Genomic DNA, 144179 nt, shown 5'->3' on the forward strand with positions numbered 1-144179 from the left:
TGTATTTAAGTGAAAAATAAAATAGTGGAATTTCAAAGAAAGTCAAGTTCCATCATTTTTCTGATAAGGAAACTGAGGCTGTGAAATTTTAAAAATGTGCCTTTTGTAAGGAACTTGAGGCCGAGGCAGAGCTGCCAGTGGAACTCAGGCCTCTGACCTGCAGTGACAGGGACCTTGCTTAGTTCAATATGTGGCATGATCATTTGTTCTAGTGGGCTGTTCTCTCTCCAGCATTTACCTTGAGTCATTTTTTTAGTTCCCATTTTCTGGTGCATGTATTTATTTCTCCAAATAATTTTCTTCTTATAAAAATTCTGTAAACATAGCCATCTTTTCTGTGTATGTAATTTGAGGACTGACTGGAGTCATTCCTAAGAGAACTATTTTTTTTAACTCTAGAGATGTCTGCTCCAGGAAAGAAACATGTATCTTTTTGTCTAGAGTTATTTGAAATGAAAAACTTCATGATCACTCTGGATTATTTCACTCTATCTTAGACTCTAAGGGTCCCTTTAAAGACCCAAGGAATTCTTAATGATCCCAGAGGGCACTGGATACCCTATTTATTAACTTGCAGTTCAAATTTCATGACATGAAACACAGTAAAAACAAAACAATCTTCTGCTTCAGGATTGTAGAGATTACCAAGAAACACAACAGGATCATGTGGACCTGTGTGCTCTTCCTATACATAGGAAGGGAATGCTCTGCTCACTGACATCCATAAAGGGGCTGATTAACTCAGCTCTGTAGGAACTGTTTAATATTAAATCAGCCCAAATTTAAGGACACGTTTCTTAGAAACCCTTTATCTAGCATCAGGTGTATATGTAGACAGTACAGCATCTGGTAATTTTGAGGTTATAAGAGAAAAAAAGACCAAAAAAAAAGGAGAATGTGCATTTTCTCAACACAGTTTAAATAGTCCAACTTGTTGATGGAGTAAAAAAAAAAATCATCAATTCTTTTCATCTTTTTAAAAAAATAATAACTATTCTCAAACAGAGGGCTCAACTGTTATAGGCACCTTCTGGATTGCTATGTCATTTGACATTTTCTTGGTAAGTCAAAACAATTCTAAAATGCTTTTCATAAAAATTGAAGAATGAATATGATGACTTAAAACCAGGGGATGTAGCTCAGTTGGGAGAGTACTTGCCTCACATGCACAAGGCCCTGGGATCAATTCCCAGCACCACAAAACAAATAAACAAGACTACCACAGACCTCCTGAGCCCAGCAACATAATTTAAAGATGTATTTTAAGAATAAGTTTTATTTTCTTTACTCTTCCTCTCCTTCCAAAAGATACAGAGCTTCTCTGTGAAGCTGCACTTGGGATCCACACTCCAGTATCACCTTATTCAGGAAACTAGGTCATAACAATGACTACTGTATGATCCTAAGGATGAAAACCCACCACCTCAACTATGCAGGTTTGCTTAAGATTGTGTCTTTGATTGAGAACTTCAGAGTTCCTGATACTCAGCCTCCCTGAAATCCCAATCCCAGGGATGTGAAGGAAGTTTGTTCTGGAAGCACTGGAAAATCCGGAGGAGAGTTGCTCTCCTGCAGCCCTTGCAAACTCCCAGGTAGGAGGAGTATGCACACTAGGTGAAGAGGATCTGCTCATAGCAGATACAGCAGGAGCAGTTACAAGGCAGCAAAAATGTCCAGGCAGCCATTCTGCTGTGCGCTCCGTGGCCATTTCTCCTGCACTTGGGCCCTAACTTTGCTGACACCGCTGGGGCAGCTTCTGCATTGCTCACAAGGCAAGAGGCTGCCTCAGTTGGCAATGTGCCTCACCTGCTCCTCAATATCACCACGGCTTGTCAAAGGCCATTAATCAAACATTTACTTTTTAATCTAAACAGTTCTAGAAATACAAATTTCGGGCACAGTGGGCCCTAGCCTGCCTAGGGTTGTGAAAACCCACCAAATTTGCTGCTGATATTCCTCGGGTTACAAGCCACCTAGCCCTGCCGGCAGTGTGAGTTATCTGCTGCCCTCTTTCAATCTTAGGGCACACTGCACCCAAAGAAGGGCCAATGGCCTGAAGAAGGTCTCTTCCCCCTGTCAGGTGGCAGCTTCAACCTGGCTGATCCATGCTGGCATAGGGCTCTAACTCTCCCTGGGAGCACTACTTTCTCTGAAGGTGCACCTCTGCAGTGAAAGCAAACCAGAGTATAAAGCAGTAAAGGAATTAAAAGACATGAGGTTATGTTTTATTTTTTATTTTTAAATTTATTGATATATAATTGACTGATAAAATTGTATACATTTTAGGTATGGAATCTGGTGTTTTGCTATGTATTTGAAAAACAAATAAAATGAATTGATATTGAAAATTAAAAGTAACTAGATTCTTATACTTATGTACTATTTGGTAGTCCATATGTAAATTCAATTCAACATTTAAAAAATGAATTGTAAAGTTTTTCAAAATCAATACAAAACTATTCACAGGATAACTTTTGTAAATTTCAAGTGTATTTTGTATTCAGTAGAAACTTTCGCCTAGCTAATACAGCAGTTATATCTAAAGTTTTATTTCAGAAACTGATACCACTATTGCTTCTGTTTTTGTAGCCCAGAGGAACTTGTTCAAACAACTTAATCAAAAAGTAAAAAGAAGAAGGAAGGAAAGAGGAAGAGAAGGAAGAAATAAATTAAAAGTAGCCTCATTTCTATCATTTTTGGTACCTGGGAGAGGGGATTTCACCATTACTAAGTAGATTTTTACAGATAAATAAGTCAGGATTTCCTAGTTATAATGATTTCTAATACTGAATCTTGGAGATTTTTACAATACACAAAATTGATCAGTAAAGAGCCCATAGTACCATGAAAGGTTTACTCCTTTGTAAAATTATTACAACAAAGATATTCAAATAGGAAAGCAACAGGCATAAAGACAAACTGCCCTGAGCATCAGCCTCCCAAGGGGCAGGATGGGTTCTAGATGTCACAACACCTGGCAGCAATCAGTTCTTGACACTTATGTATTAACTGGGGGACTGAGTGAATGAATAGCTTGTACACATAGCCAGGTGAGAAGCACTTGTGGTGAGCAAAGGGTGGCAGCTCCAGAACTGCAGAATGTGAAGAACAGCTGTCAGAAATCTGCAGAGTTCCACTGGCTGGAGGGGAAGAACTTGGAGAACAAACTGGCTAAGTGAAGGTCATCATATACTTCTGGAAGGACCATGAGTAGGTGCTGTGGTTTGGAAATGAGGTATCCCCCAAAGAGCTCAGGTGTTAGACAACAAACCAATGTTCAGAATGAAGCGATTAGGTTGAGAGAGCTGAAAACCAATCAGTGGATTCATGCATTTGATGGATTGATAATCTGAATGGATTCTGGGTGGAAACTATTGGCAGGTGGGTATACTAGTAGGTCGCTGGGGGCATAACTGTGGATTATGCTCTGCTCCTGGCTCCACCTGCACACTCTGCTTCCTGGCTGCCATAGGTGACTGACTTCCCATAGAGTGTCCTCCTGCCTTGATGATCTGCTCATCTCAGACCTACAGCAATAGAGTTGACCAACTATGGACTAAACCTCTGAAATTGTGGGCCAAAATAAACCTTTCCTCCTTGAAGTTGTTCTTGTCAGGGCTTTTGGTCACAGCAACAAAAAGCTGACTCATACAGAGGGATTATTCCGATCTATAGAGCCAGAGAGACTGCATAGTCATATGACCACAGAGGCAAACTCAGGTGAACACAGATGGGCTTTCAAACAGGAATTTTAGGAGTTGCAAAGGCCACATATGATCCTGTTGGCTTGCCCTATGGACTCTGCAAAACCCAAATGTGTGGAATACACAATGGGAGGATTCCATGAATTCGTTTCTTGGAGGGCACACATCCCACACACAGATGGTGACCAGGGTAGACCTCAAACTTGTGATCCTCATCTGGAGTTGGTTACCCTAAAATGTGATACTTTCCTGGCCTCCTGCAGGGGCTCCAAGGGCACAGTTCTTGGGTTCAAGTCCTCAGAATAACTGAAAGAGCATCAGAAGGGAGATAGCAGTGTCTTCTGACCCAGAACCCCCCATTCAGCTGTCACATCTCCTCATCAAGGAGAGAGGAGCAGGTTCTGATAATGAACACTTATCCACTGCCCAGAAGCTGCAGCTCAGCTTCAGCAGAACTGCTGAGCTGGTTTCTGCTGTGCCTCAGGTGTCACTGGCAATACTGTCAGTTAAGCAGGGATTGCTGAATCTTTATCCCTGGAAATGAGGCAACAAATAGAATGCTCACAGCTGGATTTCCTGATCACAGTTTGAGCTTGCAAGGCTTAGGGGTGGGGAGCTGAGGAGTCATCTTTTACTGTGCTAATGGAACAGTCAATTTGGAAGACAAAATCTATAAAATCAAAGAGGGAATCCCATATTTAATCTGCTTATGGTTCTTGGATAGAGCTGTTCCTGAAAAAAAAAATAGTGATTTTCTTTCAGATAATTAAGTGAAACAAGCAAGAACCCCCTGCCCCCTGCCAAAAGTGGAAATCATTGGATTTAAACAATTTAAAAACAAATCCTGTCTTTTCTTCATAGCTAGCCTATATATATCTTGAGAGAAAGTCCCTTGCTGTATACCTCTTTTATCATCTGTGGTGCAATTTATGGTGTCATACACATGGCAGAAATAAATACGTATTTGGGGCATAAGGGAAAAAAATACAGACTGAGCACAGCTTCATTCTCCACCAACCAGAAAAGCACAGGTCTGAAAAGTAGGTGTAAAAGAGACATAAAGAATAAAAAATATGCAACTAGTATATCAGGCAGGAAATGCTCCTCGTAGGTACAGCGGGGACTTCAGCCTCATACCTAGGTTCACATCCTAGCTCCACCACCTTCTCTGTGTGACTACCAGAAAGTTTTTCATATCCTCGAGGATGAATCACTGCCTGTGCAGGACTTTTGTGCCCTATGAAAACACAAGTCAGATGGGTCAGTGCTCTGCTCCAGGCCCTCCCCCTGTGGTTCCTCGTCACCTACCAAATCAAAGCCAGTGTCTTTCTGGGAACATAGAAGCCCTCCACCACTACCCCTTTACCTCTCTGAGTTCATGTGACAAGACTCACCCTCTTACAAACTGTCCTCCTCATTGGTCACCACTGCCTCCCTTTTTATCCTTGTTCAGTGCGTCACTCCTGCCCCATCACCTTCTTAACAAAGTGGTCTGGCTTTCTGATAAGCCACCAGAAAGCATGATCTGGGAGTGTGAGGAAGTTAACTTCTGTGGGGAGAAGTTTGCCAGTAGATAGAGAAGATGGCTTTGGGCCAGGCTGAGGAATGCCTCTTGTGAATATTCCCAGACAATCTTCCTTGGGAGCCCCTTCCCCAGGACTCCGGTGCATGAGAACCTGCCACTTGCAACACCCCTTTCAAGCTCACCTTCCCCAACCTCTGTGTCCTCATTCTATGTTCTCCAAGCCCCGGCCTCACACCTCCCAAACCTCCACTTTCTAGAAAAGGCAGAGCTGCAGAAGATTCTCTTCAGTCTGTGGATTCATTTCATAATTTTCTGTCCTCCTCCTGGAAGGTAAGTTCAGTGAGGGCCGAGGTTTTCTTTTATACACAGCTGGGTGAGTGGTACCTGGAGTGGACTAGTTACTAGCCCCATGTCTGGTAGTGTACCTGGTGCTGAGGAGCTGCCCATGGGATGGAGATCTTCACAATCATTCTTATTACTTATGATGTTCACGAAGAGCTGTGCTATGTGCTAGGTCCTTTGCCAAAACAAAACAAAACAAAAACACTCGTTCCCCGCCTCCCAGAAATTAAATAAAAAGACATGTCTGGAAATATTTGCACATATTTTTAAGACCTGTCCTGCAGTGAATGTTTTTTGTTTAGTCCTGATTATACTCCAATGTTCTTTCCAATGGAAACATAAACAAAAATCATGGCAAAAATAAGAGAAGCAGAAACAGGAGACATAAGCAGAAGAGTAGAGAGGAGCTGAAATGACCCCTAAACAGTGGAAAGGTAGAGAATCCATGAGGAAAACAGACCCTTCATGCTGCAGTGACTCTCCTAAGAAAACAGAGTAAAGGAGACAGGAAGAAAGGGCTGTCAGAGGGACCAAGAAAACAGTGGCATCGTTTTGTAATGCTTCTCTAGCCTTATGAGCTGGAGATTGCAAGATGAACACTTAAAAAAGCTGTCATTGTCTGTTATACCACAACAAATCCCACTCTTGTAAATATTATAATGCACTATGACAAAAATAGAAGGGAGATCAATAGAGTAGAGCAGGCGCATTGGCAGGTGAGAGGAAAGAGGCTGGGGAATGTGACTAATGGAATCACGTCAGGTGCATGTACAAATACAGCCATGAATGCTGCTATTATGTGATGGTAATACACCAATAAAACAACAAATCTTAAAAAGCTCTATTTGCTTTCCATGCCAATATTTTTTTCTCATATGCTTCCCACAAGTTTTGGCAATTGCATCGACTGCATTCACATGGTTCCTAAGAGGCATTTCTTTATTTTTTATTTTTTAATATTTATTCTTTAGGTGTAGATGGATGCAACACAATGCTTTTATTTTATGTGGTGCTGAGGATCGAACCTGGGTCCTGCCCATGCTAGGCGGGCACTCAACCACTGAGCCACAATCCCAGCCCCAAGAGGCACATTGTTTCAGAGATTCAGATTTCAAATATTTCTTCGAGTTGATAATAAAAAACACTTTTTTCACATTTTGATTACATCTGTGGAAAATTCAAAAGAATCAAAGGGAAAGACACTATGGCACTAGGAGAATTTAGTGAGGAAGCAAATTTAAAATCATCAGAGAAAAATAAGTGCACATCATAAAAACCTGGCCGGCATTCTCCCTTGAACATGCATTCTTTGCTTTACCCCATAGTGTCTCTCTTGAGAGCCCCCTATGACCCTTTGAATATGTACCTACTTTCATAAACAAACCCCTGTATACACCTTTGGGAGGAAAGGAAAGGAAGAAAAACTTAGGTGTGGATCTTACAAAAGAGGGTCCAAACTCTATGTGAAAAAAAACATAAAACACTTCATTTATTAATTATTAATCCTCCATAAAACCACAAAACACTCATGGAAAGTACAAAAGCAGACTAGAACCCAGGTGCCAAGCCAACCTGTGTTCTTTGAAGGGACTCTGCATTAAAAAAGTTATTGGAAACACAAGTTATTGTATTTGTCAAGTAAATAAATAAATTTAATGCAATCTAAATTTTCTTAAATTCCAAAGTTTTTGTTTGGGGGCAGATAGACTGAAGAAAGAGTTCATTTGGAATAACAAACAAGCAAGTATAACTAACATCCTAAGAAAGAAGCGTTGTGGGGGAGAAGGAGGCGCCAGACCTCTGGGATGTCAGAACACACTGTGATGTGTCTATCCTTTAAGAAGCTTCATGTGGGTTCTCAGATAGACAGGATGCAGAAGAGAAAATCCAGAGACAAACTCACATGACTATGAAAATTTAGTATACAAGAAAGACCACATCTTAAGTCAGTAGAGAAAAGCTGTACAGCTTTGCATAGCTGTACAGCCCCTTGGGAAACAAAGTGGAATCTAATAATGCTGTATGCTAGGATAAGTTTCTATTGTTGCATGTTTAAATGGAAAACCAAAAGAAAATCATTGGGTCTTAGAAAAAACTGGGCAAATTCATCCTTAACCTGAGAATGGAGAAAACCTTAGTAAATATGGTTTAGTGTCTAGAAGCAATAATATTGATTAATTTTATCACTAAAATATTATGGAAAAAAAGCAAAAGTAAAAAGGCAGGATGATATACTAAGGGAAAAGTACATATATCCATCAATAGACTTAACTCATAAAAATGTTTTTATAAAAGACAAAAAAAACCTTAACTGAAAAAACATCTAGAAATATGAACACTTACTTTGTGGAAAATACAAATAATCAATGCAACTGACTCTTCGACACATGGGAAGATACTCAACTTCTTTTACCTGTCTCATAAAAGAAATGCAAATTAAAACTATAAGATACCAATGTATTGAAATACACCAAATATGGCTAAACTTATATGCTTATGATTCATACAGACAAAAACCTTCATTGTCACCTCTGGAGTGTGCCTGAGAATCTTCATTGTTGTGAACCAGCAGATATTTGGGCTTAGAGGTAGTAAAAGGAATTCTCTCTTCATAGAACTATTCTAATCAATGAATAAAGAGTGTTGAAATTTAAGTATCACCATTTTGCAACCCTAAATGAATTAATACATTGGAAAAAAATCCAGATTTGACAATATAAGGCTTTCCAGCCTAGCTAGCCCAATTCTGGGACCTAACTCACTAATATACTGGCAAAAATTTGAAAATGTAAATTTCAAAATGTAAATTCAATTCATTGCAGTTTCAATTGTGAGATGCACAAGACTTAGGACAACCAGATTGTCCATCTGTGGAGTGCCCAGTGAATTAACTGGGTGCTACAGTACTAGGGTTATGCAGCTGTCAAAAAGAATGAGAAACTTTTCCATAAATCTCTGATATTTATGGTCAAGTGAAAAAAGCAAAATGAAAAACAGCAACTATAATAGATTAAAAAAGAAGTGGGGGGATGTGGATGTAGAGAGAATTTCCTTAAAAATTTTAAAAAGACCTGGGAAGATAAATGTCTGTGAGTGGTTGTCTACAGAAGGATGAGGGAATACAATAAAGAGAAGCTAAGCTTCTTTGGACAAATCTTATTTTGTAGTTTTAACTTTAATACATAGTAAAAACAGCTTAAAAATCCTTAAAAATAAAAAGTAAAGTGAACCAAATGAAATTAGATAGTGTCTGGTTGAGAGCATAATCACCCAGAGGAGCTGTTCCACATGCTATTAAAATGCATTGCAAACCAATATCCCAGCAGCACTTATGTGAGGAAATAGCAACCGCTAGCAAATCATAAACTGTTTTCAGTCAAAATATTGCTCCTACAAGTGTTGGCATTGTGAATTGAAACTTGTATTTGTGTGTGTGTGTGTGTGTGTGTGTGTGTGTTATGAGATAATACAAAAATGAGTGGTTATGTTGGTTCACTGTGAACCTGGAATCTTGGAGTGCAAAAATAAAATAAAAACCATGGGTTTGATCTCTAGCACCACAATAAAAAAAAGGTAAGGTTGATGAGGCTAAGTAAGAACACCATGGCCCTACATTTGAACTAGAAGTTCCAGGATGAACTCCACATAGTTTATTATAAATGGCAAAAAACAATCAAGTAAACAAAGCAAAAGATGTTTTTAGCTGTATCTGCTGCAAGTCCTGTCATCAGTGGTTATCCCAGCAGCTAAGGGCTTCCCAGCACCCAGACTTTGATCCTAACAGTCCATTTCCCACTCAAGGGAAGAGGTTCACCTTGGAGAATAGGCTCTTCCAGACCTGGAGCGGACATGTGCCAGGAGATTCTGGAACGTTTTATCACATCAGAAAGTAAGAATGCCATCAAGCTGGCCAGGCATCCAAATCAAGAGACACTGAGGCAAGATGTGTTCATGACCCAGGGGGTCAGTAAATGAAAGTGATGGTCCATAGAACACCCACAGAATGAATGTCACTCCACAATTTTAAAAAAATGAAACACTGATTCATGCTGCAATGCAGATTACTTTCAAAATGTTTTTCTAAGTGAAAGTGGCCAGCTATAAAAGATGCCCTCTTATGTTATTCCATTTATGTAAATTTCTGGGCTAAAGGTAGATTAGTGGTTTTCTAGCTGCAGAGTGCCTAGGGCTCTAGGGAAGAGAAGGTAGTTAGAGAGAGACAGAGAATGAGTGCTAATGGGCACAGAGTTTCTTTGGGGGAGGACAAAAGTATTCTAAAATTGATTGTGGTGATGGTTGCACAATTCTTAATATATTAAAAACCATTGAATTGTATCCTTTAAATTAATGAACTGTACTGCATATGAACTACATATCTCAATAAAAATGTTTTAAAAACTATTCAGGGATCAGCCTGGTTGAAGATACCAACCATATTACATACGTTTAAATCCCTAAGTGCATAACAACAATACTTTGGATTACCTTGGAGAATGTTTGATAACCAACTTATTGCTATTAAAATCAGCAAATGCTATGGTTTGAATATATTTATCTTCCTCAAATTCTTATGGTAGAACCTGCGATCCAAGTTGGCCATAGAAGGGTGAGGTCTTTAAGTAGGGGTGAGGTGATGAGGTAAGAGTAGGGTTAGCACCCTTACCAGAGAGCTGGAGGACCTAGCTCATCCTTGCTCTTCAATTAGAAGAACAACCTTTGTGACCCTGCAGAAAGGAAGTTCACCCAGCACATATCATGCAACCGTGTCATATACCCCAAATAAGAATCTGATCAGCCCTTTCCGTCCATCCACCTGCCCCTTCACAGAAAGCACAGTGGATGCCTGGGCAGCTTAAAAGCCCAACAGGGTGAAACCTGCAAAACCCGGCTCTGGAGGATAAACATGCAGCTGCTCCAGCAAAAAAAAAAAAAAAAAAAAAAAAAAACATGAAGACCAAGAGGTGGAGAGAACCTGAAGTTAGGGAGGGAGGAGAGGGATGCCACCCAGCAACCCCCAGGGGCTTGTTTTCTTTGTGCGTGAATGAGCACATAAGGAAGAAACACAGGTGAGGTGATGGGGAAAGAGCACCAGCATTGCTGTCTGGTGTGTGCATGATATGATATAGACACCTCATTTTATCTATCTATCGTCTCTCTATATATATTTATGTATCTATGTTTTGTTCTATTGGATTGAACTCAGGACCTCACACCTGCTAGGCAAGTGATCTGTCTCTGAGATACATTCTCAGTCCAGCACACCCCTTATTTTAAATGCCTAGTGAATAACTGAAATTGCTCTAAGCGGGTTTTGAAGGCACAAAACCTCTGTGCTGCATTATTTCATTCCCATCTCTCGCTTTCCTTTCCAGCACCTGAGCCCATGTTTCCTGTCCGATGCAGCCTCCTCTCACAACAAAGATGTGTCCAAAATACGTGTCTACCCAGTAGTAGCCCACATCCAGTCCCATAATGGAAGGGTCATCCATCAGAAAAAAATGGTCCTACTCTTTGTTCTTAAGGGAAAGGCAAGGAGCTTCCCCTCACCCCTGACCCTTGTACAGCAACAGGTAGAAAAGAGGAGGTGCTTTAACTACAGCCACCCGTCCCATGAAAATGAGCAAACCCAAGCTTTATGACCCTGACTGCCAGGACCTGTACCCTCACCACTCCCTTTTCTAAGGCAGATCCTACATCTTCCACTGGTTTGTTTCTACAAAGACAGTTGCTTCTTGGTGCCCTGCAGCTTTTTGTTCCCCTCCTACCAGAATCTGCCACTTTGCCTGCCTTGGGCCTCCTTTCTGCCCAGCTGGCCGGAGGCAAACTCGGCAAGTCAGAAAAGCTTCCTCCTTTGCTCTCACTTTACTTTCACTCAGACTTTCCACTCTGCTTCTTGGTCATGCTACATCTTTGTAAAGAAAAACTGATTTTCTGAAACTGTGCTAAGAGGTGAGTGCTGATGGCCACTAGGGCTTTTTAGAACTGTCCACCTCACCCCAGAGGTGATCATATGTGACAAGATGTTGCCCAAGGAAACCAGTGCAAACCGTGAAGTGCACCCAGCACTGGCTCTTGCTCTGAGGGTCTGCATGGAGCAGGACTGTCTGGTCCTCTGAATCACCTGGGGGGCACCCCCATCCCCCAGCGGCTGGTGTCACTGTCCCCCTGCCTACAACCTTCATTTGTTGGAGTTCTAACCCTGGTGTTTCAGGATGGGACCTTATTGGGAAGTGGGGCCTTTACAGTGACAAATGATTTAAAGTGAGGTCACTAGAGTCCACCCCAACCCAATGTACTTGGTGTTCCAATAAAAGGGGAAATTTGGACACACACGTTATAGAGGGAGGATGTAGTGAGAATCTTCAGCATGAAGGTCATCTGCAAGCTGAAGAGGGCAGCCCCAGAAGAAGCCATCCCCATCAGGACTGGACCTCAGACTCCCAGCCTCCAGATGAGAGGACACAGTCAGTCGTTGAAGCATCCAATGTGGGTACAGGTTGACTGTCCCTAGTCCAACGCAACTGGGAAATTCAGCACCTGACCTCATGTATGGGTTTCAGTTAAAATGCCAACACCTAGGGTTTTTTTGTATTAAATTGCCTTCAGGCCATGCAAAAAAGGCATATATAAAAATATAAATGCATTTTATGTTTCGTCTAGAATCTCATCCCAAGATTTCTTATGACATACATACCAGTCTTACAAAATTTGCAAAAATATCCAAAACCCTCAACATGGCTGGTCCCAAGCATCCTGAAGGAGCTTTGTGCTGACAGCCCTCGAGTAGATGAATGCAGCTACTCCTTCACTCTGGGGGACTGTTTCTCTTGTCCTGTTGGGAAGACCCACCTGGGTACCTCCATGGCTGGTGACAAATGACCAAACATGGAGATACAAGAGGGGACCATGGGTGTGGTACGGTCCACCTTGTGGTGATCCTCTGGGACCCAATGGGGCAGACCCAGAGAGTCCTCCTCCACTTAGCACCACCCCCAACAGTACCCTTTCCTCAGCCCCCTCCCTTCTCAGAACAATTGCTTCATAAATCCCTTGCACAGGCGGCCTGTCCCATGCTTCATCTGGGGAACCCAACTGAAGTCATTGGGCATCCATAAAAGACCTTTTGGGACCCAGGGCCCTTTCAAGCCAGGAGGCCCATTACCCCTGCAGATCCTGACTCCACCCTGTCCTGGCATCTCTGGCTCTCCAGAAAACTCACAGCTTTGACAGCAGACACCAGGGAAGCCCCTGAAAGGAGCCAGAGAACTGGACACACTGTCAGGCAGACCCTGGGGACACGACACCAAATGCTCCTCTCCACTGAGCTGCAGAATGCAGCATCCTGTGGATGCCAGCCCTCCTCGTCCCCCAGTGAATGTCGATGCTGCTGCGTGGCCTCTTTTCCTTTCTGCACAACTTCTCCTGCATTCTAATATGTGGTTGTGTTTGGGAGATCAGGGAGCCTGAGAGAACCTGCTCAGTCCCGGACAGCAAGCCTCTCTCAGGGACAGATGAGGGAAGACAGAAAGAGAAAGAAAAGCAAGGGGAGAAATTCTTGCTGCCTTAAGGCTCACTTGGGGAAAAAATTTGCCCTGCTGGATTCCATGTGGCTCAGAGTTTCCGATCTCATTTTTCTTTTGCAGAAATGTGAACGAAGTGTTTTTTTCTCTTTTTCCCTGATTTTGCAAGAGTTTGGGAGAGAAGTAGCATTTTTGTGCTTCTTGTTTTTCTTATATTTTATCTTTAATTAGGTTCCTCACCCAAATGACAGCCCAAGGAGCAAATGGGGAAGGACATATTATATGATCCACTTTGCTTTGATCACCTTGTAGCACATCTGAGCAAAACCACACTTAGAATTTATTAATGATTTCTGCATAGCAGATGGTTTTTAGAAGTATGGGTTCACATTCGAAAGCCTGCTCTACAAAGACACTTCAAAAGCAAGTAAATTACAGAGCAAAAAGATTTCAGAAACCCCTCCATCCAGCTGTGTGTGGTGGTGCACACCTGTAATCCCATCTACTCAGGAGGCTGAGGCAGGAGGATTGCAAGGTTCGAGGCCACCCCCAACAACTTAGTGAGATGCACCTTGGGTTCTGTCTCTAAGAGCAAAAAAAAAGAAAGAAAGAAAGAAAGCCTACCCCCCCACACCCACACACATCCACCAACTTCTGTTGACCAGGCAGCTTTCCAAGGTGAACCTTCTGTTGAGTTATCTCCAGGGATCAGAAAACATTCCAGAATATTTAGCCAAAATTCTATCCTAGACAGGTATCCTCTTTATGTCGCTACAGTGCTGGGGAGGCAGCTAAGGCTGTCTTCTCCTGGCCTTTCCATCTTTCTCCAGGTCACATCAGAGGACACCATATGAATCCCTGTTTCTAGTTCTTATTTTCTATGGATATTACTCTCCTTTGGAGCCCTATTTTGAATTCTGTGTTCCAATCCAGCCTGCCATTTCAGTTCCACACACACTTATGCTTGTGAAAATACACTGCATCTAGCCCTTCCTAGACATAGGCTAAAAGACAGACAGGAAGAAGAACTTAGTTAGAGAATCACAGATAACAGGAAGGCTGCCAAAGTGGTATACTAGGCAGGTCCGAGGCTGTGGTGGAATTCTACAAAGTGCTTCAGAGGAGGTGAAAGAGCAATTCTGCTTGATTGTGGCTTTGGTAGAGCATATGGAGTTATAAAGGAATTGGCACCAAGGTCAGAAGGATCCATGTGATTTCAGAACATAGGAATGGGAGACCATGATTGGAAATGCAGAACTGTTTTGTGTGGAGGGAAGATCCTGTGCAAAGGCACTGAGGCAGGGAAGTACAACTGAGTCTGGTGAATTAAGTCTGTCTGGGGGGCCCTAGAGCAGGGAACATGGACAAGAGACAGAGAAGATAGAAAGACAGGCTAGTGTCAAAGCAGCAGGACATTGAGAGACCTTATGAGAAGTTGCCCTCCCTGTTAAGAAACAAGGGTCCTTCCAATGAGTGACTTTGTTATAGGTAGACAGTATGAGTTTGATAGGGCTACTATAACAAAGTGACACCAATTGGAAAATTTGGACATTAGATATTTGTTTTCCCCCATTTCTGGAGACTAGAAACATTTAACATCAGAGTTTCAGTAGGGTTGGTTTCTTTTGCAGGCTTACCTTGGCTTGCTGATGGCTATCTTATCTCTGTGTATTTACAAGGTCTTTCCTCTGCAAATGTCTGTCCTAATCTCTTTTTGATACAGCCATATTGGATTAGAGTCTGCCCTAAACACCTCATTTAAACTTCATGAGCTCCATGTCCAAATACAGTCCCATTATATGATACTGGTAGAACTTCAACACGAAGATGTGGTGGGTTGACACAGTTCGGCCCGCAACATAATCTGTGCAAGAAACATTCTTACAGAAGATGGAAGAAAGACCAAAAAGGAGTCAATGAAGTCAGGGAGACCAATAGAGGCTGGCACAATGGATCCAAGGATGATCAACTGTGGACAGGGAATGAAGAGATCAAAGATTTTGTGAAGACAGCTGGTTGGCACTCAGCCGCTGCTGGTGTTGTGGGTGTGAGATGGAAGGAACCAGAGCCAACTGCATGGTACTCCAAGAGCCAGCCTGAAACTAGCCTGCACCTTGGCATACTAATAGCTCATCAATAAACAGGAAGGGATTAATGGGTGAGTTGATCTGGGCAGGGTCCAGAGTGGAAAGCAAATTTGTGTTTCACAGAATTTCAGTATTGCTTGCAACTTTGTTGCAGAACTATGTGTTCCAATTCAAAAAATCAAAAAAAAAAAATAAAAATAAAAAATAATCATGAGCTTCAAAGGGTTTTCCCTCTGGGCTGGTTTTCACATCACTTGACTCCCGAAGTTCTGAGCACCTATGCTAAAGACACAATCTAAGAAACCAACCCAGGTAGAAATCATGGTGGTGATAGGTGAGATTAACAACTAGAAGAAAAAAAAACAGGAATTCAACAGAAGCATAGCAAAACAGTTATTTATACAGAGAAGTTTGGTATAAGGAAGATTCACCTTGGACTCTACCATGGACATTCAGTTACTAAACTTTCCTCTCTCCTCCCGGAACAAGAAAAGTCAATGATTTGGAGCTCCAGGCAGCTGAGAAGATTGAATGAGATGACAGCTCCACAGTGTCATCTTCCTGGACGTTACCTCCACACCAAGAGTAGACATAACTGCCCAACAAGTGTCAGCTATGGCAATGGCACTAATAGCATCTGTTATATATTGCATTTGGGTGCCTCGTCTAAGAGTCATAAGGGCCAGAGGGATGTAGCTACCCTTATTATAATAAGCAGTTCTTCCCTTTTTTATCTGACAGCAGAATCCCAGCTGTGTTCAGGGATTGGAAGGCCTGTGTTTCCAGAGGCTGGCATCCCTTTCAAGTCCCAGCATGGATCTTGATTAGTCTGACAGTCACTTGTGACTGATTTAGTCTTGTGTGATGGTTAATTTTATGCATCAACTTAAATAGGTCAAGGGGTGTCCAGATGTTTGGTTAATCATCATTTCTGGGTATGTCTTCAAGGGTGTTTCTGGGTAAGGTTAGCATCTGAATCTGTAGATTGAATGAAGCAGATAGCCCTTCCCAATGCACATGGGCCTCTTGCAATCTGCTGATGCCTAGCTAGAACAACAGGTTGAACAAGAGAGAGTATGTTTTTAAGCTGGGATAGTGGTCTTCCCTGCATAGAAATCACTTGCACTAGAAATCACACTATTATCTCTCCTAGATCATAGGCCTTAGAACTGCAGATCTTGGGACATCTCAGCCTCCATAATTGTGTGAGCCAATTCTTTGTAATATATATCCTGACTAATCCAGCTTAGGAAGAGATGCAATTGTGCATAAATACAAGGGGAGAAAATCCACTGTGGAACATCAGGGAAATCATCCCTTGATCTTAAAAGGGGATTGATGATGTTGTCATCTGCCTGGTATGCCTGGAATTGTAGCAGCCACCTATGTAGGCTGTAGCCAGCCTAAAAGGATAAATCAAATCACCCACCCAGCACCACAGAAAGGGGAGACAGAATGGATTTGGACCTAGATGATTTTGTTAAACTGATGAATTAGCAATCCTAGTACTGCCTCAGGACTTCTCATAAGGTAATAATGAATGACCTCATCCTGAACAGTTCCTTGTTTGCTTGTCTGATACTTGCAGCCCAAAGCATCTTAACTGCTAGAAATACTGGCTCACATGAAAATCCTGGGCTTCTCTTTTTCTGGTGTATTTCTTACTGTTTTCTTCACCCAGACTTGGGGTAGAGTTTGGGGGTCCTGTGCAGGGCCCTGTGAACTTTACACACCAGAGCATGTCACATAGTCCTGAAGCATCTTCCTTTTGGACACATGCTTTAGGGACAATCTTCTGTGCATGTGGCATGGAAAGCTACTGCCTTTTTAAATGATTATCATTGCTGTTCTAATTTGTGCTGTGTTGTGTTTCCACTAAAGCCTTCCAGAGAAAATTCCAAGGAACCAGCCAAAATCGCCTTGTCACTCTGACTCACTCTCTTCAGGTGACCAAGAGTAAAGTTTGCTCTTTATAATACAAAACTCTCCACACAGCGTTGCTTCCACCCACCATTTATTTTTGAACATGTGATGAGTGACCTCCACTGAGCATGCTTATGACTGTGCCTGTCCTACAGGTGATGACGGGTTGTCCCACATAAATATGTATGACCTCCCCAGTGAAGAGTCTCTTGCTTCCTCTGATGGGCAGTAAGCCTACCTTCACTCTGGTCTCCTGGTTGTGCTTTCAGCCTTATGCTCATCAGGAGGGAACCTCATGCATTTGGTTATAGAAGAACTTTGGCAAATAAGAGCAACATCCTGGGAGCCAGACACATATTTCGTGCTGACTCCTTTGTGAGTGGGACCTTATGCTCTGGAGGGACTGCTGCTCCTCCCTGGACTCTATCCAATGTTGTCAGCCTCCTGGTACTCATGTTTCTAAACCCCAGTCCAAAATTCCAACTGTGGGCTCATCAGCTTTCTCCAATTTTTTTTTTTTTTTTTTAATGTTTGCCAGGCTTCTTTTTCTGGTATGAGTCAGAGTGTGTTTACCACTGATAAGCAAACAAGTCAGCCTCCTGCCCCACAACCCTGAGCCATCTGCCATTTTTCCCAGGTTCAGTCTCCCACTGTGGGCTTGAAATCGTAGCAATCCTCACAGTGCTTTACGTTGCCTCACAAGGTTCTTCAGAGTGTACAAGCATTTTCACACGTGCCATCTATTTTAATCCTTGCAATGATGTATGAGGTAAGAAGAGCACATGATTATTCCTATTTCACAGAAGAAGAAACACATTCAGAAGGGAGGACTGAGGGGGGCAAGGTCCAACAGCAGGGAGCTTGCATGCATAGGAAGCAAGTCCAGAATTAGCAGAAGCATCTCCTCTTTTAATCCGGCTTCATTCCACACACATTTAGCCTGTGCTCCCCTGTGCTCGGCACTTCAGGGCTTTCCTGGGACAATTGTGAGGATGAGGACTCACATTCATGACACACAGGGTTCCTGGGTGGAGTCATCTCTCACACTGTGTCTGCTGTGTGGGGTTGGTGTGGCTCTGGGAAATTGCTATGTTCCATTCTTTCTTCCACTAGGAAGACTCTCCTAGGATTTTTTTTTTCTATGTTGGTAATGAAGAGTAAAAAGCAGATGATGTTTGGTGCTTATGAAGCCATCAATGTCCTTGCTAAGCAGAGAGCAGGGCCCAGCAGGGACTAGGGAGGACAGTCACACAGGAAGGGACAGGGATGCACACTGGAGAAGCCCAGCCTTCCTTGGGGAGCTGAATAGAAAATTCAACAGAGTATTAGCTACATTTACCAAATGTGTATTGTATCAATTAGTTGTTGATAACAAAATGCCCCAAATCTAGCACCTTAACAACACACCATTTGCGAGTTGTTAGGCGTGTGGCACTCTGATGGGCCAGGCCCGGTGTTCTCCCTTTGGCTGGTTCAGGAGCCTGCAGCCCGCTGGCAGGGTGGCTGGGGAAGGGCAGTCTTGGCTGGCCTGGGCTGGGACAGTTCGGCTCCAGTGCACATGGTCTCTCACCTGCAACAATCTCTCCTGGTCCTGGCCCCATGGTGAAGTGGGGGAGCATGAGTGACAGACATCTGCTGGTCTCTGCAGGCCCAGGCCCAGGCCTGCTGCACCACACACCTGCTGCGCTCTTAGAGCCTGTGCAAGTCACAAGCCAGGCCACACTCAGGATCAAGGAAACCAGATACCACTTTCTGATAAGCAGAGCTGCTGATTCTTGAAGGGAAAGAAGGAAGGGTAGAGAATGGCTATCCATTGCCTGTGTAGAATTTTGAGCCCTGAGAGAAAACTGTGTGTAAGATTGCCCTGGTCTGATTGTGAGAAATAACTATAGGTCCTCCTACAGCCTGTTAGTATGCACTGAGTAGGACCTCTAGAAAAGCACCATTGAGACTTCTTTGATGATTAAGAGATCAAGAGAATAATTTTGCTTAAGAGAATATAGCAGCCCTTACACCTAAAAATAATAGACCAGGAAGAAGGACTTCCCATCAAGGTCAAGGCTATTAGCACCTCCTGGGCAATGGTTTGGAACAAAACCAAAAGGTTATATATATTTACATAATATATATGTTATATGTATGTTTATGTATGTTTATATACATATGTGTGATATAATCATATGTGTGTGTGTGTTTATAAAAAAGGGATTCATTAGAGTGACTTTCAAAACCACAAGACAGATACTCCACAATAGGCTGGAGAGATGGAGGGACCAGTTGCTGCCCAGTCCTAGAAGCTGCAGCTCCAGAAGGAAGGAGATTGATGACAGAGCCCCAGTTTGAAGTCCAGAAACTCCGTGAAGACTCGTTGGTCAGTCTGCTTTGGAAGATTCAAGGAGCTGGGGTCCCATGTCCTCTGGTCAATTGTAGAAGCAACCCAAGTGCCCGCTCTTAATGTTCTGTCTCCATAGTCCCTAAAAGTAAGAAATATGCTGAGATTTGTTGTTGAGTTCTATTCAACATATTTTGTGGGAGGGGAGCATAAGAGACTGAACTCAGGGGCACTCAAGCCATGTCCTCAAGCCTCTTTTGTATTTTATTTAGAGACAGGGTCTCACTGAGTTGCTTAGCACCTCACCAGTTCTGAGGGTGGCTTTGAACTTGCAGTCCTCCTGCCTCAGCCTCCCAAGCTGCTGAGATTATAGGCATGTGCCACCACACCCAGCTCAATATATTTTTGAGTTTTCTGACAAAAAAGAAAAAAAAAGGAGATTTAAGGTGCATCTCACATGTGTTTTGTAAGAACACCTCTTCTATAGATTTTTTTTAAATCCCCTAAAATTTGTGGTGCAGAAAAAGAACATCATCATTTCCAGCCAGGCGCTGAGCTATAGGATATTTTAAGGTTTGACATGTTCCTATTCAAAACTGAAAGCAACTGTCAGCAAAACACATACAATTTGAAATAGATTATTCAAATTTATTTATAAATATATAATTAAAAATATTTAATGGTCTTTGATGGAATGCTAAAGATCAGACTTGATCGAATACCTTAGCAACAGTAAATAAGTGGGAAAGAAATGGACATCCCTCAATCAATCTAATCATGTGAGTGCCTTTGTTGACTGTGAAGAGCAGTTTTCTCTATTATTAAATTAGAACTTCTCCTTTCACTGGCAGGAAGGTATGGAGTTAGCCCTAGATACCTGTTAAAAATCAAACTCTATATAATTCATAAACTTGTAGAATTCAAGCACATTCCCTTTCACTGCCATGCACTGAGATGACAGCCTCACTAGAACCAGCAAGCGGCTCAGTAGAGTCCCAGGCTTGTCTGATCAAGATGCACACTCTGGACAAAGAAGCCAACCAAGACAGCCCAAAAAGCAAGGCCTCAGCACTGCTGATGTCATCTCTTTGCTGATTTACTCAGCCATTAGCATACACTTTGAGCACCTGCTTTGCACACAGCATCACCTCAGAGGTTAAGAAATAATCTTCCTCCAGCTCCATGATATTCTGTGAGGTCAGGGTCTCAGTGGTGCAAAGAGCCCGGGCCCAGTGGTTACCTGCCTCCACTCTCCTCATCCCTTCACACCTACATGGTATCTGCAGCCCTAATGTGCCCCCAGGATATTTTTAGATCTTTTCTGACATGCTCCTTGATTCTTGCTGTAATGTTTCCTGGTGGTCATGGCCATTACCTCCTGTACCCTGTGGAGGGCCCCCCATGCACCCACCTCCACCCAGCAGCAGAGCACAGACTGCACCCTCAAGTGGCAGGAGGAGAACAGGACAGGCCTGAGATGGCCTGGCTGAGCTGAAGTCCAGAACTCTACCCTGAGCATATCTCTCACCCTCGTGGCTTTACCTTCCCTAGAGCGGAGCAAGGGCCCGGGTCAGCAGAAGGACATGGTCCTCCACCACTAACCTGTTGAGTCTGCACCAGGGATCTGCTCCTGCGTGCTGCAAGTTCAGGTAGGAGCTGGGGCTGGTGTCAAAGGCCCCAGAGCAGAGCAGGCCCCACAGTAATGCATTCCATGCCAACCCTGGCCTTTTCCTGGGAAGGTAGGATTTCTGCCTGCCTAATTGGATTCATTGATGGTTGAAGAGATATCCACCCTGAAGAGGACAAAAACTCCAAAATAAACTGGAAAGTCCCTTCTGTCCTTGAATAGAATTTAGCTGTGAGCCTGGAACTTAGGCCTCCCACTCTGTCTCTGCCACTTGGTGGCCATTAGATTTGGGGCAAGTTACTTTTCTTCTTGGGACCTCAGTCAGCTTGGTAGGTCCCTGTGAGGTTTAAAGTGGCCATTCTGTATAAAGACTGTGCAGCAGTAAACAGGGCAGGCAAACCGTGAGCATGTGTCACGTTCAACCCAGGCCAGCCTCAGGGCACAAAAAGGAAGCTAGGGCTCCAGCCCACATTCTAACTTTGGGTGATGACTCAGGCCTCCACCCCTAAGTCTGAGCAATGGCTGCAGAGGCTAGACAAAAACTACAAGCTGGAAAAACTTGTAGGTCCTTGAGGTCAGACTACATTTTCACTGGTCAGAAGGCAGAGGCCTCGTGAAAGAAGGCCAGAGGATCTGACACCATAGCCAGTCCTCAGACTTTCCAGCATTTCCAGGCAACCAGCCACATTCATCTATGATGACAGATTTACAGTGTGCACTCAGGAATCCTTCCTCATTCCTACCAGCCACCCAACTGGACATGTTTTCCTTATTGAAGGTTCCTACATATTAATTTGAGTGGTAAAGAAGGAGTAATAGACAAGGGAAGAGATCTGGGGAGTTACCCCAGATCTTCATATCCTAGAGAACATGATTCCTCATCTCTCACTGCATGTTGGGCTCTGGGCACACATACATGCACACACATGGGCACACACAGCACACACACACACACACACACATCTATGTCCACAGGCAGGGCATACCTGCATGCATGCACAGATACACCCATGCATACATAGGCATACACACATGCACATAGACATAGCCATGCATATATATGCCTGCACATAGATACACACAGGCAAATGTGCATATCCATAGGTATGCAGGAGCACAAATATGTGCAAAGAAACATATGTAAATGCACAGAGAACTTCAGACTAATGCACAGAGACATGCATGTATAGACATGTGTATAGACATATATATATGCTTAGAGACACATATACATGTAAAGGTGCACAGGTCGTTGCATGACTGCACACTCAAGCATGGGCATACACAAGCTCCTACATACAAAAACACACAGGCACACTCACACATGGGAGCAGCTATGATCTCAGCTGAGTGGTGGCATGGACTGTGGCAGTAGCCACGGCCAGCTTTGGGCAATCATCTGCATCTGTTTGTGAAGCCCCAGATCAGCTTTCTGGACAGTGATTGTGTCCAACAGTTGTCACCTGTTGTCTAGAATTTGAGGCACTTAGAACTGACAGGCACCAGCACTAGGGAGCTGCAAACACTCTGCACTCAGCGCTGGGCATGGGAAGAGGAAACTTGAGTGGCAGGATTTGCCGATTTATATATGCAAATGCTCCTTCACGGCCAATTTCAAGCGACCAGTGCAAGGCCACTGCAAGTGAGGCTAGGAAGAGACACTGACAGGCAGCTCTCATAACCTGCACCAGCCAGCTCCGGGACTAGGCCACCCAAGCCATGTGAATCATAAAGACCCTGGATGCTCAACGCCAACAGGAACAGAAATGACACATGTCTCATCACCCAGCCCAGACCCATTTATTCAATTGAAAATATTCATCCAATGAACTAGAACAATGGAAAGTCATAGGAAGGAAAAATTCCCCCTGACTTCTCGCACATGTTTTAGTTAACTAATGTTGAATTTTTTTCTGTCCATATGTTGGCAAAATGACAGATTTATAGTGTGCACTAGGGGAGACATCCACTCTTTTGCTTGCTTTGTTTGGGTTCTGTTTATTGTAACTTTAAACAGTTTCATATAACACTAAGTTCAGACAAAGGGGGATCTTATAGAAATGCACCCTAACGTCCGTGAGGCCAATGTGGAAGTTCTGACTCACACATAGGACACTTTTGCATGAGGGATTAATGGTCATTGAACCCTCAGGAATGGCTGGTCCGGGGAGCAGAAGCAAACTCCCCGCCCTAAGCAATCATAAGGCCTTCTGCCAATGGCAGCCTCATACACTGCACTGCAAAACCCCCACCAAACAACTTCTTTTCATTCCGTCCACCCAATTGTTTGTGGCTCACATTTTTATTAGGTGTTCTTGATGTGAACCTGAGAGTACTACCAATGCAAACAGAGAAACTCCAGTTACAGTCCATTTGAAAAACTGCCCAACATAGGGAAAACAGTCTGTGTTTATGCAAAAGCAACAGAGCCTCCAACAATATGTTAAGATTATAATATTCTTGAGGGAGGCAAAATCCTCCATTCTAATATAAAATGCACAATTGGTAATCTCTGTAACCATTAAGAAAGTACTCAGCTGAAGGAACTAAGTACCCTCTGGATAGCCAAGTTTCTTTACAGAAAGGCAATCCACAAAGGCAGGCAGAGGCTGGAACTAGAGCCCCCACCCTGAAAGAATGCCAGTGCCCATGAGAAGCCATAGTTCAAGGATTGGGGCCATCCTGAAGCTGTGGGACCATCAGAGCCTGGGTTCAGGAAGCATCATCTTCCTTCCAACCTCAGATCAATGTTGAACTCCAGCTTCTTAGAGAAAAGGAATGCAGGCTCTGGGTAAGGCCACTCTAGGTGGGTGCCACACCCCCAGGCTCAGTCGTAGACACATGCAGACACTGAAAAGGGACAGCAAAGAACTGGTTACTCCACCCCAGCACAACCCCAAGGGGCTCCCAAGTGAGGAGACCAAGACTAGGGAAGGTGAGGGGCTGGGGATGTGGCTCAAGCGGTAGCGCCCTCGCCTGGCATGCGTGCAGCCCGGGTTCGATCCTCAGCACCACATACAAGCAGAGATGTTGTGTCCACCAAAAACTAAAAAATAAATATTAAAATTCTCTCTGTCTCTCACTCTCTCTCTTTAAAAAAAAAAAAAAGACTAGGGAAGGTGAGTTTGCACTCCCTCCCAGAGCTGGAGGGCAGAGGGGTCAGGACCAAGTGCAGGTTGTCCCAGCTCCAAGTTAAATTCTCTCTTCACATCAGGAGCATGAACCAATGCCATGCTGTCCAAAGCACTCCTTCCATAACAGACAAAGAATGCCCCCCTTTTGAATTTGAAAAATACCAGCATTCCACATTGTGCATCTTCTAGAAACTCATGCATTTAAAGAAATGAGATGAATCTGCTGGTTCAGGTAGCAGTGGGGATAGTACAAAGGGGAAGAGAGCAGGTACCGGAACCTGCAGCCTGTGCCCCAGAATGCACAGGGAGACAGGATCCCGGGGCCCTCCTGCTGCTTCCTTCCTCTCCCAATGGAGGGCAAATTACTTAACCTCTCTGTATCCCAGCGGCCGTCATGTGTAGGCTAGAGTTGATGATAGGAATCCCCATACTTAACAGGCATCACTGTGGCCAGTGTTTGATGAGATAACCAGGAATCTGGTGAAACCCAGTATCTGGTGAAGGTCAGCGATTTGCAGCCATTTCTGTATTTCATTAATCCTAAAATACTTATCTTTTTACCTGCTGTATTGTTTGTACATCTGGCCATCTTCGATATCCTAGTATTGTGTCAAATTTTGATGATACATCTTACAATTAATGAAACCTTGATTCTGGTGACATACGGCATTGTAATTATCATTAAATTACCACTAAAGAGATATGACTATAAAATAATAGAGATTGCTCCCAAGAGCTGTGGACAGCAAGTAGCTTTCTTATCTAATAATAGCTTGCCACAGATTTTCCCAACTAGGAGACTCCCCCAGGAGCCTCTGCACCATGGCTGAGAGGGATGAACGTCACCCTGTGGTCCTGACAAACTTTCTGTAGATCTGTGTTATTTTAGGCAAACCCAGGGTGCAAATATCTAGGTTCCTGTTTGAAAATTAATGACTAGGTGACACTTCAAAAGAGAAGAGCATTACAAAAGTATCCAAAGCAGTATTTCTCAATATGTTTTATTGTCCCGCAGACTGGCAACAAGCCTTTCTAGGCAATTTGGTCCTGATCAATGAAATTTTAATGTTAAAGATATATCGGATATCAATTTATGCATTATTTCTATATCTCTGCTTCATACATAAAAAGATGCATGAAAAGAGTTCTATGCTAGACCTAGGTGGCACACACCTGTACTCCCAGTGACTCGGGAAGCTGGAACAATAGGATTACAAGTACAAGGCCAGCCTCAACAACTCAGCAAGGCCCTAAGCAACTTGGTGAGACACTGTCTCAAAATAAAAATAAAAGGATGTAGCTTGGTGGTAAAGTGCCCCTGGATTTAATCCCCAGTGCCAAAACTGCAACAACAACAACAACAAAAGAATACTATAGCTATTCTGAGTCTCTTATTTTTCCAGATGAATTTCATGATTGTTTTTTCTATTTCTATGAGGAATTTCATTGGAATTTTGATTGAAATTGCATTCAATCTGTATAGTGCTTTTGGAAATAGGGTCATTTTGATAATATTAATTCTGACTATCCAAGAACAAGGAGAACTTTCCATCTTCTAAGGTCTTCTTTGATTTATTTCTTTAGGGTTCTGTAATTTTCATTATGTAGATCTTTAACCTCTTTCATTAAGTTGATTCCCAAGTATTTAATTTTATTCGGGCTATTGTAAATGGGGTAGTTTTCCTTGTTTCCCTTTCTGAGGATTTGTCACTGATATACAGACATGCCTTTGATTTATGGGTGTTGATTTTATATCTTGCTACTCTCTGAATTCATTTACTAGTTTTAGAACTTTTCTGATGGAATTTTTAGGATCTTCTAGGTATAGAATCATATCATCAGCAAATAGTGAAAATTGGAGTTCTTCTTTTCCTATGTGTATACCCAGAATAGCTAAAGCAATCCTCAGCAGAAAGAGTAAAGAAGGTGGCATCACTATACCAGATCTTAAACTATACTACAGAGCATAGTGACAATCTGTATTTCAGATCATTTCATCCATCCAAAAAGAAGCTCCAAATCCTTCAGCTGTCACTCCCCTATTCCTCCTGTCCTGGTGCCTTTCAGCCACCAATCTCTCTTGTCTACCTAATTTGCCTATTTTACACATTTCACATAAATGGAGTCATATAATATATACCTTTTGCGACTGGTTTCTTTCACTCAGCATATTTTGCAACTTCATCCATGTCTTAGCAAATAATAGTTCTTTCCTTGTTATGGTGGAATGATACTATTCCATTGTATATTACATTTTATCTGTTCATCAATTTGTGATTATTTGGGTTGTTTTTACTTTTTGCTCTTGTAGTAATAGGGCTATAAAGATTCATATACCAGTGTTTTGGTTTGTTTTGTACTGGGAGTGGAACCCATGGTGTTTTTACCACTGAGCTACATCCCTAGTGCTAGTTTTTTTTTTTTTTTCAATCTTGAGACAGAGTCTGGCTGACTTGCTTGAGGTCTAAGTTGCTGAGGCTGGCCTTGAACTTGTGATCCTGTCTCAGCCTCCCAAGTCACTGGGATGACAGGCACACACCACCACACCCAACTAATGTACCAGTTATATGTACATGTTTTCATTTCTCTTGGATGTTGCTAGCTTCTTTGGTAACTCTGACACTTTGAAGAGCTGCCAGATTCTTTTGCAAGGCAAATGCACTGTTTTATATTGTCATCAGCGGTGAATAATGATTCTACTTTCTCTACATCCTTTCCCTCTCTCTCTCTCTCTCTCTCTCTCTCTCTCTCTCTCTCTCTCTCTCTCTCTCTTTATATATATATTTAAGTAGCCATTCCATTGAGTTTGAAGTGGTATCTCATTATTTTGATTTGCATTTCATGATGGCTAACAATATTTAGCATCTTTTCATGTGCTTATTGGTCATTTGTAGATCTTTGGAAAAGTATCAATTCTACTGTTTTATCCATTCTTAATTAGGTTGTTTATTTGTCAGTTGTAAAAATTCTTTGTGTTCTAGGCACAAGTTCTTTCTCAGTTTTAGCTCTATATTTAGGCCTTTGATGTATTTTATGTCAATTTTTAAAATATGGCATCAAGTTAAGGTCCAACTTTAACAATTTAGTGTGTACTTTAATAATTTTTACAATTTGTTGGAAAGACCATTCCTCTCTTAAATGATTTTACTGTCCTCATAGATAATTGGCTCACAGTAAATGTGAGGGTTTATTTCTGAACTTTCAGTTCTGTTCCTTCCATTAATTTCCCTGTCTGCCCACATGTTAGTCCTGCACTCTCTTGACTATTGTTGCTCTATAATAAGCTGTGAAATTGGGGAGTGTGAGTCTTCCAACTTTACTCTTCTTTTTAAAGATTATTTGGCTCTTTGGGGTTCCTTGAATTTCCATATGAAATTTAGAATTAGTTTCTACAAAGAAAGTACCTGGGATTTGGAAAGGAATTCTGCTGAATACCTAGATCATCTTGGGGAGAATGGACATCTTAACAATATTAAGTCTTCTGATCCATGAACATGGGGTGCATGGCTCCTCTTGAGGTCAGAAACTTACCATGCTTTCTCTGTGTCTGTGTCTGTGTCTTTTCTTTCAGAAACACAAGCACCAAAAGCGCCAGTAAGTTGACAAGTCTGGTGGAGGGGAGGGGAAGAGCAGGCAGAAACACCAAAGGTGCAAAATCCAGTGGCTTCAGGGCCAGGCAGGTTATGCAGCCAGCTAGTGGGATCCACAGAGAGTGGTGGGGACTGCCAGATGGAGAGACCTTTTTTTTTGAGGCTCTCCAATTCTGACTGGCATAGAGCGTCTCCAGCCACTGTGAGGGGAGGGAGAGCAGCATGCATCTGCTCATGCTTCTCAGTGGCCATCTAACATTTAGACATCTTTCTTGACCAGCCTCCTCCCTCTGAGAGCTTCAGGACAGGCCCTTGTCCTGCACACTCCTGTGCCTTGATGGCTTTGGGTTCTCTGGGATGAATAATTAAGAATTATGTCCCCGTCTGAGCCATCCAAAGATAAAAGAGTGGGCTTTGGGAATTAGGGGAAGTAGTGAGTTTCTTGTCACCAGAGGTGCTCAAGCAAAGGATTGTGACCTCTTGGTTTTGTTGGAGTAGAGCACTGTTAAGGTCCCTTCCAATTTGTTACACATGTCACAAGCAGATGTGTAAGTGTGATTTCTGTCCATAAGGATGGCATCCGTGTTGGAGAACCTCCTATTTCTATTTTTCCCAGCTGGGGCGGCATGAGCCCTCCTACTGAATCCTGAAGGGTGTGGCAGCTCAGTCAGTTCCTGTACCAATCAGGTTTGTCTTGGGGAAGGTGGCCAGGAAACTTAGGCCTAAGGCAAGGGAGCAAGTCCTGTTGCCCATTTCCAGTGAACCCAGATCAGCCCAGGTGCTTTGCCCAAACTGTACCCACCATGCCCAGTCCTCCTTTTACAGGTTTTTCTTCATGGTGGAGCTGGAGACCATCTAGACCAGCATGCTCATCAACCCCTGCTGGTACCTGGATTCCCTGCAGTACCGTGTGCGGAAGAAGATGATAAGTTCCATCAAATCTGGTAAGGGGTTCTGGGAAGTGTTCGTGCCCAGGGAAGGTACTTTATGCTAGCACAGAGCTGCCAAGCTCCACTCTGTCAGGCTCTACCCATTCTCTCCACTGACTTCCCAGCAGGCCCTTGACCCTGGTCATCTCCCTCCTGCCTGATGGCTGCAGCCCCTCCTGGCAGACCACCTTCCTATACAGGCCCTGACCCTCTGTCCTCTTCAGAAATAGAAATATTTTCTCTGTTCAGAATTGTAATGTGTTTAATGAAAGGCTTTCTTCATCCAAGGTCACCAAAGGACCACACATGGGGTGCTTTAAATGACAGAAACCCATTCTCTCATGGTTGTGAAGGCTAGAAGCTCATGCTTAGGTGACAGCAGGGCTGTGGTCCTCTGAAACCTGTGGCAGGGGCCCTCTGTGTCTCTTCTAGCTTCTGGTTTTGGCTGGCAGGCCTGGCTGCCCTTGGCCTGCAGCTGCAGCACCACACCCTCTGCCCTCTACCACATGGCTTTTCCCCTCATGTGTTGTCTCCATTCCCCTTTTTATAAGGGCACAGTCAAGATGGGTTCAGGTTCCACCCTGCTCCAATCTGACTTCGTCTAACTTTATTTATAGTAATAAATACAGTAAGTATTTATTACTATAACTGTATTTATAGTAATGCCCATTTCCAAATAAAGGCACATTCTGGGCCACTGGGTGGGGGCGATGATTTTCACGTATATTTTGGCCTTTACATTTGAACCCATGATTTCCATCAACCCATTGCAACTAGAACTGAGATGGTCATTTTGGGGCCCTGGGGACACTACCTGGTGTGGCAGGTTGGAGAGTATCAGGTTTGCTAACTGTCCCCCTTCTGCCCTCAGTGCCCTTCAGCTTCTATCCCAACACTGCAGCAGGCTGGCTCTCGGTGTCTGATGACCTCACCAGCATCACCAACCATGGCTAGCGCCTACAGGTGGAAAGCCAGAGTGCTTATCCTCAGCACCCTGCCTGCTGGGATCCTGCACCTTTTCTCAAGGATCCCATGCTTGAGAGGTGGCCCTGGGTGACCTGCAGAGCTGGCGGGTAGGTATGGTGGGGTGCAGCCAAATACAGGTGCAGAAGGCCACTCACACAGCTGCCACCATGACACATGCTCTTGCTTCTGGTACGTGTGCCACACGCAGGGTGTGGAGGGGGACCACTGTGTGACCTCGGACCCGGCCACCTCACCCCTGGTCCTGACCATCCCGCGCTGCCTACGTGTGGAGCTGGAGTGCGAAGAGGGTGAGCTGTCCTTCTATGATGCTGAACATAACTGCCACCTATATACCTTCCATGCACGCTTCTGGGAGGTGCGGCCCTACTTTTACCTTGGGGGTGTACAGGGTGATGGGCCTCCTGAGCCCTTGAGCATCTGCCCCTTGCGCATCACTATAAAGGAAGAACTGGACGTCTGAACTAGCCCAGGCCTGCTGGATGCTGTGCCGTGGGCCTGCTTTATTCCTACCTCTTCCTGAAGCCCATCCCCGGCAATGGCACCTCTGCCCACTACCTTATGAGGTGCCAGCATTCTCTGCCATTCTGTCTTGCCTTTTTCTGTGACTCTAGGCCCTATGCCTTTTCTTTATTTTTGGTCCCTTCTCTGTTCAGTTAAAAGCCATCCAGGAAGTATCTCACTGGGTCCAGGCTCTACCCAGAGTGTGAATTTTTAAGTCCTCATTTGAGAATTTCTGGAGAAAATGTTTATTTTTAGAACAGGCCTGTTTTAAAATGTAGGTTTTATTATTTTCCAGGTATGGTTAAACCAATTAATTAGGAGATGACTGCTACTGGAAAGAGTCTGTCACTCATTTCCCAGCCATGCCACATGGAGCCACACAGGGAAGCACTAGGGTCAGTCAAGATACAAAGGGGAAGAGGGGAAGGTGCTGGCAAAGCCTTTGTTGTGGTTTTCCTGGGAAGGAATGGGTGGGGCAGCGTAGACCAGGTGGACGCTCGCCAGTCTTGAGTAGTTGCAGTGGGTTCTGGCATGTGAGGACTGCTCCTCGTTTCTTGCACCTGCCTTAGGATGATTAGGACAGGAGATGTTGACTTGGCAGAGAGCCTGCTATAGGAATTGGTGTGATTCCATGGTCTAGGTTGGCTGGACTCACGAGAAAGGCAGCCTTCAGGCCTATTGGCTGCCTAGGCATTGACTAGCTTAAGAGCTGCAGTCACTCCAGTGCCAGAACATCAGGAATTCAGCAAAGAAGCAAACAGTTAGTGCAGGGCTCAGCTTAGCTACTGCTTTATGTTACTAATTTAAAACTTGCACAGATCTTCCTGGGGGTCCTGTAAAGTAGGATGCAAAGCTGCCCATCTGTATCCATCAACTCCAGTTTATCTGGTTGTGCATCAAGAGCTAATCTCCTGAACTAAGAGCTCCAGAGCACTTAACAAAATTAAAATCATGCTGTGCACCTGTTCCCTCGCTGGGACTCACTTTCCTCATCTGTACAATAGACAGTGGGAATAGAAGACCATGTCCTTCTATAATTCTGTGGGGTGTGTTCTTCTGTGAAAGTATGAGAAGGGAAGGGAAGAGGTGCCTCCTCCAGTTACGAAGAAAGGAAGGGTGTGATCTGAGGGAGGCTGTTCGGAAGACAGGTGCTGTGCAGTGGGAAGGAAGGTAGTGTCCCTCGTCCTCACTGCCTCAGCTGGCTTGCTCCCTGTTGGGTTCCATCCTGTTTCTCCTCTCCACTGTAAACCTCCACCTTTCCTTTCGCATGCCTGCAAATGCTTTCTAATTTCCAGCTCACTGTGTGTGTCCTGGGAACTGGCAACATGAAAGGAGATACTGTCCCGTGGGTACCATGTTATAGTTAGGGGCACGTTCCAGCCTGGATTCCCCACTTTATAACAGCTGATGTTCTAAACAGCAATTAGGAGTCCTGGTTATAAGTGTGTTGTGCACATTGGTTATGTAACTAGTGGGGAGGGACAAAATGTGACATGCCACTGGGGCCAGTTGGCAGTTGGCAAATGAGCTCACATGTGTCAGATTCTCAGCCCCCACCACCCCCACCCCCCAAAAAAGAGCTCTAGGCACTTTGGGAACCAAGCAATTGTGAGTGTGTGTGCTCTGCTGGGGTTTAACCTGTCAAGTACAGATTCTGTATGATCAGCCTGACTTGTTGGTTAGAATAAATGTTTAAAACTATTTTCACCCAAGCTGTTACGAGTTTTTTTGTTTTGTTTTGTTTTAAGATATAAGATATTTTGGATAGCCTAGACCTTCTTTTCAAAGAAATAAAAATGATGTGCTTTTTCTTTTGACATTATTTCTTTCAGTGTTCTTGTAAGCCAGAGTTTTTCCATGTTGTAGTGTGTATTCTTATTGTAATATTCCGTTGTATGAAATGATGTACTGTGTTTTATTGTTCGCCAGTTGATGGGTATTTGGCCTGTTTCCACGTTTTGTTGGTTTTAAGTAGTGCTGCTTGGAACATCTGTATACAGATTTTTGTGTGGACCTGTCTCTCTTTCTCTTTGGGTCCACCCAGGCATAGACATGCTCTGTCTTATGGTGACTCTTCAAAACCTTTTGAGGAACCACCAAGCTGCTTTTCAGTGCAGCTGTACCCCTTTGACTGCCACCAGCAGTGTTTGTGGATTCCGGGTGCACAGCAACCTTGTCAGCACTGTGATCTGTGTTCTGACTTAGCCTTCCTGTGATGGTGAAGTGGTATGGCTTTGGCTTTGATGTGCATTTCCTTGATGCTGATACCGAGTAGCTTTTTCATGTGCTTATTGGCCATTTATATATCTGTTTGGGGGAACTGTCTTGAGCCTTTCCCCATTTTAGCTGGGTTGTCTTTATTGTTAAGTTTAAGGGTTCTCTATGTATTCTAGAGACTAGTCCCTTTGTCATATATAGAACTTATAAACTTTCCTCTTCATTCTAGGTGTGTCCATTCACTTTCTTGGTGACATCCTTTGAAACCCCCAGTTTTTTAATTTGGATAATGTCTAGTCTGTTTTTTTTTTTTTTTCGGTTGCTTACAGATCTTAGGAATCCTCCTTTTGACACTGCCCTTAAGACCATCTAGCCTCGATTCTGGATATGCTCAGGGTAAGGTGGTTATCCTTTTGGCAGCGAGCCCCTCTCCAAGGGTCTTCCTTGAATACTCTCTCACCTGTGCCTCTTTCTTCCCATTCCAGCATCCACCCTGGAGGCACCAGCCCACTGTACACTGCCTATCTTATTCCCCTTTTGAATCCATCTATGTGCTGCCACCAGATGCACCATCTTTGGTCTCCAGTGGTCACCCAGAGTGGCCCCCACTCCTGACCTGCTCATGTGCATTTCTGCAATGCAGCTTTCTGAGCTCAATGTGGCTGGACTCTGTTCTACTGGGTGTCCTGGCTCCATCTCACATGTCTCCAGGCACACCTGGCTGTTATACACACTGCCTGGTACTCACAGGGCCATTTGTATCACAGTGACCTGCTTTTGGTTACTTGGACTATTCTGGTTATATTTGCTGCAACACCTGTGTGCACACTCCTTACCTGCCTGGGCTTATGTCCTCAACTGCAGATCTTCTCTAACCCCTAACTGTGTGCCCTTTAGATGGGAGCCTGGGCAGCAGACTTGTGAGTGCCAAGGCAAATAGGAGGAGAGTCCTCCCTGGCTCCTTGAACTTGCACATTGGCACCAGTGATCACTTGGTCATAACTCAGTGTGTAATAGCCATTTTCTTTCTTTCTTCTTGCTTCTGAAGGGTGAAGTTTTGGCAGAATGAGATTATTGTTGGTTAACTATCAAAATGGCAGTCTGGTGAGCCCCATGGTTATTAATGGTTCCAGGCTGGAGTGTTCCCAACACCTTAGAAAGATATTAACAGAACTCGGCCCAGTAGGCTTCTGCCTGCTTTGCCTCCATTTTTGTAGATCCTTCTCAGGGTTCCTGAGGCTGCTATTGCATGTTGCCCCTCCTTTGGAAGGCACCTGCCTGTCTTCTCTGCTTGAGTGCAGGGACCACATCATTTTCACCTTTGCTGTCCTAGGTCCAGGGATGTCCTGGGCCACAGTGGGCGGTTCTTGTGTGGATGCATCATGTCAATGACGGGTCATAAATACAAAGTAGGGGCAAGATAATATTGGGGCTGAAAAATTCTGATTAACATCTTTCTGTGCCGTCTCTGTGTTTAGATATATACAGTGTCACGGTGGCTGACAGTGCCACTGCAGTAGCATGCACACAGTTTTGCAGCCTTGGAGCAGGGGGCTGTACCACACAGCCCAAGTGTGCAGTAGACTATTCCGTCGAGGTTTGGTAAGCATACTCAGTGTTCACAGTGACAAAGTTGCTGAAGAGTGCACGTCACAGAACATATCTCTGTCACTAATCAACATGCGACCTTTTGGAGGTATGACCTGCAGGTCAGGCAAGCTGTCTTCAACCACACCACAAAACTACCAGCAGCATTTGGTAAGGCACAAGGGTCAGGATCCTGGACCCAGATTCCAACCCTGTGATGGAGAAGTTATCTGAGGCTTTTGGACATCTGTTGCAAGTAGAAAGAGGATGTTAGTACCTGCCTCAGGCTTCTCAGGGATCCAGTGAGGCAGACTTTGGAAAAATGCTGAGTATTCCACCCTAAACCTAGTATAGGCTTATTACTGTTGGCTAATTCTTCAGCAAATGGGATGTTCTGCATGTTGAAATTCTGATTCACAGTCATGATGAATTCCAAAAAACAGTGAGAAGCTGAGATTTGGAAGTTATGTTGGGAACTCTTACTTTCCTTCAGATTTTTGACAAGAGTATGTCTATACAACTTAACATTTGTGAAAAAGATTCAATAACGTGGAAAAGTGGTTGTAGTATCCAAGAAAAATAGGTTTCAGAGTTAAACATACAGACCTGGAATGCTCTTTAAAAAAAAGGCAAGCAGTAATTTGCCTTTAATTTGTGTGTGTGTGTGTGTGTGTGTGTGTGTGTGTGTGTGCATGGTGTGTGCTCTCGTACATGTGTGCTTGTGTACGTTTGATAATCTGTTTACATGGCAATAAACCCAAAGGTACAAAATGTACTAGAACAATCTCACACCTCTGCACATTCAGCTCTCCTAGTAGGCAGTCCCTCCTATCAGTGTTTTTTCTCTTTACAGAGAGATTTTGTGTATGGCACATAGCCTATAAGAGTATTCTGCCCCTCCCTGCCCAGCACACTATAATTAAAATGCAGATTGTCCCATACTGTATCTCTAAGCAACCCAGCCACGAGGAGAAAACTTCAAGCATGTTATTAAAATATTTTTCCCTTCTCAAGGGGGGGGTTTGTCTGGGATGTTTTCATGCACTCAGTTCGATTGGTGGATTTTACTTTAGGTTTTTGTGTAAATATTGCATTATAATTGGTGTTTAAAACCAAGAAGAGAAAAGCTAAATGGAAACCTTAAACCTAATACTTCAACATAAATTTTTAAAAATCTCTATCCTCCCAAATATGTCCATTGGTTAAGAGGCTGGATATGGGATTGGATGCCCAGAGTTTAAACTGATCACCACTGTGACCCTGGGGAGAGACAAGCCCTCTACCTCTTGGTGTCATGATGTGGAAAAGACCTAATAGTTCTTGTCTCTTAAGTTGGTTATAGACTTTAAGGGAGCAAGTGTGTAAAACTCTGGAAGTTGGGCAAACACTAGTAGCCAAGTTCTATATCTTTACTCCTGGCCCTGCTCCTTACATAGCTGCAAAGCTTTGGTAGAGCATTGAACTTCTGTAAACAGGGCAACTTGGACACTTGCATGGTTTTCCTCAAGTCAACCCGTGTCATTGGCAAGAGCTGTGTGTCCCACAGAAGAGAAGACAGCTGCTTACCAGTATTCAAAAATCTAGGTGTGGTACCAGAGGCTTTGCCTCATGTTTTCAGCCTGGAAAAAAAAGAGTCATAATGTTTTAGGCATAGCAGAAAATTATAGAGAGGAACAGATCTTTATTACTCATTGTATCATACACAATGAAATTGTGTTGTCAAGTTCCAAAATGGTTTATGTAGCTGTATGCATGAGATTAAATATGATGTCAAATACTGACTCATGCCCAGAGAAGGTGATCTTAATGATAGTGATTTGGATTGGACAAGACAATCATTAGTGATGGGAGAAGCTGAGCTTATTAATATCTCCCTTCAGGTTTTAAGAAAGAAGAGAACTTTGTGCCCTGGCCTGTCCCACCTACTCCTTTCAATAGTAACCAGAGGGTGGGAAGACAGGTCAGTAAGGACTGAGTCTGATGGCAAGGGAAGCCTTCCTGCTCTAGGGTGTTTGTCCTTGTTTGTGGTTGTTGCTCTGGTGGGTTTCCTTTGCCAGGGAGCAGGCTGAGGAAGATAGGAGATTTGGTTTCTATGGATACTGGCTGGCTTGGATTTGCATAATGTAGTGCAGAGAACAGACAGTCTGGGAACACTGTAGACCAGGGAGGAACACAGAGGCACGTGGAAATGAGTTAGAGAGCCAGGGTAGCCAGGCTCCATTCAGTCTTCTTCTAGGGAAGGGAGTCTGTCCCTCCCTGCTCCCTGAACAGCAGCAGCGTGGAGGCTGAGGATGGAGGGAGGCATGGCACACACTGGGCTAAACCAATCCATGGATTTTCTGCTTCCTCCCCTGAACTCCACTACTGGCAAAGGCTGCTCTTCCATTACCACCTGCTGTGCGGACCTCCAGTTTACTCAGAAGGCATTCCAAGTATGTTCTATTTTAATCCTTGCTTCCAGCCAACCACCATTTGAGACAGGTGCAGGAAGCTTATCAAAGCCCCATGAGTGATCTCTCATAAAGCCAGACCTTAAATACATCTCCTGGAGTTAATATCCCCAGATCCCAGCACACCTTCTAGGCTGTACACCAGTAAATGTGACCTAACTGGGACAATTCAGTTTGAGAGTCTGACCTTAGGTAGGGAGTGTGGGATAAAGAGGAGAGATGCTATTGGAAATATTGAAGGAGGGTGGGATTGCCAGGCTGTGTCATGGACAGAGTGCTCTAGGTGATGAAAGTTGGGAGTTTGGTGGCTGTCAGGCTTCTGGCTTGAGTGACTGGTGGTGGCTACTGAGGTAGGGACTAGAGGAAAGCAGGTAAGTTTGTGCTGTCCTTGTGGAACTTTCAGGTGGAAGCCTGGAGAAGGCCATTGGTCACAAGAGCACTGTAACTCAGGGTCTGGGTGTGAGGGAACAGGGTCAGGAGCCATTGGTACGTGGTCTTATTGAGGTCACAGGAGTTTGGGCTCTCACATGGGAAGTTAAATAAGGAGATGGACAAAAACCTAGGGAGCAATGACCCTTTAAGACGTATGCCAAGGGTTTGGTTAGAGAAATAAATTGAAGGCAGTGCTGGAACCCAAAGAAAGTGATGTGATAAGGAAAACAAAATGACAGTAATGACAAAAACCATGTTGAAGGTAGAAGGGAGTGAGCTGCTGGAGAGCCACATGAGACAGAGCTGGGAGATACTTCACTGACTCCACTGTAAGTTGGTGTGTGTGGTGGACGGCCCTGGGGCAGCTGTTCCCAATTCCAATGAAGACAGATGAAAACCCTTGTCCCCCACAAAAGTGGTAGATGTCCAACATATTGGCAGAAATTGGGAGGAATCCCCTAACTATAAAGCCATGGGAGATGGAGTTTTAGCACCCACCGGGAAACAGACCCATGCCCACTTCTGCATCCTGAGGAGTGGGTGCTACTGAGGTTCTGACATTAGATTTTGGGATTCCAGCAAGGTGGTGGTTTTTGTTTTGCAAAATTGAATCTATAGGTTAGTCCTTAGAGTATTCCGTATGGTTCTCAGAGGGCCTGGTCTCAGCAGTGGGAATGAACAGGAAAGGACATCAACACTAGGTGACAGAGAAGCTTGCTGAGATTTATGTCTGTTGAGTGTAAACAAATGAAGCAACCCCTCAGGTTGAAAGTGAATTTGGGAAACAAAAATTTAGTTGTGGAAGCCGGCCATTCTGCTCACTAGAAAGTGACCTCCTGGTGGTTGAGGTTAGGGTCACGGCATCATTTTAATTGGGCGAGTTTCCGTATGTGTCCTAACTCTACTGATCCCATGCTATCTTTTTTAAAATTATGTTTTCACTTTATCTAATACATAAAAGTTGTATCTATTTCTGGGGTGCCAGGTGATGTTCAATAGATGCATACATTGTATTATTTCAAATCAAGGTAAGAATCTCTCTCTTCAAACATTTATCATTTCTTTGTGGGGAAAACATTCAAACTCCTTTCTTCTAGCTTTTTGAAATGGACATTATACATCATTGTTATCTATGGCCACCCTACTACGCATGGCACAGCAAAGCTGCTTGCTCCTGTCTAAATGTGACTTAGTCCCCCTTGGCCAACCTCTCCCCATCTCCTGCCCTCACTCTCCACAGCCTCTGGTAACCACCTTTCTACTCTCCACTTGTATGAAATCAACTTTTTGTCTGAACTGCTTTTTTAAGTGGTCAGGGATACTGTTTCCTTCTGTTTGTCTTGCTGTACTCATTCAGTTACTGCAAGCCCAAAAAAACGGTGGTCAGAGGAGAGAAAACCAACAATCACATCTTGTATCCTGGGAGGTATAATTCTTTCAAAGCAGTAGAACAAAGATAGGAAGAACCCTTACCAGTATGCATGCAGGTCTGTAGCTTACAGCTGGCTATTTAAGTTTTATTTATTTATTTTTTTTAGTTTTAGGTGGGTACAACATCTTTATTTTATTTTTATGTGGTGCTGAGAATTGAACCCAGTGCCTCACACATACTAGGTGAGCACTCTACCACTGAGCCACAACCCAGCTCCTTATGTTTTATCCTCATCAGTCTGCTTTTCATAGTTGTGAGAGCTGTAGACACAGAAGATCCCACCTCCAGACAGATCACACTACTTGATGCTGAGCGGAGCTGGGAAGGTACTGAGCATCCACCTGCCCTCAGCCCTATGCATATCCTCATCTGATGGGTCCTACTGATGGCCAGTGGGTTTATCTTTTGGTAAACCAAACTCATTTTTATTGTTTTGCAAATAACTAAATTTTTGTTGTGTTGTTTGTGCCATCCTGGTTAGGAGAGTTTACTTTGTAAATTTATTTTGAAGATAGAAGGGAGTGAGCTGCTGAACATTCCAGACACAAATCATAGAAAGAAAGTAAGAAATTCACTTACTTCACTTTTACAAAGTAAAAAAAAAAAAAAAACTTTGTGCTATCCCTGAAGGCCAATAGAGGGAGCACCTAAAGAACTGTAACAAGCCAGAAACTGGGAAAGAAACATGGAGACAAATTCAGGCAGAATTGCCAGAAGTTGGGAGAGGGGCTTTTCTTTTCTTTTTAAGAAAGAAAAAAGATGGAAGGCCGAAAATAAAAATCAATTTCAAAAATCCGAACAGTGTGGAACTAAAATAATGGGTACAATTAGATTCAAATTCATGGGACACATTCCAAATTACAGGATACAAAGTAAATTCTAACATCCAGAATGGCACAAACAAAAAACAAAAATTTAGTTATTTGCAAAAGAATAAAAATTAGTTTGGTTTACCAAAAAATAAATAAATGGGGAAGAAGGCATAGAATCTTGAGCAAAGATTGTGAATCATTGGAATTTTATACCTAGACGAGTTTTGTGAAGACAAAAAGAAAAAAAAAAAGATTTCAAATATGTAAAGGTTCACAAAATAAAACTGCCAATGAACTGTACTTGGAATAATTTAACTTTGTCAAAAAATATTTCTTGAAAGAAATGATGTATACTGTTAAGTATAATTTAATAACAATGATCTGATTAGATAACTTCAGGTCATATTAACCAGACCCTGAACATTTGGAGGCAAGGAAATTATAGTTTCTAAATTACTTCACAAAGAGGAAAAATATTTTGTTTTATTCTGTACTCTGATGCTGAAACAAGTATTCACTGAACATTTATTTTAAGTGAATATTAAAATACTGAGAGACTTTTAAAATAGCACAGTTTACTTCTAAAACAGGAAAAATATAAAAGAAAAAAGAGTACATGCATTAAGACTGACTTCAAGTAAATAAAGAACCACAAAATAAAGTCATTGCTGCTATGCCAACAAATAAACGTTTTAAAAATGTTCTTATTTAAAAACTAAGGTTCTCAAATTAGAGTTTTAAGACAAATTATAATCAAGTGTTTACAAAAATACTTCAAACTAAATGACCAAATGAACCACAGTAGCAAGAAATTTGGTTCTGAACTATACAGAGCCAAATACAAAGAAAACAGGATTGACAATAATTTCAGGTAGGAATTCAAAGTGGAATATAAAAGGATTTTCTTATTTAAAAAAATACCAAAACATTTATTTTAATATATATTAAATATATATTTTATATAAAATATAAATATTTGTATGAAATATATTTATTTTATATATTTATTTATGTATTTGTATTCATATTTATATATAAATATGTATTTATATGATGTGAATCATTGGAATTATATATATATATTTGTCACATATGCACTGCAAACTTGCTGGTGTAATTATTGCCAAGAAACTGAAGAGATACAATTGAAAGCATATTAGAACTACCAAAAAAACTGGTAAAGTGAAGTCTAAATCATGTTTATTTATAAATTAATACTTTTTTTCTGAGCCCAATTTTTTATTTGGTCTCTTCTTACATTTGTAATACTCTTTGATGACACATTTGACCTCCCAACAAGCCCCACTGGCTGGTGACCAGGCCTTTAGCATATGGGGGACATTCACAATCCAATTCAGAACAAGGCATAACTCTACCTATAATTTTGTTTCTAAAATTAGGTTAAGTGACTTTCAATTTAATTTGGAGTAACAAGAAAAGAAAGCTATCCAAAATATTTTAGGTAAAACGACAATTTCACTAAACTTGTATTTAAGATAATTTATACACTGGCACAAGAAAAATGCACAAAAGAGCCTTCCTTGTTCGTGACAGACCTAAAATAGGAGTGGAAAATAACCCAAATAACCACCAGTAGGGGAAGACTTAAGTGAATTATTACATATGATGGAACACTATGAAGCCACTTTAAGAAAACAAAAATTTAAGACATGAAGAAATGTTTTCTCAACTAAAGCCAAACATAAAACTAGCCGGTGCAATTCCACTTTGTACAATCTATCATATTTTTGAAGGGAGGGAGTAGTCAATATTGTTTTCCATGGAGGTTTGGGGAAGGTTTGCTTGTACACCAGTTTTGTTTTCCTCTCCTTCCTCCTGGCCCCCCAACTTCTTCCTTTGTCTTGTAAAGGATAAAGCTTCACACTGGCAGCCAGAAAAAGGTAACCTGAAGAAAATGTTAGTCACATTCAGCAAGGAGGTGCCTTTTGGTGCCCTGCCACAGGATTTTGTTTTGACAACTGTGAGGCCAAGAGGGGAAACCTGAACACAAAAGCCAGGGACAGAACCGCTGGGCTGCATCCCAATAGAAGATGCCAAGCACCAGGCAACAAAAGACAGCAGTAGCCTTCACTGATTAGGAGCCAGGGTTTTATCAGCAGGAGCCAGGGTCACCTGCTGGAAAACAAGCGACAGCTGTGGCCTGAAAGCAACTGGTGAAGCTGCAACAGAGGGGCTGGGAGAGGAAGGGAGGCCTAGACAGGAGCCAGGTGGAGTCTGTGGGCACAACCCACACGCCCAAGCCCCAAAGGTCCAGGTAAGCGGGACGCTGGAGCACCTAGCACAGGGGGACTCCCTTCTCCAGAGCCAAGCCACAGTGCCCCCCCATACCGAGGCATCTGGGACTTTATAGGTAGCAATGCCACGATTGGCTGCTGCCACTGGCATGATATCACCATCAGCCAATCTAAAGTCAGAGCTCCGCTTAAGCTAAGGAAATAATAAGGGGTTAATTAACTCTTCCTAAATCCTGGAAGCCAGAAAAAAAAGATGTCCCTCCTTTTCGACTTCTCTTTCCCTAGATAGAGAAGTGAGGAGTTAGAGATGGAACTAAAGCAAATAAGAACAAATGGTGCCAAGGTGTTGTAGATATAGGTATAGACATGGAGACTCACACTCACACTTGGTGGGTAAATGTGATGGATGTCCATTTAAAAATTTGTGAAAAGGTTGATACAGAATTCCACTTTATAGGGTAGTATTTTAAAACCTTTTGATGCAGTTTCTTCCTATATTTTTCAACTTAAAAGCATAAGATTTTTAGGTAAATTCAATCACATTTTATTTCTTGTAGCCTTCTTTATTCATTTACTGTTAGAATATTCTTTTGACATTTAATAGTCTTCAACTGTAGAAGGCTTGGGGCTCATGCCTGCAATCTCAGCTGCTGGGGAGGGTGAGGCAGGACGATGGTAAGTTCAAAGGCATTCTTGGAAATTAAAGGAGACCCTGTCTCAAAAATAAAAGAATGAGTAGGGCTAGGGATGTAGATCAGTGGTAGGGCACCTCTGGATTCAATCCTCAGTACCAGAGGGAAGGAAGACTTCAAGTATTTAGTGGCTGCAGAATTTTCAACCAAATGGACAGTTCCTAAGTGCATCATTATCCAGCATATAAATACATGTCCTCAGTTTTACTGGCAAATAATTGTAGTGGGAATACCATATATTTTTTTAAATGCCCAGGTCACTATCATAAACAAAGCAGTAATGAATGCAATTGTATTGTGAGAACTCCTGTCCAATCAATTCCTTAGGGAAACTCTTATGTCAAAGATGAAAATACACATCACCCGGGCCTGGGATGTGGCTCACTATGAAGATGCTTGACTAGTATGAGGAAAGCCCTGGGTTAGATCCCAGGCACTTCAAACAAAATAAAGCAAACAACAGCAATAACAAGAAAAAAACAACATTGCCCAATTGCCCTTCAGAATTGTGGTAGACTGTCTCTTAGAACATTCAGTTCTTCATACCCTAGGGGACTCATTTTCCATCTTTGATGATCTAGTACAAGATGGTAGCCATGAATCTATTTTTTCTCATTTCCTTCATTACTGGGATTTTGATTATGTTTTCATGTACCCAATGGCCTATTTTATTTCCTTCTGGATTGGTTCTTTACCCATTTTTAACAAAATCAGAGCAATTATCTTTTTCTAATCCATTTGTAAGACCTATGGTTTTAGCCCAGCAGCATTATCTGGACTCTTTTCTTGATGCACATACTGTTTTCTTCTACTATGCATCTTATCTTCAGGATTTTGCTCCAGTCTTCTGTTACTTTTGCTCCTATTTCCTCTTTGCTGTGGCACAGTTTATGTGGCATGTTCTTTGGACATTTAAAGAACCAGAGCCGTCACTAGTGGTAATCCTTTGATCACTTTTAAAACATTATGCATAATTTCTAGTCAATCCAATTCAGTTAGTCAATTCTTTATTAAAATGTTTAATTTTAATTATTTTCAGTTAAATGATTAAAGTTTTAATCAAAAGTTTATTAAAAAATTCTTCATTAAATTTTAAAAAAATTAGTAATAGTCACTTGGGTACAAATGCAAAATTCAAAAGGAGGATAGTGAAAAGCATTTCTCCTCTGTTTCCAACCACTTATTTCCTCTTCCCATGAGCAACCCCCAGTGCTGGTTTATTGTGGACCTTTCTAGAGATATCCTAAAAAATAAGCACATTCCTTTAAAAAAAATCCACAAAATAATCACAGGTTACAAATACTTTCATTTTGCTTTATAAAAACATGATACATACTGGAGAGCATGTCTTATTTAGCACATGTAGAGTTAATTCACTCTTTTGAAGAGCTGTGTGATGTCCCACTTTATGGAACTTATTACTTGGTCACTTGGTTTTTCAAAGAAAATTAGGATTACTTCTAATATTTACTATTACAAATAATGCTATGATAACTAAAATTACACGTATCAATCAAATGTGTTAGTGGTTTATTTTTTTAAGCAAGTTTAGCCTATTTATAAGAAATAGCCTGACAGATAAGCTTGGTGACTTAATTTTGTGCCAACTTTGTGAGTTCTTCTTTTATTACTTGTAATTTTTTTAGATTTTATTGTGTGTCTGTTTGCTTTGTTCCTGAGCATGTAGTTGTCTCTTCTGAGGATTCAGAAGATTATACTTTTTGGTTTAGTGGTTATCTTTAGTTAACTCTAGTCAAATTATTTTTTTTTCATTGAAGTCAAAGAATACAGTCTATAATGTCTCATATTTGTAATTGTTGATGCTTTGTGGTTTTGTATATAACCAATTTTCAAAAAGTGTCCTATACCCCATGTAGTAGGTTTTTGAGTTTTTGTTTGTTTGTTTTGGTGGGGGGATTCATAAATTCTTTGATATTCTGCCTTGGAAGGAAGGGATCCATTAAATGTGATTAAGGAGGTTCAAGGTGTGATCAGAAACAAGTTTTTTTTTTCTGTTCTCGTGGCTCCCAGCCCAGTGAAGTCATTCTTTGTATGAGGATAGGCTGTGGTAATCACCTGACTTCTGCAGCCATGAACGCATTACCTAAAGACCTGTAGCTGCCTTGAGTCCCTGGAGTATGTGTCCAGCAGCATCCCTTAGAATCTGAGAGCATCATTGGAGTCCTTAGAGGCTCAGTAAGCCAGGGTGATGTCATGCCCAATGTGACCTGCATCCTTCTTCCTCAAGGACAGCACTCTTTGTGCCTGTGACTGGTGAACTCTCTCTAGGAAGGGAGAGTGTGCCCTCAGGTGGGAAGGCCAGGTGGTTGGTGGCTTTGGTTCATTTCACTTTCCAGACCAGCTCTGGTCTGAGGTGGTGAGTTATCAGTATGGTATTAGGCCCTTCTGGTCCAAGAGGGTGAACTGGGCCCAGTTCAGTGAAGACACTATAAAAAATGACAACCAAGTAATAAACTAACTAACTCTCTCTCTCTCCCTCTCTCTCTCTCTCTCTCTCTCTCTCTCTCTCTCTCTCTCTCTCTCTCACACACACACACACACACACACACACACACACACACACATATACAGCTTGTATTCTGTATCCGTGGATTCCACATCCCTGGACTTAACCAACTATGAATCAAAAATATTTGAAAAAGAAATTCCAGAAAGTTCCAAAAAACAAAGCTTGAATTTTCCCATGGGCTGGATACTACAATGAATCCATACAAATGAAATGCTATGTACAGAGTCTCTGTTCTAATGCCTAGGTCCTTGATCCACTTTGAGTTGAGTTTTGTGCAGGTTGAGAGGTAGGGGTTTAATTCCATTTTGCTATATATGGATTTCCAGTTTTCCTAGCACCATTTGTGAAGTGGCTATCTTTTCTCCAATATATATCTATGGTTCCTTTGTCTAGTGTGAGATAACTGTATTTATGTAGGTTTGTCTTTGTATCTTCTACTATAACCATATTGAGACCAGGTTGAGGTATCAATTGCCAGTTTACTTTCTTTTTTTTCATTCTGTCCTTAATTCCAGTTTATGAGCCCCTACCAGACACTGAGATTCATGAAGAGAGGGTGTTGGGTTACAAAGCCACAGTCTTTACCCTCAAAGACCTCATTTTCAAATGAGAGAGACAAATAAATAAAATACACAGTGAAAGTGCAGTGTCAACATTGTGTTCAAGCCCTGAGAGGAGGAGTGGGGTGGGGTGGGGTGCTATAAGGAGGAGGCACAGAAATGTAGAAGAGAAGGAGAAGGCAATAACATATGTCCTCTCTGAGTTTTACACTCCTTGAAGGCTGGTGCACAACCCCAGTTTCCTTTCACAGCATCCACCTACATAGAATAACACTCCTGTGTCTACTGACCACTTCTGCCACATAGCAGTGTGACCTTGGCCAAGTTGGTTAATGTTCCTGAGACTCAGTGTCCTCATCTTTAGGATGGTGATAGTCATTCCCACCAGGTTGGTTTGTCGTCAAAATTAAATATGGTGATCTATGTCAAGAACTTAGCAAAGGACCTGATTTGTGTAGGAGTCACTATGTCTGAGCTCTTAGTGGTGTCATTTCAGGATGAGATTCTAAGAAAATAAGTCTAATAACTTTCCTATTATAAAGAAAGGAGCAGGACCCTGAAAGATAGTGTGGAAGGGGAGAAACAAGTGGAGAAACTAAAGGGGAGAGCAGAGGTCAGAGAGAGTGTTTCTTGAAGGAGCCTTGTTGGTGTGCTGTGGATCCATGTTCCTCCCAAGCCACCAACCCCAACTTCTTCCCACCCTGAGCATGAACAGCCTTGGAGAATGAAGGACGTGTTTCTCTCCAGCTCCATGACTAATTAACTATATGGAACACCTATGGTGAGACTTCAGAAGCTGGGAGGTTACAGTGGACTGGTGTGACCAAGACTTGAAGAATCACACCAGAGGGCTGGTGTTTGACTGGCAGTGTCCATGTCAGAGTCTAGGAAGGCCGCCCCAAATGGGTTGTACCTTGCTGGGTTGCACCTGTAAGCTCTGTAAGAGCAACATGGATGCTAGTATCCTCACGAAAATCAGAAGTGGCCTGTGAGTCATGATACTTAGATTCTGCCCTGGGGGGCTGCCCCAAGAGGAGAGGAACCTCACATAAAGAAGCTGAGGTGTACCCAGCTCACAGGGACTGCTAGAGAACCTGGCAATTAGCTAGAGGAGATGTACTCACCCCTTTGATTTAGATGTTTTTTTTTTTTTTTTTTTGGTCACTCTGACCAGATGACTTGGCAAGAACAACATAGATGAAGAGGAAAAGTTTACTTGGGCTCAAGATTTCAGAGGTTCCTTCCATGGTTGCTGACTCCATTGTTCTGTGACCAAGTGGGGCAGAACATCATTGCAAAAGGGTGCTGTGGAGGGAAGCACCTCAGAGGGGAGAGAGAAAGATGTGGGAGGGTGGAGATCTGCTCTCCAGGGATAAATGTAAACCTCAAAGGCACGTCCACATTGACCTGCTTCCTCTGTCCCTCCCCACCTGCCTACAGTTACCACCTGTTCATCCCTGTCAGAGGACTCATGCACTGTTTACGTCAAGGCCTTAGGCTCCCATAGTTTTACCTCTGAACTTTCTAGTGTTATCTCACACACGAGCTTTGGGGGGACACCACACATCTAAACCGTAACACCCCCCTCCACCCGGCAAGGGACCTGCAAGGGAAGAAAGGTCAGGACATGGGGGAGGACTCTTTGCTCCAAGAAAAATAGTACCTTTAGACACATGCAAGGCCCAGAGGGTGACAAAGAGTGACAAATTCATTCCCACGAGTGAATCCTTACATGATCAATACTTTCCCGCTCACCCCTACACTGCCCCCATCCTGGTACAGAGAGTAGAAGCAGCAGAGGCCAAAGCAAAGGGCAGAGAGGGAAGTGCCCCCAACCCCAAATGCTCCTGGGTCAAAGTGGTTGGGACCGGTAACTTCAAAGCTGCAAACCTGGTGGGATGTGTGGGTTGTTGAGCCCCAGTTGATTGGTGCCCTATTATTTGAGCACAACCCCCAGGCACAAAGGTGAGCCCCCATTACAGTCTGCCCTGTCGACCTCCAGGCCAGGCCCAGACTGGTCTCGGGGCTTGAATCACCTCCTTTCCCCACCACTGAGAAAGACCCTGCCCCTTAGTCTACCTGCAAGCCTTGTCCACATGGTCTGCTTTGGAGAGTCTTTCATTTTTTTTCTTAATTGAGATATTATTGGAAAATAAAATCATATATATTTAAAGTGTAATATGTGAATTGCTATACAAGTCCATTGTCCAATGAGTTCCATAATCAAGTTAATTATCATGTCCATCACCTGATGTGCATACCCCCATCCCCCAACACTTAAGATCTACTTTCTCATGCTAAGTGTTTTAAATATTAACTATAATCACTGTGCTGTATCACAGACCCTCAGAGCTCATGTATCTTATAACTGACCAAACCTCCCATACCCACCTGCAGCCCCAGGCCACCATGTGGAGTCTTGTGCCCTGGCTCTGCTGCTGTCCTCAATGGATAGAGGGAAGGCACAGTCTTCCGTGTCAGGATGATGGTGCCCACAGTACTCCTGGGGCAGCATTTCTTTTCTCATCATAGATCTAGGTCTAGATACAGACACAGATATTACATTACTACACAGTGTTTTGTTGTTTTCAAATTAGTTTTATTGAGATATATTCCACCACCACCAACAACAAAAATATTCATTTTAAATTGGAGTTTTGACAAATACAGAAACCCATGTAGTCACTATCACAGTCAAGATGTGGCATATTTCCATTTCCCCCAAATCCTTTCCTGTTCCACCCTCACCAAAGCTCAACCCTGACCCAGCCCCAAGCAACCCCAAGCAGCCCCTGATGGCTTTTCCATCCCTTCCGATGGGATTCATCATTTCCAGAAGAGCCTCACAGAAGTGGATCACACGTGCAAATTCCACGTTAATCAAGAACAATCTATCCAGATAATAAAACACTGATATTTTTCTAGAAAATCACCTGAAAACATGAGTTTCTTTCCTCCTAATGAGAAAACTGATAACCATTCTCTCTGGAAAGCACAATATGAAGCACAGACATTTTGACCATATTCCAGTGACCCCCAAATCTACCAGCCTCCTCCCTTGTCACATTTCCTTTAATTTACCTGTTTCTATTTTTCCTCTAATGCCCTACTTATTTGGCTGGAGTACAAGAATGTCACTTGTGTTCTGCTTATGATCATTTCTAATTTTCTTGGATTTTTGTTATGAACTGATTTTTCATGGGCAAATATATTTTCAAGATTACTGTGCTTAAATTCACCTATCAACTAAACTGAATTTGAATCCATTGAACAGAAAGGGTCATATCCTAAACTACACCAGAAGATGAGTGAAAGTCACAGTGGCTTTTTGTTAACTTTGTGTGTGTGTGTGCTTGTGTGTGTTTCTATCCTTCCATTTTTGAAGCCTGCTTTCATGATCTTCCAATTCTCTGAAGTCCTTAAACCTTTATAAGGGAGGATTCCAAGTCGGCCCTTTCCCCATGTCTTCTGTGTGCTTCTGAGTAGGGCAGGAAGGGAATGAGTCAGGATGACCCTAGTGCTAATTCCAGCACCTTGATTCTAGCACCCTGTGCATAGAGAAATGTGTAAACAGGCAGAACTGGCTGGCTGGGGAGGTGGCCACCTCATGTCCTAGGGCCTGACCCTCTGCTGAAGAGTCACTTGTGGGCTGTCTGCTCTGCATTCTTTGAATGTTCATCCCTTGGAATTTTTGTGTGGGGACAGAGGCAACTCTAGAACTACAAATGAGGGCACAGATACTGCAAACATTCTTCCCATCCCCAGTTTTCTCAGTCCAACCTAATTTAAGTGTTCTGTAGTGACCTTGTGTTCAAAAACATTTAGATGATATGCACAACATTCCTGTCTCATTGGTGGTTGCTAATCCTGAGGCAGTGCACCTATTGGCCCTCCACTACCCACTTGGCCTCACCCAGAGCAGAACTGCCATTCCATGAGATTTGCACTAGGATACCAACCCACTGGCCCAAATCCCAGGCGCCACAAACACATCTGTCCTGAGCTGAGCCAGAGAGATTCTGGGGCTCAGATAAAGAGAAGACTGTTCTCTCTTTCCAAGCTAGGAAACACAGAATGGTCAGGGCTGGGGAGTCAGTCTTTCATGAGGTAGGAGGAAAAATAGCCTTTTAGATACAGAAAGAAAGTGTGTGGGGAGCACAAGTACTAGAGACAGAGCTTGAGACTTCCAGGTTCTGTTAGCTTTCAATTCCAGGCTCCAACCCAGCTGTTCTTGGTGTTTTGGTTTCTATGTGATATTTCTTTAAACTTAAATAAATTTTCTGATTTTGCTCATGGTAATTTGGAATAGTTTCCTGTTCATTTATATCCAAATGAACTTGGAATAAGGTGCAACCAGGAAATGAAGCTGCACATGACCACATAGCTGACCCATTTCAGGGGTGGGGACACTTGGATTCCATGATGCTTGAACAGAAAGCTGGCCATCAGTGACCTGCAGACTGAAACCACTAGTTAAATGATTATTGGGTGGTTTTTGGAACTTGGAGAAATTTTCTAATGAGATTGAGGCATTAGGGGCTCAGAAGGTCAGGTTGAAGGATGTCAGGTTGTGCTGCGACACCCTGGGACTTCAGCAAGGTGCCCAGGGAAGTGTCAAATCTGAGACTGTTGCTGCAAGTGGATATCAACAATCAAGTCAGTTATGCAACTTTGCTCCTAAAGGCCTCACTGCTCATGGTATAGGATCGGAGACCACAGAGAGTCCATCCTAGAAGGTAATCACATGACCAACTGAGCTGCAGCTTTTACACTCTTCAGCAACCTACATCCAGAACTAAATTTGGCACGCCTATTATGAAACAGGGGAAGCTCACAGAGCCAACCAGGCAGAGACAGAATTTCTTTGCTGGTTTCCTCCACATCCAAAGGCATAATTCATTAGGCAGAAAACTTGGGCACAGCCCTCCAGCTTCCTTCTGAGAACTGAAGCCCACAGACACAGCCTGGTTCTGGCTGTCCTGCTTAGCAAGCTGTCTGGAGACGGCTTTGAGCAAACACAGAATCCCAAAAATAAATCAACGGGCTGCCAGTTAAGATTTTACAGGTTTTTGTTGCCAAAAAAACTGTAGCCTGGACAACAGGGTCTTTAGATGGACACAACTGCACTGCCAGTCATCTCGGGCCTTCAGAAGAGGACAGGCCCAATCCTGGAGACTGCCAACTCCCTGCAGAAGGCTTCATGAAACCACAGCCAGTTAATTCTGCCCCAAAGTTGCCCCAGAGTGGCTGTGAAGGACCCTGGAGAAGGGCAGTATCTTTATGGACAGAAGATGGACTGGCACCACTGGCTAGCCAAGGGACCCGCTCCAGGTGCCAGCAGTGGTCAACATGCAGATGGCCATGAGCTTTGTCAGGTGTCCTGCTGGAGCTAATTTGCACCTCAAGCTGGTGACCAATGCGTGACTGTGGGCCTGGAGCTGCCCCTTGTTTTTAAGTGGGAAAGCAATATGGCTGTGTCCAGCCTTCCTCCCAGGGTTCCCATCAGGTGGGACTCCAGGGTGGATGGTTATCATTTCCTCTACAGGCTGAATGAGTTTCTCCTGGAGGAGAAAGGGGCCTTGCCTGTGACCCAAGAGCCTCACCTCTGTGTGCAACAGGAGCTGAGGAGGAGAAGGTGTCGGCAGGTAGAAATGCACATGGGCTCCCCCTGCCGTGGACGTTGGTATGGAAACCTGGCCCACACAGGGCTGGAAGATTTTATTTTTCTGGGAATTTTGAATCAGATCTAGGAGACAGCAAATGGATTTCTCTGTGTGGCCTGACTACAAGGATGCCAGTGCCTCTACTTAGCAGTGGCAGCCATGGGCACAAACAGCAGAAAGGTGGTCTGCAGAGAAGAAGCAGGCGTCTCTGCAAAGCAGGCTGGGGTGGGCTGGGGGGCAAGAGAGATGCAGAGCTGCTTCGTGATTGCTTGCCTGACTCATTGCTGGGATGGATCCATCTTTGGGTTCCATGAAATAGTCTCGACTCCTTTTTTTTTTACTTTTTTGGTAACTGTCTATATTGAAGTAATCATAGATTCAGAAGGATTTGCAAAGATAGTAGAGAGAGGCCCCATGTTCCCTACTCTCAGTTTCCCCTAGGGTTGCAATTTAGGTAACTATAGTACCATGTCAGGACCAGGAGCCCACAGTGGTAGAGTGTGTCCTGGGCCATTTCATGCCCCTCATAGATTTGTGTAGACACTGGTACCCTCAAGATGCAAAACTGCTCCATCCCAGGAGGATTCCTTTCTCTGATACCTCTTTAGTCACCCTCCACCCCCATTCCTGAGCCCTGATAATTACCAATCTGTTTCCCACCTCTGTCATTCAAGTCACTGCATCAGGAGTCTATTCCTTTTTAACACCCAACAGTAAGTATCCGTGGTGTGGATATACCGGTTTGTGTAGCTGTTCACCTCTTGAGGGCCTTCTTGACTATTTCCTGTTTGGGACTATTATGAATAAAACTTCTCTAACATTTGTACACAGATTTATGTGTGAATATGAGTTTTCATTTCCCCAGGAACAATGCTGAGGAGAGCAATTGCCTGGCCCCTGGTGTTGTAGTTTGGATCTGGGATGTCCTCTAAAGCTTCCTGTGTGGAAGGCTTGGTCCCCAGCTGGTGGCATTATTAGAAGGTAGTGGAAATGTTGGGAGGTGGGGCCTAACTGGAAGAGGCAGGTCACCGGGGGCTGCTCTTGAAGTGTGTATTTTGTCCCTGGACCTTACCCCACCCTGTTTGCTTGCCAGCTGCTGTGGGGAGATAAACAGCTCTGCTCCACCCTGGCCCTGCACCATGATGATCCACTTCACCATATGCCCAGAGACAATGAGGCCAGCCAACCATGGATGGAACCTTTTGAAACCATGAGCCAAAGTAAACCTTTCATTCTTTTAAGTTATCTCAGGTATTTTGTCACTGCAATGAAAAGCTGACAAACACATCTGGTAAGTGTGTGTTAAATCTTTTAAGAAACTACCAAACTGTTTTCTGGAGTACCATTTTCCATTCCTTCCAGCAACATCTCACTAATCAAGTTTCTCTGCATGCTCAATAGCATTTGGTGTTGCAACTACTTGTATTTTACTTTTTTAATAAGTGTATTGTGATTGCTCACAGAGACTTACACTTGTATTTCCCTTATGGCTAGTATTGTTGAATACCTTCTCATGTGTGTATATGCTATCTGTATATTCTCATTGATAAAACATTTCTTCATATCCACTGTCCATTTTCTAATAGGATTGTGTATTTTTAAATGTTTTACTGTTAAATTTTAATATAAACTTTTCTTAAAAAAACAAGTTTGAAATGGGCCTCTGCCACTTGCACAACTGAGACTTATGGGTTGTCTGTGTTGCACTTAATGACAATCACGATAATGGCTGACATTTATTAAGCCTGTACTTGTGCCAGACACTGTTCTCTAGTGACATCCAGGTCTTAGCTTACTTGATAAATGTTTTGTTTTTCTAAATAGAGTATATTTTGTTATAAACATTAACTGCCAATACAATTTAGTTTACAAATCTAATCATTGGCATAAACAAACAGCACAGACAATACACGTTGCTTAAATTCTAATTGACTGCATTTATTTGTGTCTCAATTTACTAAGAGAAATGCAAGTCACTGCTCTGAGTCAGTGAAATAAGCATTTACATTTTAAAAAGTGATGTCATGCATGCATGTTTTTCATTAGTGTTAAGTAAATTCCTGACAATTGTCAGTTCAACTAATTCCACTTAAATCTCCCAAACCTTTGTCTCCTCCTAAAGTAAAGGCAGAAAATAAACACCCATTTACATGTTTTTACAAATCACATTGGTGCAAGTAATACAGACACACATGTGTTGATCACGGCTTCTGAAGTAAGGTAAACACCCCATTTTCTGAGGTTTAGAAAGAGGTCAGAGGCTCTGTGAACGTCCCCAGGGAGACTATCCAATTGGTCTTCAGTAGAACTACCTGGGTCAAAGGCAGGGGTCCCTTTGGGGACAGAGGTGCTCCTTGTGCCCCAGTGGCTGCAAGTGTGTGATTACAGGGTGATCAAGTCATTGGGCAGAAGCTGCCCTTGGATTCTTAGTTAGAGATAAATGAATCAGGTCCCCATGATGCAGCCTGGCAGTGTGTGGAGATTCAGGGTCTGAATGCTGTTGCCACAGTGCAGCCTGAGCTGTGAGGAGCTGTGAGAGTCTGCACAGAGGCAGGGATATGGATCTGCATGTTGTGGGGGGCCACACACCTTGACTGAGGTCCAGAGGCAGCACCTAGGAAACCAAAGCCTACCAACCCACCCCACCCAACACTGACCATTAAACACCTACCCGCCCCACCCAACAATGACTCTGCAGGTACAGAGAGAGTCTCTGGTCTTGTCTTCTTTAGCAAGACTCCTGGGAACTTTGAGCACCAAGCTGAGACTAGCTCAGCCCCTGCCCAGCCTCTCCTCCGTTTTCTCTCTGGTCTCAGTGCCACGCTTCTAAGTTTCCTAGCTTTGACCTTGCTGATTCCTTTGGTCTCTCCCCACCCCTTCTCCTTTGGACTCGATGCCTGTCCCATTTCCTACTAAGTGTGCGCTTTTCATTTCATCAATGCTGCAGGTGACTTTGCCTCACCCCAGGAAGCCCCAGGACTCTCCCACTGGGAAGATGTCCAGGCAGTAGCTCTGCCCAACCCTCACTCCCTCTCTTTCCAATATTATTTTCCCTTCTCTGCCCCAACATTCAAATTGAGGCCTCACCACTGAACAGGTGAGGTTGTTTGCAGAGTGTCTATTTGTTATAAATGCGGTAGATGCTCCCTGTACAGATTTTGTGTATGTGTGTGTGTGTGTGTGTGTGTGTGTGTGTGTGTGTTGCCCACAACAACCTAGCACTCAAAACAGCAGCTAGATAGAAATGGAGCAGCCCTCTCCACTTCTCCTCTTTCCTCTTTGGTCTCTGCTCTCAGGTAGTGATGTCCTGCTCCCCCTCACCCCCACTTTCCTCACCCCACCCTCTTTCCCAGTGAACATGGGGGACTCCACCAGGTGCTTCCCTCCCCTGGCAGCAGAGGATCCCTCATTGGCTGCCATCACCATGGCAACCCCCTGTCTCCATTCCCCCTCCCTCACTTTTCAGAGCCAGCAGATCTGTGGGGTTCAGCTCCTCAGGGCTGGGAGGAAAGGCGGGTGGAGAAGGAGGGAGGGATCCTGACAGCCAGGGCATCCATACATTTGAGGTTTGCTTGGATTCCAGATCCTAGCTTGGCATGCAGTGCGGCCTCTATTGCCTCCACGCACTGAAGGAAATGCTTCTGCTATCCTCAGGCACTTCAGTTCCCTCTGACATGGTCCATCTTGGCCTGAGGGTCCTGGGTGGTAGCCTGGGAAACTCATGGAGAGTGTGTTGTTCAAAGGCACTCACTGGATGTGGAGCAGAATGATGTCTCTCCTGCTGTCCCTGCAGCCCTGTTGGGGGATTTCAGGAGAGGAGAGCTGCATAAGCTGAAAATCCCAAAGTCATGTAGGGCTGTTGGTCATTCTGACACCCCCAGGCACCCTGACAAGCATCCTTGTGTCCTGATGAGGAGTCATCTTGGGAGATATATGTCCATGTGAGCCCCCCTGCAGAAGCTCGCAGGGTCTGGGCCCCAGCTGTGGGAAGCAGGCCGGGGTCTCCACAGAGCAAACATTCCACTCATCCTCTACATTCAGCAGGCCACCTTCAGATCCTTGACAATGCTGTTGTAGTTAGTAAAAGGATTTCAAAGCATGGGCTGAGTTCAAGGTAACCTTTAATCATTATGTGCAGTCTCAGTGACCATAGGTGTGGTGGTCGAGGGTGAGGATGATGACATTGATGGGAGGTGATGTCATTCTGAAACATACTGCACAGAGATGATCCTCAAAGTCATCAAGTCATGTGCAAGAATCCCAAAACAAAAAGACAAATACTACATGATGATGCTTATATGATATACTTAGAATCAGGCAAATTAATAGAGTTGGAAAGTTGATTAGAGGTTAGGGAGAAAATGACGGTTTTAATGGTTACAGGTGAATGTTGGCGAGATGAAAATCTTCAGGAGATGGTTGGTGACAGTCACACAACGCTGATTATATAGAGTGCCACTGAATGGGATACTTAACATTGTCAGTGGGCTGGGATGTGGCTCAGGGGTACAGGGCTTGCCTAGCATGTGCAAGGCCCTGGGTTTGATTCCCCACACTGGAAAAGGGAAAACTTACATTTTGAATGTTTTGCCTCCATTAAAAGTGAGTCCTTCCCAAGAAAACTGAGTGAGGAAGGTTGGGTAGTAGAAAGTGAGGATGGTCACATGGAGGTGCCCCCAGGAGGAGTCCTGCTCTGCAGGGCACCTCAATCCTCCTGCTGCACCTGCCCTCTCCTGTCTACAGGCTGACAGTGAGCAGCTAAGCCTCCTGCATCAGGGGCTCCCTGAGTTCCCTGAGGGCACAGAAGGCACTATAGATGACCCATCCTCTCCCCCCAGGATCCCACCACATTTATGAACCTCCAGGGTAAAAATTAGTCTGGGTTCCTACCTGTGGCTCCCTCTGGTAGACACAGACTTGTCATGTGGGCTGTGATGACTCACTGGTCCTGAGCAAATACCACAACACAGATGTGGCTGACACCTCCTGAGGGCCACCAAGGGAAACCCTGCTCTCCTGGGACCCCTGCATGAAGCCCTTGCCAGCTCCAGGCCTGGGCTTCCTGCAGCCCCTTCCCACCTTTTGAGTCACTGTCCTAACCCACCAGCCTTCTGACAGATCTGGAAACAGGCATCAAGCCTTTGGGGAAGCTGTTTTTAGGGTTCATCTGTTCTATCTTCTTGCTTCTCTAGATTCCATATTCTCTCACCCCCAGATTTGAAGGAGCTAAATATTCTCAAAAATCATTCATGGTTCCCCTAATGTGCAGGCTGTGCCTCACCCCCACCTTCTCCCTACCACTCCCTCCCTTCCCTCTCACCACCCTCACTCTCTGCCTTCCCAGCTCAATGGGCAGTGGGGAAAGCAGCCCTTTGTCTGACATCATCTCCCACTCCTTGGCCTGCTAAGAGTTATTTGCTCAGGCAATCCCCGTTCCACCAGAGGAGACTGTCCAATTGTCATGCAACCTACTGCTGGCCAATCAGAGAGCTCGGAGGTGATGTTATGGTGAGAGAGGAGCAGTGGTGCTGATGTTGAGAGAAGCCCAGGGTACCACTAATTGAGAGAGTGAGAAGAGAGCAGCTCGCTTGCTTTGAACTGGGCTGCAGGTAAGAAGACATGAGATGCAAAGGGTTGGAGGTTTTCAAACAAAAGAAAGAAACAAAAAACAAGAGGAGAGGTGGAGGGTCTGGGCCCTTTGTGTTGCCTTTGGTTTCACTCAGTCATTTAAATTTTGTCAAGCCTTGGGAAAAGCAGGGCCAGGCAGGAGATGGTGCTTGACGAGGGGCAAGGGGCCAGGGTGGGACCCTCACTTTTTTTCCAGAGCTCAGGAGAGAGGAAGTGTGGAAGGAGGTCCCTGGTGAGTTATTTTTGCATTTAAATGTTTTGTTGCTGAGGGAGAAAGGGTTGGCTTGGAACCTGGTTTCCCCTGGAACTGCTTCTGACCTGAAGACCCCTTTCAAGCCTGAAGCTGCCCTGTGTTTGACAGTTTCAGCTTTCCTGGTCTTTCTTTCCCATTTTCTTTTTATTTCCCTCTGGAGGCAACTTTTTTTATTAAAGTACAATTGGCAAAAAAAAAAGTATATATTTTTTTATATCTGTATATGTTATAGTATGATTAATTGAAGCTCATTAATGTATCCTTTACCTTATATACTTAGAATTTTTTGTTGTGAGAACATGAAGTACTTTGTTAGCAGTTTTCAAGTATACAATATGTTATTAACTACAGGATGAACAATAGATCTCTTTAACTTATTTATCCTGTCCAACTGAATTTTCACCCTTTGACAAACATATCTCTGGCAACCACCATTCTACCCTGTGCTTCTACAAGTTAGATTTTTCAGATTCCACATGTCAGTGAAATCCTGAAGCATTTTTCTTTCTGTGCCTGGCTTATTTCACCTGACATAAGGATGTGTTCTGTAGATATATCTGTATGGTTGCAAAAGACAGGATTTTCTTTTTTTTTTTCCTAGTCAGAGTAGAATTTCATTCTCTTTGTGTATGTGCATGTGTTGGGGAGGGGGTCTTCTTCCATTCATCCATTGATGGGAACTTACATTGGCTCCATATCTGGGGTATTGTGAAAATGTTGCAGTTAACATGGAATTGTAGATATGTATGTTTGATATAAAGATTTCATTTCTTTGGATATTTACCCAGAAGTAGAATTGCTTGTTCATATGGTCCTTCTATTTTTAATTTTTTGAGAGAATTCCACACTGTTTTCCATAATGGAAATTCCTACCAACAGTGAACAGATTTCTACATATTTCCATCAATCCTTATTGCTATAGCTTGGATCTTGAATATCCCATGTGTTGAAGGTATAGGTCTCAGCCTGAGGTGCTACTGGGAGATGGTTTTCTTTCCCATTTTCATCCTTCTCCTTTGTCTCTCCATCACCTTACTTTCTCCTCTTGGTCCTAAGGATTCAATGAGAGCATCCCCTCTGCCTCACCCCACCCCACCGTGAGGTCAGCCTGATCCTACCTGATGGGGCCAGCGGGAATGGATAAAAAAAAATGTGGTATTCATACACAATGGAGTATTACTCTGCATTAAAAAATGACAAAATCATAGAATTTGGAGGGAAATGGATGGCATTAGAGCAGATTATGCTAAGTGAAGCTAGCCAATCCCTAAAAAAACAAATGCCAAATGTCTTCTTTGATATAAGGAGAATAACTAAGAACAGAGTAGGGATGAAGAGCATGAGAAGAAGATTAAACAGGGATGAGAGGTGGGAGGGAAAGGGAGAGAGAAGGGAAATTGCATGGAAATGGAAGGAGACCCTCAAGGTTATACAAAATTACATATAAGAGGAAGTGAGGGGAAAGGGAAAAATAATACAAGGGGGAGGAATGAATTACAGTAGTGGGGGTAGAGAGAGAAGAGGGGAGGGGAGAGGAGGGGAGGGGGGATAGTAGAGGATAGGAAAGGCAGCAAAAAAAAAAAAAACTCTGAGGCTGCAGGAGCACAGGCCTGCCGCACCCTGGTCCTCCCTCTTAATTCAGACCCCTACCCTTCCAAGAGTTTAGGCATTTTTCTTTTCTCATGCCTGGGACCCGGGACCCGGAGCTTTGATGTCCAGTGGCCGGCTCTGTCTCATGTGGTGGTGCTGACTTTGTTTTATTTCTCCCAGGAAGATGTGATTAGGTATGGAGGAGCCTTATTGTCCTGAAGCTGGGCAGGTCTTCTGGATATCATAGGCGGGTAGGTCAGACATGTTCAGGGTGCCCTTGTCTGAATACCTCAGGCAGGAATGCCCCTCTGTCCCAGGGATAAGAGAACACTAATGGGGTTTGCTGGAAGTGGCATGCTGGAGCCCTGGAGGGTGAGAAGATCGAAGGGAATGTGGGAGAATCTGTCTCCATGGAAGCTGAGGCCCCCTCTAGGGGTTGGAGAGCTCTCGCACGGGTGGGTGCCAGGGGGAATGAGATCATACATCAGATGTGGAAATGATCAAAGTGCTGGAGTGGAAGGAAGGCAGAAGGGGCATTTCTGATCTGTGGCTCCACAGAAGTGAACCAGAGCCTCCCAGAGCCCTGTTCTCTCCTGTAGCTCACTGAGCCCCTGCCTTGCTGTTAGGAACAGTGCTTCTAGCCCTTTCTGAGGTTGCCTAGCTCCTGCCAGCTTGTCCCAGACCTCTTTTTATGTCCAGCTCCGCCCAGCCACACCTGCAGCTTTGGAGTGAGCAAGGATCTTTAACTGCTAGATGGGTTCACCACAGAGCATGCTTCCTTGTGGGAAGTGAGTTTCCCTCACTGAAGCCATTCAAGAAGAAGGGGGATGACCACCAGCAGAGAGGCATTAGAGGACACTTCTTTGTTGCACTGGAAATAGGTTTAGTGTTCCTCACTAAGACCTGTTTAGTAGATTATGAAGTGAATTTTGTGGATTATAACCAGTATTTCTTGTAATAATATGAGATAAGGTAGAATTGAAAAAATTAGAACACAGCCAATATAATGGGTAAATTAGGTTTTCTGTGCCTTTTTACTTAGTAATGTATTTTCAATTATGTGTGTATTTGTGAGTATGTGTCTATATCAGGATGTACACTATATATTGTACACTATATGTGCTCATTGGCAGATACAAAATGAAAGCCTGAAAGTTACAGTTCATTCCAAGTGTTATTTTAAATGGGAGACTGTTTCTTTCATGAGATACTGTGTTCTAGAGGTTTGGTCTAGCATGTTCCCCCAGAGTCCAGTGTTTAGTAGACATACAGTAGTCCCCTCTTATCCATGGTTCTGTTTTTCTCTTTTTCAGTTACTTGCAGGCAACTAAGTCCAAAAATATTAAGTGGGAAATTCCAGAAATAAGCCATTTGCAAGTTTTAAATTACTTTTATAAGTATATAATGATAAATACTCTATTTTATTACTAGTTATTGTTGTTTATCTCTTGCTGTGACTTATTTATAAATGAAGTCTTATCATAGGTATGTATGTAGAGGAGAAAGCAATATATCCTAGATTTCAGGCACCTGTGAGATATCTTGGAATGTGTCTCCATGGGTGAGTAGGACTACAGGTTATACTGTTGGTGGATGGGTAGGGGTGTTCCTCACATTTTTGCTTGGATGAGTGGTTCATATCTAGATTCCATCTTGGCTCCATGAAAGGGATCTGAGGACCAGGTGAGACTGGCCACCTTCCCTCCTTTGACCAGGCAGCTTAAACCACGTGCCTTCTCTAGGAGGAAAGAGGGTTGATTGACAGTATTTAAAACAGAGCAACACAGATTGACAAATGGGGATATAATAAGATAGTGGAACAGGAAAGGACACAGGGCAAAGAAAGCAGGACAGGTGAGGAGGGGAGGGGTCAGAGTCCACCTTCAATTGACACGCAAAAAGAACAGGAATGCTCAGATCTGTTTTTCTTGATTTTACATACAGGGTTTCAAATTATCAAGATCATAATCAAAGAAAAGACTAATTTTTTTCCAGAACACTTAAGATCCTGCATTCTATGTCCCTTTTTACAGTTTTATATTATTTTCTGCTTATCCAAGGACTTTCATTTGGAGACAGAATTCCTAGAAAGTTTGAAGTCATGGATGGAAATAAATGACTATTTTTTTTTTGGAAGAGGCATAGAAATTTGGGTGGAATTTGTAATGAGGAAAATGCAATTTTTTATATTGCTTATTAGAGGACCAAACTCTTTGTTAGCTTGAGAAATGAGCATGCATCATGCATTACCTGGTTTGCTTATTAAATTAGCATTTGCTATATTTAGAAATGTAACAGTGTGGTTTCTCACACTGTTGGTTGCTTTTTCTGTTTTTTCTGTTTTTGTTTGAGAATGAGCAAGGACCTCCCCCCCATCCAAAAAATCACCCTTCCCATTTATAGTCCCAATAGGAAGGTAGGAGGATCACAGATACATGCACCCCACACATATTACTCTCCCACCTGCCCCCACTCACATGTACATACCTAACTTTCTCCCCCATCAAAGCCCAAAGCTTTTTGCTCCTTTCTGTTAGAGCTGTGTGCCCTGCCTGCTTTGGGTCCTGCTGTCAGAGATGAGAGGCAGAAGAACAAGACAGATCAAAAGGGGAGGGAGCCTGCAGTGGCTGGCCTGGTTTATTACAGGAACTGGCAAATCTAGAGTTCATAGAACAAGCTGGAGAATGTGAATCTGGGGGAAGGAGGACAGGAAGTGTGCTGGAAGTCGCTAGGTCCCTGGACGGGGGTCTGTGCCTGAAATCCAGACCAGAAAAGGGAGCAAAGTGTAAAGTGCAGAGTGCATATGTGAGAACAAGTGGACAGACAGCGTCCAAAGCTAACTGCTCCCTGCACATGCAAGGGACTGTCGACCCAGGGTCAGGGCTACCTGCCACTTACATTCAGCATCTTAGACACAGCTGTCTCAAGAAGCATACCATGAGGGCTTTCTGGAGAAAATTATTCCAAGAAGTACTGTAGATAGTATAAAATGATCAAATTTAAAAAACTTGAATACGAAAAGGACATATAATGGTTATGAACAACCAGAACAATAGCGTTTAGAGCCATCTAATTATAGTAAATGTATTAACAAAGCTGAATGCAAATGTCAAGTATCTTAGGCTAGGGATATGTTGAGTAAGGTGATCATGTAGTCTTTCTTACTACTCTGCATAGTGCATACAGTAGGTTTTCAAAAAAAAAATATTTGTTGAGTGAATAACATTAAAAAAAGAAATTGATAATGATAATCCAAAACTTAAAAATCCAGATCATTTTGATAGAACCAGGTTTGTAGAGAGAGGAAGTAAATTTTGTTAAATCTCTTATCTCATGCAAAGAAAATCACTGGATACTATTTTATACTTAACTTATACTTAACTTGTATACTTATAGTTGTAAGTGATATCCATTTAAAGTTAAAATTAAAGTAATGCAAAAAATAAGCTCTAGAGAAGAATGAAAGAACAAAGAAATAAAAATGATGTTGCAAAAGATAAGGGGTCTCTTTCAGTATAGTTAAATTTGGGCTGGAATTAGAACTCTGATCTTTGGGCTTCAGACAGGCACTAGATTTCCTAGACCCTTTGTCTCTTCATTTGAGAAGAGATGGTAAATAAAAATCTAGAGATTCCCTTGACTCCTTCCATCTGTGGGACTGCAGAATGGGCAAAGAACTTGACCCTCTGGGGACGTTGACAAGTTCTCTTGCTTTTTCTGTCCAGATATGAAAAGGACTCAATTTATTATGCTTGATAGGTTAGGTGTAGGCTATCAAATGGGGACTGTCTGAGGTCATAGCTAAACCCAAAGACAGCTTAATGGTAAGAATTTAAAGCATGAGGTCACCCAGGATAGGTAGGCAATTTGGAGATAGTCAACTTCAACCATGTGCCATGGGCATCTCTTCTTGCTCCCATGTAGGGGCAGGGCTGGGTTTGAGAACAGCATGGAGCTTTGTCAGGAACAGCATGAAATTTGATGTAAAAAGATTCTGGTTCAAATTATGCCTATCCCTTCCTCTTTGTCCCACTTCAGGAAAACAAAATTGCTAAACTGACCATCTGGAAAATGGGTCTAATCATATTCATTTCATAGATTTCAGGGAGAGTGAATGGTAAAATGTATACACATGGATTACAATAATGCAAACATAATAGAAACAGGAAAAAAAACAAGAAAATGCTGAGAGTGTAAACTCACTAGAGTGCAAATACTTATTTTCTTTTCTCTGTCAATAGATTTTTCTGATATTCAGGGCTAGTATGTTTGCAATTGAAGCAGTTTGTGTACGATGCATAAGCACACATGCACCGAGAAGCTCCTGGTCAACCATGGTGCACTGTCAAACATCCATGCCTTTGTCAGGAGTGAAATTACAGAGCTTGCTTCAGATGCTAGTGCCTGAGACTGCTCCTGACTCTGGGACCCCACCCAGAGCCTGACTCACAAACCCAGTTCTCTGCCTGTCCTGAATAAAATTTCACACCCTGAACTTGACTTCTGCCATGCTGCATCTCTTGTATATATTGAATAGGAGATTAAAAAATAGCCTGGGAAGTCCCATCACTGTGGATTATGTGGGGTTGTCTAATGGCTTCCTCTCGGCATAGCCATTATAATCTTGAGGGCCTCCTCAGACCTAGGCCTCCAGAGTTCTGCTGTCACCAGCAGGTCATTCCTAGAAACACAATTATGCTACATTCTGAAGCTCTCGACCATTTGCCGTCTCCTCTTGAAGCCCTGAAAAGCAAACCTAAGAGGAGCTTTCAAACTACCAGTCCCCAAAGCCAGTGAATCGCACACCATTCTGTCTGCCAGCCCTCTCTATGACTCACTCATCCATAAATGGTCTTTACTCTAATCCCCCTTTCTTACTTGATTACATGGTCCACAGTATTGCAGGGAACCCTGCTGAAGACCTGCCGAGCATCTGTAGAACTCCCTAAGATTCCCCTCCTGGGGTTACTCTAGGACTTAACAGAGGACTTGGCATTGAATTCAATATTTATAAATAGTGTTGAAAGACTGAAAACCACATTCATGAAAAAATAATTTAACTCCTTTTGATTTTAAACTCAAATAAGACACATGCTGCCCATCAGAGCCCCTGGTCAGCATGAAATAAGCTAGGTTACTGTTCTAAGATGGTACAATTCCAGTCCAATGTGAAGACATGTGACACTGAGGTCACATAACGCAGCTAATACCAGGTGAATACAGAACTTGACCTGGACTCCTAAGAGGCCAGTCCAGTGCACAGCTGGAAGAAGCCCTTCCCACTCTGCCTGTGGCTGGAGGACCTGGCTCAGCCCTCATGGTTCCCCCACTGTGAAGCTGCCATACCAATTCTGTGACAGAGTTCCTATATTTGGCCTCCAACATCCTTGCCAAGGAGAGCTCTATTCAAACCATTTGGGCATCCATTAGCTGCTTATCCCTCAAAAATAGTCCGCGTGGGCCTGGGCACATCCTGAGAGTCCAATTTGGGCATTTCTTAGAGTAACAAGAACAGTGCGACTGACTCACTGTGCCACGTGGGCAGTCAGAGCATCTGGGAGGCAGTGTGCATGCTGGGGGGTGGCGGCACCAGGTGGTGCCTGAGCACTCAGCACTCTCCCCTGCCTGCTCCTGTTACTAACCGACTTGTAGAAAGCCGGGGAGCATGATCCTGCTGACGCTCCCTGTGGCGTCCTGTCTGCATGCTCACCTTCTTTTTGGATGCTGCTCTGCTGGCCTCAGAGTGGGCTGTTTCTCTCATCCAGCCTGGTGTTTGAAGGGATGAAGGGGCCAGTGTGAAGAAGAAATGTGCCAACGCTGGAGTCCAGATGCTTGGGCTCCTGACCTTTCTCTGCCAGCAACTTGCTGTGTGACCTCAGGACCTCTGTCCCCAGGAGGAAGTCACTAGCATTTCTGATGGGATATTTTTCCTGCGTGGAATTGTTGTGTGCAATGCAGGACATTTAGACTACCTGGGCCTGATGTATCTCATCATGTGCTCATCAGAAAGTCTCTCCTGTTCCCCAGAATTGAGACAGCTCCTCCGGGAGAGTTCCCTGTTCTGTGATCATGCATCTGTTTAGTGACTTCCTCACCTCTGACTTTGTGGTGTTCAAGGGAAATTGTGGGTACTGATATTTTCACTTTAGGCATCTTCTCCTCTCCACCATCCCACCATGAGATCCCTCTCATCAACATCTTCCCTGATTCTAGGGCTTCCCCAGCAGCCAAGCCCTCCCCCATTCAAAACTTACCCCTCTGTGTCTGAGGCCTCCTGGCTGACTCTCTGCTTGGTGGGATGATCCCTCACCAATTTATGTACTGGAGCTTGAGCTGGGGGAAGTGTATGGATGAGTCTGTAGTTGGGAAAGCAGTGCTGGGTGGGACACAAATGACAGCCCAGCTGGGTCCCCAGCCTGCCTGGACAAAACACTGCCAGCCTTCCCCTCCTAATCTTTTCCCCAAGCTCACACTGCTGCTGAATCTCCTTGTGCTTGTACTTGAACCTGCACACAGAGAAGGTTTCCTGATGGAACACACACAGACTCAAATCCCAACTCTGCTTCTTACTGTCTGTGTGACTTGGTGTCCTTTACCCAACTGTGCAGAGCTGCCATTTCCTCATTATCAAAAATAAATTGAGATATGCCTTTGCTTTTCCTTGTACAAAGTAGATGCTGAAGAAATGGCAGCCGTTGTTATTGCTGTCCCCATAAGCCTCACCACTGCCTTCTCCTCTCATTCAAAGGACACCAAAGCCTTTCTAACTGAATACAAGGTACAGACTCCTTCACTGGTGTGGAGGCCTCTGTGATTTTCCTGTCCCATTCTAGCGTTCAGTCCCAATGTACCCTGCATCAACCCAGTGGGTCCCCTCTGTTCTGAATAAACCCAGTCCACCACTCATCTCACTGTCAAGATGCAAAGTCATTTCACCATTCTAGGCATTTCACCTAAATGGCATAATGGCCCCTCGTCACCTGGGGTAAGGCCGCACTGGCATCTGGGCCAGCTGAAGCTGAAGTCCTCTCCTACCTGCTGTGCTGATGCATGCCCAGGCCCACAGGGGTCACTTGACTGACCAATAGTGTTCCTACAAAGTGAATGGGAGCATGTGCTAGGCTGTGTTTTGCTGTGGCATGACATGGCATGACTGTTGAACCGCCTGTGCAAGATGACACTTAGGTCACACCAGCAGGCCGAGTGCTGGGGAGGCTGCTGTCCTCGCTCCACTTACCACTGATGCCAGAGGCTAACTAGGGTGCAACCAGGCTCCTCTCAGGCTGGGTGCTCCTTGGCACTGCTGTGCTCTCCAGAGGTCTTGCCTACCCTCTTCCCCTGTATATTCTGGTCCTTCCTCAGAGCATCCCATGCAGAGCAGATCTTTCAGATCTTGGCTGCAATAGAAATGGTGTAGCACTTAGTATGAGGGTTTTTAAGGGTCCCATGTACCCTGAGATTCTTGTACACAGATCCTCTTGAGAAACAAATCAGACCATGTACAAATGCTGGTTGCTGAGATACGGTGGAAGAATCATGACTTTGGCTCATGGTTTTGTTATTTACTGAGGGTACTTGTTTCCTAGGGCTGGAGTACCTTACCATAAAACAGTGGTGAGGATTTCAAACTCAAGGTGCCAGCAGGCTATGCTTGCTCCAGGGTTGCAGAAAAATCCTTCCCTGCCTCTTCCAGCTTTTGATCACCCTGGGCATTCCTTGGCTTGAGGTTTCTTCACTCCAATCTCTGCCTCCATTTTTGTATGGCTTATCTGTGTGTCACTCATAGGGACTTGCCATTGAACTTAAGGCCCACTTGTGTAACCAGAGATGATCTCATTTTGGAATCTTTAATAACATCCGAGGAAATCTTTTTTTCCTAATAAGACCACATTCACAGTCATTAGGATTAAGATGTGGATGAATCTTACTCAACTCACTCTACTGAATGGAAATATCACTTGGCCTCTCTGACCCTCAGTTTCTTCATTCATAAAATGTATAGTATTGCTACTTCACAACACAGTTATGAAAACTAAAGTAAAAGAGTGTTTACATTGCAAATATTCTATGAGTACCATTTTTATCATGCAGATTCTGATCCCATGGTCATCACCAATTCCTTGACCATGCACAGTGCTGCTCACCTCTGTGACATCTCCTGTTCCCTCCTTGGTCTTCCTCCTCTGGCTCCTGACATTCTCTATGTTCCCCAAACTCCTAGCACAGTAGCTTCCATGTAGAATGTTCTTAAATACATGGCAATTTTAAAATTAATCCATAGCCCTAGGCCATGGCTTGAGTTCTCAGGACCATGGAGGAAGCAATAGTGAGAAACTAGTTTCTCCCCTGGCCACTAGGGAGGAACTTAAAAGTCACAAGATGGGGATGCTCGACTTAGCTCTGCCACCTCAGAGCTGTGTGACCTTAGTCTAGCATCTTAACTTCTTTGAGCCCCAGGTTCCTCATCTGAAAATGAAGCTGATGATGTCTCTCTTGTGGGCCTAGCTATGGCTCACTGAAGGTCAGCTGGGATGCTGTGGGTGTGAAGTGCTCCCTGAGCACAGCCTCATCCTCATTCTGGCTTGGGCCAAGGGCTACATCCTTTGACTCCAAGTACTTGCCCCTGCTCAGCTCCCCTTCTTTTTTCAGGTGGGCTTCTCTGCCTCCTCTTCTATTTCTGATCCATCACCCAGGTTAAGGTCCAAGGCCGCTGCCTCTTCTGGCAAGAGCTTCCTCACTCAGCCTGTTGCCTTTAGATAGCCCGGCCATGAGCAGATTGTGCAGGCTGCAGACTCATGACTGGGGACTTCACATCCAGGCACTAGGCCTGCCTCCCTGCTCGTGTCCTGCTGGCACGATCAGGACCAGCCTGATACCAGAGAAAGAAGGTCCATTGTGTGACTCAGGAGAGGCCTGGCAGGGGCCTCTGGACCCAGCACAATGAGGAGAAAGGAGACCGAGACTGTGTGGGCAGCTAGATCTAGGTCAAGTCTGTGCGCTCTCTAGTCACACAGACCCTCTGAACCTCATTCTCCTCACTTGTGAATGGAGACGACACTCCTTGCAGGGCTGAGGGGAAGACCACCCTGACACAGAGGGAAGGACCCTGACATTCATGACTCATTCTGTGTGCTGGTGCAGGGCGGAGGCTTTTCTCATCTAATTGGTACATCTCTGTGCAGAAGGTCAGAAAAGCAAGGTTTGGACATGTGACATGACTAGCCAAGAGTTGACATCTGCAATCACACTTCACTGGTCTAGCTCTTACCCCAGAGCTGGCCCCGCTACTCACACGTGCTCAAACCCTGGCTCCTAGTGGGAAGGCACCATGGCTCTTGGAGGAAAGGGGCTCCAGTTTGGCCTCAGTGTCACTTAGCCACGTGTGGATGTGAGAAGGCAGCCTGCTGGCTCGTACCACCTTCCACTGGCAGAGTGACCAGTGGTCAAAGATGGAGCAGCCTGGGTGATAAGCACTCTCCAGAGCCAGCCCTTCCTGTCTTCAGTGAGCTCCAGGCAGTGCCTTCGCTGCTCCTCCTACCTCCTTACCAGCGCAAGGGAGCCCTGAGGACACTGAGCTTTTTTACCCTGACCCTGGCCTGAACAGTTCCCTGGCAGAATGACCTTTTCACCAGATTCTGACCTGTCTCTTATGCTCTGACAAGGGTCCCTTGCTGGATCCCTGGCCTCATGCTGGGTAGGGAGCCCATCTCTGGCTCCCACAAAGCCCTAATGTGTCCATTTGTGTCTCTGAATCAACCAGGTGTGATGACATTGGGCCTTGATCCTTCTCTTTCTGTGGTCCAGGGTTGTTTTTAGTGGGGTCATGGAGGGCCTGGGCCAGTGGTTCTTGGAGGGCAGGCAAGAGAGAGGCCATCTTGAAAAAGTTTTAACATCTCTGTCCAACTCTTTCTCACCCCATGTCAGAGCTGGCTGGAGACAGGTGGGGTGTGGAGACAGAAGTTCAGAGGGGTGGTTATTTTTTAAAATACCTCTAGGCAATTCCTACTGGAGACTGGCCTCTCACTAGCATCCTTGCCTTGGGAAGGCCACTGAGTTGCCCAGGGAGACAGAGGAACACCCCTTGTTCATAGGGGTTTGGGAAACTCAAGTTCACATTCAGGCCTCGAGACAAGGAAGCCAACAGCAACATTGGCATTAGTGCCTGAACTTGACCCAGTTAAGTAGAAGGGTGTGAGTATTTGGGGTAGTGAGAACTGGTGGAAAGAGGACCTAGGGGTGAGGGCAAGTGCAGTACCCCAAGGTTCCTCTGCAGTTGTATAGAGACCCTCCTAAGGCTGCTAATCTATCAGTGGTAAACTATTTCTTTTTTGTTTCAGAGTTTGACCATGTCCTGAACTGGTGAGAGACACCTTCTGTGACTTTCAGTCAGATCACCCATCAGATCCCAGCAAACATGACCCTCTCAGGTAGGTCCCCACGTGGCATGTAAGCATGGGCTATTTCTCTGCACATAATGATTTATGGACGCACAGAGACATGTCTACTTGCAGGGCCAAGTAGAACCTGACCCCAAAGTTAAGCAGAAAAGGAGACACACATAATATGAAAACAGGCTTTCAATTTCTGAAAAGTAATGCAGGCCAACATCATCATCTAAACTTGGCTGTCAAATAACCCACAACCACACTAGTGGGAAACTAATAATGTATTGCCCAGCTGTGCCATCTCCCAAATTAGTGATTTTTAATTTTTTTTGTGTGTGTGTGTAGTATTGAAGATTGAACTCAGGGTGCTGTGTCACTGCTACATATCTAGCCCCTTTTTAATATTCTAGTTTGAGGCAAGGTCTCACAAATTTGCCAAGGATGGCCTTGAACTTGTGATTTTCTGGCCCTAGCTTCTGAAGTCGCTGGAATTACTGAACATGCACCTGGCCCCAAAGTAATGATTTTGAAAGTGAATAAAAAGAAGTGCAATTAGAGTTTTTTGGCCACCCTCTCTCCCCCCAGTAACAATTTCTTCTTGTGCAAACATTCTGCCTCTGTGCTTTTAGCAGGTCTAACGATAGGCCTGGGAAGAGAGCACAGGGGTAGAGCATGGAGATGTCTCCCATGAAGAGAAAGGGCTTTTATTCTCGTCCCAGCCTTTGTCCCACCATGGTGGCTCCTGACCATCTCAGTCCCCAGGTGGTGGGTGGGACTATAACTGAAGTCTTTCTTCCTTTTGCTCATTGGTGTATTTTTTCTTTTAAAGTTTTTTAAATGCCCATGCAGTATTTCTGCAGTCACTAATGTTTTCAATTATGAAAGAGCACAATTGGCTCTGTGCTGGGCAGGTTACTGCTGAGAAGGCCTGAGAATGCTGAGCACAAAAGCATGTCCACTATCTCCAGGGAAGTGGGGAGGGATGGACAGGGGTCACCACTGTTGCCTGGGTGGCTCTGAACTATGACCTCCAAACACAGAAGGAGTTGTTGGTGGTTGAGATACACTCTTGCCTCATGGACACCAGTAATGCTGGCTTTGGCCACTGTCCTAGGAAGGTCAGGAAGAGCAGCCCCACTTAGCACCCAGTGTGGAGCAGAGAGACAGTGAAGACTCCCTGTCCTGTCTTCTTTTCCACCCTTTGTGTGGCACTACCCAGTGTTTCTGGTAGAATGGAACATGGATTTAATACATCCCAATGCCAAAGAAATGACCCATTCAGGGTGGGCATGGGGATACAGAAAGCTGGGTCCCAGAGTCAAGCTGGGGGCTGGTGGTGGTGCTTGAGATCTATACCTGAGGATGCTTGGCATTTGGTGCTAGGAGGGGAGAAATACTGGAGGACAGATAGGGCCACTGGGTGCTCTGGAAGGGGACAAATGAGGGGCTGAATCACACACCACAATCCTAAGGAGGTGGTTCCAGATGTGAGAGGTGCAGGTGGCTTGGGTGCATTTCTGGAGCTAAAAATTCCAGGCCAACTCATGTAGATGTGGGTCTCTGAGGCCAGCCAGGGTCCCCAACTTTACCTTCCTGATGTTTCCACAGCCTACAAGGAGAAGATGGAGGAGCTCCCACTAGTGTCCCTGTTCTTCTCCTGCTTCTTGGCTGACCTTCTGAATAAGTCATCTTACATATATAAAGGTCAGTGAGGACTCAGTTGGGGAAGAAAGAAGTAGAGGCTCCCTCCTGTGCATGGGGGTGCAGTCCCCAGCCCCCATTTCATGAAACTCTCCTTTCTGTGCACATGCTCCTACCCAGAGTGCCAGGGTCCAAGCTGCAGGGGTCTAGCCTGAGGCGCTAGATGGCAGCTGGGCTCTGAATCAGGCCCTCTCTAGAGCACTCCCTCTTAGCTTCACCTTTGTTCATTTCTTGAACAAAAAACACCAAGGGGAACCAGGCAGAGAGTCTACCCTCAGGAACAAACCAGAAGGGAAGAGGGGACACGGGGTGGTTGAGGGGTCTCCTAGGGAAGGAGGAGATGCTCCAAGAGTCTGGAGGTGGGAAGAGGGCTTCCTGCCTGGGCTGTGGTGGCTGTACTGCTCGGGACCAGTGTCAGAGATGGTTCCTAGACACTGGATGCCCAGGTTCTCCTGCTGGGTGTGGGGGACAGGTCACCTCCAATTTCCTGTAGAGAGAAGGGGTGTGGTTGGCCTGGCAGTAGGTGACGGTGGGTTTGGATGACCTGGGATTGTCTTTTCTGTTTAGGCTTGTGTGGGAAACCGTGTAGGAGGAAAGGTCAAAGCCAGATGAAAGACAGTGCTGAATGGACAGAAAGAAGAGAACAGGGTAGGAGCAGTCAGTGTCCACAGGCCACACAGTCTGGGTAGCAGGACAAGGAGAGGCCTGGGTGGGCAGTGGGTAAGATGCACCACTGTCTGACACCAGCAAGGACAATGGGTGAAAGAGCTAATCCTCAAAGGAGGCTGGTGGTAGAGGCAGAAGCCAAGGCAAGTGCTGTTGCTGTGGCTGGTGTCAGACATCACATGTCCCCAGGGCCGTAATTGAGGAGCCTGGGGCCTTACTGTGTCTATGGACCTTGGGCCCTATCAGCTCTCTGACCTTAGGTATCAGTGCTCAGGACAGAACCAGGCCCATGGCCACTGGTTTGTCACAGGGACTCAGCTCTCCTGGTCCATGTGCATGTTTTAGGGGGGCCCAGCTATTCTTCAGCAGGTAAGCAGTCCTAGCTCTCATCATGCAGCAGACACAATGGACCTGAACTGGTGTGTCATCTTGGACATGGAAGTCATTGAACTGAACAAATGCACCTCGGGCTAGTCCTTCAAAGTCATCCTGAAGCCACTTTCCTTTGATGGGATGCCCGAGTTCAATGCCTATTTTCACTGGCAGCAAGACCCATCACTGGAAGAGATCCAGAAGACACTAGAAGTGGCCAAGGAACGAAGGAAGGTAAGTGCTTCCCTTTCTTTTTTTTTTTGCTCCCTCTTAGCATGGGCAGGAGGGAGCTGGAGAAGATGGTTTCTTCTCCAGGGATCTGTACGTTGTGCAGGCCCTGGCTCTGGTCAGCAAGTGTCAGCCCCTCACTCTGATGCTATCCTTTGAGGGGCACCAAGACCTCTACAAAGTACCCTGTGGGCGGGAAGCAATCTGGGTCTGATTTCAGGCTTCCCCAATTAATAAGGGATGACTCGAGACAAACTCTTGAAAAAAAAAATAAAAATCTACAGTCACAATAGGAGGGGGCATGGGCTCAGAGGCCAAGTCCAAAACAAATAATTGAGGCTGGTCTGGTGATAGAGAGTTTGAAAGACTATTTGCAAACACTTCTGTCTCATTATACTACTGCCTCACAAGTCCATGGTGGTAAGCAGAACAGGCATTATCCTTGATGTAGATGAGCAAACCAGTCAGAGAGTCAGCTGATTGTGCTGGATGACATAGCTAACATGGGCAGAGTTGGGACTAGAAACCAGTGCTTCAGCTCTGTGTCCAGGTGGCTCTTTGGTTGCCTTTGTTAGAGAGAACAGCCCACCATTGTGTCACTAGGCTTTTATCACTGAGAGGGCCTTTGGAGTCCAGGAAAGGGAGGCTGGAAACCCAGGGCCCAGGAGCTCACCTGAGAAGCAATTGGAAAGGTTCACACTGGGGAACATGAGCTGTGGAGGTAGGGTAGACTCCAGGCAGCAAGGTGCCAGCATAGACATTTGAGAGGGCATCTTTCTCTGGGACCTTGATCCTACTCACGTTTATTCACTGGAGGAGACAGCAGGTGGGGTGGGAAAACCTTCTGGGCCAGTCTTTGGGTCACCAGTGGTCTACACCAGAATTATTTGGTACAAAGTTTAAAACTACACATACTTGGACGCTGCCACACACCTACTACCATGGCTTTCTAGGGTTGGTCTCTGGGGACCATAGAGGTTCCCAGGTGATGCTGACACATGGTGGAGTTTGAGAACAACTGCTTGATCTACACTGCTCTCTGCCTCCAACCCATGGGAAGTTCCAAGTCCTCTCTAGGGACAGAGCTCTAGATTAAGGTCTAGCTTGGGAGCCTGGGTTGCCTCAATGGGTCTACTTCAAGTCAATTCTGCCATTTGAACGTGTTTATACCAGGGACTGGAAGGCGGGTCATTTACCCAGCACCTGCCAAATGCAAGGTGCCATTGTGGGAAATACAAACTAGAAGACACGAGGATCTGGAAGTTTGCACAGTGAGCAGTAGCATGAGGAAGGCAGGTAGCATGATGCATCACTGCAGGTGGACACTGCCTTCAGAGAGCTCAGGAGGTGCCAGAGCCGCCCTCCAGGCCCGGCCCTGATCAGAGAACGTGTCCCACCTTGAGGAGTCGGCTGAGGCCATGTAGCTGGCCATGTAGCTGGCCATGCAGCTGGCGGGCCGCAGAGGGCGGGGCCTGCCTCTGGGCTGAATTACAAATGAAGGATCTCTTACTGTAAGAAAGCAGGTGAAGGAGGCAGAGGGGGGTGGGCAATAAGCAATAAGGGGGATGGACCAGGAATTCAGGCAGATGGTGCAGACTACTGACTTGTAGGCGGGGCTTGCAGTGGTCCTGCTCTCCTAGGGGCTCCTCCCGCACAAGCTACCCCAGCAGCTCCCTATAGTAAGTCAAGCCAAGCTGCCAGTCCAGCTGTCACAGTAGCCAGATGAGGGGAAAGAGGCTGGGGGCCCTGCGGGAGGCTGGGACCCATCTGTCCCTGGGCTCACTCACCTGCCGCCTTCTGCCACTCCCAGGACGCCTTGGCCAACACTACTCCGATGTTCCTGATAGCCATGCTGTGCTGCCGTTCTCTCGCCCCTCTGCCTTCCTTTAGGCCCGGGCAGCCTGTGTGACCTGTCCTGTCCCTCCCTTTCTTCCCAGGACAAGCATGCGGAAGAGGTATGGAAAAACAAGGAGCTGGAAGCAGGAAAATCCAAAGGACAGAGTGCCTGGGAACCCAATTGCCAACTGTGGGACCCCGGAGATCCAGGCCCACTGATTCGTGCGACCTGCCCTGCGGCTACAGAAGGCGTGGCGCCCCAGAGAAGCCATTAATTAGCAAGCAGGGAGAGGCTCGGCTGCGATCAGGTGGAATCCCACCAGCCAAGCCCGCACTGACCCCCAGGCTGAGTACGGGAGTTTAGACGGGAAGGAAGCGGTACAGTCCCATCCCCCACAGCGGACACTCCACCAAGGGAATCAGCAGTCAGCATCTTGAACAGCTGATATATCCACCGCCATTCTCCGACAGATCTCAACAACAAAACAGGTGTGTGGCACTCAGCCCATCCCCCATACATCGGGAACTCGCATAAATTCTCTCCTAGGCTTGCCGGGGGAGGGAGAATCAGAGTGAGCCTGCATAAAGACTAGGGGGGAACTAGAGGCACCTGACCTGCAACCCACCCTACCCATCTGCAGCCAAAACGAAACCTGTCTAGCTAGAGCTGGGGGAGGGGCAAGCAGGAAAATCCAAAGGACAGAGTGCCTGGGATCCCAATCGCCAACTGTGGGACCCCGGAGATCCAGGCCCACTGATTCGTGCGGCCTGCCCTGCGGCTACAGAAGGCTAGCAGGAGAAACCAGGAGGCTAGAGGCAAGGCCCTAGAGACTGGGCAGCTGGAAATTGCAGGCCCGCCGGCGACAGTTCACCCACTGCCCGCAGAGCTGGGCGGTAGGAGAACACCCGGCCGCAGGTGACCGATCACCCGCCCTCGGCCTGTGATACTGGGCAGCTAGAGACCGCCTGCCTGCCGCGACTGGGAGCTCGAATCAAACAGAGACAGTCCAGTCACACCACCTCATCAGGATACCCAGGCAAGGAACTGGGGCCGGTCATAGCAAAGTAGTGTCGTCACTGGAGCTCGGACGTCGGATCTTCCTTCACAGTGGAATCCACGTCAGCAGGCATAGTTTAACAACACTAAGGAGAGGCATCAGAGTAATACAGAACCAAAACAAATCTATAGAAGAGAGTAGAAACACGAAAATCAAATAGAGCTGGAAAGCAACGGGGACAACATGAGAAAACAAGGGAAAAAAGGAGTACAAACAATGCAAGACAACTTAATTCTACAAGAGGACATAGAAACATCAGAAGCAGGGATAGGGAAAGAACTCAAGGCATACCTAACTCAAATGGAAAGGAATATTAGAGAAGACATGAGACAGCAAGTCCAAGCAATAAAAATATATTTTGAAAATGAATTAAACAAACAAATTCAAATGGCAAAGAACGAGCTCTACCAGGAGATAGAGATCTTAAAAAAGAATCAAACTATAATTCTAGAATTGCAGGAGACTATAAACCAAATTAAAAACTCAAACGAGAATATTACAAATAGACTTGATCAAGTAGAAGTCAGAACATCAGATAATGAAGACAAGGTTTATCAACTTGAAAAGAGTATAGTCAACACAGAAAAGATGCTTAAATCCCATGAGCAATCTATTCAAGAGATATGGGATGTCATTAAAAAACCAAATTTGAGAGTCATCGGGATAGAAGAAGGCACAGAGATTCAAACCAAAGGAATGGACAGCATATTAAATGAAATAATTGTAGAAAACTTCCCAGAGATGAAAGATGGAATGGATTGCCAAATCCTGGAAGCCTACAGGAACCCAAACATTCAAAACTCTAATAGACCAACTCCAAGACACATAATTATGAAGATAACCAACATACAGGACAAGGAGAGAATATTAAAAGCTACCAGAGAAAAGAGACAGATTACATTCAGGGGTAAACCAATTAGGTTAACGACTGATTTCTCAGCACAGACTTTGAAAGCGAGAAGATCCTGGAACAATGTATTTCAAACGCTGAAAAATAATGGATTTCAACCAAGAATACTGTATCCAGCAAAATTGAGCTTCAGATTTGACAACGAAATTAAAATCTTCCACGATAAACAAAAGCTAAAAGAATTTGCAGCAAGAAAACCAGCACTGCAAAGCATTCTGAGCAATATACTACAAGAAGAAAATAGTGCCCAAAACTAACAACAAGAGGTATCTCAGTAAAGGAGGAGGAAAATAACCAAAAAAGTAAAACTAGCCAAACTAAAATAAATAAATAAAGAAGCATGACTGGAAGTACAAATCATATCTCAATTGTAACTTTAAATGTTAATGGCCTAAACTCACCAATCAAGAGACATAGGCTAGCAACCTGGATCAAAAAAACAAATCCAACAATATGCTGCCTTCAGGAGACTCATATGATAGGAAAAGACATACACAGGCTGAAGGTAAAAGGTTGGGAAAAATCATACCACTCACATGGCCCTCGGAAGCAAGCAGGAGTGGCCATACTCATATCAAATAAAATCAACTTCAAACCTAAGTTAATTAAGAAGGATAAAGAAGGACACTATATACTGTTAAAAGGGACCATCCACCAACAAGACATAACAATTATCAATTTGTATGCACCAAACAATGGAGCTGCAATCTACATAAAACCATCGCTCCTCAAGTTCAAGAGTCAAATAGACCATAACACAATAATTACGGGTGACTTCAACACACCGCTCTCGCCATTAGACAGATCCTCTAGACAAAAGCTGAATAAAGAAACTATAGAACTCAACAGCACAATCAATAACCTAGACCTAACTGACATATATAGAATATACCAACCATCATCAAGTGGATACACGTTCTTCTCAGCAGCACATGGATCCTACTCAAAAATAGACCATATATTATGCCATAAGGCAAATCTTAGTAAATATAAAAGTGTGGAGATAATACCATGCACCATATCTGACCATAATGGAATGAAATTGGAAATCAATGATAAAAAAAGGAAGGAAAAATCCTACACCACATGGAAAATGAACAATATGTTATTGAATGATCAATGGGTTACAGAAGACATAAAGGAAGAGATAAAAAAATTCTTAGAGTCAAATGATAATACAGACACAACATACTGGAATCTATGGGACACAATGAAAGCAGTTTTAAGAGGGAAATTCATATCCTGGAGTTCTTTCATCAAAAAAAGAAAAAACCAACAAATAAATGAACTCACACTACACCTCAAAAACCTAGAAAAGGAAGAACAAAACAACAGCAATTGTAGTAGAAGACAAGAAATAATTAAAATTAGAGCAGAAATAAACGAAATTGAAACAAAAAAAACCATTGAAAAAATTGATAAAACTAAAAGTTGGTTCTTTGAAAGAATAAATAAGATAGACAAGCCCTTAGCTATGCTAACAAAAAGAAGAAGAGAGAGAACTCAAATTACTAATATACGGGATGAAAAAGGCAATATCACAACAGACACTACAGAAATACAGAAGATAATTAGAAAGTATTTTGAAACCCTATATTCTAATAAAATAGAAGATAGCGAGGATATCGATAAATTTCTTAAGGCATATGATTTGCCCAGATTGAGACAGGAAGACACACACAATTTAAACAGACCAATAACAAAGGAAGAAATAGAAGAAGCCACCCAAAGTCTACCAACCAAGAAAAGCCCTGGACCTGATGGGTATACAGCGGAGTTCTACAAAACCTTCAAAGAAGAACTAATACCAATACTTTTCAAACTATTTCAAGAAATAGAAAAAGAAGGAGCTCTTCCAAATTCATTCTATGAGGCCAACATCACCCTGATCCCAAAACCAGACAAAGACACTTCAAAGAAAGAAAACTACAGACCAATATCTCTAATGAACTTGGATGCAAAAATTCTCAATAAAATTCTGGCGAATCGAATACAAAAACATATCAGAAAACTTGTGCACCATGATCAAGTAGGATTCATCCCTGGGATGCAAGGCTGGTTCAATATACGGAAATCAATACAAGCTATTCACCACATCAATAGGCTTAAAGACAAGAACCATATGATCATCTCGATAGATGCAGAAAAAGCATTTGACAAAATACAACATCCCTTTATGTTCAAAACATTAGAAAAACTAGGGATATCAGGAACTTACCTCAACATTGTAAAAGCTATATATGCTAAACCTCAGGCTAGCATCATCCTAAACGGAGAAAAACTGAAGGCATTCCCTCTAAAATCTGGAACAAGACAGGGATGTCCTCTATCACCAATTCTATTCAATTTAGTTCTCGAAGTACTAGCCAGAGCAATTAGACAGACAAAAGAAATTAAAGGCATAAAAATAGGAAAAGAAGAAATTAAATTATCGCTATTTGCAGATGACATGATAATTTACTTAACAGACCCAAAAGGATCTACAAAGAAGCTGCTAGAGTTAATAAATGAATTCAGCAAAGTGGCAGGATATAAAATCAACACGCACAAATCAAAGGCATTCCTGTATATCAGCAACAAAACCTCTGAAATGGAAATAAGGAAAACCACTCCATTCACAATATCCTCAAAGAAAATAAGATACTTGGGAATCAACCTAACAAAAGAGGTGAAAGATTTATACAATGAAAACTACAGAACCTTAAAGAGAGAGATAGAAGAAGATCTCAGAAGATGGAAAAATGTACCCTGTTCATGGATAGGCAGAACTAACATCATCAAAATGGCGATATTACCCAAAGTTCTCTACAGGTTTAATGCGATGCCAATCAGAATCCCAAAGACATTTCTTGTAGAAATAGATAAAGCAATCATGAAATTCATATGGAAAAACAAAAGACCCAGAATAGCAAAAGCAATTCTAAGCAGGAAGTGTGAATCTGGAGGTATAGCGATACCAGAGCTCAAACTGTACTACAAAGCAATAGTAACAAAAACAGCATGGTACTGATACCAAAACAGGCAGGTGGACCAATGGTACAGAATAGAGGACACAGAGACTAATCCACAAAGTTACAACTATCTTATATTTGATAAAGGGGCTAAAAACATGCAATGGAGGAAGGATAGCATCTTCAACAAATGGTGCTGGGAAAATTGGAAATCCATATGCAACAAAATGAAATTGAATCCCTTTCTCTCGCCAGCCACAAAAGTTAACTCAAAATGGATCAAGGAGCTAGATATAAAAACAGAGACACTGCGTCTGATAGAAGGAAAAGTTGGCTACGATCTACATATTGTGGGGTCGGGCTCCAAATTCCTTAATAGAACGCCCGTAGCCCAAGAGTTAATGACAAGAATAAACAAATGGGACCTACTTAAACTAAAAAGTTTTTTCTCAGCAAGAGAAACAGTAAAAGAGGTAAATAGAGAGCCTACATCCTGGGAACAAATTTTTACCCCTCACACCTCAGACAGAGCCCTAATATCCAGAATGTACAAAGAACTCAAAAAATTAAACAATAAGATAACAAATAATCCAATCAACAAATGGGCCAAGGACCTGAACAGACACTTCTCAGAGGAGGACATACAATCAATCCACAAGCACATGAGAAAATGCTCAACATCTCTAGCAATCAGAGAAATGCAAATCAAAACTACCCTAAGATACCATTTCACTCCTGTAAGATTGGCAGCCATTATGAAGTCAAACAACAATAAGTGTTGGCGAGGATGTGGGGAAAAGGGCACACTTGTTCACTGCTGGTGGGACTGCAAAATGGTGAGGCCAATTTGGAAAGCAGTATGGAGATTCCTGGGAAAGCTGGGAATGGATCCACCATTTGACCCAGCTATTGCCCTTCTTGGACTATTCCCTGAGGACCTTAAAAGAGCACACTATACGGATACGGCCACATCAATGATTATAGCAGCACAATTCACAATAGCTAGACTGTGGAACCAACCTAGATGCCCTTCAATAGATGAGTGGATAAAAAAATTGTGGCAGCTATACACAATGGAGTATTATGCAGCACTAAGAAACGACAAAATCATAGAATTTGCAGGGAAATGGATGGCATTAGAGCAGATTATGCTAAGTGAAGCTAGCCAAGCCCTAAAAAACAAATGTCAAATGTCTTCTTTGATATAAAGAGAGCCACTAAGAATAGAACAGGAAGGAGAGCATGAGGAAAAGACTAACAGTAAACTAAGAGGAATGGGGGGAGAGAAAGGAAGAGAGAAGGGAAAACATATGGAAATGGTAGGAGACCTTCAGTGATACACAAAATAATAAGAGGTTATGAGGGGCAAGGGGGTGGGGGGAAAAAAGGGGAGAGAATTGAACAACAGCAGAGGAGGTAGAGAGGGATGTTGGGAGGGGAGGGGAGGGGAGGGGGGATAGTAGGGGATAGGAAAGGTAGCAGAATACAACAGTCACTAATATGCCATTATGTAAAAATGTGAGTATGTAACAGAAGTGAGTCTGTATTATGTATTTGGGGAGTTCAAAACCCAATTGAGTCGAATGTATGAAAGATGATATGTCTTGAGCTCTGTAATGTTTTGAACAACCAATAAAAAAAAAAAACAAAAAAAAAAAAACAAGGAGCTGAAGGAAGAGGCCTCCAGGTAAAGCCCAGAGGCCAAAGAAGTTTCCAGGAAAGCTGTACAGTCCCGCAGCTCTGGTTCCAGCAACCTCCCCCGCCGACTGCTCTCCCAGCGCTGGGTTTGGGGAGGGTGGGGGGCCCAGGGGCGATTCCTCTCCTTTTGGTGTTTGTACATGTAAAGAATTGACCAGTGAAGCCATCCTGTTTGTTTCTGGGGAACAATGATGGGGTGGGAGAGGGGAAAGAAGGAGAGTTTGGAAAGGAGAAGAAGTCATGGACATTGCGACACTACCCACTGCAGACTCAGGTGACCAAGGCCTCCGATTTTCACGGTTCTGCCTGGAAGAGCAGCCTCCAGGCACCCTGTTGAGGGAAGATGAGAACAAGGGGAAGTGGAAGTTCAGGGTGAATGATGGGCAGAGTCCTGAGGAGCCGTGGCTGCAGGTCCCACAGGATAAGAAGCCCAGCCAGAGCAGTGCAAGGCAGACATGTCACTCTGCCTAGCAGCAGGAGGAATGAGGTGTGTGTGTGTGTGTGTGTGTGTGTGTGTGTGTGTGTGTTAACCACCATCTTTTGATCATCGTGACCAATGAAATGTTTACTACAAATCTCCGGTTCTTTTTTTCCTGAATTTGTTTTTTGGGTGACTGGTGGAAAGTTCTAGAAATTTATCCACCTCCCATCTGATAGCAGGTGCCTCTTAATTTTGCCATCCATGTATCTGAGGTGCTGCTGGGAGAGGTTGGTTAAATTATGCTGGCCTTTGGAATAATTGAAAGGTTTGCTTTTCCCTTGTTTTAAACCCTCCCTGTGGGTTGTTCCTGCCCTGTCCCTCCCTTTCTTCCCAGGACAATCAAGTGGATTGAGTGTAATGAATTGATAAGAAAAGAAACCCAATCTTCCTTACTATGGACTAAAATTCTAATATGGTCCCCAGGATTCATTGTAATAAAGAAGTTGCCTTAATGTGTTAGGCTGCTATAAGAAAATACCTTATTCTGGGTCATTTATAAAGGAAAAAGATTTATTGCTCACACTTCTAGAGTCTGGGAGGTCCAAGATCATCTGGTCAAAGGTGCTCTCCACTCAGTCCTCATATGGCAAAAGGGTAAAATGAGGGTAAAGCCCTCATGAGCTCATCACCTCCTGAAGGTCCTACCTCTTAACACTATTGCATGGGGGGTAGGTTTCAACATAGGAATTTGGGGGGAACCTCAATAGTCAGACCCTGGCAGAAGCCCTTCTCACCCTGGGAGCTTTGGGATTCTCAGTGAATCAAACTGTGATCAAGAAAATAAAATGTTTGCTAGTGGAAGGCAGAAACAGCCATTCAGTACCAGAACTCATGTTCTGCAGGACCAGTACCGTGGCTGGAAACAGAAGCCCCTCCCAGTCCTCCCCTGCAAACAGGAGCAGGAGGGCAGTCTGCCTGTCCAGGGGCCCAGGGAATTGCTACACCCTGCCCTGCACACTGTGGAGTTTTGTACAGCTTTGCAAATAAACTCTTTGATATTGCCTTTTGTTTTTCCACCAGTGGTATTGCAATTTAGCCTTGTTTTAGGAAAGGATAACTGGAGGATCAACACTGATGGTGGTGATGAAGAAGAAGGAGGCGGTGGCAGCTAATGCTTTGAACATTCTTACTAGATGCCTGGAAATTTTCTGAACTTATATATTACCTCACCTAATTCTCACACCAGCTGGAGGAGAAACTTATTCTTATTATCCTATTATATAGGAAAAGAAATTGAGGTATAGAAAGCATAACTCTTGCCAAATTCACAAAGATAGTTAAGTGGGAGAACAGGGACTTGAATTTGGCAGCTTGCTCCCAGGGTCTGTATTTTTAGCCACTTCACTGTGCTGCTTCTTTTTAAAAAACTTTTTATTTGTTCATTATAATAATACAGAACGTTGGAATTCATTCTCATATTCATACATGCACACAATATAACACTATAATTTGGCCAACATCCTTACCCTTTCCCTTCCTATCTCCGCCCTTCCTCTACTCTACTGGCCTCCTATTTTCTGTGCTGCATCTTGACACTTCCAAACTAGGCTGTGAGTCCTAGATCAGTGTTTCTGAAGCTGTGAGATATGACTCATTTGATTGTGAGCTCAGCTTTATTAGCCCTACCCAATCTTCCTTCCTTCAGAATAGAACAGAAAACTAAACATTAAAATGAATTCCAGGTAATAAGTACTTTATCCACAGAAATTGTATCTCAATTTTAGATTTTGTGTATGTATTTCTAGCATGCTCCATAAAACATATACATATATATGCACATATATATGCATATATAAATATATATTTTTAAATTGGGGGTGGCAATCAGACCCTTTTGAATGAGCATGGAGACAGGATGTCCACTAAGCCCCAGCACCTGACCCTGAAATTTCAAATTATGTGCTCTGCATGGCGCACCTTCAAAGCATTAAGAAACAAATCCTGCCTTAAAAGTGTTTACAAATGGGGCAGGAAGCTAAGTGGCAAGGCCATGGTTTTTAAATTTCCAATTTACATCAAAATCTCTCTGAAAGCTTGATAAAGTGCGGATTTCTTTGCTAAGTTTGTAAATGAAAATAATTGACTAGGCTTATTGAAATAGGGTCTTTTGAGGATTCCATTTGCCCTGGAACCTACAATTTAGCAATCAATTTCCATTTTTTTTCCTTTTAAAAATGGTTTAGTAAGATTAAATCTTATTTTAAATTTTTTTCTGGTAATTGGCAGGATTTATACTAAGTTGGTATTCACCAAGATGGGCAAACTCATTGTTGACAGCTTTTACCTGTCCTCATCTGCCAGTGTCCCTCTGTTTGGCTGCATACGGGGCCCATCCAGCTGCACAGCCCCTTCCCTGGGATTCTCTGGGCCTCCCCACAGTCCATGAGCTGAAGAGTTTTGGCACTGCAGGGGGCCTCTGAAGACTGTCACTTAAGCCTGACAGCTGCCATCTATTCTTATTGGTTGCTAAGTACAGTATTTATTTATTTTTAATTAACAGATAAAATTATATGATTCTTCATGAACAATGTGATGGTCACAGTTTGAACCGTTCTGAACAACAAAAAACTAAGCCATAGGCAATGCATCCAAGGGTAAGAGGATGACAGGTCTCTGTCAACTGGAGTGGGAGAAGCCTTCCTGGAGAAGAGGGAGCCTGGGAGCACAAAGACACTTCCAATAGGCAGAGCGGAAGAGGCGGGCTGGGGCACAGTGGGTGCTGTGCTGGGCACTGGGGCAGGAGCTGACCCCCTAGAAGGGAACCCATCCATCATCAGTCAGCAAGAGTGTGTGCAAGAAGGGCGCCTGGGGTCCCCATTATGATGCAGCAGAAGGAGGAACTGGGGCTGAGAAAGGGAGGACTGAAGCAGAGGTGTGTTTTAAATCCTGCTGCCCTAAATCAATGACCTTTGATGGAGCTATAGCACTCCTGACAGGGGAAGGTTGGAAATGTGGGAGCAATTTTGGTTAGGACAGGAGAAGGTGCAGGTGGAGGCCTGGGATTCCATGTGAGCACCAGACAGTGTCTCCAGTCGCCCTTGACCTCACATTGTAAATGAGAGACCTCTTCAGGATGATCCAAGCCCAGGACTTACAGGACCTAGCTTAGTTCTGCATAAGAACAGTGCCCAACCCTAGCCTTTCTAGCTCTGCTAATCCTGGGTTTTTCCCCTGATGGGGTAATGGCCTTGAGTGTAGATTGAGGAGTGGGATAGCTGGGTTAAATTGTGGTTCCATTCCAAGTTTTCCAAGAAATCTCCATACTGCTTTCCAAATTGGTTGCTCCAATCTGCAGTCCCACTAGCAATGTATGAGTGTGCCTTTTCCCTACTTCCTCACAAACACTTATTTTGTTTGTATTCTTTTTTTTTTCAACTGCTCCCAGCTGTTGCTTCATAAAGGAGAAGGAATTTTAAGCTAGGCAGTTGAAGAAACACTAACATCTCAAACTAACCCATTTTAAATCCTTTTTTGAAAATTTTCTGAACATAAAAACTTTGCTTTAAAACATTTTTTTATTTTATTGATTTTTAAAAAATAAATGACAGTGGAATGCATTACAATTCATATTACACACATAGAGCACAATTTTTATATCTTTGGTTGTATATGAAGTGTATTCACACCAATTTGTGTCTTCATACATGTACTTTGGATAATGATGTCCATCATATTCCACCATCATTGCTAACCCTCTGCCCTCTCCCTTCCTCTCCCACCCCTTTCCCCTATCTAGAGTTCTTCTATTCCTCCCATGCTCTCCCTCCCTATTCCACTATGAGTCAGTCACCTTATATCAGAGAAAACATTCAGCATTTGTTTCTTTGGGATTAGCTATGTTGTTTGTATTCTTGATAACTGTCATTCTGACTGAGATAAAATGGATGGTGTTAAAGAATATCATGCTAAGTGAAGTAAACCAATCCCCCCCAAACCTGAATGTTCTCTCTGATAAGTGGATGCTGATCCATAATGGAGGGGGGCTTGGGAAAAATGGAGGAGCTTTGATTGGACAAAGGTTAGGAAAGTGAGGGAAGGGAAGAAAAGATGGTGAAATGAGATGGACATCATTACCCTAGATACATGTGTGAATGCACATAATGTGCAATGCTACGTCTTGTACAACCAGAGAAATGAAAAGTTGTGCTGCAATATCACAGCAGAATGCATTACAACTTATATTATACATATATAACACAATTTTTCATATCTTTTGTTGTATACAAAGTATATTCACACCATTCATGTTTTCATACATGTATTTAGGGTAATGATGACCATAACATTCCATCATCTTTTTTAACCCTCTCTCTTTGCCTACCACCTCTTTGCCTATCTAGACTTCCTCTAATCCTCCCATGCTCCCCTCCCAAAACCACCATGAATCAGCCTCACTATATCAGAGAAAACATTCAGCATTTTTTTTTATTTTAGGGGAGGATTGGCTAACTTCACTTAGCATTACATTCTCCAACTCCATCCATTTGCAAATGTCATGATGTTATTCTCTTTTAATGCTGAGTAATATTCCATTGTGTATATATACCACATTTTCTTTATCCATTCATCTACTGATAGGCATCTAGGTTGGTTCCACAGTTTAGCTATTGTGAATTGTGCTGCTATAATCATTAATTATGATTAATGTGGCTGTGTCCCTGTAGTATGCTGTTTTTAAGTCCTTTGGGTATAAACCAAGGAGTGGGATAGCTGGGTCAAATGGGTTCCATTACCAGTTTTCCAAGGCATCTCCATACTGCTTCCAAATTAGCTGCACCAATCTGCAATCCCACCAGCAATGTATGAGTGTGCCTTTTTTCCCACATCCTCACCAACATTTACTGTTGTTTGTCTTCATAATAACTGCCATTATGACAGTTATTATGAGATGAAATCTTGAGTAGTTTTGATTTACATTTCTCTGAATGGTAGAGATGATGAGCATTTTTTCATATATTTGTTGATTGATTGTATATCTCCTTCTGAAAGATGTCTGTTCCATTCCTTTGCCCATTTATTGGTGGGGCTTTTTTTTGGGGGGGGGCATTTGGCTTTTTGAGTTCTTTATATACCATAGAGACTACAGCTCCATTTGATGTGCAAGTGGTAAAAATTTTCTCCCATTCTATAGGCTCTCTATTCACCTCACAGATTGTTTCATTTGCTGAAAAGAAGCTCTTTAGTTTGAATCAATCCCATTTATTGATTTTTAATTTTTAAAAAAATCTCGAAGGAAGAAACAAGGATTGTTTCTGTTGGAGATCAGTATCTTTCCTGCTTCCCTTCTCATCCTATGGGTGAGGTCGCTTGTTGTTAGGTGGTATCTCTGCCCTTAGGATGGCAAAGGTAACCAGGGAGGAAGGATTGGTTCTGGGTAGAGGGTACCTGGAAGTGGAGTATGGGACCTCTCAGTCCCCAAAGGGAGATTGCACCTCAAGGATCTCATTTTGGGCATGCTTGTGTGATGTGAGTGCCTGGTCTTATCTCTTTATCTCATCTGAAGACCTTCTAGTTCCTGGTCTCTGTGTTCGCCTGTAAGCTGTATCACACTCACCATCTCCCTTACTGCTTTATAATAAGAGTCCTTTGTCTATGGGGCTCTTATATGCTGCCTACCTGCCATGCTAAGAGATGTTTTTCGTTGGGCAGTCACTGTGCCAGTTTAGAGACTGCTGGAGAGATGGGGGCGTTAATAACTGGTACCTGACAAGCCTGAGTTCCAATGTGGGAGTTGCCCCCACTAAAGGTGGTGATGAAGGTGACCCAAGATGGAGGCGATTGCTTTTAGTGATGAGGTGTCAGTTGGGTGGGGAGAACCTGGCGATGGCATTGAATGATGAGTTCAGAGACTAGCTCCGCCATCCTGAGGGCAGAGATACCAGCATGTGGCTATCAGCTGTTTTCAGAGCCTGGATGAAGTTCCCAGGTACAGGCAGGCTACCACACATAGGGGACTATCTTCGCTGCTGCAGAGTCCCAAGATGAAGGAGACAGGGGGGCTCCAAGTTGGTATATGGGGGTCCACATGGGAGTGGAGGCCAGAGTTCCTGCATATGGGTAGCAGCCAGGTGTCTTGCAGGAGGGCTGAATCTGGGATTTGTGCTTGGGTGGGTGGCCAAAAGTTCTGGCAGGTGCTGATGCCAATGGTCCCACTCAGGCACCCATTAGTCCTGCATGAACAAGTAGTTGGGAGACCTACTCAGACACTGAGGCCTGGGGCCCTGCATGAGCAGGGTTGCCATGATTCCTGCACAGGAAATAGGAATATTGCTTACAGAAAGCAATATTCTCAATATTTGAATCCCAGGTCACATAGTGACACAGAATGCTGCCTCCCTCTGGCCTGCCATCTTGGATTACCCCAATCTTAATTTTTAATATCTTAAACACTTTATATATATGTCTTATACATTATATATATAATTCGTGTGATGTGAGTGCCTGGTCTTATCACTTTATCTCACCTGTTCTCTTTAGTCTCCATTTTTCTTCAGCAATATACCTTATTGGGGAATAATTGATTAAATTTCAGTATCCATTCTTTAACTTGTATTTGGCTAGGGTCACTTTGATCAATTTATCTTTTGATCATGATCATGGAAAATCCCATGAGAAAACTGAATGTGACTGAAAATGTGATTAAGGAAGTTTCATTGTTTTGCTAATGTCTCAATTTAGGTTCTGTACTTGCAGCTTCCTCAACCTGGATGTGGTTTTTGCAGATTTTGCCTTTGAATAACCTAAAACACTGAGGTTCCAGGCTGTTTCCCAAAGAGACAACTTGGTCCTTTGGGGAGCAGTCCCAGCTGGTCAGGATAAAAACTCTTCAATTTGGACAAAACGGGGACTTGGTGTTTTCTGAGTGACCTACTCCACAACAGTGGTTTACTTATATAAACAAGGTGTGGATTTCTTCTATTTTGGCACCTGTACTCAAAATAGAGTAACTTATAGCAAAGTGCTTCTAACATGGAGTAACTCAGGGTTAAACACAGCCTGAAAACTACTGTTTTATGTATCGTGGAATCACTCAGAGTGGGGCACAACCTGCTCCTCACCAGCACAAAACAAAACAAGTCAAAACAAAATAACAAAACCCAGGCCCCCAATGTGAAATTCAAAATATCTGAAATCCAATACAAATCTATCAAATTTACAAGGAGGCAGGATAGAATTACATGTACTTATTAGGATATAATATCCATGGAAGCAAACATAGAAACAACCAATGGAATTGGCAGACACACATTAAACTAGTCACCAGAAACACACGTCTTGTGTTGAAGAAAGTAGAGGAAAGAAAAATGGAAGGAGACAGAAAAATATTTGAAGAAGTAAGGGCTTATATATTTATAATTACCTAGAGTGCAAAAGTATTAGATTTAAAATTTCAACAAGCTCTAAGAAGAAAAAATACAGAATAAAAATTCTGGAAGAAACATCTTGGGCAAATTCTTAAAAAACAGTGGCAAACAAAATATTCAAAGAAACTATGGTGGTGTAGCTTGGTGGTAGAGTACCTGCCCAGCATGCACAAATCTCTGGGTTCAATTCCCAATACAGGAAAACAAAACAAAACAAACAAACAAAACATTACACACATAGGCTCAAAGCTAAGCATAGTACATTTCTTGTTGCAAATCGATTCTCATGTCTGAATATATACCTTCCCAAATTCGTGTGTTGAAGTTCTAAACACAAAATACTTAAGAAAGCATAGAGACCTTAGAGGTAATAAAGTTAAAATAAAGCCATTAGGTTGGGTCCTACTCCATATGACTAGTCTCCTCATAGGAAGAGAATAGAACCCAGTAACACAGAGGGAATACCGCACGGAGACTGGGAGATGATGGCCTTTCACAAGCCAAGGAGAGATCTCAGAAGAAACTCACTCTAGTAACACCTTGATCTGGAACTTGTCATCTCCAAAACTAAGAGAAGATAAATTTCTGTGGAGCTTTGTATGGCAACCTGAAAAATTCTGTGTAATAATAGAGCAAAATCTTTAAAGGGCTGAAAAAAAAATCCTGACAATAATATCTTTCAAGAATGCAGGTGAAGACATTTCAAGGCTGGAGTTGTGGTACTAAATTCAAGGCCAACCTGGGCAACTTAGTTTGACTCTTTCTCAAAAACAACAAAAAAAAGTGGAGCGGGGAAGGAGCTCAGTTGTAGAGCAGCCAGAATTCAATCCACAGTACTCTAAAAATTATTTTTTAGGCATCAATATCTAAGAGAATTTACTGCCAGCAGACCTAAACTAAAATAAATGATGACAAAAGTTCTTCAAGCAGAAGAAAAAATGCTATTAGATTTGTACAAAAAGCTAAAGAGAATCATAAATCATAAATATACAAATACAAATGCATAAGAATCATTTTTTCCATTTTTAAGTATTAAAGCAACATTAATAAAAGTTCACTGTGGGATTTACAATGTAAAACTAAAATGAACTACAGTAAGGCACAAAGTATGGGATAGGCAACCTGTGATGTAGAACTTCTGGCTACTGTACATGCATGCATATAACTTCTTTAGATATACTGTTGTAAAGTTGCACACTATAGGTGAAGTGGTATTTTATTTTTTGAAGGTAGACTGAAATAAATTGAATATGTATGTTGCAAAACTTAGAGCAACAGCTAAAACAACAATGAGAAGGATTTCAACAGAAACAAAGAGGTACAGATAACAAGCCATTTTAACTTGAGATAAAATGGAATACTAAAAATATGCCAAACCCCAAACAAGGCAAGTGAAGAAGAGAAAAGGAATAAAGAACAAGTGTAAAAAGCAGGAAACAGGAAGCAAGCTGAAATTTAATGATGATTTTATTAAATTTAAGTAGTCTAAATACTCCAGTTAAAAGACATAGACCATCTCAGTGGGTCAGGAAGCAAGACTGAGCTATTTGCTAGATTTCAAGTTACACACTTTACATATAAATAGGATGATTGTTTAAAGTAACAGGATGAACAAAGATGTATCATGTAAGCACTAATGAAAAGAAAGCTTAGTGGCCACGTTCATATTAGACAAAAGATTTCAGAGCAATAATTATTATCAAGGATAATGAAGGATTATATGTAATCATGAAGATGAATTCATCAAGACAACATAATTCTAATATATGAACAACTAATTATAGAGATTTAAAATACATGAGGCAAACCTGATAAAACTAAAAGGAGAAGTAGTTAACAAAGTAGAATGTTATGTACAATTTTTCAAATTAATATAGAATAGTCATTAGAAAAGACCATAATGTAGACCATAAAACCACTGTCAAAAGTTTAAGAGGATGAAAATCATATAAATTCAGTTCTTTGATCATGATGGAATTAAGAAATTAGTAGCAGAAAGATAAGTGAAAAATCCCAAATATTTGAGAATTAAATAATACTCTCTAAATAATACGTAGATGAAGCATAGATCACATGAATGGTTATAAATGTTTTGAAATGAATTGGAATAAAAATGCAGTGTATCTAAATTTATGGGATGTAGCCAAAAATGCTTAGAGAGGAACGGACATCTTTAAATGCCTTCTTGGGGACGGCAAGTTTCTGTTTCTTGGGAACAGAGATGGGCAAGTCTTTATCTCTCAACGAGAGAACAAGACCAAAGACTGGCAAGTTTCTACCTCAAGTATGGGCAAGTTTCTATTTCTTGGGGATAAGAACAGTATTCATAAAGTGGGGGTGGGGAAAGCAGGATGGCTTTAGTCATGTCAACAGCTTCCTTTTGGTTTTAATATTGGGGTTTAGTGGCTTATGGATGGAGTTTTCTTCTTCTTTGGCTACTTCCTGCTGGCATGGGGGTGGGTGACAGGGGCAGAGGCAGGTCCTAGAGGGGTTTCTTCTGTCAAGAGAGTATATTCCCTCAGAAGTGTCTCACTGACCACTTGGTTGGTCAAGGTCTTAGTTCTTTTCATGATGGCTTCCTGTAAACACTTAAAAACACATGATAACAAAAACGTCAGGAAGAGAAATGGCAGAGAGAGATCCCAGAAGGTGTAAGCCCCAAGTAAGGATGGGTTCCCTAGACTGGGAAGAGAGGAAGCAGGGAGTGGCCAGAGAACTTGAGTTTGAGCATAGCTGTTAGATTCTGTAAGGTTTCTATGTTTTGTTCCACTTTTCCTGATTGGTTGACATAGTAACAACATTGTTCTCCAAGGAAAAGGCCAGTGCCTCCCTTTTTGGCTATTATTAGGTCTATTACCCTCCTGTTTTGTAGGGTGATATCTGCAAGGGTGAGGAGCTGAGACTGTAGGAGGCAGATCGCCTCAGTTGAAGTGTCCGTGAATTTGACTACTTCCTCGCCAAGTTGGTCAAGTTGGGAGGCCAAGTTAAGGCTATGTCCAAGAGCTCTCTCTTCTGTCCCCAGGGTTACCAGTGAGGATGTTAGACTAATGACTATGAGGACTGGAAAGACGATTGCCCACTTAGATTGTGTTGTCACAATGTAGGGGAAAATGAATACAGCCATCTCTGCTGAAGTATAGAGAGTGAGCTGGGAGAAAGGACAATCAAGATACAAAGGCCTGGGATGAAAGTATTGATGCATATTGTGAGGGAACCATTTTGGCATAAGAAGTGAGTTCCTGGGGGCTCATGGAAGAGTCTGACCCCATGATGATATGGTGTAGAGAGCAAGGGAGCTGGTGTGGGTATTAGTTGGGGTGTTCCAGGAAGACCTGTTTAGCCCTGCTGTATGAAAGGGCAGCTGTCAGTGAATTTTTGTAAAATGGGGATACAAGAGTTGATGGATAGGGCCACATTGGATAGGAGAAGGCTGATATAGGTTGATCATCCATTGGGCCACATATGAAGCAGTCTTGTTTATAAAGGGACTGATTTACTATATGGTATAAGACGGAGAGAGAATAATATATGATTTAGAGCTAGGAAGTCTGAGGGTGTCTCTTTTGTAAGTTTTGGGAGATTTCATGGGAGCAGTCCTTTACAATATCAATGACCTATATCTAATGGGGTGTGTGGTATTTGGTCATAGGTTCAGATTATCTGGATGGATCCATGAGGGTCGGAGTTTCCTACATAAAGGTCTATGGAGCCAGTTACTCCTTTTTCCCATTTTGTGTCCCAAGGATCATCAATCCTGAAAGTAAGTAAAGGCAGGACCCTATCGTAGGGGTTTGGAGAAATAGGGGTTTGTCTGTTGAAAAGCAACAGTCTGTTGGAAAGAGCCATATCTACTATCCATATAATGGTCATTGCTGGACCATTTGGAACATCCCTTCCAATCCACTTAGTTGCATGTATTGGAGTTATCAGAAGTTAACCAGAGATAGAAATGATGATAGGAAAAGCTTGTTTGGGTGTATTTGGCCCAGTAAAACATTTGGTGATGCAGATCTGTGCAAAGTTGAATGTGAGGGAGAGGGCCTTTTGACAGCCCTTAATGGGACAGAAGGTGGTGATGATTGAAAGTGGAGGTTTTCTGCCCATTGCATATATCTTAAACTGCCAAGCATAACAAGTGCCAGGAGGATTCTGGGAGCCGTGAGAGGGAAGCAGAGAAGGAGGTGTAATAGGATGATCATGGCATATAGAAGAAGAAAAGGGCGTAGAGGAGAGAGTGTGGAAAGAAGTTAGTTTCAGTTGAGATGAAGTCAATGAAGGATCCCTGAAAATGTAAGTCCTGAAGGAGCTGGAAGTGAGAGGACTTGAAGTCCTGGGTCAGAGGCCAGATCTGTCCATAGGATGAAAAGAAATTGATAGTAATGAGAAGGGGAGAGGTCCTGGAGGAATTTGGTATGGTTGGTGGGTGAGGGTTAGAGATTGTATGGGAAAGTCCCTTAGAGAAGACAGGTTAGGGGAAAGTAAGTGGTGTAGACAATGAGGATGTAATGGGTACCTTTGGTAGTTTTTGGGGTGTAGATGTCATTTGGACAGTGTCTGGGGGTGAAGAAAGAAAAATGGTGTTGGATTCTTTGTTGGGGAGGTAGAATAGAGCTGCCTGCCGGACCATTTGGTCTGGCAGGCTGTTGCCTGCTGTCATAATAGAATTATCTGTCTGATAGGCTTTGCAGTGTACTCTGCCAATAGGAGAGGAAGGAGGTAGCCTTTAGGATGACACTGATGTATGAAATATTGGAGATAGAGGAGTCTTTAGTAGTCATGGGTCCCCATTCTTTCCATATTGCTGTGTGAGCTAAATAATATATGAAAGGCATATTTAGCATCTGTATAAATGTTAGAGACGTACTCTTTGCTAGAATAAAGGCTTAGGTTGAAGCTATTAGTTCTGCTTGTTGATTAGTGGTGTTAGGGGGTAGGGGGTTAGCCTCTATAACTTCTATTTTTATAATTTCTATTTTTTTTACATAAAGGCCTGCTATTTTAAGGCCTTTATGGAAAAAGGGACTCCCATCCATGAACCAGGTATATGAGAAAGTTGGCAAGAGTCCTTCCAGAGTATGGGAGGGATGGGGAGCAATTGTTCTAAGGTCTCTGTACAGAAATGGAGAGGTTGATGTGGACTGGAGTCACTAGGAGGAGGAATCAGAGTTGAGCGATGGGCAAGTTTTGAAGGTTGGAGCAGGGTCTTCAATCATTGAGATCTGAAGGGAAAGAATGTGGGAAGGGGGCAGGGTCTCAAGACCCTTACTGGAGAGTAATCCAGTTAAGGGGTGGGGAAGAGAACAGTTAGAGGTGACCCAAATGTTAGTTTTTTTGACTCCTGGATCAGGATGTCTGAGGAGGCCAGTACCCGGAGGTAAGGTGCCCGTCTCCATATTGCTGGGTCAAGACGCTCCGAGAGAAATGCCACTACTGCACAGGATGGTCCCACCTGGTGGCCTCGAGCTCCCGGGAGAATCCTTGGTTTTCTGTTACATACAGAAAAAGGGGTGAGACGGATCAGGAAAGTGAAGGCCTGAGGCCTTCAGGAAGGCTTGCTGGAGGCCGAGGGGTGTGTTGATGGGTGTGATGAGGGGCTCCACGAGGGGACCCTTTGTGCTGACATAAAGGGGTTGAACCATCAAAGAGTTATTGGGTATTCATGCCCAAAAGTCTTCTGTTAATTCCAGGAATGAGAGATCTTCAGCCTTGGTAGTGGGAACAGGAAGGTGAGAAATGAGGTTTTTTTTTTCAATCCATCGTAATGGCCTCGTGGGACAGGATTATTTGGAAGCCCAAATAAATTACTGCAGTAAGAAAGGGCTGAACCTTAGAGAGGGAGACACAATATCCTTGCAAGGCCAAGAAGTTCAGTAATTTGGCTGTGTGGGTTTTACTTTGATATAGGGAGGGACTGCAGAGAAGAAGGTCATCCACATATTGGAGGAGGAATGATGGTAACAAGTATAGGCAGGTGGGATTATCTCTAAAGCCCTGAGGAAGGACTGTCCATGCAAGTTTAGTGGACACCTGGATGTATGGGTCAGGCCAGGTAAGAGCAAAGGGGTCTTGAGAATCTTTGTGCAAGGGAATGGAGAAGGAGGCATCCTTAAGTTCTGGAATTAAATAGTGTGCTGTGCAGGTGGTGATAGAGGACAAGAGAGTACATGGACTTGGAGCAATGGGGTTTACAAGACCACTGCTGAGTTGGTGAGGCAGAGGTCTTTGTCCGAACAGAAGGTGCCTGAGGGTTTCTTGACATGGAGAATGGATGTGTTATAAGGGGCATCTGTACAAAGTGAAAGCAATAGGCCTTTGGCTAGGAGGTCATAAATGATGGGTCTGAGTCTCCTGAGGCTCTTTAGAGGTAGGGGGTATTGGGATTGGGATGAGAAAAGAGAAGGGTTTTGGGTGTGATGAGGATGGTATCTTGGTGTGTGGCTACAGAGGGGTTGTGTATGTCCCATAACTGGGATTGACCAAGGATGGGGGCCAGGATATTGATGAGGGGGTGGTGGTAGGTTCTAGAAGGAGGAGGAGTGGGAGTGGAGGAGAGTCTAGGAGAGAGCCCCTCCTGGGAAAAATGGAAGATCCAAATTTACTTAGGAGATGTCAACCTAGAAAGGGAATAGGGCTTGGGGAATAATGAGGAAAAAGTGTGAGAAAGGGATCTCGTGAATGGAGCATGTGAGAGGTGGGGTTAATAATGGTTGATATGGTTTGCCTTCTACCCCAACAGTGGAGGTTATGGAGGTAGAAGTTGGTCCCTCAAATTGGACAAGTACTGAGAATATAGCCCAGGTGTCCAAGAGGAAAGAGATGAGCCTACCTGCTACCACAATGGTTACCCTGGGTCCCTGTGATGGTGGTCTTTGGGTGCTGGGATCCTGGACCTTGTTAGTTGTCTGTAGCCAGTCCTAGAAGGTCTGCCTGTGGTGAGGTGGGGCTGTGTGACCTCCTGTCTCTCTGGGCAAGAGGGCAATCAACAATGGCCCACCTGGGATATTTAGGACAGGGAGTGGAAAGTTAGCGAGGATTAGAGCAAAATTTTGCCAAGTGGCCCAGCTGACCATACCTATAGAATGTTCTGGAGTGTTTTCTGTGGGTTAAAGGGGCAGTATTAGCAGCAGGAGATTGCAGAAATGCTTTGGTTAGCATTTGATATTCAACTTTGTGGGACTTTCCATCTCTGCCATTGAAGGCTTCCTCAAGTACTTGAGCCTGTGGGGTGAGGGGATCTTGCTCCAGCTTTTAAGTTTGGTTTTAATGTCAGGGAAGCTATAGGAGAAGTAGGTCATGAGTAAGTTTTGACCATCAGATGACTTGAGATCTAAGTTGGTATATTGGAGTAGGGCTTCAGTCAGGTGGTTTAAATAGGAGGAAGTGTCTTCATTTTTATCTTGAATGACCTCTTAGAGATGATCATAACTGATTGCTTTATGAGCTGCCCTGTCAGTAGGCAGGTGATGAATTGTCCCTTTTTGTCTGACCCTCTGGAGAATTATAATCCCAATTGGGATTTTGGTTAGGGACCTACTCAGTGCTCATGGGCAGGTGTAGTTTGGTGGACTTAATCAGCATGGTTGAGGGCTTGTTTCCAGACTTATCTTTGCTCCTCTGGGAGAAGGGTGTTGGATAGGAGCATGTGCATATCATGAAAGGTGAGGTTGTAGGCTGGTGTTATGGATTGTAACTCCTTGGTATATATGTGGCAGGGCTGAAGGTCAAGGACCCTACTGCTGAGAATGAGAGTTGCATCTCACTCATCCTTGTCACAGAGCCTGGGGTATGCTAGGATTTTAATATGTTTATTGAATGAAAGAATGAGTAGGTTTTCCAAAATAAATATTATTAATGTCCCCTTGGCTACAAAAACATTGATTTATTTTTTTCATGGGGTTAATAATTGCCCTGTTTTATTTGCTGATTTTCTTCAATCCTTTGATCAAATCTTTACAACCCTCCCAAAAAACTGGCTAAATATTCTTAATATAGCTTTCCAGGTGGCAGCTGTGCGGGGAGTCTGGGGGTGCCTCCCCTCTCTTGGCATTGCTCTTGAAATTGTCTGGAGGGGTTTCTCTTCAGGATTACCACACCATCCTTTTCTCACCTTGAAATTCTTTGCTTTTTTTGGGAATTCCTTTTGCCTGTCACATGTATTAAATACCCTGTTTCCTAGGTATTATGATTTCTTTCTCTCTTGATGGTGTACTTTGCTAGGGAATCATGAGAAATATTTTTGAGTCTTTACCAGCCTGAAAATGCTTTGAAATAAAGCTAAAAGCTCAGTAGTAGTCTTATTGAATATAGTTTTAGTCATTTTCACTCTGTTCAAGGCATTTCTTTATTGTTATTTATTTACATAATGTTGTTTTTAAAGAATTCCCTTTTGAGATATATTTTTGTTTGTTTGTTTTCTCTCTGAAAGTTTCTAGGGTCATCTCTTTATTACTGATGTTCTGAAGTTTTATTTGTCTTGGGTGGAACTTGAAAAAATTCATTTTGCAGGGCACTGTGTAATGTAAACCTTTTAATCTGGAGACTAATCCTGATTTTTCTTTTTCTTATATTATTTCTGTGGTATCTTCCTACTTTCAATTTTTTCTTCTCTAATTTGAAATCATATAAATCAGATGTTGAGCTTCTTAAATTGATCTATTTTTTAAAGCATTTATTCTCTTTCAATTTTTTTTGTCTTTTTCTTCTACTTTCTGTATAATATCCTTAATTTATTGTTTGCATTTTGAAGTAACATTTTTGTTTCAGTAATTATATCTTTAAAAGTTAAGGAAAACACTTTTTTCATACTTTCTTATTTCTAAATGTTACATTTTATTTTTATAATATTTTGATGTTGACCATGCCAACTCTTTCAGGAGATTATTTATGGTTTTCTGAAGTTATCCTTTTTCCCATTCATTGTGTCTTTTTTTTTCTTTTGATTTGCTGTGCTCCCTTACTTCTCTGTTACAGATTCTCATCAGATGTGTTGACTTTTGGCCACAGATTCATATTTCAAAATGAGTTCATAAAACAGTGACTGAAAGCTTCGTTTGTTGGCTAGTAACTTTCATGGTAGAGCAGTATAAAACAAACTGCACACATGCACCGAAACGTGTGGTTTTCCTTGCAATACTTGAAATATCGCCACTGTGCTGGACGTATGAGAAAACCCCCACCCCTGTCTCCCTCATCGCCCAGGCTTCTCTTCTGCATGTCCTGTGTTAGTATTTATTGCTTTATGCTGACGGGCACCCAGAGCCACCACAGACTGGGGCCATGCCCTACTTGCTGGCCCCTCCTGGTGCCCACAGCTATGGCTGTGTGTGCTGTGAATGGATGCTTCCATCCACGAGGTGGTGCTCAGGCCTGTATCTTGTTAGGGTGAATGTGTGAGTCCTCCCCTCACCTGTGTTGTGTGCCTTCAGGGAAGAAAACTTTGGAATTACCAAAAATAATAATAATAATAAAATAGCAATATTAAAACATGTTACTATAAATACATTTTATAAATAAAACATATTATAAATATAAGACATTTACAAATAAAACATGTTTTATAAATAAAACAGAATAGGATTGATGATTAAAAAGAATAATAAGAATCACAAAGGCATGTGAAAGTTCTTTTATAAGTCAGGTTATTCAAAAAAATGGAACAAATGTTTGCTCACCTGGGGACAAAAGAGTAACTTATATTTCTATTTCATGGCTTATTCCAAAATAAATTCCAGAGAAATTAAAATTCAATATAAATAAGTGAAACAGCAAACCTACCATAATATAATATTAAATATTTGTGTGATCTGTGGCAAGACAATACTTTTTAAGAGTTGCATGTCTGGTACCAAAGGCAGAAACCATAAAGGAGATTACTAATGTGTTTAGCATAAAAATGCATAAGATGTAAATATCTCTAAAACTAACATTTAAAAGTTAAAGGCATGATCTTCAAAGGTGTCTGAAGTCACCTTTGTGAGAGGGAGTGACTGAGAACCACACAGATTTTAATAGACCAAGGAGACATGAGGTCTAAGTGCCATGTGTTATCCTGAACTGGATTTGGTATTAAAACAAAAAAAGACATTTATGGAAAATGAATAAAATCCAAGCACTGCTATTTATTTAATAGAATTCCAACAAATTTAATATTTTAGTTTTCATCATTATTTTGTGGGTTTTATAAGATGTTAACACAATGAGAAGCTGGATATACAGTAGACAGGAGTTTTCTAGATTGTTTTCCCATCTTCTATAAATCCAAAGTAATCTTCAAATAAAACTGGAAGAAAAGAAAGTTAGGTAACAAGGTGGAAAATTATTTTTAAGTTATGACTCATGAAAGATCAATATCCTTAATTTTTGAAGATCTCCTTCAAGTCCTTATAAAAATAAGGCTCTAATGAAGAAAGGATTGAATGATACCAATAGAAATCACACACAAAAAAAAACAACCATAAATGGATAAAAATATATTAAAATGTTAAGTCAATCAAAAAACGCAAATTACATAATGCAAAGCTTTTTTCATCTAAGAAGTTGGCAAAGATTTCTTTAAAACATTTAGTATAATCTTAGGATATGAGAAAGTGTAAACATAAAATCTAATCATCTCAATATTTTTAGTAATGTATCCAAGTTTCGATCATCTCAGTGATTTATCCTAAGGCTTTTAACTCTCAACAGACACAAAGTTTTAGCCACAATGGAGCAGCACTAATAGTAAGAACAAACATTGTAAACAGTTTCTAAATAAATTCTAACATGAGACAGATAAAGTAAATTATAATTGTTTCATTAATGGAATAATATGCAATCATTTTTAAATTACATTACAGGAATAGCCCAGCACAGAAGGATTTTTATATGAAAAGACCAGCACAAAGGAATTTTTAGGGCAGGGATTCTTCTCTACATGATACTGCAGTGGTGGTGTAGGTCATGCACATTTGCCCGGACCCAAACCACATACAGAGCAATAGAAAACGCTAAAGTAAACCATGAACTTTGGGTGATCACTGTGTGTTAGTATGGATTCAGTGATTATAACAACTACACCATTCTAATGGGGCACATTTCTAATAGGGGAGGCTAAGCATGAGGAATACAGGGGGAAGGTGTACCGTCTTTGTAATCTCTGCTCATTTTTTTCTGTGAATTTAAATCCGTTTCAAAAACTAAAATCTAGTTTTAAAAAATATCATTATGAAGAAAAAAATAGTGATAGGAAACACAATAATATTTTTGAAATGCACAAATTCTAACAGAAACCTTTTCCCTTTACTGTGTCATGTTTTTCTGTAAAAAGAAATAAGTTTTAATTTTAGGTTTAAAAGAAATAGAATGCTGTGGCAAGGAGGACAAGAGGACACAGAAATCATAGAGCAAACCAAGTTGGAAAGTGGAAATAAAACAGAAAAATGTATTCCAACTGAGTTAAAAAAAAAAGACAGAATGAAGGTAGAAAGTAATTGGTTAGAGATTCAGGACTGAGTCATAACAGGAGAGTATCCACTCGAGAACCATTGGCTCCTTAAGTGATGTATATGATAGGAAACTCAGCTGAAGGATGAGTTATGCAGAGAAGAAAGTAAAGGAAACTTCAGTCCAATTGTAGATTTCCCTAAGATCTCTTCATTCAGTTGACTGCAATTATTACAGAATATGAGGTCAACATTAAAATATTACTAGTATATCTATTTTACAGACGTTTAGCAAATTTCATGCAATGTAATTTATGAAGTGCTTAGCACAGAGCTTCACATAAAGTGACCAAAAATAATGAACATATTTTTAATTATCACCTTATCATTGTTAGGATGATTATTATCAAATTGAGGCTCAAATAAGTTAACTGACTTGGGCAAGGGCACCCAACTAGAAAAGAATCTCTGCTCAGACTTGTATTCTAATCTATATAACTCTGAGAGCCTTTTCTCTCTTGCCTGTTTTGAAAATTGTATGGGTGTAGTATACCAGCCTCGGGATGTAAAAAAAAAAAAAAAAAAAATGAAGTATTGCAACTCTACCCAGCATGGGAATGTAAAATTGCTATTCCAATGCATTTTTCTATCAATTCCATAGATGTTTAATTCTGAGAATGAAGACTCAAGGAAAGGGTGGCCCATAGAAGTGTCTTCCATTGAGTATTCATAGGTTTTAGTTAGTATTTTTTTATTTAAAATGCTGTTAGCTTATAATATCACTAATCTGCCCAAGAAAATATATCCCACACTTATCATTTGTTCATTCAACTAATAAATGTTTTGCATCAGCATATACCGCGGTCTAGACTCTCACATTACCAAAATAAATTAGACCCATGATCCCTCCCATTACATCAATTAACCAACTAATATTCATCTTTTTCTTCTTGTCCCTCTTTCCTATGTCTACTTGCTTAGTCAAGCAATTATTCATTGCTGCAGTCCAGCTGCAGCAAAATAACTGAGTGGTGACGAATAACTTGTGTAGATTAATACAGCAGGAGTGGGAGCCCTTTATTGTAGGACAACAGAGGTATTTATACATTCCACACAGCTTATCTTAATTAACATAAACTAGATACAGCATTCAACCAATAAGAAATCTCCACACTTAATGGCTCGCTGACGCCACCTCATAAACCACTCCCCCTGGCAAAATGCCAGGCGCCATCCTGACTTGTTTACAGACTCCAACAATTCATTACCTGTGTGTTTAGGATTGTCACAATGCTTTTACATTATTTATAGTTAAGTTTTATTCCTGAATTTGATAATATAGACATATTTCAATTATTTTTAAATGATGGAGGCATTCTCTTGACCATGATGTAATATTTATACAATAATTTCTCTTTCTCCCAATCAGATACACCAATAGAGCTGGTTATCTCTGTGATGTAGGGGTGCTTAGAACTTCTGGCTTTATCAAAAGTCTTTAGAGTGTAAACCAACACTAGAACAAAGAGTGTCATTATATCATTCTGTTGAATATATAAGGCTTATTCTCTGGTAATAAGAAAATGATGTTCATGTTCAGGAACAAAACTGACAGGAGGCTTACATTGCGCTGCATGTGATTGACAGTGCATAAACAAATAAATATGTGGTGATAAGTGTTCCAAAATTAAAAGAAAATAAAAGAACCCTAACTATTGATTAAAGAACAATATAGGGAGAGAGCTTGATCTTTAAATTGAGTGGTTTGTCAAAGCCACTTTGAAAATATATTTGAGCAGAAATCTTTAATAAAGTGAGGGGAAAAATCTGATGATAACTTGAGGCCTTCCTAGAAGAACAAAATGCATGAGTTAATAGCAGATCTGGTGTGTCCAGGAAGCATTAGGGAAACCAGATGTCTCACTGAGTAGCCTCGAAAAGCAGTTGTAATAGAAGATGATTTAGAGCAAAGGTGGGAGAACAGGTGAAGCAGAGCCTGTAAATCTGGCTCTGAGGAAGACAAGGCCTTAGAATGCTATTAGCAGGAACAGTGGCATGATCTCAAATTTTTAAATTGTCAAAATATTTGTACATACATATATTGTATGCATAGTTGACCCATGCATTTGATATGTAATAACAAAATGAGGGCAATTAGCACTTCCAGATCCTTAAACATTGATTATTTCTGTGAATTGGGAAAATTCAGATTCTTCTGGTTGTTTTGAAATATATAATAAATTATTATAGACTGCAGATATTCTTCTGTGCTATAGAATACAGAACTAGCTACTCTTATGTGGTTGTACTGTGGTACTCATTATCAAATCTCTCTTGATCCCCTCTCTCCTCTTCTTCTTAGCCTCTAGTGATCACTCCACTCTTCTTCTATGAGATTTCAACTTTTCAGCTTTTGCAAAAGAATGTGAACTTGCAATATTTTTCTTTGCCTTGCTAATTGTATCTAATAAAAGACCCTCCAGTTCCATCTATGTTTCCATGATGACAAGATTTCATCTATTTTATGGTTGAATAATATTCCTTTTAAATGACTGCCCTAATTGCTGTCTTAAAAAAATAGCCTCAAAAGGAAAAGTTCTTTAGCAGTAAGATCAAGCTAGAAGTGCTGCTATAATCTAGGAAAGGGATGATAGATTTAGAAGCCACTGAAGAAGCCATGGGAAAGTGCTGGATATAATTTACGATGTGTTTATAGATACTGTAGAAGGCTGAATAACATTTATCCAAAATATCAGCTCTTAATCCTTGAAACCTGCTATATTATTTGAAAAAACAGGATCTTTTGCAGATCTGGTTGAAAATTTTGAGGAAAAAAAGGTTATCTTGCTTTATTGGTGTGGGCCCTAAATGCCATCACAGTGTGATGAGAAAGGTACAGGGAGCCTCAACATTAAAACTGAAAAAGAGAAGGCAATGCCACCACTGAAGTAGAGGTTGGTTCTAAGTCAGAAGTCAAGGAATGCAAGGACCCACTCGAAGAGACAAGGAACAGATTCTCCTCCAGATCCTCTGGCACCTTAATTGGTCTGTTAAACTAATTTTTGACTTCTAGACTCCAGAACTGTTAGAGAATAAATTTTAAGGCAATAATCTTGAGATACCTGGTAACAGCAGGCTCACAAAACTAACAAAGGCTTGATGTCACATGTGAAAGAAAGAGAAGAGCCAGATAAAACTGAAGGCAATTTTGTTTAAGAGAAGACATGGTGTTTCCAATTCCTGAGATGGAGACCTTTGGGACAGTAACAGCTTTAGAGGAGAAAAATAAAATTATAGTTTAGACATGTTATGTTTAAGATTATTATCAGCATCTAAAAGGTAGCAAATCAGAAGACTGTGAGTCTGGAATTGAAAGGACGATTCAGGGCTGGAGGTGGAGATTAGAGTTATTAACAACATCAAAAAAAGAGTCATTAGCAGTGTATAAGTGGTAATTAATGTCATAGTGTAAGGGTACGGCGAAACGTCGGAGTAAGAGACCACAAGAGACTGTCTTATGCAACAGGCAGAAAGGTGAGTCTATTTGGAGACTAGCATGCTAGGGCCCAGAGCTCTCTATAGCAAAGAGAGATAGAGCCCTGAGAACAGCTTGAGCAGAGCTTATATACTTTCCCCGGAGAGGGCAGGGAGAGAAGTTACATTTTGTAGTTTGGAAGTTGGGGACAGCTCATTCTGGGAACAAGATTAGCAAACAGTTCACAGTTGGGGACAGCACATTCTGGGAACAAGATTAGCAAACAGTTATTAAGATTTCAACAGTGCTTTTTTAAGCATATAGAAAAATGGAGTGACAAGTACCTATTTTATTAACCTTTCATTCCCCACTTCTTTTTCTGGTTACTTTTAATCATAAAAGTGATCATTGGGGGGTGTCACATTTTGTGTCTGCTAGTGGGGTATATTGTTGTCTGATTACCATAAGTTTGACTTGTCCAATTTTGGGCTTGGAGAAAGGAAACTACACGGTTAAGCAAATAGGGTCCTAGAGTTAGCAACAATATAAGAATTATTAGAGGACCGGCCAGGGCTGATAAAAGCATAGTTAACCAGGGAAACTGTGTGAACCAAGACTCATACCACCCTTTTTGAGTCTGTCTTTCTCTCTGACGCTCTTCAAGGCGTCTTTTTAGTTTAATCATAGATTTTTTTACAACTCCAGTATGGTTGGCATAAAAACAACATTTTTCCCTTAATGCAGCACATAGGCCCTCTTCTCTCAAAAAGAGGAGGTCCAACCCTCGCCTGTTCTGTAAAACAACTTCAGAGAGAGAGGTTAAAGATTCCTGCAAAGCTGTGATGGAGGTTTCTAATATCTTTAAGTTTTGGTCCATTGCTGTTTCTAATTGGGTCATTTGTTGTGTCCCACGGACCAGGGTAGTGGTCCCTGTGCCCACCCTACAGCAATTTCCATTCCTAATAAGATGGCTAAAGTGAGGGATACAGGTTCCTGGTGGAACCGGGATGTATGTTCCTCTATTTGATCTTCAAATGAATCTGCGTCATGATAGAGCACTCTGGAAAACATCTGCAGTTTCACATAATTAATCACATCTGTTGACCATTTTATGAAAATATAAATAATGTTTAAGTATATAGAATTATACTGTGGTAGGGACGGACAAGGCAAGGCATCTAAGATAGCACTGAAGACAGGGAAACAGGTCTATTTGGTTGCAACTGGATTCAGAGGGCATTGCTTCTGTTGTAATTAATTAATCCCTTGTAATCAATTAATACCCAAGTTTAGGTAGTTTTAGAAATTTGTACTCAGCATGTAAGGGAAGGGGCTTAGAAGTTCACAGTCTGCAGAAGTTCACAAAAGGCAGTTTTTGTTTCTGTTATATTTTTTTTTCTGTTCTGGGCAAGTTAACTTTTCAAGGACACCTGGGAGGGGGAGAATTTTTTTTTTCCTTGCCAGCTGTTACCATGGAGCTCAGTTGATACCTTTTTTTTTATCTTAGAAATGTAGCCATCTCTATGAAGCCCCAGCTCAAGGCCAGAGGCCTTGTTCACATATTTTGTGAAAAACTAGTAAGGGGGTGTCTAGCTTAGGAGTGCTGATTTTTTTCAGCCAGTGGCCAAGTAGAACAGGGGAACATGAAAAAAGGAAGTTTATCTATACTGAACTCTTTTATAGGGACTCTTTTGCTGAAAGTCCTAAAGTGAGCCATAGTGAAGACTTCTGGAGAAGGTCAGTTAAGACTTTTCTGTGGGCCTGGTATAGAGGGGGAGGACAGGGAAGGTGGTGCAGAGAGCAGCTCCGTTGATCTGAGAATGAGGAAGGAGAGATGTAAAAGAATAATGGGAAAGGGGTTTGGGTGCTGAGAGCAGCTCCATGGATCTGAGAATGAGGAAGGAGAGATGTAAAAGAATAATGGGAAAGGGGTTTTGGATTTTCTTAGCAATAAAGACTTGAGTAGTAGAACAGGTAGAGCAGAGGGGAAGACTGGAGTGAGTATCCCAAAAAGCCTGTGAGGGACTTTAAATTTTTAGTAACCTGTTTTTAGTAATTATAAAGCAAATTTAAAGGCCATTTTTATTACATTTTTGATAGTCCTGGTGGGACCCGGTGTGGGCACTGACAGGAGAAGAGAGGAATGAATGGGTGGAGAGATACCTCAGTACCTGTTACTTCAGCAAGGGGGCAATGAGAACTGGCGGAGGTTTGGGTTCCATCAGGTAGCCCCTGTATGTTTACATCCTTATGACTTACAGAAGAAGTCAGTTTTTCCCCCACATAGCCATGACTGTGGCTTTGATAGTCTGCCGAGCAAACATAGTAATCTAGGTTAGCCAACCTGCATCTGGCTCTTGTGTCCCTACATCCATAATGTTTGTTTTTATTATTTATGGTACAGAAGGGATTTAATGGAATTTTAGTGGGATCCTCTTCATCAGGGATACCCAATAGAAAAGACCTATAGCCAACTGACAAATGTCTGGGTGGAGAGATGGCCACCAGGTCCCTAAGGGGGCTGTATGCGAGATAGACCATACTTCCTGTCCAGTAAGATTTATGATCAGCCATTGCTGCTTAACGGGCTGATGAGGGTTAAGACTATTGGTGGTCAAAGGGAGAATCTATAGCCCTATTCATACAGCGAATACGCAATTTGAGAGGGTTACCAGTCTTTTTCAATTCCTAGCCAGAGTCTGGACAGGGTGCAGGCTTGAGATGAGAGGCATGGATCCAGGAAGTGATTCCGTCTACCTTTACTGCTGTAGGTGTTATAAGTAGTACCTGGTATGGTCCTTACCAGCAGGGTTGATATCAGTGTGGAGTTCCTTTATCCCCAGGTTGGTAGGCAGTGGCCAGCTGTTTCCACAGGTATCGATGGGTTCTTTCAAGAGCTTTAAGTCTGTCCAACAAGGGGGTGTAGAAGGGATTGTTAGGTCCTAGAGTTGGGGTTAGGTCCCTTACTGGAGAAGGGGCACCATAGAGAATTTCATAGGGGATGAGGTTACACAAAGAAACAGAGGAAGTATATTTTTGTACAAAACAGTGCATAAGGCAGGAGCATAGTCCAATCTTTTATGCCGGTCTCCAAGCTTAATTTTGTCAAGGTCTCTAATGGTTCTATTCATTTTTTCTACCTGTCCTGAGCTCTGGGGTCTATAAGCACAATGTAATTTCCAATTAATCCTCAGGGTCCTGGCCAATCCCTGACTTACCTGGGCCACGAACGCCGGTCCATTATTGGACCCTATTACCTTAGGCAGGCCGTGTCTTGGAAAAATATCTTCCAGGATCTTCTTGACCACCATTTGTGCCAGTTTTTTTTTTTTTTTTTTTTTGGGGGGGGGGAAGGCTTCAATTCATCCTGAAAATGTATCTACAAAGATTAGGAGATATTTAAGTCCATACCTTGCTGGCTTAATTTCAGTAAGTCCACTTCTCAAAATTGTCCTGGTCTGGTCCCTCAAAGGTGCCTTCCTACAGGGAGCTTGGAAGGGTAAGCATTAACCAATTTATAGACCCAACAGGCTTTTGTTACCTGTTCAGTTATTTCCTTTTGCTGTGAGCCGGTTAGTGGTAAACTCTGTTCTTGATCCTTCAGGAATGCTTGCAATTTTTTTGAACCAAGGTGAGTGAGTTGATGTACATTTTTAATGTCGTGTAGGGCTTTCTGAAATTGCAGGCCGGGCTCAGTAAAGTCGAGGAGTTCAATGTCAGTGTCCTTATGTTCCCCCGGTGTGGAAAGTGTTAACATGGTTTCTCCGTTTAGGGCTGCCAATTTAGCCTTTTCATTTGCCCTCTTGTTAGATGAGGGTGGTATCTGCACAACGGTTTGTTTTCTGGGCTCAGTGAGCCATCGTTTATTGCCCCTAAGGGAATAGTCCAGGAAGATTACTTCTTTCTGGCAAATTTGGGCCTTTTTGGCAGAAGCTCTATACCCGAGTTGAGCAAGCTCGGATAATAGTGCTTGGGTCCCAGACTCACAGTTTTCCTTGGTATCGGCTGCCAGTAGCAGGTCACCCACATATTGAAGCAGGGTGACTTTGGGGTGCATAGTTCTAAAGTTGTTGAGATCTCTTTGGAGGGCTTCATCAAAGAGAGTGGGGGAGTTTTTGAACCCCTGTGGGAGTCTGGTCCAAGTTAGTTGACCAGACGTTCTAGTTTCTGGGTCTACCCACTGGAAAGCAAACAGCAACTATCTTTATGCAGAGGCAAGTAAAAGAAAGCATTTTTTAAGTCCAGGACAGTATACCATTTTCGCTCAGGTTTCAGGGTGCTAAGCACATTGTACAGGTTAGGTACTGTGGAGTGAATGTCCTACACTCTGTTGTTGGTCTCTCTTAGGTCTTGAATGGGGCGATAGTCCCCAGTTTCTGGCTTTTCTACTGGTAGCGGGGGAGTGTTACAGGCCGATTGACATGGCTTTAGGACCCCCAAGGCCAGATATTTATGAATATGGGGCCTTATCCCATCTTTAGCTTCTTTGCTCAGAGGATATTGTTTAATATTAATTGGGGAGGCTGAGGTTTTTAACTCCACCATTATTGGTTGTTCTATGGGATTTAATGAAATTTTAGTGGGATCCTCTTCATCAGGGATAAGGCCTAATTCAGCAGTTTCTGCACAGGCATCTGGGTAATCTGTTATCCATTTCTGGGATAGCTTGCCTATTTGATCAGTCTTGAGGGGTGTGAAGAGTTGATGTTCATCTTTTATTGATATAGTTAAAGCCATGACTATAGGAGTTTTTACTGAAGGATTTAGAAATTTTATTTGGGGGCCTTCAGGGTTAAAAGTTATTCTGGCCCAGAGTTTGGTGAGCAGATCTCTTCCCATCAATGGGGCTAGGCATTCTGGGATCACTAGGAAGGAGGAAGGAGTGATGGACTTTTCCTTTCCCCAGGTCCATGGTCCTCTTAGTTGTCTAAGCCTGATATTTACTGCCATTAGCCCCTTGAACTAGAGACCTTTTAGTTGATAGAGGGCCCAATGGGGCCTTAAGGGCTGAGTATAATGCCCCTGTATCCATTTCAAAGTTTACTGGGGTTCCCTCCACTTCAAAAGTTACTCTGAGCTCGGGGAGGGGATTCAAGCCCCGACTTTCCTAGTCATCCTCCAGAGTTAGAATGGCTGGCTAGTGTGGCTGTTTCTTTTTAGGGCACTCTTTGGTCCAGTGTCCTTTTTCTCTACAGTAGGCACATTGATCTGAGGCCAGAGGTGGCTTCTAGCATGGGCCCAGGTATCCCTTTCTGTCTCCCTGTCTCTTAACTTCTGGCATATTTGTTGTTGTGACCAGGACCTTAGTCAATGCCTCAGTCTGCCTTTTGCTTCTTTCATCCTCCCTTTGCTCCTTTTCTTTCTCCCTCCTTTGTTCCTCTCTTATAGTATACCTTCTCAGCTTCTCTGACCAAATCTCTCAAAGTCATATCTTGTAATCCATCTAAGCATTGTAACTTTATTTTTTTAATATCCAGGGCACCTTGCCCAATAAAGGCCATCGTGACAGATGCCTTTTGATCCTCTGCCTGATGATTGAAAGGAATATATCTCCTATATGTTTCCATAATTTTCTCTAGAAACATAGAGGGGAATTTATCAGGCCCTATAATAATCTCTCTTACCTTGGCCAAATTAGTTGGAAGTCTAGTGGTTGCTCAGAGACCCGCTATTAGAGCCCAGCAATAAGTGGACAGATGCTCCTTACTTTCAAAGGTGTTGGGGTCCCAGTTGGGTCGGTTCAAGGGGAAGTTGGCTTTGATTATGTTGGGAAGTTGTGTTGGTTGCCCATCTGGTCCAAGGATATTTTTTCTTGTTTCCAGGAGGATTTTTTTTGTTCCTCTGTCATGAAGAGAATCCCTAGGAGTTGTTGGCAGTCATCCCAAGTAGGCTGGTGTGAAAACATCAATGACTCAATCAGATCTGTGAGCCAGGTGGGGACTTCGGAAAAAGGGGGATTGTTATTTTTTCAGTTATATAGATCTGAAGAGGAGAAAGGCCAATACTGGTAGGTTTGCATTTCTCCACCATGGCCATCCTCTATCATTGGCCCATAAGGACGGAGAGGAAGTATCATGGGGGCTTTAGGGTTATTAATCATTCGCTGCCGGCGAGTTCCTTTAGCCGGGCTAGCTTCTCCCAGGGGAGGAGGGGCTGTGTGTGCTGTGGGGGAGTTATCTGGAGGGCACTGAGCTGACTTAACTTCCTCCAGTGGTGAAAAAGCTGAGTCAGCATCAGGGGAATAATTAGAGGGTTTTGAGGGTTGGGGAACGAAGGCAGGGGATATGGAAAGGGAGGAGAGTCCAGCAGAGTCAAATCTTGAGACTCAGGGAGAACAGAGGGTGGAGGAGGAGGAAGAGCAGAGGGTTTGAGAGACAGAATCGTGGGGGAAGGAGTAGGAGTGGGGGCAGGGACAATCAAAAGCTTCATCTATGGCGGAGGAGATTCACAGAGGTCCTGCCAAGTTAAGATATATGGCTGTTGATATGGATGGCTATGTGGTCCTGGCTGAAATATCTCTGACTTTTCAAATTAGTGGGGAGTAGAAAGATCCTTCTGGAGGCCATCCAATTCCAAAGGCGGGCCATTCTGAGGCACAGAGAGTCTGCCAGGTCCGGTGTTTTACTGAAAAAGAAAGATTCTGAGCCCTTAAGCGGACTTCAGTCCAGTGAATGACTCTGTCCCATAATGAAAGTTACTCAAACAAAGACAGGGACAATACAAACGTGACACAAACACGGACACACAGTAAACAGTAAACGTGTAACACAAGTTCAGAGGCAAAGATTAAAAACAGACAGTGAATTCAACCTGAGAGAAAGAATAGTTGCCCGCAAAACCAGACTGGTTGGCAGCAGAATACAGATGAGGGCACCTTGTCCCTCCCAGATGGGGACACCTCCGTCCCCCCCCAGAATCTTTCAAAGCATTCCTTGAAAGACGTGGTCTGTGGCTTCAGGAACACGTCTGTCCACGACTGCCAGGGGGAGCTCACGCTCTCCACTGACAACCACACTCTGCCAACCCAAACCAAAAAACCAGAAGGCTCTGAGAGCTCACGCTCTCCATTGAGCCAAAAAACCAGAAGGCTCTGAGAGCTCACACTTTTCACTGAGCCAAAAAACCAGAAGACTCTGGAGCTCACGCTCTCCACTGAGTCAAAAACCAGAATTTGAGTGATCGCAAAGGAAAAACAAGAAGGAAAAGAAGGAAGAGGAGAAGAAGAAGAAGATAAGGCGCCTTACTTACCCCCCTAAAGGAGTCTTGTTGAGATCTCCCTGTCTGGCGATGCGCAGTTCCCGGCCAACGCACCAAAATTAAGGGTCCGGCGAAACGTTGGAGTAAGAGACCACAAGAGATTGTCTTATACAAAAGCAGAAGGGTGAGTTTATTTGGAGACTAGCATGCTAGGGCCCAGAGCTCTCTATAGCAAAGAGAGATAGAGCCCTGAGAACAGCTTGAGCAGAGCTTATATACTTTCCCCGGAGAGGGCAGGGAGAGAAGTTACATTTTGTAGTTTGGAAGTTGGGGACAGCTCATTCTGGGAACAAGATTAGCAAACAGTTCACAGTTGGGGACAGCACATTCTGGGAACAAGATTAGCAAACAGTTATTAAGATTTCAACAGTGCTTTTTTAAGCATATAGAAAAACGGAGTGACAAGTACCTATTTTATTAACCTTTCAATAGTACAGAATGAGCTCACTTAGGAAGCACTGGAGACAGGGAATGTGTTCAATGACTTAGTTCAGAAACTTCCTCCTTCCGACATCAAGAAAATCAGGAGGACCTAGCAGAAGACACAGAGAGTAAGCTGTGATTAATCTGTGAAAAGAACCAAGAGAAGATGGTGTTCTAAATTCCAAATAAAGATGATTTATCACAATGCTGGGAGAAATTCTGTCAAATGCTGTGGAAAGAATATAGGATGGGGAAGTTTAGACAGCTAATAGGAATTTTGGGGGAGTGGAGCTATAAGTGAAAGGAAATAGGGAAAATAACAGAGTATCAGGTAGGAGTATGTTTTTAAGATGAAAATTGTCCTAGCAATAACATATAGTCTTAACAGGGTCAATGATCAGAGGATGATGAGCACATGAGCTGAGTCAAAGAGGATTATGAACATAATGTTGGGAATGTATTCTGCAATAGGGAGAATCTAGTCTTTGAAATCTAAGAAGATAAATCAAGTCTTGACATGAAAACAAGGATATATATATATATATATATATATATATATATATATATATATACACACACACATATGAACACAATATCTTTATATTCTTTATTTATTTTTATGTGGTTCTGAGGATTGAATCCAGTGCCTCACACATGCAAGGCAAGCTTTCTACCCATGAGCCACAGATACAGCCCCTTATAAGAAGTTTTTTTAAAAAAAAATTTGAGAAGGATGACATGATAACGGGTTTAACAACAATAAAAATAAAGTTAAGAAAAAATATGTTTATATAATAAATTAATTTTTAAGGTCTTTCCTATGCATTATCTTTTTCCATTCTTACAACTTCCATGTGATGTTAAGTGGTGGTAACCACATTTGATAGAAGAGTGAACTGGTTGAAGTGATTTGAACAAGACCTAGGAAGCTAGTAAGCCATGACATGAAAATGTTTAAAGAAAAACGGTTTTGAGTTAATGTAGCACATAGGTCATTAGGAGAGAATAATAAATAGAAAAAAGAAAAGAGAATGTAATAATCCAAATAGAATATATTAAAGATCCAATAAAGACAGTGGGTGCCAAAATGAGCAGAGTGTGTTTATGCATATATGTGTGCAAGTGCATGCACTTATTTTTATAGTCTCGGGCAATGATTTATTACTGGAGTGTGATTTTGCATCACCACCATCACAATAATACACTCCCTTTCAATCTACATTTTGTTCCAAACTCCTTTCATATTTATTACTTTATTTTACAGTTGTATCTAAAATGAGTGTAGATCACTGATATCTTATTGATATGAGAATCCAATTTTCACAATGTACAACTTGACCAAAATTATGAGACTGGAATATAAATTAAAAGTTACTCAAAATTCAAATTTATAACTCTAGACCCAACCTAATGTGTTTTTTTAAATGAGGAAAATAGAAGAAGAAGGAAAAGAAGAATTAAAGTAGACTGGAGAGGTCCAGGAGCATTTCACAATAATGAATTTGGGATCATACTTACCAATTAGGTCAAACTATTATTGGAAATAATATCCTTAAGTAGCAACTAGATGTGGGAGACTCAACTGCTCCTAAGTAGATCTATCCCAGAGAAAATTCCTAGATTTTTGACCTATATATCCACTGTACGTGAAATGCGCTGTAGCATCTTGAAATCAGCATGCCCTAAATTCCCTTCCCAATCATGCTTATCTTTTTGGATTCCCCATTGGGATAAATGTTAATCCAATAAAAGTCTGACACAGAAATCTTAGAGTTATCCCAAGCTTTCCTTTCCTTACTCTCTGTATCTAATGAATTATGAACACCTATGAAATGTATACCTCCATTTCTCTTGTCTTAATCCTCGTTGCTACTCTTTATTTATAACATCTGTCTTTCTTGCTTCCTTTCTGCAGTTTCCTCCAATTTGTTCTCTTTGCTGCTGGTCTTTTTATACTACAGTAAAATCTTCACATTGATATACTTGTAATTCTAAATTGAAATAATATCATATCACTCTCTCAACTTAAACTTTTCAGAATATTTTTTACAATCTATAGTTCAAGCTCAAATCCATCACACAATATACATAAACTTGTCATCTTACTGCTATCTACACTTCATCTCCTTTCAATTCATGTAAACATTGCATAATGTTCAAATCAGGTTAAATATATTATCACCTCATTTATCATTTCTTTATGGTAAAAAAATTCAAGTCTTTCTTCTAGTTTTTGAAATATACAGTACATTTTTGTTATCTATAGTTGCACTACTGTGCAAAAACAGCATACTAGAATTTCTTACCCTTAAGTAACTCAAACTTGGTACCCATTGATCAACCTTTCCCAAACTTCTGCTTTCCCCAGCCTCTTACAACCACCATTCTACTCTCAACTTCTATGAGATCAACTTTTTAAAAGTCTGCATATGAGTGAGATTGTGTGGTACTTGGCTTTCTGTGCATGGCTTATTTCACTTAACATGATCATCTTCAGTTCCACTTGTATTGCTTCAAATGAAAAGATTTTATTCTTTTTATGAATACTATTCCACTATATATATACACCACCTTTTCTTTATCTATTCATCAGATGATGTTTAGGTTTTTTCCATTTCTTGGCTATTGCAAACAGTGCTGTAATAATCATGGGAGCATAGGTGTCTCTTTAACATACAGATTTCATTTCGTTTGATATAAATACCCAGTGGTGGGATTGTAGCTCTACTTACAATTTTTTGAGACACGCTAAGCTGTCTTTGATAAGGTTTGTACTAATTTACATTCTCACCAACAATGTACAAGAGTTCCCTTTTTCTCCACCAGTTCTCATCACTACTTGCTATCTTTAGTGTTTTTGATGAAAGCCATTTTTACCAGAGTAAGGTAATATCTTAGTGTGTTTTTAATTTGTAGTTCCCTGATGATTAGTTCCCTGATGATTAGGTGGGGTTTTTTTTTTAAATATATACATGGCATTTTTTATATCTTCTTTTGAGAAATGTCTATTTAGGTTTATTGCTCTCTTAAAGTTTTTCTTTTTTTGGCATCGAGTTTTTGTAATTCCTTATACTTTGCAGATGTCAACAATTGTCAGATATAATCCCATTTGCTTAAATATAGCAACTTTTTAAATGTTCTGTTGGGTTTGTAGTTATTGTTTTTTCTTCACCATGTTATTAAACTCCTTGAGTTCAAAGGTTCTCTTATATGTCTGTCTTTGTATCTCCAGTAGGCTTGGCACACTGTATGTCCTAAAAAACTAACTGATAAAGAATGGAAAATGATATATTAATGGAATGCAATGCCTGAAGAACTGAAACTCAGAAGAATGAGATCAACTCAACTTACAGCATAAATCTGGATATCTTTCTTTTATTTTTAGACCTTGGTTTTCCTATCTTTAAAATCATGCCTCTTGACTAAATACTCTCAGAGGCCTCTTCAGCTCTCCAATGTTCCAAGCATGTCTGTTTGAAATTGGGTTATGTTAATGTAGTTCTATTTTTTCTGCAAAGTCCCAAAGTATGCCAAACCCTCTAGCTACCTGAGAAAGTCAATTGTTTTCCAAACAGTGAACAATTTATTTCCTAACCATTGGCTGAAACACTGAAATCTTTTATAAAAAAGAAATCTTCCAGTAATATAAACATAATAGATTGAACCCAGAGATTGAGGTTTTGGAAAATATGAACAGCTCTCTCATCTCCTTTGGAAGATGAATATGATTTTGAGAGGTTTCATCTGAAGTCAGCTTGTACATGAAAATCACACTTTGGATGTAAATGGCACTTATGATTGGACTCATTCTACTTAATCTCTAAAGTCCTTTGCTAAGTTAAAAAATATTTAGCAAAGTAAGGATTTTTGACACAATCTGTGTTTCTCTAATGGCATTTGGAACTAAAAAAGTCTTCTTGCTTATGCTTATGATACCCTGCGTGCTGTGGCTGTGTCGGGAGCTTCCCCCCAACACACAGGTTTGAGAGGCCTGCCCACTAGAGGGGGGAGTGCCCCTCTACCCTGGGTGCTTTGGCCATGTGGGGAACTCCCCAGACACCCAGGTGAGAGGGTCCTCCCCACTAGAGGGGGGGGAGTGCCCCTCGACCCTGGGTGTGGTGGCAGTGTTGGTAGCTCCCCACCTACAACCAGGTGAGAGAGGCCCCCCCCTGGAGGGAGAAGTGCCCCTCTACCCTGGATGTGGTGGCGGTGTGGGGAGCTCCCCCTCACACCTAGGTTAGAGGGACCTTTCCCTGGGGGGGTTAGTGCTCCTCTACACTGGTGCGGTGGCGGTGTGGGGAGCTCTACCCCACCACACCAGGTAAGAGGGGCCTCCCCGCTACAGGGGGAGTGCCCTCTACCCTGGGTGCAGTAGTGCGGTGGGGAACTCTCCACACACACCCAGGGTAAAGGGGCCTGACCCCTAGAGAGGGGAATACCCTCCTATCCTGGGTGCAGTGAGTTGTCCCCCCCCCAGGGTAGAGGTCACTCCCCACTCTAGTGGGGAGGCTCCTTTATCCTGGTTTTGTTGGGGGGAGCTCCCCACACCACTACCGCACCCATGGTAGAGGCCACTCCCCCGTCCAGGGAGAGGCCCCTCTAACCAGGGTGTCAGGGGGGAGTTCCCCACACCAATACTTCACCTAGGTTTGAGGCCACTCCCTTCCCCGGGGGGAGGCCCCTCTAACCTTGGTGTCAGGGGGTAGCTCCCCAAACCACTACTGCACTCAGGGTAGAGGCCACTCCTCTGTCTAGTTGGGACGCCCCTCTAACCTGTGTGTGGTGGTGGAGTTTCCCACACCAATACCACACCCATGGTAGAGACAACTCCTTCCTCCAGGGCGGAGGCCCCTCTAACCTGGGAGTGTGTGGGGGAACTCCCCACACCACTATTGCACCCAGGGTAGAGGCCACTCCCCCATCTAGTGCCATGGCCCTTCTAACCTTTGTGTGTTGGGGGAGTTCCCCACAACAATATGGCACCGAAGGTAGAGATTTCTCCTTCTTCCAGGGGTGAGGCCCCTCTAACCTGGGTGTTTGAGGGAGCTTCCCCCACCACTGTCACACCGAGGTTAGAGGCCACTCCCCACTCCAGAGCGGAGGCCCCTCTAACCTGGGTTTCCTGGGGAGCTCCTGACACCACTATCGCACCCAGGGTAGAGGCTCCTTCCTCCTCACGGGGGGGGGGAGGCCCCTCTAACCAGGGTGGCGGTGGGTAGCTCCCCACACCACTATGGCACCCAGGGTAGAGGCCACTCCCTCGTCTAGTGCGAAGGCCCCTCTAACTTGTGTGTGGGGGGAGTTTCCCACAACAATACCGCACCCAAGGTAGAGACTACTCCCCCCTCCAGAGGAGAGGCCCTTTTAACCTGGGTGTCAGGGGGAGCTCCTGACATCACTATTGCACCCAGGGTAGAGGCTCCTCCCCCCTGGATGGGGGAGGTGCCTCTAACCTGGTTATCTGGGAGGAGCTCCCCAAACCACTACAGCACCCAGGGTAGAGGCCACTCTCCTGCCTAATGGGGAGGACTCTCTAACCTGTGTGTGTGTGAGGAGAGGAGTTCCCCACACCAATACTGCACCCATGGTAGAGACTACTCCCCCCTCCAGGTGGGAGGCCCCTCTAACCTGGGTGTGTGTGGGGGGCTCCCCACACCACTACTGCACCCAGGGTAGAGACCACTCCCTGGTCTAGTGCGGAGGCCCCTCTAAACTGTTTGTTGAGGGTAGTTCCGTAAACCAATACAGCACCCAGGGTAGAGACCACTCCCCTCTCCAGGGGGGAGGCTCCTCTAACCTGGCTGTGGTGGGGGGAACTCCGCACACCACTACTTCACCCAGGGTAGAGGCCACTTCCCACTCCAGGGGGAGGCCGTTCTAATCTGGGTGTTGGGTGGAGCTCTCCACTAGCACACATGTCATTGGGCACTCCCCCTCCAGGGGGGAGGCCCCTCTAACCTGGGTGTCAGTGGGGAGCTCATCAGCACACCCAGGGCTGAGGGGCACTCCCCCCTCCAGTGCCTTCTTGCTTCCACCATATTATGCTGCAACGTGGCTGAGTTGGTGGTTATCATGTGACGCATTTGGAATACACGAAGATATTTTTAAACTACTATTTATTCATAGTCAATATATAAGAGAAACTGACAATTCAAGACCCTGAACATGATAACCCTGTGAATTCCACAACTCTAATTACATGTGTCTGTGAGACACAAGCAACTAAGTCTCAGAATAAAGTCACTGATGATGAATGACAGAAATTTATCTTGCAGTAAATGTAATTCCAATTATTGCCTGCTAAACAAAACCTTTGGTCACCATAATGTCTGCAGCTGGTGTATAGATGTGGTTCATGTCATAATTAATACAAAAGCAATTTAAAACTTGCTGTAATCCAGTTATTTCTAAATGGTAGCTTTTAAAAGGAAAGTTTAAGTTAAAAACATCCTAATGACCCCAATTTATTTGTGTAAAATTTGTATTTAATTTGTTTTTAAACAAGGATAGGTTTCAGTACAAGTCCCCTCTATACCCACATAAGAAGTTCGGGAGTTGATCAGTCTGTTTTTCTGGTAGGTATTGTTTATACTGGCACAAGGTAATAATTTGTCACAATGTTAAACAAAGTTGTTGGTGAGCAGTTTGAACTATAAAAACCCTATGTAATTTAAAGTAATAAATGAGTATTTGGATAGTTTCTTTCAGTGCTTAAGAAGCAATGTATAAATTTGGATAAAGCAATGCTCATTTCCTCATTTTGGATGCTAACATTTATTAACATTTCCCTGCCATGGAGTTGAAATGTGTAGTTTCAATTATAAAATATTAAGCAGAAAGGATGCAAGCATGAGTGCCATTTACACCTGAATTGGGCTTTTCATGTACAAGTGTAAATATGTTTTACCCAAAAGCACTTCTATATATTCCTAAGAAAAATTAATGCACTAACAGCATAGAACTATAAACGGGTATATATCTTATTTCTAAGAGTGTATTGGCACATCTTCCTAAGTAAATACGAGTATTTTCTGCCCCTTTAGTTCCACAGTGACTTTGCCAAGGCATTGTGTTTATGAGTATTAGCATGGAGGCAGCTATTGTAACAACAGAGGTCTCCTACCAAATCCAATTCCTTAAGATCTGACAGTGTGGATGATGATCATGAAGAGAAATGTAAATAAGATACAACTGTTTGGGTTTTTGCTTGTGAAAGAGAGGAAAATCAATCATGTGTTCAGAAAGAGCAAGTTTCCCAGGAAGCAAAAATGGAATTGCTCACTGTGTAGGTTAACTCTGCAAGAGAAACAGATGAGTTCTTGCAAGCTGAAGGTTCCCAAAAGCCACAATGTGTTATGCTCAGATGGGAAAATGAGAGGAAACTGGCCAGCCACTTGAACCTGATTCCTGTTTTCTTTCTCCTTGCAAAATGTTCACTCTTCTTTCTTCCTCAGCTTCTCACTTCTTTCTACTTTATTTCTTGCTCTTTAATAGTTATTGCTCTTCTGCCCATTTTCCAGTTTTGTCCATACCTATTAGTCTCAGGCACTGTTCTATACAATGCATAAATAACTGAATTAAAATTTTAAACTCCACAGACTTATATTCTATGATGTCACAAATTTTTGATGAAAATGAGAAGGCATAAAATATATCTTCACCAACTACAGCCCACTACCTTATTACATTCAAACTCAAGATTTTAATTATTTATAAATACACATTCATCTATTGAGGGGCATCTAGGTTGGTTCCACAGTCTAGCTATTGTGAATTGTGCTGCTATGAACATCAATGTGGCAGTATCCCTATAGTATGCTATTTTAAGGTCTTTAGGGAATAGTCCTGGAAGGGCAATAGCTGGGTCAAATGGTGGTTCCATTCCTAGATTTCTTAGGAATCTCCATACTGCTTTCCAAATTGGCCACACAAATTTTCAGTCCCACCAGCAATGTACAAGTGTACCCTTTTTCCCACATCCTCACCAGCACTTGTTGTTGTTTGACTTCATAATGGCTGCCAATCTTACTGGAGTGAGATGGTATCTTAGGGTGGTTTTGAATTACATTTCTCTGACTGCTAGAGATGGTGAGCATTTTTTCATTTACTTGTTGATTGATTGTATGTCCTCCTCTGAGAAGTGTCTATTCATGTACTTGGCCCATTTGTTGATTGGGTTATTTGTTATCTTATTGTTTAATTTTTTGAGTTCTTTGTATACTCTGGATATTAGGGACCTATCTGAAGTGTGAGGAGTAAAAATTTGTTCCCAGGATGTAGGCTCCCTATTTACCTCTCTTATTGTTTCTTTTGCTGAGAAAAAACTTTTTAGTTTAAGTAACTTCCATTTGTTGATTCTTGTTATTAACTCTTGTGCTATAGGTGTCCTATTAAGGAATTTGGAGCCCAACCCCACAATATGTAGTTTGGAGCCAACTTTTTCTTCTATCAGATGCAGATTCTCTGATTTGATATCAAGCTCTTTGATCCATTTTGAGTTAATATTTGTGCATGGCAAGAGAAAGGGATTCAGTTTCATTTTGTTGCATATGGATTTCCAGTTTTCCCAACACCATTTGTTGAAGATGCTATCCTTCCTCCATTGCATGCTTTTAGCACCTTTATCAAATAAAAGAAAGTTGTAATTTTGTGGATTGGTCTTTGTGTCCTCTATTCTGTACCATTGGTCCACCCACCTGTTTTGGTACCAGTACATGCTGTTTTTGTTACTATTGCTCTGTAGTATAGTTTGAAATCTGGTATCGCTATACCGCCTGATTCACACTTCCTGCTTAGAATTGATTTTACTATTCTGGTATTTTATTTTTCCATGTGAATTTCATGATTACTTTATGTATTTCTATAAGAAATGCCATTGGAATTTTAATTGGCATTGCATTAAACCTATAGAGAACTTTGGATAATGTTGCCATTTTGATGATGTTAGTTCTGCCTATTCATGAACAGGGTATATTTTTCCATCTTCTAAGATTTTCTATTTCTCTCTTTAGGGTTCTGTAGTTTTCATTGTATTTTATTCTTTTTATCTTTGTTATATTTTTCTCATGTTATAATTAAAAAGTTTTTTTTAAGCAGAATGTGAAAAGGGACATTAAACCAAGATTGAGCAATTCAAGTTCTCTATTGGACGTGGTAATTTACCTTCTAATATACATTTGCCTCTGCATCATTATATATCAGTTATTTGTCTTTGGAAATGACTCCATCTCAGAATGGGCCTAATTTGTCTGCCTCAACCAGGGTAATTCTTCCTTACCAGTGAGTGACTGAGTAACAGATATAAGTAATTCTGTAATATGGCAATGTTTAATGTTGATTCAGAAAAGATACATAATATCGGTTGCCTCAATCAAAGGAGAAATTTTGTTTCTTAATTCATTGTTTCCAGCAAGATATGGAGGAAAGAAGCTCTCTAATACCAAGCAAACACGGATTATGAAATAGTTCTTATGCTACTGGTGCCATCATAAAAGCATTAGATATAGAAGGAAATTCCATACTCCAAGTAGCCAGGCAGAGAAATTGATTGAAACTAGGTTCTTCAAGACTGTTGAACTAATGGATCACAGAGCAATCCCTGCCTCTGAACTTCCAATTCTTTGACCCAATAGATTTCTCTATTTTTCAGCCATTATTTTTCGGTTGTATTCAGCTAAATGCATTCCAAAAAGTAAAGGTAAATATGTAGCATCAAAATTGAATTCTTGTTAAGCTTGTCATGGATTTAAGATTGACCAGTTTTGAGTCAATTGTGCAATAATCTCTTGAGTAATTTCTTTGTTTTTAGTTCACCATTGTTATTTAACAGAAAGAAGTAAATAAGGAAAAATAATTCTGTCTTTAAAGAATCACAAGAATGTAATGTGTATCAGAGAGCTTATCCTAAGTCTATATTGTGTCCAAGACTGGATGTTCAGATCCAGTCTTGTGTACAGATAGGACAACTCTGATAGAAAACTAGAGATTTGGATTCTTATGGTGAGAACATTAGAACCAAAAGAAAATGAGGGGTTAGGATATCTTCTAAATAATTGAATTTTAGAGAATACATGAGACAGATACCAAAACAAAACCATTAGTAATTGAAATTGTGTTATATACTAGTAGAATGGTAACCTCTGTGGTGGACAATAGTTATGAATTTCCAAGGTTTTCCTTCAGTGAAGGACTGGCTGTCCCACTTCCTGTGAATACAGGTAGCCCCTGAGCTGTCAACTCCATTAAGAATTGCTTTAGCTATGCAGAGCTACCTCCTCCAAAGTTGTATTCATTTCTGGGACAACTTACATCCAATGAACAGTCTATATGAGAGTACATAAAGATCTGCTCATCTCCAAAGCTACCTATTGGGTCAGGTAATTCTATCAGTGATTCCATATCACAACTTAGCTTCCTCTTCTGCACAATATTGTTTCTTTTATTTCCATTCTACAGGAATGAATCCAACATGACTTTTTCATAAGTATCCCAGAAACTGCATCTCAGAATCTATTTACAACCTCCATCATGTGTTATGTGGAAATCCAACCTCCAGCAAGTGTTATTTGGCTTCTTTTCAGGTCTGGGTCTTGGATGTACGTCTGACTCCTGAAGATAAAGAGGATGTAAGTCAAAACAATTACCAGACCCAATAATATATTGGCACTCAAATAATGTTACATTAAAAACTAAAAGCTTAACCCAACAGAGAAAATACTCTTAAATTTTGGATTTTAGAACCCTAGCCTGGATGCTATCAGAACAGTAGCAGTGTCCACTCTGCCTTGTGGAATGTCTGCCAACAACCAGGAATACTCATGCTTAGTTGAGTAACTTAATAACTACATGATAAAAACAAAGCTCTGATGATATGTGAGTAAACCAGTGATCCAAAACCTGGCTGAACATCAGATCACCTGGAGGCTTTATTAAAAAAGCCCCTATTGAATCAAAATTATCTAAATTTGGGCTTGAAAATGTAATTTTTAAAATATCCCAGATGATTTTAATAATGATGGGTTTAGGAATCACTGGAATAGAATACATGTAGGAGATCTCTTCCAGAGGTCATTGGAAGGCACCTGTCAGTATTAAGACAAGAGGGCTCAAACGTTAATAGAATGGTTGGCATATTTGTATGCTGAGAAAGCATGATATGTCATAGATGAAAACAGTTTGGATCTGGGAATCAGGAAAATTCAGATTCAGTTGGGGCTCATTACTTGTTGGCTCCATGTCCTTGGATAAAGCATGTAAATTCTTATTGCTTTGGTTTCTGTACCGGTAAAATGTAGGCAAGAGTACCTACCTACTCGGTTATTGAGTTGCAATGGGAATTAATTTGTATGTCCTTAGCATGCCTATCACCATATTTGGTATCCTAGTAGGGAATAAATTAATATTTAGCAAAAAAAAGATGTAGAAAGTAAAGCTTATTAAGAACTACAGTGTCTTCCTCCTCTGATGCAGAATTCTACAAGAATATTTGGAAGGCAGTAGTCCCCTTAGAATTGTTTTAAGTGTTTTCTTGCTTCTTTTGGGGCTTTAACTTAGGCTAAAGTTGTTTTATAATCATAAGATAATTCTCTAGTTGTATAAAGTTTTCTATTAATGGGAGTAGTTCTGTATGTAGGTCATTGGCCTTGCCTTGAGCAAAATTTTGTTAGGGATTTGGATGAAAATATAGAAGGAAGGCTGATCAGATCTGCAAATGACAGGAGCAGGGAGGGGAGCAAATGCATGATTTATCTAAGAAGATTGCATATGACATTGTGTATTATCTCAGTAGGCCAAAGGGGATACAATGCAAGACAACTGGCATCAGAGTAAAACCCAGCATTGATATCCAGGATATTTTTTTAAAATAAAGGATGCAGGGGACATATAATAGACACAATGGAAGTCTCCTAAGACTTTTAATTCACAAGAGCAGATTTTCTCTTACTTATTTTGTGCTCACATAGAATAACATTATTAGGGTAATAATAACACTAAGAACATCTAGCTACATTATTTGTTTAGAACCTAGCTCTACTCTAGTCAATGTATTCAGTATAAAAAATATGGATTTCATTTTGCTCATTATTAAATCTCCAACACTAACAGATGACCTGGCATAGAGTTTATGCTTACAAAATATTTATTATATGAATGGAAACAAGTATGAATGAGAAACTCAAAATCAGGGTCTGAAAAATATGGATGTCTAAGGAAGGGTGAGGATAAAAGCATACCTCTTCATTAACTAATGTCAATAAAGCTACCACACAAACAATTAATTTTGCCTGCATAACAGTTTTGCAAGTATAATGTGATAAAGTGACATTTCCTGTACTTCACTTGCAAGATGTTGTGAAAAATGATAAATGTTAGAAATGAGGCAAGGCTTCCTGTGTTCAGAAATTGTCAATAATTTCTTAATGTTTTAACACTTCAAAATTCACAATGTATTGTACTAAGTTGAAGGTTTTGAGAAGTTCTGTTACAAATTGACCTACATAACATTTTTTTATGCCAGAGTTTAACACTATTGTTGATGAGTTAATTTAACCATGAAACAATTTTATATGAGAGATACATCTATCATGCACTTGGGGACTGTTGCTGGATTAGAAGCTCTGGATTAGGAGTCAAGGTCTCTGGCTTCTAGCCCTCACTCTTCATTTCTGACCTCATGTTCTTTGACATTAGGCTTGAGCTTTCCTTTCTAAAGAATCAGTTATTGGTGCTGAATTTCCTGTCATCTTTTTTAGTTATGCCTTATGATCTATGGAATTGGGAGCAGGCACCAGCAGTATTATAAGTATGTTAGAATGGGGAACATTATTACTTCTCCCCAATACCCAATTCTCCTTCCCCACTATAATTTGCAGCACTTTGGGGTCATTCAGTTCTAATGAACTTAGATCAATGGATAATGAAATAGACTAAGGTACTTCCAGGCTGAGATAGTGAAAACCTCTGCATTATTTTTCAGTCTCTCTTTCCCTTGTTCCAGCAAACAGGGAGAAAGTCTCACAATGAGATGGTGGAACCACAAAACCAGGGTAGCATGGATTGTGAAATCACTGCTCTGGCAGCTGCCCTAGAAAGCTACCTGGACTTTCACCAGATTTTGCATTAGTAAGAAATAATTTAAGGTGTTAAATCACTGAGGTCTTGGAGTTGTTTGTTACCAGAGTATTAATTTAGCCTCACCTGACTAATAAAGTAAGAAAAATAATGTACAATGCATGCAATCTAATTTTTAGTGATGTTATGAACCAAAGTTTTATAAGCCTTTAGTTTCTTGCAATTAAAAGATCAACATAAATGAAAAATAATAATCCTGTGACTTCAAATAATGTTATTTAGGCCACTATTTTAAATGCCAAATTTCAGCAAGAAAATCATAATACCAAGCTTTGAGACTTACACTCCTGACTTCCAAAGAGTTAAGATTGCTTTCAAACATGTTATTCCATTTATGCTCCTTTAGTCCAGGGTTGTAGAGAAAGAAAGATGTTATGTTTATTTTACTAAGAGAAAGATGTAATGATTAGAGAATGCAGGTGATTTTTTTTGAGTACTCAGAGGGAACAAATTTTATAATCAGTTTCCACCTCACCTGTTTCAAGGCTGTATGTACCCATTCATTGATTTTTGGATGGCTCTGCTGCTTTGTGAAATCTCCTTTTAAAATTCCCGTAGCAAATTCCCTGGCCGTCTCTGCTGGCATGTTTTGTTTGTTTAGAATTTTTATTTTAATAATCTTCATGGGTTTCCTACAATGAGAGGAATAATATTTTTGGCAATGAAAGGAGTCAGAAGCTGAGAAACTTAAGAGAAAGACATACAAAGGAAAGGTCATCTCTTACCCTGCCAGGAGTTCACAGTCAAATGAGTTGAAGGAGGTAGATAGAAGCAAGGAACACAGAAGCACAAAAGCATGAATGAAGAACCTACCAGGCTGAACATGGGACAGATCAACCTGCAGATATTAGGCAGGTCATCCCGCAGAACTTTGTTGTAGATTGTGAGACACTACTTTTTTAGAAATATATTTTATTTGTTCTAATTAGTCATACATGATAGTAGAATGCAGTTTTGACTTATCATAAATGGAGATTAAATTCTTATTCATCTGCGTGTACATGATGTACACAGCTCATGTAATCATATATGCATATAAAATAATAATGTATGATTCATTCTATTATCATTCCTACCCTCATCCCCCCTCCCTTCCCTTCACTCCCCTTTGACTAGTCCAAATACCTTTATTCTCCCCCACTTATTGCAAATTAGCATCTTCATATCAGAGAAAATATTCAGTCTTTTGTGCTTTGGGATCAGCTTATTTTTTTTTTTATTGGTTGTTCAAAACCTTACAAAGCTCTTGACATATCATACTTCGAACAATAGTTTCAAGTGAGTTATGAACTCCCATTTTTACCCCAAATACAGATTGCAGAATCACATAGGTTACACATTCACATTTTTACATAATGCCATACTAGTGACTGATGTATTCTGCTGCCTTTCCTATCCTCTACTATCCCCCTTCCCCCATCTTCTCTTTCTATCCCATCTACTGTAATTCATTTCTCTCCTTATTTTTTCTTCCAATTCCCCTCACAACTTCTTTTATGTAGTTTTTATTTATAACAATGAGGGTCTCTTTCCATTTCCATGCAATTCCCCTTTTCTCTCTCTTTCCCTCCCATCTCGTGCCTCTGTTTAATGTCAATCTTTTCTTCCTGCTCTTCCTCCCTACTCTATTCTTAGTTGCTCTCATTATATCAAAGAAGACATTTGGTATTTGTTTTTTAGGGATTGGCTAGCTTCACTGAGCATAATCTGCTCTAATGCCATCCATTTCCCTGCAAATTCCATGATTTTGTCATTTTTTAGTGCTGCGTAGTACTCCATAGTGTATAAATGCCACATTTTTAAAATCCATTCATCCATTGAAGGGCATCTGGGTTGGTTCCACAGTCTAGCTATTGTGAATTGTGCTGCTGTGAACATCGATGTGGCAGTATCCCTGTAGTACGCTCTTTTAAGGTCTTCAGGGAATAGACCAAGAAGGGCAATAACTGGGTCAAATGGTGGTTCCATTCCTAGCTTTCCCAGGAATCTCCATACTGCTTTCCAAATTATTCGGACCAATTTTCAGTCCCACCAGCAATGTATAAGAGTACCCTTTTCCCCACATCCTCTCCAGCACTTGTTATTGTTTGACTTCATAATGGCTGCCAATCTTACTGGAGTGAGATGGTATCTTAGGGTAGTTTTGATTTGCATTTCTCTGACTGCTAGAGATGGTGAGCATTTTTTCATGTATTTGTTGATTGATTGTATGTCCTCTCTGAGAAGTGTCTGTTCAGGTCCTTGGCCCATTTGTTGATTGGGTTATTTGTTGTCTTATTGTCTAATTTTTTGAGTTCTTTGTAAACTCTAAATATTAAGGCTCTATCTGAAGTATGAGGTGTAAAAATTTGTTCCCATGATGTAGGCTCCCGATTTACTTCTCTTATTTTTTCTCTTGCTGTGAAAAAACTTTTTAGTTTAAGTAAGTCCCATTTGTTGATTCTTGCTATTAACTCTTGTGCTATGGGTGTCCTGTTAAGGAATTTGGAGCCTGATCCCACAATATGTAGATCGTAGCCAACTTTTTCTTCTATCATACACAGAGTCTCTGATTTGATATCAAGGTCCTTGATCCATTTTGAGCTAATTTTTGTGGATGGTGAGAGGAGGGGATTCAGTTTCATTTTGTTGCATATGGATTTCCAGTTTTCCAAACACCATTTGTTGAAAATGCTATCCTTCCTCCATTGCATGCTTTTAGCCCCTTTATCGAATATAAGATAGTTGTAACTTTGTGGATTAGTCTCTGTATCCTCTATTCTGTACCATTGGTCCACCTGCCTGTTTTGGTACCAGTACCACGCTTTTTTTGTTACTATTGCTCTGTAGTATAGTTTGAAATCTGGTATTGCTATACCACCTGATTCACACTTCCTGCTTAGAATTGCTTTTGCTATTCTGGGTCTTCTATTTTTCCATATGAATTTCATGATTGCTTTATGTATTTCTACAAGCAATGCCATTGGAATTTTGATTGGCATTGCATTAAACCTATAGAGGACTTTTGGTAATATCGCCATTTTGATGATGTTAGTTCTGCCTATCCATGAGCAGGGTATATCTTTCCATCTTCTAAGATCTTCTTCTACTTCTCTTTTTAGAGATCTGTAGTTTTCATTGTATAAATCTTTCACCTCTTTTGTTAGGTTGATTCCCAAGTATTTTATTTTTTTTGAGGATATTGTGAATGGAGTGGTTTTCCTTATTTCCATTTCAGAGGTTTTGTTGCTGATATACAGAAATGCCTTTGATTTGTGTGTGTTGATTTTATATCCTGCCACTTTGCTGAATTCATTTATTAGTTCTGGTAGTTTTTTTGTAGACCCTTTTGGGTCTCCTAGGTATAGAATCATGTCATCTGCAAATAGTGATAATTTAAGTCCTTCCTTTCCAATTTTTATGCCTTTAATTTCTTTCGTTTGTCTAATTGCTCTGGCCAGTGTTTCGAGAACTATATTGAATAGAAGTGGTGATAGAGGGCATCCCTGTCTTGTTCCTGATTTTAAGGGGAATGACTTCAATTTTTCTCCATTCAGAATGATGCTAGCCTGGGGCTTAGCATAAACAGCTTTTACAATATCAAGGTAAGTTCCTGTTATCCCTAGTTTTTCTAATGTTTTGAACATAAAGGGATGCTGTACTTTGTCAAATGCTTTTTCTGCGTCTATCGAGATGATCATATGGTTCTTATCTTTAAGTCTACTGATATGGTGAATAACATTTATTGATTTCTGTATATTGCACCATCCCTGCATCCCAGGGATGAATCCTACTTGATCATGGTGCACAATTTTTTTGATGTGTCTTTGTATCTGATTCGCCAGAATTTTATTGAGGATTTTTGCATCTAGGTTCATCAGAGATATTGGTCTGTAGTTTTCTTTCTTTGATGTGTCTTTGTCTGGTTTTGGAATCAATGTGATGTTGGCCTCATAGAATGAATTTGGAAAGACTCCCTCTTTTTCTATTTCCTGAAATAACTTGAAAAGTATTGGTATTAATTCTTCTTTAAAGGTTTTGTAAAACTCTGATGTATACCCATCCGGTCCTGGGCTTTTCTTGGTTGGTAGTCTTTTGATTACTTCTTCAATTTCATCCATTGATATTGGTCTGTTCAAATCGTGTGTGTCCTCCTGACTCAGTCTGGGCAAATCATATGTCTTAAGAAATTTATCGATGTCTTCACTATCTTCTATTTCATTGGAATATAGGTTTTCAAAATAATTTCTAATTGTCTTCTGTATTTCTGTGGCGTCTGTTGTAATATTGCATTTTTCATCCCTTATGTTAGTAATTTGAGTTCTCTCTCCTCTTCGTTAGCATGGCTAAAGGTTTGTCAATCTTGTTTATTTTTTCAAAGAACCAACTTTTAGTTTTGTTAATTTTTTCGATAGTTTCTTTTGTTTCAATTTCATTGATTTCCACTCTGATTTTAATTATTTCTTGCTTTCTGCTGCATTTGCTATTGTTTTGCTCGTCCTTTTCTAGGGCTTTGAGATGAAGTGTGAGCTCATTTATTTGTTGGTTTTTCCTTTTTTTGAGGAATGACCTCCAGGTGATGAATTTCCCTCTTAAAACTGCTTTCATTGTGTCCCATAGATTCCGATAGGTTGTGTCTGCATTTTCACTTATCTCTAAGAATTTTTTGATTTTCTCCTTTATGTCTTCTGTTACCCTTTGATCATTCAGTAACATATTGTTCATTTTCCATGTGATATTGGATTTTCCCTTCCTTCTTTTATCATTAATTTCCAGTTTCAATCCATTATGATCAGATAAAATGCATGGTATAATCTCCACCCCTTTATATTTATTGAGGGTTGCCCTATGGCATAATATATGGTCTATTTTTGAGAAGGATCCATGTGCTGCTGAGAAAAAAGTATATCCATTCGATGATGGTTGGTATATTCTATATATGTCAGTTAAGTCTAGGTTATTGATTGTGGTATTGAGGTCTATAGTTTCTTTATTAAACTTTTGCTTGGAGGATCTGTCCAATGGTGAGAGAGGTGTGTTGAAGTCACCCATAATTATTGTGTTGTGGTCTATTTGATTCTTGAACTTGAGGAGAATTTGTTTTATAAACTTCGAAGCGCCATTATTTGGTGCATAAATATTGATAATTGTTATGTCTTGTTGTTTAATGGTTCCTTTTAACAGTATTTAATGTCCTTCCTTATCCCTTTGGATTAGCTTAGTCTTGATGTCGATTTTATTCGATATGAGGATGGCCACCCCTGCCTGCCTGCGAGGAGCGTGTGCGTGGTATATTTTTTCCCAACCTTTCACCTTCAGCCTGTGTATGTCTTTTCCAGTCAGGTGAGTCTCCTGGAGGCAGCATATTGTTGGATTTGTTTTTTTGATCCATGTTACCAGCCTAGGTCGCTTTATTGGAGTGTTTAAACCGTTAATGTTTAGAGTTACTATTGATATATGGTTTGTACTTCCAGTCATGTTTGATTATTTATCTCGTTTTTTTTTTTAATTGCGTTTGTTTCACCATGATTAGTTTTCCCCCCTCTGTCTGTCTTTACTGAGTTACTTCCCACTGTTGGCTTTGGTTATTGTTTTCTGTTTCTTCCTCGTGAAGTGTTTTGCTCAAGATGCTTTGCAACGCTGGTTTTCTGGCTGCAAATTCTTTTAGTTTTTGTTTATCGTGAAAGATTTTTATTTTGTTGTTGTATCTGAAGCTTAATTTTGCTGGGTACAGAATTCTTGGTTGGCATCCATTGTCTTTCAGTGTTTGAAATACGTTGTTCCAGGATCTTCTCGCTTTCAGCATCTGAGTTGAGAAGTCCGTTGTTAACCTTATTGGTTTACCCCTGAATGTAATCTTTCTCTTTTCTCTTGTAGCTTTTAATATTTTCTCTTTGTTCTGTATATTGGATATCTTCATAACAATGTGTCTTGGCATTGGTCTACTGTGATTTTGTATGTTCGGTGGCCTGTATGCATCTACAATTTGTATATCTGTTTCCTTTTTTATTCCTGGAAAGTTTTCTGTAATTATTTCATCTAGTAGATTACTCATTCCCCTTGTTTGAATCTCTATCCCTTCCTCTATCCCAATGACTCTTAAATTTGGTTTTTTTATATTATCACATATCTCTTGTATGCTTCTCTCATGATTTTTAACCAGCCTATCTGAGATGGCTAGCCTCTTTTCCAGATGATATAATTTGTCTTCATTATCTGATGTTCTAGCTTCTACTTGCTCCACTCTATTAATGATACTCTCATTTGAGTTTTTAATTTGGTTTATAGTTTCCTTCATTTCCAAGATTATGGTTTGATTCTTTTTTATAGTCTCTATCTCCTGATAAAGATGCTTAACTTCTTCCTTTATCTGTTTGTGTAATACATTTTCAATGTGTTCTTTCGCTGCTTGAATTTGCTGTCTTGTATCCTCTTTAAGGTTCCGTTCCATCTGTCTCAGGTGTTCCATGAGTTCTTTATATGACCATTTTTCTGGTGACTCTATATCCTCCTGAATATTTAGGCTGCCCTGCATTGTTTGCACTCCTTTTCTTCCTTGCTTTTTCATGCTGTTCATATTGTTTCTTGTTCTGTTTGACTGCTGAGTTACTGTTTACTCCTATAAATATATTTGAAGCTTGGGAGGAAAGGTATTAGAAGGGATGGGTAGAAGTCACTAAAGAGAATAAGAGTAAGCAAGTAGAATTCAAGGAAGGGGGAATAAGAAAATTGAAAAGAAATGTAAAGACAGGAGAAAAGAAGGATAGAAAAAAATAGAAGATTAAAAGGGATTTAAAGAAAAATAATAATAGTAGAAATGGAAAATGAGATTTAAAAAATAGAATAAAATAAAATAAGATGGATTAAAAAACATTTAAAAAGACAGCAAAAAAAAATTTATAAATGCAGTCCTAGAATTCGATTAACTGCTCTTCCAGTGGATGGAGCTATGCCCACCGGGCCATGTTTCTCCTCTCAGTAGGCTGGAGTCAATCACTGTCCAGCGGTTCTTCCTCCCGGATTGGGCGGGTCTCCACTCCTGCTGTTCGCCGTGTGGGCGGGGCCTTTTGCAGAGCTGGTCAGGGGTCGTTTGCAGCACTGGGTTGGCACGGGGAGAGTGGTTGTCTGCAGCTCCAAACCGCCAGAGGAGGTTCACAGGGTTGGGCTGGCGTGGCCGGGCAGGCAGCGCCTGCTCCCCCACTCACTGCAAGGGTGTAGGCAACGGCCGCTTGGTGGTAGCCAGCGGTGGTTCACAGAGCCAGTCTGCGGGGGCCAGGCAGGGCCGGCTCCCAAGTTCACTGCACCATGTGAGCAGCGGCCAGCTGTGTGGGGGGGCAGGCAGGCAGCCAGCAACAGCTCCCAAGTTCGCTGCTACGTGTGGGCGGTTCACAAAGCCGGGCTGCGGGGACCCAGGCAGTCAGCTCCTGCTCCTAAACTCGCTACAGCGTGTGGCCTGCGGCCGGCTGCGATTCACAGAGCCAGCTCGCAGGGACCCAGGCAGGCAGCTCCTGCTCCTAAACTCACTGCTGCATGTGGGCGGCTGTCGGCTTGGGTTCACAGAGCCTGCCCGTGGGGGTCCAGGCAGGCAGCAATAGTTCCCAAGAACGCTGCAGCGTGTGGCCTGCGGCCGGCTGCGATTCACAGAGCCAGCTCTCGGGAGCCCAGGCAGGCAACGACCGTTCCCACGAACGCTGCAGCGTGTGGGCAGTGGTCGACTGCAGTTCACAGAGCCCGCCCGCGGGGTCCAGGCGGTCAGTGTCCGCTCCTATGTTCACTGCAATGTGTAGGCAGCGGCCATTTGGCGGCCCCGGCGGGACTGTGCCCCTGCTCTGGGTTGCCGAGATTCAGTATTCTGTGACAATTTGACACCTCTTATTAAACTTACTAGTTCCAGAAAGGTCTCCTTTCAGAGGAATTTTGCTTGAAGTTTCTCAGCAGGACGCATGTGGGTGTATTAATGAGTCTCTCTGATCCCCTTACCACGGAGGCATTGTATGTGCTGCCTGTTCGCTGGCAGCCATGTTCTCGGACCTCGGGATCAGCTTATTTTGCTTAGCATAATATTCTCCAATTCCATCCATTTATGAGAAGATGCCCTAATTTCATTCTTTTTTAAGGCTGAGTAATATTTCATTGTCTATATGGACCATGGTTTCTTTATCAATTCATCTGTTAAAGGACATTTAGGTTAGTTCCATATTTTAGCTATTGGAGACACTGCTTTTATACATGGGGGCCAAAGCCTGATTAGTGGTAGTTCCCAGGATGAAAGCAAATAGAACAGTGAATTTTTTTTTATATTGTGCCTTACCTAATTGATGTCACATAATAATTAATTAATTAAGAAAACAGAAGATGCAGGGAAGAAATAGTGCATTCTATTTTTCATTAACCACCGTAAACTCATAATAACATTATATATATATATATAATAAGAAAAGATATATATATCTTTTCACATTTACCCAGTAAGAAATGGGAACATAGATATCTAGGAATATTAAAATAAAATATAATGCTGGTGATAAAGGGTGATGCTGTAGAATATAATGCTACTCTGAGATGTTAGAAGTCACAAATAGTGCTCATATCCCTCTTGTACATAGCTCTAATTTGGAAACTTCAGGCAAGCAATTTATGTTATCTTTCATTGAGCTAACAATGTAATTAAGTAGATTTTATTATAGATTATCAGAAACAATAGATGAAATGATAACACAAGATGATTAATCATCTATTCTAAAATGTCTCTGTTCCTTGTTTTTATTTCATATTAAATGTTATAATTTAGTTCAAGGCAACACTGCCTCTTATTTGAGCTACCACAAATATTATACCCTCTCTCCTCTTTTCCTGTTCTAATATTTCTTGAATACTTTCTATGTTCTAGCCTCAGTGCTAAGGACATATGTGAATTACATTATTTGATTTTCATACTATCTATAGAATAAAGTCCTAGCATTTGAATGTGTTTACAATCTGGGCTCAGAGTTAATTTCCAGCTTAAACTGTATCTATAGACCTGTAAATGATCAATTAAAGAAAACTCTAGAAGATAATAAAAATATTATATCTTTGAAATAAAAATATGTCACCATGAAGAGAAAAGAGAGCAGAAGCAAGAGAGAAGGGAGAAAGGAAATGGAATTAAGAAGATAATTCAGAAATGAATATATGACAATGAAATTAAAAACTTATTAAAATATCCAAAGATCAGTGAAGGAAATTTTAAGCCAGAAGTAAAAATTTTAAAAATATGATTGGAGGAAAAAGATGTGATAATAAGAAAATAATTAATGGAGGTTAACTTTCTAGAAAAAGATCTAGAAAAAGGTAAAAAAGGAAATAATAGGAAGAAAATTACCAAATAAAGTATTAAAGGAAATATCCTCAATGGAAGGACATATGATTCCATCATAATATCACTTAGGGTCCCCCAGCTGCCCAGTCATGATCAATATGGAAAGTATTCAACATCGAAACAACATGGGTTCTATTGCAATTTGTCACAGGGAGGTTCTTTGAGATAGAAGTTAGTATGTAGAATATTTATTAGGGAGGGCTCATAGATTCAAATCTGTGGAGCACTTGCCTAGCTTGCACGAGACCCTAAGTTTGATCTCCAGCACTACAAAAAAGTAAAGACAATTTTATACACAATTTTAGCAAATAAAAAAGAAACAGCCAATTACCTCAAAGAAAAACAAAACATGTAAAAAATAAAACACTATCATAGAATACCCTTTGCTTTGCAGCAAACATTTTTACATGGACAAAGCTTTGTAAATGGCTGACAAAACTGAGACATAACTATGTTCAAAGGGAGAGCTGGGATAAGAACACTCGGGGGAAAAGGAAGTTACACATAAATCAATTCTCGTCTATTACAATATGTCAATAAAGAATGCTAAAATTAAAGCAAGGTGAACAAATAACTTCTAAAAATCTAGAAATCAAGAAAATTAGTCTCAATTTGTTATTTAGAAATAAGAAAGAAAATACCAGAATAAAAATCAAAATATTTGAAAATTACATAATAGTGGAATTAGAATTAATGGGACAGAGCAGAAGTCCACTGTTTTTCATTATAATGCTTGAAAATACCATTGACATTGTTATTTTCTTTTTATTGAAACTATGAGCATATTTATTTGGTGAAAACAAAAGTTAATTAAAATCAAATATATTAAATCCAAAGTTGTCTCAGAAACTGAGTTAGATGAGAAGGATAGAAAGCTAAAAAAAGACTGTCCCTGACTTCAAATTCTTGTGATCTAATGGAATGTAGGACAGAGAGAATGTAGAAAGGGTTTATTTTTGTGTTTTTTTTTTTAAAAAAAAGCTTTAACAATTTTCTTATTAGAATTTCTCCCTACTGAAATAGTGAGAATTCTGATTAATTGAAACTTCTAGATTTTATTTATAAAACTGGGTTTTAATTACTAAGAAGAAAGTCTCCCTCCTCTCTTAATTTTCCTTGTAAATTTCTCAGCACATCAGATCCATCTTCCGCCAGAGACACAGAAAGGAGAACTGACCCTGTCCTTTTACTCAAACTGAGAACACCTGAGAAAGCAGTGGGGTTCAGATGCAGATGAGCTCAGAGGTACAGGCCCCTTGGATGTCAGCAACCCATTTTGGACTGCTTAGAAAACTGGTTTCATTGGCCAACAGTTAGTGACTCTGCATCTGGGTCCAAGCCACTGATCACATCTAAAGTGTTATGCTTGAAACCCAGAGAAAGATATGAATGTATTCATTGGAAAATATGTTTTTACCATAGAACTACTGAGAAAGGATAAACTGTAAACTAGTTAACATTTTTCCTCTGGGCATTTGGTCAGATATTAAAGTGAGCTGGTGATAGGTCTTGTAAAAATCATTTTCATGGCACAGCAATTGCAGAAGCACAAACAGCTTTATAAACACCAACAGCTGGACAGTTAAAGAAGATAGCCTTCACCTTTAATTTTGTTTGGGACAGCATGCAGCCTTGAGTGAAAAATGGTCTGCTACAATGACAGAAGAGTTGAATTTTAAAGCCTGTGTATCCATAGAAAATTTTCTGCTTTAAGGATGCCATAGTTTAATAGCCTGACTTTCAACAACTGCTGCAAAAAAGGAATCGTTAGTATTTATGCTGCCTTTAGTTTGTAGAGTTCTTTGTGGCTCACCAAATACCATGAAAATAAAGACTGCAGATTAATGCCTCATATTAGAAATAGGGAACATAAAAATACTGATTATCAACCCTTTCCTACACCAATATAATTACAATCACTTGGGGTGAGGTTTTCGTATAGGCCTTTTTAGTAAGCATCCTAGGTAATTCTAATGTAGTTACCACCACTGGAGGGAATGTTTGTAATGTAACTGTGCAACAAGAAAGCTGTGGACTTGGAACATGTCCATTCTCTATTTACTGACTCTGTGACCTTGGTCCAAAAACCTGGTTTCCTTATGTCTCAGTTTCTGCATTTGCAAAATGAGGAGAAAATTCTCTTAACCGAGTTCCTTTGAACACCCTTTGTGAACTATGGGGCTCAGGTCACATTCAGCTAGAGGTTATACTGACCCTTGTCCTAAGCCACAGACGTGTCAACTAAGAAGAAAAATTAAAATCCACAGGCATCCCAAGACGTAGAGTTTCTGGATGGTCAACCTATCCAGAAGAAAAGTCTTGGGGACATAATAATATGATCATCAAAGCCCAAATGTCTTGCTCTGTCTGATATCATGTGTTAAAAAGGAAATGTTAAGAGTGGGACTTTAGGAATTGGCAGAAAGGAAGACAAAAGATTCAGGGATAAGGCACCCATCAGCCCTGCCTGGTCTCCCTAAATCCCCAGCCTGACAAGCTAGCATACTTGTTTTCAGTTTAAGCTGCTCCTGCTCTTTGAGAATGAGACTTGTGCAATGATGAAGGTAAACTGCCTGGTGCACAGTAACCTCTTAAATGGTATTGCAGATAGTGATATCTCAATACAAAGAAATATTCTCATTATAAGGTGGTGTCTATGTTCATAGTCACAGATTGAACCCTACTAATCAAATGAGGCAGAGAAAAGAAGGGCATGTTGGCCATGAAGGAAGAGATACCAAAGGCTTGGACCATTGAGTCATTATTATCCAATATCCCAGGGACAGACCAAGATATAGAACTGTGCCTGTACCTGAAGTTCTCTTTATCCAGTAGACCTAAGCTCCCAGCTTCTCAACATACTCCACTGGGGTCCTGGCAATCATTGCATTCCAACTGGCTTTCAGGAGACTGTAATCACTGTAGAGGCAAAAGAGAGTAGGGCACCCTGGTGGTTACTTTCTGCAGCAGATAAGGTCTGAGCTGAACGTTGAAGGTGGACAGGATGAACAAAAAGGAAGTGTTAGTAAAGCCAACGACATGACTAAAGGGAAAACTGAAGGCAACAATAAACCAGCATTAATTTTAATCTATTTCCAGGCAAGAAGGGCCAGATTCTGTAGGGGTGAAAGTAGTTCTAGCAGAGGTAAATGAAGGAGTAGCCTTTTTCTCTGCCATATTCCTGGAGGTGCAGATGACCTCCAAGAAAAATGTTTGGAGAGATCCATGGGTTTTAGAGGAAAATCCAGGCTGCCTTCTGTTTATTACCTGTTGATTCATCATCTGTTCATTCCACACAATTTTTTATTGTCTTCTGTGAGCCAGAATCTGTGCTGAATGTTAAAGACACACTGCTGAACAATTCATGATTCCCATCATCCAACAACTTACAACAACCCTGCCATTTACAGAGCACAGGGAAATAGACTGAACAAGCTATGTGACCTTGGACAAGTGACTCTACTTCTTGAAGCCACAGATTTCAAAGTTTTAAAGTGAGGTAATATTTATAACCACTTTACAAGGTGGTTAAGAGTATTTAATAGGATAATGTTTATAAAGCACTCAACACACATAATAAGCACTCTATAAATATTAACTATTGTTATTACTAACCACATCACCAGGCTTGGTCAGGGCAAGAAAAGAGAGGGATAGGTTGTTGCTAAGGCTCAAACCACAGTTAGCACTCCCCCAGCAGGCTTCTCTGAGCAAATGAACATGCCTCTGGCTCCATTCCACACCTTCAACCTTGCCATGAAGCTTCTAACTTTCTCCTTGAGAACTGTACTCTGAGTCCATGGATGCAACTTGTCATTCTTAGAGTTTAAGCCTACTAGTGCCCTATCATGTGTCTGATATAAGTCTTCCCACTGTTAACAATCATGCACGAGATTTTCTTATCTTCAAAGAAAACCTGTGGGCCCCTGCAGCACCCTTATTTCTCGTGTGGAGCCAGGGGATGGTTTGGATTTCATCTCTGAGGATTCAAAAACATCACATGATTTAGGATTCAATATCTTTGAGGTATGGGGATTTGGCTTCCTTAGTTAAAAGTTCTTTTGAGAGATTTGGATGTTTTCAACGATGAAATTTTGGGCCTTACCTTGATAATGAGAGTTTTCTTACTTGAGAATTCCTTAAGGTCAAGGACCACATCTTAGCCACTTTTATAGGGCTGAGACTTAAATTTGTGTTCAATAAGAGGACTGGACAGCTGTACCTCCCAGAAGATCTGAGTGTAAATGAACAATATATAGACACCAGTCCCAGTAATAATATTGATTATTTTACAGGGAGCCTTAAATAATATCAAAATGCTATTATTTTCCTCAATGCCTTTATAAAAGAGATTTAAAGGATCCATTTACTTTAAAAACTGTATATCTTGAAAGTAGTAAAATTGTATAAAATGGAAATCATCACATTTCTATATTATTTGTAGTTCTTTATATGATAATCAATATGTTAATGTTCTTGTTTCTCAGAATACATAAATTTGAAAAACTGTCTCAGTTTTTTGGACAGTTTCTTGCCAAACATAAATGAAAAAAAGAGACAAAAATTCACTGATTTGGGATTTACACTTGTATTATTCAAGTATACTTATATTGGAATTGTACAACGTGCAGCATAGTGAATGTGGTTATGTGCTGTCAAATTCCTGTCTTCTTATCTGACAGCCTTTGGCTATGTGCCAGTTGCCAGGCACCAGTTGCTGGGCAGGCCCAAGATGGCTATGATTAGGTCCCCATCAAGATTTCTGCAGGCTGTTTTTAATTTGTAGCCAAAGTCATGAACACTCTGATTCATTGTATGTACTCAAAGCCACCAACATTTGCTTCTGAGCATGCGCCCACTTAAATAACTCATTGTCAATGTGCCTTCTTAGTCTGGCCGGCATATATAAAATAGGCCTATGGAAGAATCCGGGGTCTACTATTTCAAATGTATTTTGTGTCTTCCTTCATCTGCAGGAATTCCAAATCTGTTTCCAAGGATCTGAGCCTCCTCCCAACACTGGTCCTCATTTGCAGCAATTAATCTTGCCTGAGATCATTCCCTTCCTGGGAGACCTGAGGTACAATGATTAATCAAAGTAATAAAAGCCTTTCCATTTCAGCGAAACAACTCTGATGGGGTTCCTGGTATCGTTTGGACCCTGCTTTGAAGCTCAGTTTCCCCATCCTACTGGTCTTGTGTTCCTTTTCTTCCTTTCAAGAGCATTGACCCAAATAGAACCAATAAAAAGCTTCCTGGTTCCTGAACTCCTTCTCTGAGTGTGCTTCCAAATAACCTGTGATTTTCAACTAAAATATGAGTTTCTTTTTTTTCCTTTTTTTATATTTATTTTTTAAATTTTTATTATTAGTTGTACAAAATGTTACATAGTTCTTGACATATCATATTTCATACATTTGATTGAAGTGGGTTATCAACTCCCATTTTTACCCCATATACAGATTGCAGAATGACATCTGGTACAAATCCACTGTTTTACATATTGCCATACTAGTGTCTGTTGTGTTCTTCTGCCTTTCCTATCCTCTACTATCCCCCCTCCCCTCCCCTCTCTTCCCATCTTCTCTTTCTACTCCATCTACTGTAATTTATTTCTCTCCCTTGTTTTTTTTTCCTTTTTTTCTTATTTGTTGTTTTTATATACACATGATAATAGAGTATATTTTGACATATTATATATACATGGGGTGCAACTCATTACAATTTTTATCCCATTCTTGTGGTTGAAAATGATGTGGACCTACACTGGTTGTGTATTCGTATATGAATATAGGAAAGTTATATCCAATTTATTCTACTATCTTCCCTATTCCCAAACTTACTACCTTCCCTTAATTACCCTTTGTCTAATCCAATGAATTTCAATATTTTACCCCCATCCTTGCTTGTTATGTGTTAGCATCCACATATCATAGACAACCTTGGACGTTGGGGTTTTGGGGACTGGCTTATATCACTTAGCATGATATTCTCCAATTCCTCAGATGTACTGGCAAATGCCATAATTTTATTCTTCTTTGTGGCTGAGTAATATTCCATTGTGTATATGTACCACATTTTATTTATCCATTCATCTGTTGAAGGGCACATAGGTTGGTTCCATAACTTGGCTCTTGTGAATCAAGTTGCTATGAACACTGATGTGACTGCATCACTGTAATATGCTGCTTTTAAGTCCTTTGGGTATATGTGAGGAGTAGGATAACTTGGTCAAGTTCCATTCCAAGTTTTCTGAGGAATCTTCATACTGCTTTCCAGAGTGGTTGCATCAATTTGCAGTCCTACCAGCAATGCATGACTGAACGTTTTTCCCCACATCATCACCAGCATTTATTGTTATTTGTATTCTTGATTGTTGCCATTCTGACTGGAGATGGAATCTCAGTATGGTTGTAATTTGCATTTCTCTAATTGCTAGAGATGTTGAACATTTTTCATACATTTTTGACCATTTGTATTTCTTCTTCTATGAAGTTCCTGTTCAGTTTCTTTGCCCATTTATTGATTTGGTTATTTAGTTCCTATTTATTTGTTTATTTTGGTTTTAAGTTTTTTGAATTCATATATCCTGAAGATTAATGCTCTATCTAAGGTGGTAAAGATTTTCTCCTATACTATAGGCTCTCTGTTCAAGTTATTGATTTTTTCCTTTGCTATGAAGATGCTTTTTAGTTTGATGCCATCCAATTTACTTATTCCTGAGTTCCTTCTTGAAGGTTAGCAATCTTATTGAGGAAGTCTTTTCCTGAGCCTATCTAATGGACAGTTGAGCCTACTTTTTCTTCTAGTATGTGTGGGGTCTCCAAGGGCAGGGATTATTGTCTATCTTATTCATAGATACTAATATATTCCTAGTTCCTGGAATAATATCTGCCAAATAATATGTGTTTAATAAACATTTGATGATGAAATGTGATTTCATGTACCTAAGCACAGTATCCAGGAGCAAAGATGTGAAACATGACAGTAAGGTAAAAGTTTGTAAATGAGATCTAAAAGATCTATATTATGAACCAGATTACCCAAAGAAGCAAAATTGTGGGGATAGCTTATGATCCAGCCAATCACTTAATTAATTCCTTCAACACTTTTAGGGTATCAGGGTATGTGCCACATACTAAGTAAAAAAAAAATAACATATAATCAGAGCTTTCTCTCAAGTGACTCACTATTTTTTTATGAAAAGAAACAAAGAAACTGGAGGGGTAATAATCTTTAAAACTGAGAAAATAAAAATTTTATGAGGGCTGAATTAAGATCTATGAAACACTAAAAGCATCATCTGCCCAATAGAATTCTCTCACTGTTAATTAATAAATAAAATTATAATGGACAAATAGCATTATCCCAATGAGAAAGCACTTCCCCCAAGGGAGATTAGAAAATAGAAAGTCAGAGATTAGGGAGTCTCTCACCTCCATGTACCTGCAGGACATGCAATTTGTTTGTCTCCAATGGAGATGGAGAAATGAATGGAAGAAAGACTAGAGAAGAGAGGCAGTGGGGTAGGTGAGGGGTCCATGATGAAAGCCAACTCCTGCGAACAGTGGTAGCTCCACCAGATCAAAAACTTAGATCAAATCTGAAAAAGGTAACAAATACCAAAGTCATCTAACTTGGAGTATCTGTAACTAGATCACTTGAATGTCCAGATGACTGAAGAGAACATGAAAATTCCCATCCCATAGAATTATTTTTTCTCTCTGAAAACAATCTTGAGGAAAGCAAAAGCAACATGGTATCTGGAATATTTGATTTTGCACATTTTTATATGACTATGGAATAAGATTGAACTCAAAATGTGCTGGGAATTCTTACTTAATGCCACCTATTCTAAGCATACAAACACAGTGGACTCAAACTAACAAAAAATCACTGACTACCATGAAGGAAACATAGTTGAACTCCTTCTTTCTTGAAGATGTTTCAATGGCATATCATTTTTTTTTCTCTTTGCAAAAAGTAAGATATAAACACACACACACACACACACAGACACACACACACACACACACACACACACAAACACACACCCTTGAAGCTGTCCTTTTTATGGTATTTGAGATTGAACCCAGGGGTTCTAAGCCAGATCCTCAGCACTTTAGATATTTAGTTTTGGAAAGGGTCTCTCTTTGTTGCTTAGTCTGGCCTCGAACTTGCAATAAGCCTGCCTCAGCCTCCCAATTCACAGGGATTACAGGAACACACTACTGTGCCTAGCCAAAATTCCCTCTTGGATGCTCTGAAATGCTTGTATTTCCAGTTAATAGAGATCTAGCCTAATCACAATTAAATACAATATTGTCTATGGCTGACATTAACTTTACAATAAACCTGTGACAAATATAAATGATTGAACCAGTGTCTGCCAGTATGCTAGCTAAAGACATAACAGAAATACTGATACTATTAACAGCCCTTTCTGAAAACTATTGATATAGTTTATCATTGTCCCTAAATATACAACAGAGAACAAATCATTATCTTGAAAAAACACAGTAGTTGGGCAAAAATAGCTATGTAGGGTTTTCCAGATAAAGAATATAGTCCCTTTGAAAGCAGAATTCAAAGAGGGCATTTGCATAATTAATCAATTATCTTGTGAGCTGGATATTAAACTTTGCTGAGGGCCATTGCCAAGTAGGAATGACGCATCAAAATCCTTGCCAGCGTACCCCATGTTAAATGGACTTGCCTTGGAAATTTGCTGTGACCTTGCATGTGTGTTTGAGAAAGGTGACCCTGCTCAATGACCAGGGTGGATCCAAGATTAGGGTGTATCCTGCAGGTTTAAGGAAGTATCCCGGTCCTTGGGTTTAGGGCATTCCCGGTTTAAGACAATAGGAGTTTTAGGGAAGTTGGAAGTTGAAGATTATTGCTGCTGGGAGTAGGGCGTGCCTGTTGCCTGAGTTCCCGCTGAGTTCTCCTGGAGAGAAAGCATTTAGGAAGTGAATTGTGTGGGAGATTGAGGATTTCCCCTGAGCCTGTGTGGAGGCTGGTGTGAGATTGGGAATAAAGAATTGCTGTTTGAACCTACAAAGCTGTGTGGTGGCTCATAATCTTGTGCCAAGCTGAGACATTGGAATTTGGCAAAACTTAAGACAGAAAAGTCCAACATTCTCTCCCTTTGCTCCCAAGACAGGTCATGCCCTTCTTTGTTTGGCCTTGCACAATCTTCCAGTTCCCTTAATGAGGACCACTTCATGCAGAATGATATAGAATCCCTGTCATGATGCGTGAGATCATATTGAAGTAGGACCAGGAAAGACATAAATAAGCTGGCTTCCAAGCAGCAACATAAAACTCACATACTCTTGACAATGTGTGGTTGTGAACTGAGCCCTTCCATGTCTGGCTAGCATGAGGCAAGAATCCATGCCTTCTTATGGAAATGGAAAGCCAGTGCTACCAGATTTGCTTTCAAACATGCCTGGGACTCAGAGAAGATCTCATGTATGAAGCAATCTTTTAAACAGTAAAACACTTGGAGAAATGTCAAGACAGAGTCTGTTTCCAGCTTCAGCTTCATCTGAAGGCTGTAGTTAAAGACTGAGTTGAGAAGGATTTGCTGTAGAAGGCATAAAATTTGCTAATACCAGCCAAAATCAGTTTCCCTATTTTCTCCCTTTCAAACTTTTCTACATTCCTTTTGTTCTACTCTCTTCATTTCCTCGTCTCCTCCCCTTTCTTTTCTCTTGATTTTTTCTTTTCCCTTTCTTTCTCTCTTCTTTGTTCAATAACTTTTCCCACCCTCCCTTCCTTCTCTCCCTAATCCCACTTTATTCTCCTTTATGTATTTCTCCACTCCTTTCTTGATATTTGGAAATTTTAATTGTTGATAAGAAGAAATTTAAGCAACCAACAGAAAATGTTTTATTTAATTATAATTATACTAGATCCATATTATCTAAAAATACTGTAATTTTAGGACATTTAGAAGAGAATTATAGGGGGCAGGGATTGAGCTCAAAGGTATCAGGTTTCATCCCCAGAAGTACAAAAGAAGATAGGTATGACATTGAAACATGAGCACAAGAGAAAACAGTTGTGAATGTTTTCCTTAACATGGTTAGTAAGTTTTCTTTCCCTCTTCTTCCACTATTTTCCACTATTTTCTCTTATTCTCACATTTTACTCACTTAATCATTTTTCAAGGTGTGTTTATAGGGGACTACCACCCCATGCTATAGATTAGGGAAATAAAAACTTTAGGGATTATTCAGTTCAAGGATGGCATAAATTAGTGTCTTTAATCATCTCTTTATATAACAATAAGGTTAACAAACACTTACCCCCACAAGGCAGTTACACAATTATACCAACATCAAAGACAATCATCAGCCTGTTATTTGGAAAAAAATAACAGTGGAATAATTCTAAAATAACTCCATTGTAAAATATGGGTGTACATTTAAAAAGTCACTTAATAGATGTTTATAGACTGATTTTTATGTGTTCTTGCATTACAGCTACAAAACTGGATAAAACTAATCCAGTTTTTATTTTGTGGATTATAATCTTAATGTAGGATTTCTTACTTGACAAATATTATGTCATATTGACTTAAAATATGGTTCTTGTATTCAGGGAGATCTGAAGTCCAATTCTGACTTAGATTCTTAATGGTTTTGTGACTTCAATTATTAATATTGCCAAACTGATTTTTTAATTCACAAAATAGAAATAACTACCACATTCACATTAGTTACACTTAGGAAAGTTATGTGCTGATCGTGATGTTTAACACTGTATATTGTTCATATTTTAAAAAATACACGAAAAAAATGTATTGGGGAGATGGTTGCAAAATTTGGTATATTTGCTAAAAATAATTGATTTGTACACTTAAAGTGCTTGAGTTTTATGGTATTTAAAGCTTTACCTCATTAAAGACTTTTTCTAAATTTTTTCCTTTTTAGAAAAATAAGACCTTGAAAAGAGATATAGGTTATAATGACATAGAAACGCAGGGTGAAAAAAGTTACTTCTCAAATATAAATGTCCAAGAATTATATAAAAAATCATTCAACAGCCTCAGAAATTAGGAAAATGAAAATCAAAATTCCATTGTGATTTCTCACTCCAGTTAGAATGTCAATCATCAAGAATATAAATTAGTACAAAAATAGAAATGTAAAGTTGTGCTGCAATTGTGTACAA

At 41.8% G+C, this 144179-nt stretch overlaps 1 long non-coding RNA gene and 1 pseudogene across 1 annotated transcript; both read left to right on the forward strand.

The window, feature by feature from the left end:
- Nucleotides 1-28649: 28649 nt before the first annotated feature.
- LOC144366755 (E3 ubiquitin-protein ligase TRIM35-like) lies at nt 28650-30160 on the forward strand (annotated as a pseudogene).
- Nucleotides 30161-56343: 26183 nt separating this feature from the next.
- Nucleotides 56344-70385, forward strand: LOC144364786 (uncharacterized). The gene is made up of 3 exons (XR_013425893.1): nt 56344-56440; nt 68640-68729; nt 70296-70385. It is a non-coding gene; the product is annotated as an uncharacterized LOC144364786 (long non-coding RNA).
- Nucleotides 70386-144179: the final 73794 nt, after the last annotated feature.

The sequence above is a fragment of the Ictidomys tridecemlineatus genome, chromosome 1 (assembly GCF_052094955.1).
Source record: "Ictidomys tridecemlineatus isolate mIctTri1 chromosome 1, mIctTri1.hap1, whole genome shotgun sequence".
Lineage (NCBI taxonomy): Eukaryota > Metazoa > Chordata > Mammalia > Rodentia > Sciuridae > Ictidomys > Ictidomys tridecemlineatus.